We start from the raw sequence: 144179 nt of genomic DNA on the forward strand, positions 1-144179 counted from the left end.
CTCTACCTCCCTACTCTCCGGGGGCATCATAATCATGTTGAGCAGCCTTCTTAGGTTGGCTACCAGCTGCCTCCCATTTACAAACACGGTTTGGTCCTCCACAATTACATCCGGTACACAGTCCTCAATTCTGGTCGCCAAGATCTTGGCCAGTAACTTGGTGTTTACGTTGATAAAAGAGATCGGCCTGTATGACCCACAAGTCTCCGGGTCCTTATCCTGTTTCAGAATAAGCGAGATGGTGGCCTGCGACATCGTCGGGGGTAAACTCCCTCTGTCTCTTGCCTCGTTAAAGACCCTGACCCGCACCGGCTCCACTATCCCGGTAAATTTTTTGTAAAACTCCATCGGTTACCCGCCTGGCCCTGGGGCTTTGCCCGACTACATGACCTTCAGGCTCCCCAATACCTCTTCGATCTTGACCAGGGCCCCCAGTCCTTCCACCAACCCCCTCCCCACTCTTGGGAAGGTCAGTCTGTCCAGGAATCATCTCATCCCCCCGGTCCCCCGGGGGGTTCCGGTGTACAGCTTCCTTTAAAAGTCCCTAAAGACCTTGTTCAGCTCGGCCGGGTCACCCACTAGATTACCCTCCCCATCCACTACCCTCCCTATTTCCCTAGCCGCTTCCCTCTTCCTTAGTTGTTGCACAAGCATAATATCTTTGTTTCTTGGCACTTCTCAGTATCCTATCATTTATTGGCGGCGACTTAACAAAATATTTCTAAGTGTCATTTTAGGCGAGTTTGGTGGGATGTTTCTCACTGGCTTTTCAGGTGAGATCCACACCGGTATTCATCAATACTTAAAGCGCGATCTAACCAAAATTAAACATAACCAGTTCTTGTAGCACCAGGAACGACCCCGCTTTCTAACTGCGCTCTGTCTTGTTTTCGTGACTCGGTGAGGAACACAGCCAGAGGCCACACTTAGCATCATTTCCAGCATGGGGATGTTCCGATGAGCGGACCTCCTCAGTGCAGGAAGAGATCGAATGCCATTTTTAAATGGCGCCCCGATCTCTCAACCCCCTGACTCAACTCCTGGACCCCCGCAATGCCTCCACTCACCTGGGCCTTCCCGAACCCCACCTCATGCAGGCAGGGCACCCCCGGGTTCGATCCCCGGGGTGGACATAATATCAGCTTGGCACTACCACCCTGGCAGTGACAGGCTGGCACCAGCAGTGCCAAGGTGACACACTGCCCAGAGGCCGACCATCCATGGTCTCCGATCGCGTGGGAGACACTCCCAGGCATGGATCCGCCTGGTCCCCATTTGTGGGGACCAGTACTAAACGGCACCCGACTGTGGTGTCCTCAGCGAGGCTGGTGGATGCCGGGTGACTGATCAATCTGGCGTCAGCATGGTGAGGCGTAACAGCCGCGGGGATCTCGGGGTAGGCCTCTCCTGTGATCTACCGGCCGGGTCCTATCCGATTCCGGCAAGATGTAGCCGGTAGATCACTCTCTTTGTGATTTTCTTGAGCCTAGGGGAATTTCTCCCCGGTCAAGCCCACAGTTAGAAATTCTTTCAGCAATGGGGAGCTGAACCCACCAGCGAACCAGCTCTTCGGAGATTGCGCCACCATTTCGAAAGGGTGCCCCGATCTCTCAGTGACCTTGCTGTTCCCCACACCTCCACCCATGGGCAATGTCACCCCATACACATATAGGCATTATCCCATATCCCACCAAGTTACGACATCCCGCTATGGGGTCGCTGAAGGCCCCCCTTTTCAGGCCTCCCCACCCCCACCCCCCCCTTTCAGGGTCCCCAATTTCAGGACCCCCACCACCTCTTCACCCCCCAACATTTACGAGGCCCCTTCATACGCGCCCTTCACCCCACCGACCCTTCATACTCCTCCTTTCATGGGCATGGCCCCTTTCAGGCCCTGACCCTTGGCAGTGGTAACCCTGGCACTGTCACCCTGGCACCCTGGCAGTGTCCATGCCAGCCTGGCAGTCCCATCTGGACACCTTGGCAGTGCCCAGGTGGCAAGGCATCCGCCCCTTTTTTGGCCGAAATCGAAGATAGTGATCAGAGCCCTGTCAAACTATTGGGCCCAAGGTTAAGGACCGCCTGAAAGAGCATGAAATCCCAGAGGGATAAAAGAGAGCACAGCCATGTGTTCTGTCTCTTTTGGATCTGGCCTGTGCCAACCCAATCGTAGCAAGAACAGTCAGCCAAGTTCAAGACCAACGATCGCTACCTGACGGATGAGCCCAGCAGAGACAGAGCCTCTTTATTCGAACCAGCCAAGTGAAATCCAGATAAAGGCCTTATCCATTTGCACAGTGCTGGTCGCCCTGAAGTTAAGTATAGGGTATTGTAGCTGATAGGTGTAGTTTAACTCGGAGTAGATATTGTGTTTGCATGTCGAGATAACTCTTGTGTATGTAAATAAACCATCTTTTGAACTAACTAACTGGTTGTGTGGTCATTTGATCGATATAAGGGAAGGCTTGTGGTTCACCATTATTAATAGAGCAACATTATTGGCGAACTCTGGTGGGATTCGTTTAGAAGTGACGTGATAACCCACAAACTTTATATCCAATTGCGAGAAAGAGAAAGAACCACAAGTGCAAGTCCCATATCGACCAAATAACCGAATTTCGGAAGTGTGTACTAACCACCATGCGTACCTAACAGCAAGAGTAAGGAAACTCGTTAGAATTGTGTACAACTGTCGAGGGATTGTGAGCTGGAAAATAGCTTAAGCCATACCCGCTGTTCAAATCGCCGCCTTATTCCCCTGTTCCAAATTAAAAGTAGAGCAAGAGATAAGAGAAGTAATAGCTACTAAAGCAATGGAAAGATTGATGATTCCACAGGAACCCGAGGTCGCAGTGACCAACAGAGCAGAGCAATGCACCATATGGGAGGAAGAGTTAAGGAAATACTTAAAGGGGAAAGGCCCCTTTGGTCGGATTTTTGCGCTAATGGTGAGTCAGGTCCAGGAAAGATAAGACAAAATTGGTGGGAGAACCTAAGCGAGGTCCACAAGAAAAATGTAGGGAACGTCAGAAAGCCGATGGCAATAGTGCCCTGTTTGGCACAGTTGTGAGGCACAGAGGAAGCCGTGAAGACGCTCCGTAGGCAGTTAATTGAGAAGGAAGAAAAGAACGAGGGAAATAGTAACGAAAGCGAGAAGATAATTGAGCAACTCCGGGAACAGTTAGTAGTTAAGGGTAAAGAAATGGCCGATGTAAAACGTGCACATCAATCTTGTCTAGTTCACATTAGTAGCTTCCAGACCTAGTATGATAAAGCCTACCAAGATACACAGTGCGCAGTCCTGGTAAGAGAGGAAACAGAACAACAGGTCGCCCAGCTAACTAGCAAATGCACAGATTTAAAAGCAGCTTTGAGAGTGCTCCACAGCTCCACTAAGGAACAGAGGCAGAGTACCATTGACCATGCTAAATGCCGACAGAAGATAGAAAAGTTACAGTCGCTACTCTCAGTACAGAATGTCTTCAGGTACACTTTCGGGCAGGATTTAGATGAGAAAGATGCTCTCGATTGACAAGAGTTAAACGAAAGCGCCCAAAGATATGTAGAGGACACGGGAAATCAAAATCGAGACCCCCAGGCCCCAGAAAGAAAAGCACCCGCAGCACTGACTGCACAGGCAGCACACACCCTCACTCACAATTCAATCCCCATGAATACGGTTACCACACAACGCAAGGCATCGGATCAGGAGGAGCTGATATCGTTTCCACCACCCCATTATCCATAACCCAATTAAGAGAAACTTGCACGGAAATTAGTCCATTCCAGCCCACCGCAGACCCACACAGCTTCTTTGAGGAGGTGCGCCAACAAAATGTTATGTACGGCCTAGACGAGAGAGAGGAAGTAAAGCTAATAGTTATGAGCCTTAGCTAGTCCGTAAGATCAGCTTTGCCAGAACCCCAAAATGTAGCAGGAGGAACCCTGCAGGAAATTAAAACGGCCATATTAGATGCCATCGGGTATAACAAAGGAGATCCAGTCGAGGGTTTAAATCACTGCAGGCAAACGAAGGGAGACCATCCGACTGCATTTGCTGGTTGCCTGTGGATTCATTTCATGTCAGTCTACGGACAATTGAACCACACACACCTAAATGAGGAGGACACCACTAAATGGTCCTGCACCTTAGTCTCGCATGCCACAGACACAGGTCAAAAGGCTTGTGTAAACTATGACCCCGCAGACCACACACACAATGAAGTTTGGGTATTGAAACAACTTTCTAGAGCATGGGAACAAACCCTACACCGACAGACAGATCAGGATGAGATAGAAGCAAACATGCACCCAGTTAGGACTAGTCAGGGACCCACATGGATAAACGAGGGTTGAGGGGAAGTCCAATATCCCAGGGAACCATATCCAAGGGAGCAATACACCAGAGAGCCTGCTCCACTTTACGTGCCCCGGGGGTCATGTTACAACTGTGGGCAGTCAGGACACTTCGCCCGAGATTGCAGGAGACCCCCACCACCAGCTAGACGAGCCCCCAGATATGAAAGAGAACACCACACACAGCAGCTACAAGGTCCCAGCTGCCCATGCAAACTGTGAGCGTTTACCCGCCACTTCTCATGGCAGGGACACCTCAGCAATGCCACTTCATTTTTGTTTCTCTCCTCCTTCCTCTCTTCTTCGGCCACATGACAATTCTATAGAAAAAAATCCTGCTGAATGAAGCACTCCAAAATGTTTTGAAGATGTGATATGGTGTTATTTAAATACATCTCTTTCTTTTTTAATTCAATGTCTGAAAATTGAACTAAAAGTGTCTCTGATGAAGTTTATGCTTTATGGATATTAATGCTGCTGAATGGAATACTTACCAATTTCAGGCATCCGGGGAGAAACGTATTCATGAAGCACCATTTACAACTGCATTACACAAACTCATATCAAATGCTCAGGGGCAGGCAGCACAACAGGCTCGACTGTGTGGTCCATAGCGCTGCTGGCCTCCAGGGATTTGACATGAATGTGTAACATTGCTTGAACTGGTGCTAAGTGGACAGATTTCTCTCCCCTAGTGTCAATACCAGGCGTTCCCTGCTCATCCATAATGCTGTCAGCTGCAGTGATACTCTTTCTGATCTGCTCCAATTTCAGAGGATCATTCTGTATTAGTGTACATGCAGGCTATCATTCAGCATCTGTGATTGACAGTTTTGTATCAGTGCCAGTGTTCTGCTTTGGGCCCACCGGCACATATTGATTGGGAACTGGATTTAAACTACTCAAACTCACCAACTATAACCCTTACATCTACATCTTACATCCACATGCCAGCCTAGAAAATTACTCCTGCGCCTAATCCATAAATTCATATAGGTTATAAGGGTTGGACAGAAAGGTAGAATTGAGGGCACAATCATATCAGCCCTGATCTTATCAAATCATGGAGCAGGCTCAAGAGACCAAATAAACCATTCCTGCTCCGAATTCATATGTTTCCAAAAGGTTCAGAAAATCTGTCACTAAAAAGTGGATGGCTCAAAATACGTCTAAATATAAACTACGCCGCATGAAGTTAAGTTGCATTGGAAGAGTAATGAGTAATACAAGCTATGCTGCAGATGTGCTTAACAGTCCACCACTTTTATTCCAACATAAAAAAATTCCAGCTGTGATTTGGAAATTATTTAATGAAGATATGAGTGTTTACAGCATGAGGATTTATTTGTCTGGTAGTATAAACCCTCCAATACATTTTGATTGTCCACATGTTGTTTGAGCTTTTGCAGCTGTTGTAATTTTACATCTTTTCAAATTTAAATGTTATCTTATTCCTTATCTGTGACAATTTAACAAGTACAATGTTAGGAATCATCAAGTAAAACAAGTTATTTCTTCACATCTAAGAGCATCCACCTTATCTCAAAAAGTAATTAGCATTGGAGAAAATAAATCTTTACATGAATCCTGCAAGGGTCAAATGGCTTCCTTCTGAGCTCTATCATACTATGATAAGAGTCTTAATTTTAATAACTTATTGTTACATGTTACTGATATCGCTACAAACACTAAGTTCATACATGACTGATATTTCTCAGAAACAAACAGGTTACTTTAATTTTTTATGCCTTAGTTTTTTGAGCAACGAACAATGGAAAAATGTAAGAAATGATTGGTTCTTGTTGTGTTCTGTCAGGTCCAACGCATCTTCCAAATAATTATAACGATCGATTTATCTCCAGCGATTTACCTCCAGCGCTTTTTCTTGCAAAATGTTTGAAGTTGAAACGTGGGTTGAAAAGCTAATCTTACTGTCCATTACTCTCATCATTGCCTTCCTCAGCTTCAAATATTTATCTAATTTTCCCTGAAAAGACATACTGCTGTCTGCCTCAATATTTCCCATGGAAGAACATTCTGTGTTCCAAGAACTTACTATGTTGATAAATTTCTCCTAACAATTTTTATTTGATAATCTTCCATTATTGATTCCCTGGAGAAAATAGAGGTAGCTTTTTGTCTCTGCTATTGGGCAGTTTTTCCAAATTTCATAGAATCACCATAGAATCCCTACAGTGCAGAAGGAGGCCATTTGGCCATCAAGTCTGCACAAATCCCTCGAAAGAGCACCTTAAACCAGGTCCAGTCCCCCCCCAACCCCGCCCTATCCCTGAACCCCACCTAGGGACAATTTAGCATATCTGATCCACCTAACTTGCGCATATTCGGCCTGTGGGAGGAAACCGGAGCACCCGGAGGAAACCCACGCAGACACGGGAAGAATGTGCAAACTCCACATTGACAGTCGCCCTACATCGGAAACGAACCCGGATCCCTAGTGCTGTGAAGCAGCGGTGCTATCCACTATGCCACCGTGCCGCCCTTATTCAAATGAGATTCTGCTCGGATTAATATGGTCTCCACATAATCAACCATCCAGGTTTTTTCAGCCATGCCCCCCCCACCCCCTATATTCCATTCTTAATGTACCACTCAGTGCTAATCCACTGACTTCCCAACAATTTCATTTTTTACAAAACCTCAATCAGACCATTGATTAGGTTCCTACAAAAGGCGGGAGGGGTCCTAGTTAATATTCAAAAGTCACAGCAAGATAACATCTTAAGCCGTAACAAACCTTTTTAAAAAATAAATTTAAAGTGCCCAATTAATTTTTTCCGATTCAGGGGCAATTTAGTGTGGCCAATCCACTTATCCTGCACATCTTTTGGGTTGTGGGTGCGAAACCCACGCAAACAAGGGGAGAATGTGCAAACTCCACACAGACAGTGACCCAGAGCCGGGATTGAATCTCGGACCTCGGCGCCGTGAGGCAATAGTGCTAACCACTGTGCCACCGTGCTGCCCTAGCCGTAACTTAAACTTTATTATACATCAGAGAGAGGCCCATACTGCCAGTGCTGGCTGCTTAGAATTAGTACTGAAGATTAATTATTTTTAGAAGTCCTCATGGGCTAGCAGCAATAGGAGTGCTTCTCCCAAGCCTCATAAGGAATATTTCAATATCCTCTGCCTTTATTACAGATGTGTGATTTTTGACTTCTCTTCATCATGTAATTACAGCCCTGATTATTTGGTTACCCCTTAGCCAGTCATGAGCACGGCACTGTTCTTTTGCTCCCCATTTCCCATTGCGCCCCAACCCATTCCCCTACTACTGACTGCCCGGATAGGCAACATCTGTGGAGAGAAACTGAGTTAAGTTTCAGGTCGATGATCTTTGATGAAAGGTCACTGACCTGAACCATTAGCTCTGTTTTTCTCCACAGATGCTGCCTGACTTGCTGAGTACTTCCAGTATTTTTTATTTTTATTTTAGATTTCCAGCATCTACAGTATTTTGCTTTTGGAACTGTAAATGTGTCAGTTAATGGACATGAAATCCTTGCTGTCTTATTTCCACTCTGTACTCTATTCAGTTGATACTTTGCATCTAAGCAATATAGGTGAAAATTTACCGCACACTTTTCCCCATTTAATTAATCAAAGACATCTATGGTTTTGAAACCCAAAGTTAAACCTTCTCTTAGCGCTCTCTTCATATAACTATGGTTTCCTGGTGAATCACACTGGTGAACTTGCGTTATACCTTCTCTATGCCTTTCCCAAAATTGCCTTACAATCACCACAATGTCAACATGAATTTATATAGCACCTTCAATGTGGAAAAAGATCCCAGGTGCTTCATGGAAGCAGAGGAAAATAAAAAGACCCAAGGAACCAGGTGTTCGGAGGGGGTGACTAAATGCTTGATCAAAGAAGTGGATTTTGAAGAGGAAGTGGAGAAGCAAAGCATTCTTGGAAGGGGTATTTCAATGGAGGAGTTTGGGTTACTGAAGACATAGTCATGATGGGGCAAACAAAGAGGAAGGTAGAAGAGGCGGGAGCCAGAAGAATGACAAATTGAGGGAAGTTTTTATTTCTGAAGGATATCACAGAGATATGCAAGTTCATTAAGTGTAGGGTTGGTTATAACATGATATGGAGTTGGTTGCTTTACAGCTCATGATGCTGCTGGTGTCATTTTGAAAGTGGCCTGCTACTGGTTACAGAAAGTATCTCCCTATCTGACATAAGTCGGGAATTGGTTAGAAGTTAGGGGACAGAGAGTGTGGATAGTGGCTATGTACTCCACTTGACAGAATGTGGCTGAAGGTGATCTCCATGGAACCTGTACCGGGGCCACAGCTTTTCACTATATTTATCAATGACTCGAATGAAGATATAAACAACCATATATTTAAGTTGACTGACATGATTATGAAGTTGCAAAGGAACATTGACAGGTTTGGTGAATTCTCTCCCTACAGATGCTGCCAGACCTGCTGAGACTTTCCAGCATTTTCTCTTTGGGAGTCCATATCTGACACTGTGTTTGGATTGGTGGGCATGGAGAGTGAGGAGGAAATGCACTTACCCAACATTTCTGATTATTGTGGCAGATTGCTGCACCCATGAATGGTAGTGGAGTGGTCCTTTAAATCATCACACCAACAATTCCTTTTCTGCTTAATTTGCAGAGTCGACTGCTGCAGAGAGTTGCGTCCTATGTGTTCCACCTGACACCTCTGTGAAGGAAGACAATCTGGATGTCTCTGAGGGCACAACATCACACCTGTCCCCGAAGCCAGCACCAACACAGAAACGCACACCTTAGTGAGGAGTCAATCATGTGCGGACTCGAGGCCCCAATCTAGTAGCCACTGCACAGTTGCGCAGATGAAGAGGCAGTGATAGCAGTAAGAGGACAATTGAAAGGTAGCTCCTTCCTGCGCCCCCAGATGTTGAAGTGCCTGTGATGAGGGTCACACTCCACCATTTGGAGTTTCAGAGACAAACAGGGGAGAATCGATGGAGCAGCCAAAGGCTTTGTGCAGACATGCACAGGCAGTGGAGAAGTCCATCCATAGCCTGACCACTGATCTGCCTCAGATAGAGGGAGCGCATCATGTTTTCCACGAGAGGCCGGCGACTGCTATGAAGAGGCTGAGGAGACCATACAATAAATGCCTAGTATCAGTGCAACCCTGCAGAACACTGGTTGCATAAGCTCACTGCAGCAGTGGGCCAGCGAGAGGTTGTCGGTGCCCCTTGATACCCCACCAGGTGCCCTCAGTCATTGGAAGAAGGGCGATGCCACGTTGCAGTGAGAGGCTGGAAGAGATGCAGTCTGAAAGAGGGTTCTTTTCAAGGCACGCAAAGGTTGTCAGGAGCTCCCCAATCCTTCTGCCAGTGACTCAAATCCCTTCAGCGGCAGTGGCCACCGAGGACTCTCCTGTATGGTTTAAGAGAGCCTTATATGGCCTGCCATATCCAGTTCAAGGGCTGACAGAGGCCATCGAAGGCTACAGGACAGAGAGAACAGCAGTCTGCTTGAACCATTTCTTCAGATGCTAGGATGCACCTCACCACAGCAAGCATATATGTTTCAAATTGGTCGTTTCACCCTATACGATTGCAGTGGTGTTACACTGAGACATATGTGGACCTCATGATGTTTTGCTTTCGGGGATGTATGATGTTTAATATCATGCGTTTAAGGGACACTGGCTGATTACTCGCAGATTGGGATGTGGGTCTCTGTATGACCAAGGAAGAACGTTGTGAGATCTTAGATGCAACAATATGTACCATCCATGGAATATGTGTAAAGCTGTTCATTTTATGTCATTTAATGGTGACCAGGAGGTTAGAATCGGTTCAGTATGAAGTGGGCCTTTACCTCGCACACATTGAGTTCCATGACTCATTCATCAGCAGCAGTCTGCTGATTGGACCCCCTTCCATGTCACCCTCTCCTTCCCTCTTCTCCTAGAATCATGGAGTTTACAGTAGAGAAGGAGGCCATTCGGCCCATCGAGCCTGCACTGGCCCTTGGAAAGAGCATCCTACCCAAGCCCACACCTCCACCCTATCCCCGCAACCCAGTAACCCCACCTAACCTGTTATTTTGGACACTTAAGGGCAATTTAGCATGGCCAATCTACTTAGCCTGCACATCTTTGAACTGAGCGAGGAAACCGGAGCACCCGGAGGAAACCCACGCACACATGGGGAGAACGTGCAGACTCCGCAGACAGTGACCTAAGCCGGGAATTGAACCTGGGACCCTGGAGCTGTGAAGCAACTGCCAGAGGACGACTGGCTACCGCGCTGCCCATTTATGACATGTTGTGAACAGATGCATCTGCCCACTCCCCATATCAGGCGTAACTGTACATCTTTGGACTGTCAGAGGAAATTGGAGCACCCCGAGGAACCCAACGCTGGTATTGAACCTGGGTTCCTGCCGGTGTGAGGCAGCAATGCTAACCGTCGTGCCACCCTCATCAGATGTGATCTGTTTCCTCTTCTTCCTCCATGCTGGTGTTGTCACACATCTGCATGACGATGTTATACAGTGCACATCATGGAAAGACTATGTGTGACACCTTTATTGGGTCAAATTGGAGAGCACCCCCAGAACGATCGAGGCAGCACAAGCGCATCTTCAGCAGGCCAATGGTTTGTTCTGATATTTATTTTTTTTAAATAAATTTACAGTACCCAATACATTTTTTTCCAATTAAGCGGTAATTTAGCGTGGCCAATCCATCTACCCTGCACATCTTTGGGTTGTGGGGGCGAAACCCACGCAACCACAGGGAGAATGTGCAAACTTCACATGAACAGTGACCCAGAGCCGGGATCGAACCTGGGACCTCGACGCCGTGAGGCTACTGTATTAACCACTGCGCCACTGTGCTGCCCACGCTCTGTTATTTCTTGATGTGTCGTGACTTGCATTGAACCTCTCATCTGCCTCACTGTGAGGGTTCCAATGGATGGAATCAGCCAAGTGCAAAGGGGGTAGCCTTTTTCACCCAGGATTTATCCTTGATTTGTAAACAATTGTGATACATACAAATATTGAAGCACATAGGCATCATGGCTGCTGCTGAGATAGCAAGCACACACATACATGATTCACTACTTGTGATCAAAAATTAAATTAGTAGAATCCATGAAGTCCCTACTGTTGAGGAGGAGGCTATTTGACCCATCGGGTCTACACCGACCTTCTGAAAGAGCACTCCACCTAGGCCCACTCCCCCGCCCTATCCCTGTAACCCTGCACATTGACCATGGCCAATCCTCTTAACTTGGACATATTTGGACGTGCAAATAACAGAATCCCTTTCTGTCAATAAACATGGCTAGCTGATTAAATGGTGTCTTAGATTGTTGGATTTTAGTGTACCATAATAAATTGAGCTAAAAAAGCTAAGATTGTACTCATTTAAGAAATAGAGTTTCAGAAATGTAATGATTTGTAAGAAATAAATATATATTTATATGTATATATATGGAAGTTAGAAACAATAACTTGAAATTATATCATGTCTTTCAAGTTAGGAAACATATAGATAGATACATAGAAGATAGGAGCAGGAGGAGGCCTTTTGGCCCTTCGAGCCTGCTCCGTCATTCATCACGATCATGGCCCATCATCCAACTCAGTAGCCTGCTAGTGTAGTGGCCCCCCCTCCCTGGACTGGTCTAGCCCCTTCCTTATGCCCGCTGACAGCCCATTTCCCCTGTTTAAACCCTCAACTGCCTTCCCCTGTCGTCGCTTCTTTCTATGACCCAGTCTTCCCTTTATGATCGGAACAAGGCAGCGTAGTCCCACGCAAACATGCTCATTGTCCAATGAGTCTTTTGCTCTTTCACAATCTTTCCCTGCACAACTCGTTATCGTTGCCATACCTGTCCCTTATCCAGGCCGTTGGTTCTGATTTCACCTGGTTGAACTCAGCCCTGTGTTTTGCTAGATCTGCTCCAATGTCCTGGTAGATTCTGATTTTGTGTCCTTCCCAGGTGCTCCCTTTTATCTGGCCTGCCCGCCGCAGGATCCTCTCACGGTCCTGATATCAGTGGAGCTTTGCAATTATCGCGCTCGGCTGCTACCCGGCCTTAGGTTTCGGTCAATCGACTTGTGTGCTCTGTCGAGCTCCGGGGGTTGGGGAAGCTGTCACTGCCGACTAAGTTGCCCAGCATTTGGGTGACGTAGTCCATCGGGTCTTTGCCCTTGATACCTTCTGGCAGGCCCATGATCCGGATATTTTGTCGTTGGGACCTGTTCTCCTGGTCCTCGACTTTCCCCCTTAGGTTCCCCTGGACCGCCACCATTCTTTTTACTTCTGCCTCCAGGGTGACGATTCAGGCACTCTGGTCCTTTGAGGCCCTTTCCAGGTTGAGGATCGTCCTCTCCTGCATCGTGGGGGTGGAGTGGTGGGGGTGGGGGGTGGGGTGTGGTGGGGATGGGAGGTGGTGGTGGGGTGGGGGAGTGGGTGGGGTGGGGTGGGGGAGTGGGTGGGGTGGGGTGGGGGCGAGGGGTGTCTGACCCGGGGGGGGGGGGTGCTCCAATATGACCTGGCCCGTGATCGGGGCCCACCAATTGGTGGGCCAGTCTCTCTGGCTGGAGGCCTCCTTTCTTCTGCGCAGGTCCCTGTAGCCCTGCGCCATGTTGCATTGGGGCCGGCGCATTGAAGGGAGCACTGCGCATGCGCGCGTTGGAGCCGGTGCCACTGCACATGCGCGGATCCCACGGCACCCAGTTCACGACAGGATCAGCAGCTGGAGCGGGGTGAACCGCTCCAGTGCCGTGCTGGCCCCCAGTAGGGGCCAGAATTGCTGATCCTGAGGCCGTGTTGACACTGTCGAGAAATGCGATGCCGTTTCCGACAGCGTCAACACTCAGGATCACAGAATCCCGTCCAGGATGTCTATTAGACGTTAGATGTGATTCCGCAATTGGATAGCAGGCTGAACAATCCTGAGTGTGCTAACAACCAATGTAGGATTATCAGTAGGGCTCACAATGAGGCTCACTTACACTTGTTTGAAGTTTAAAGAGTTGAGCCTTCAGGTCGATGACCTTCAGCCACCTGAAACACAAGCTCTATTTCTCCCTAGACAACTGCTGCCTAAGCTGCTGAGTATTTCTGGGTTTTTTTATTTCAGATTTCCAGCATCCACAGTATTTCGCTTTCTGATATATGATATTATAAATATAGATTTATAGTTCAATTTTGTTAAGCGGAAGTTTATTTTTTTTCGGTTATTTTATTTATTGTGCCCGTTTAAGAGCAAAAAGAGAGCTGGCACAGCCAAACCTGGTTCACTTGTCATTAATTAGTACGGGGCTAACCCAGTGCATTCTTCACAAGTTATTTGGAAAAGCAACATTGTGTTTTCAGATCAGATTTCCAGCCCTTTTTCCTGGAAAGCGATACCAGTTACTTAGTGATTTCGTCTGTCATTTGGAGGTGAAAAAGGCTCCGAAAAGCCAACCCCTTTATTTCATAAATCAATCTGATCAAAGCGAAATGTTCTAATTTTAATGCCCTGGGCGGGCCGTCAGCTCCGTGTATTTACACAACAGCTGCTCGGCCTCACTCGGTTATATAATGTCCTGAGAGGCGGACGGTGGAGGCCCAATGACTGGGTGAGAGGGGCGGAGACCGGACTCAGAAGCCCAGGCGGGCAGCGGGAGTGGGTGATTGTTCTGGGCTGGCAGCAGCCACTCGGGCCCGCTGCTCTGTCCTCTCCCTCCCTTGTCGGCTGGGCCTCGGTGGTTCCGGGCGATGGAGGCTGCAGCCGTTCGCACCGAGATGTTGGAAATGGCGGACGTGGCTTTCCGGGCGCGGAATTACCAGCTGGCGGCCGATATCTACGAGTGCCAGCTGCTGGAGCTGGGCCCTCAGCGGCAACTCTATCTAAACAAGGCCGACGCTCTGGCCCGCTGTGGCCGCTTCACAGAGGCCTTCGAGGCCTACCAGAGCGCCGCGGATCTGGACCGTCTGCGGCCCGAGAACCTGCAGCACCTGCTGGACTGCATCGCCGCCAACATCCGCGTGCCGAGGCCGCAGGCCACCCGCCGGCTCCGGGCCGGGCCTCCAGCTGGGAGTCCCGGGGAGCAGGCCGGGACTGGCTCCGGGCAGGAGGCACCCTCGGACCCGCTGAGCTGCCCAGCCTGCCTGGAGCTGCTCTTCGAGCCCGTGTCGCTGCCATGCGGACACACTTTCTGCCGGAGGTGTGTGGAGGAGGAGGCGGTGAGCCAGTGTCAACTCTGCCAGCTGCCGGTGTCCGTGCGCCCTGGGGCCGGGAGCGGGGTCTCTCCCGAACCTAACTTCAGGCTCAATGTGGTTCTGTGCAACTTGTTGGAGAAATGGTTCGCGTCCGAGTGCCGCTGCCGACGGCTGCAGCTGGAGGCGGCCGGGTTGCTGAGGAGCGGGGATTACTCTGCTGCCCTGGGAGTCTGCGAGCGGGCTCTGTTTCTGGGTAAGGTCTGGGGAGAATGACTGACTTGTGGCGTTGTTCCGGATCTGGAATAGGTCAATTAAACCCCGAGTGACCTACTTCTGCTTTCACTTACATAACTGGTTGAAATAGCAGCGCCAGCAAATTGTATTTATATCGTGTATTTAAGGTAATCGCACACCCACAGGAGCGTTACAAAGCAAACATTGACACCAAGCCACATCAGGGTGTTATTAGGGCATCTGGCCAAAAAGCTTGGGCAGGGGCAGGCTTTAAGAAGCATCGTGAGGGAGGAAGGACAAATGAAGAGGTTTAGGGAGAGAGTTTGGGGCCTTGACAGCAGAAGATGCACCTGTGATGGAATGATTAAGTTCGGGAAATGATTCTTGATGAACTTCCCACTATAATAACTGGGCTTGTCATGAGCTCATGTCGGTGAGATCTAAAGATGAGCTTGCTGAAGAAAGTTTGATGTGCTATTTGAAATGCAGTAACCATTATCATTTCATCCAACCATGGGTACTTTCCTGCCGATCATGAAATGTTTATAAAATTCTGTATTTTAAAAATACAATAAACTGCAGCCAGTTTGCATTTTTATTTGTTCATGGACGTTGCAGGCTATGCCAGCATTTAATGCCATCCCTAAGTGCTCCTGAGGCAGCAGTTAAGAGTCAAACATATTGCTGTGGTCCTGGAGTCACATGTAAGCCAGACCAGATAAGAACGACAGATTTCCTTCCCTAAGGAAACCGAATGGGTTTTTACGACAATCGACAGTGGTTCATGGTCATCATTTGACTTTTAATTCCAGATTTTTATTGAATTGATTTATTGAATTCAAATTTCACCATCTGCCGTGTCATGATTTGAACCTGGGTCTCTGGTTTACTACTCCAGTAACAATGCCACTAATCCTCCCCATATCCAGTGCTAGTTCTGAGCACTGTTTAATCAGGATTATGCACACAAGCTGCTTTCTTGGAAATACAGCCAGAGGGAGGGAGGACGGGGGGGGGGGGGGAGAGGGAGGGAGGACGGGGGGGGGGGGGAGGGAGGGAGGACGGGGGGGGGGGGGGGAGAGGGAGGGAGGACGGGGGGGGGGGAGGGAGGGAGGACGGGGGGGGGGGGGGACGGACGGGGGGGGGAGGGATCGCACTGTGGCTTCACAGCGCCAGGGTCCTAGGTTCGATTCCCTGCTGGGCCACTGTCTGTGCGGAGTCTGCATGTTCTCCCCGTGTCTGCATGGGTTTCCTCTGGGTGCTCCGGTTTCCTCCCACAGGCGCAGATTAGGTGGATTGGCCATGATTAATTGCCCTTGGTGACCAACAAGGTTCAGAGGGCTAATTGGGTTATGGGGACAGGGTGGAAGTGAGGGTTTAAGTGGGTCGGTGCAAACTCGATGGGCTAAATGGCCTCCTATACTGTATGATGGTTGATCACCACACCTCTGGCAAGGAACAAGGTTGAGAAGTCGGAGCCTTCATGCATAACCTCATCCAGTACAGGAATTGAACCTGCGTTAGCCTCTTTGTGCATCATGAACCAGCAAGCCAACCAACTGACCTAAACTGCCTTAGAAAGTGAATAGTTGTTGTAATATAAGAATCTTGCCTGCATTAATACCAAAGAATGAAAGATCAGAACAGAACATCTTAGAATATGCACAGGAAATTTGCCAGCTGTAAGATGTCCAAGTGCAATTCTTAAATGCTATTGAAGAACTGATATGGGTCAACCATATTTAATTTGACATTAAAACATTTTATCCTCCGTATATTTCCTCAGTACCCCATGACTACTTGATACGGTGTTACCGTGCTGAGCTACATGTAACTACAGGAAAATACGAGGAAGCACTATGTGATGGTGATGTAGCATGCACACTCAAACCGCTAAAGACAAAGGTAATACATTGCATCGTTAGATTTTTAAGCCAACCCAAAAAAAAAATGCATGTATGTTTAAATGGCACAATTGACCCTGCTCGCACCAGATTGTTCAGTTATTTCTATACCTGTTTTCTTGATAGGGCCATTTTTGGAAAGCTCAAGCCCTTGTCAAAATAGGTAGAACTGAAGAAGCTTTAAAGGAATATTTATACTGCATTGCTTTGAGACCAGACTGGAATTCCGTTAAACTCAAAGCACAAAAGGTAATTTATGTTTGTTCTCCTGACTCTTAACCTAGGGTGACGCAGTAGTGCTGTGGTTAGCACTGTTACTGTTCAGCACCAGGGACCTGGGTTCGATTCCTGGCTTGGGTCACTGTCTGTCCAGAGTCTGCAACTTCTCCCCGTGTCTGTGTGGGTTTCTTCTGAGCCCTCCGGTTTCCTCAAAGTGTGGCAACTAGGGGATTTTCACAGTAACTTCATTGCAGTGCTAATGTAAGCCTATTTGTGACACTAATAAAGATTATTATAACCTGTTCAATCAAATAAATTCCCAGTTAGGCACAGGTGTACTAACATGTACCCATGCTGCTCACTGGTCAGTTCCCATTAGATGAAAATCGGAACAAAAATTGAATGTGATTATAAATGATTTTTCTTTTTCAGTTGGCGAGAAAATAAATTTGCTATATGGTCCATTTATCTGTTTGGTTAATAATTGTGCCCTTCCTCCATATGCGAATGGACCAGTGTGATTAGCAGCCCAAATGTTTTCAAAATATTCTACCTTTTTTATCGTGTGTCCATATTGGATGATTTAATAAGATATTTACTTTCATCTCTCTTAGCTCTTATGTGATATGTTTTCACCTGTCTTGGAGAATATGCCAGATTCTCGACCTACCAACTTGCGATCGCAATCATCTCGAATCGGACCTAAACCTACTTTTCTCAGCACTTTTAGTTCAGCATCAGTTGCCAGAGACGGTGCAGTCGCTGGACCTTCTGAGGTATGCATTCTAACTTTTGGAAGTGACTACAAACACAAATATAGTTGTAGTGCAAACAGGATACTGAATAAGTTCGGACTCTGCAAATAGCATGTGTATTCTACTTTTTTCAGTAATGCCCAGAGTGCTTCATTTTCTGTGGTTAGTTTTATTCTGGACCAAGTTTAGATTGGTTTGAGCATAGTAAAATAATGACTCGTACGTTAATACCACGGATTTATAGGAAGGAATCTTGACTGTAGGAAGGAACCTTGACTGTATTATCAACTAGCATTTTACCGTTCTTTACAAGTGCCTTCACATGAATTTGGATTTCAAATTGTGATGTACTTTATTTTTTTTCTCCTTGCTAGCTTTTTTCCAAAGTGAACATAATTTTTACACCAGAGCCAAATGCATCAAGTCTGATATTGAATAAGTGTAAGTCTACACCAGGTGAAACCTCTGTGACAGCTGAAACAGTTCCACCTAGTTTCACAAATGGCAGCCGCAAGAGAAAGATATCACATGATACCGAGATCTGTCAGAGCTTCAAAACACCCAGCAAAATGGCAAAAAAAGGTTGGCTATTTTGGTGTGCTTCTCTGCCTTAGTTACTTTTTACTTGGACAGTCGGTTTTTTTTGTGTGCCTGCGATCAAGCAATGGGTGGGTGAAGATTTGCAAGTTTATGCAGTGGATTGTGAAAGTGTTTACAGTATAAGACTGAAAACTACCATGTGCTCAAATGTTGTAAATGAGGTGTGACAAATTCATAGGGCTTTTTTGCATGATAATTGAGTGTGTTGGCATTTGTAATGACAAATTGACAGTGTGAGGTGAGGCACATTCAAGTGGATCAGAAGTGTATACAGATGCAAGGTTTTAAAGGAACTTGCGTGATAGGCTCCAGTGCTCTGATCCTATGATTGCTCTAACTATTGTTGCCAAGCAGAAGGCATAAGGATCAGTTGAACATTTACCCTCGTGTGTGCACGTGCTCTGATCAGGAGTTGGTGTTCTAAAATATTTATTGATCATTCCATCTTTTAATTTCTGAAGATGAAATGAAGGAATATTTAGCAACTATTGGAACTAGTCAAAATTTAGTCCTGCTAAAAGTGAAACAATTGGAAGGGAGCTACAAATTTTGTTTAGTACATTTATGAAAGTTTTCAAAAAATTATAATTTTTCTCCTTTCAAACTAGATGAATTTGTGCCCTTGCCATTTGATAATTTTAAAGCTTCAAGAGAGATTTCCAGGGAACTTGTGGATCCAGCCGACTTTGAATGCTCGCTTTGTATGAGGTATTTTGAGTTTTTTCCAAATATTTGTACGATAAATTGTTCAGAAATTAGCCTTTTGCACTGCTTCATATAATGTGGAATTAATTGTTTTTAAATCTGTACAGATTATCTTTGCAACAAAGTGCTGGAATATATTTTATTTATGATCAAAATAGCTAAGGCCATTGTTTTTTTTTAGCATACTTCTGAAGAGCTAGGAGTGGAGCATATTTTAAAATTAGCGATGGAAAATTAATATTTTAAATCCATGCATTTAAAGTAATGCTTTAATAATCTAGACATACCATGTTAAATGATACGGATATTTCAGGAGTGAGGAGAGAGATCTTCTAATACCAGTTAGTTCGTGAGAAATGAAATAACCAGTAAAAGCCACCTGCTGGAGATGTGATATATTGGAATATCAGTCAGCGGAGATCTGCTCTAGTGTATTCAGCTGGCTCAGCTATTATTTGGCTGTCAGACTAAACGAATATTAGTCTGAATGCTATGAATGCATCAAAAAAACTGACTTGTGTTGTGATTTTGAAATAAAATCGGTATGGAAATGTTGAAGAGGAATGTAAAGAGAAAAAACGGCAGGTTAATATAATGTAGGCTATTGCTAGAAATACCAATTTTAATGACTCCGTATGTATCACATACAGCCTTGTGCTTTATCCATTTATAATTTGCCCATGTAAAAAATTATGCCATAATTTATGTGGATCTTCCCTTGGTGAGTCATGCTGAGATTGCACAATGAGAAATCAGAATAAACATTCAGTTTGGAAAGCACATCTGACTCCATACTACTTTAGTCCCTCTTTAGAAAGGAAAGTTAAATTTGAAGCAGTACAATTACTATCTGGCTACACTTGGCACAATCTTTAAGAAAATGCATTAAGTACACCCTTTATAAGTGGGTTGAGTTTTATGTTTTCTATATACATCACTTAAGGGGAAATTATGCAATGTATCAAGTGAGTCAGACTTGTTGATTTGTTCTGAAGAAGGAAGCTACCAGTTTCGGCATGTATGCCTGGAGAATACCGGGAAGGCCCGCGAATCACATGCAACCGTTGTTTCCTGACGTACATTCCAGAGCGTATTGACGCCACTGTCGAGGTGATGGAGAATTGCGATTTGGCTTCAAATCGGCCCGCCTTGACTTTAGCGTCGGAACCTATTCTCTGCCCAATGCGTTTCGCGATTTCGGCGTCAGCCAATGGAGAATTCTGCCCATGATCCTTGTGCCTAAAAAAAAAAGTGAAAATTTGCAAACCCATCACAACCAAAAACAATAAGCACAGGAACAGGCGCTTTGGCCCTCCAAGCCTAACTACATTTTGCTGTTAGCTTCACTTTTGCAAGGAGTTAAAGCAATTCTAATGAACAGCAGAGGCTTCGCTGAATCCATATCAAAGATCAAGTAATGATGTACAAATGGGTCAAATTTCCTCAAATTTGTTACCCTGAAAATTTGTATTGCATTTTACACCTATTGGTTTGGGCCATTGTAGTTGTGTATTTGTAGTCTTTTGTTACATCAATTAAAAGTTTAGTATCAAATAGTGAACTTGTTTACTTGTGCATCGAGGAGGGAACAAGACCATTGGTCCATATGTGCCTACTCTCTTGAGATGAATTAGTCAGAGGAAATCATGTCATTACTAATCTCTGCTCCTAAGAAATGAATGTCAAACAACAGAACAGATAGGGTCAGATGTATCTGACACAAGGTGTGTGTAAAGGGGAGTTCAGCTGCATAAATTGACTCATCTGGATTTTAGTAAAATTTGCTATTTCTGGGAGGTGGTCGGTTTCTGTAACCAAAATAATTGAATTTGAATCTGATCAGGGTGACCACTCTTGATTTCTTAATGTGACCCTAAGAGCCTTTTTATAACCAGCAGTGATATTTGTACAATGGCTTTCCACTGCTTTGATTTACTGATAGTTTAAACAATGGAGTTCCACTTCTGCATCTTTAATATTCATTAACCTTCTTCGGGAAGGACCATCCACAGGCACCGACCAGTGTTTCCATGTGGAAGCTTGGTTACTAGATACGGCTCCACCTTTAACCTCCCTTTCCTCACTTGCCCTTAATATGTTGCCATCTCTCAAATTGATGCCCATCTTTCTCCAAATTTATTTTGACTTTCTCCAGTCTGGTTTCCTCCACCTCCACTGTACTAAAATAGCTCCTGCCAAAGTCACAAATTACTTCCTATCTGTGACAAAAGTAAACAATCCCTGGCCCTTGTCTACAGCCTTTGACACAGTTAGAAGATTCTGCTCCACCGTTGTCCAGCCTGGAGGAACTGTACTTACCTTATCTAGTCGCAGCCAGAAAGTTGCTTGAAGTGGCTTCTCTCCGCTCCCATGTGTTACCTCTTATATCTGCCAAGGACCTATCCTCAATCCTCCTGCAACTGCTCATTGACACACTGTGTCTTGATAATGATTGGGAATGCATCTACCCACATGTAAGCTGATTATATGCAGCTTTACTTCACCTCCACTTCTCTTCTCCGCTGTCTTTAAATTGTCAAACTTGCCCAGCATTCGTTCAGTCCTGGATGAATGAAATTTGCTTCAACTCAATGTTGGGAAGAAACCCATGGTCTTTGGTCCCTGTCACAAACTCTTCTTTGTCAAACACTTGATCCTTCGCTCTGGCAGATGTCAGGTGAGTCAGCCTGATCTAATTATGATGTCATATTTAATCTCCATAAAATTTCCATCACAAACACTGCCCATTTCTATCTGCGTAACTTCACCCAACTCTGTTCTTGCCTCAACTGATCTGCTGAAACTTTCATCTATGTTTGTTACCTCCTAACCTGTGCTCCCAGCTGACTCTATTACCCTTGTAAACTTGAGGTCATTCTTAAAATCTATTAGTTGGACCAAGGTTTTGGTCACCTGTTTTGATCTCCCCTTATGTGATTTATGTGTAAATTTTTGTTAACTTTTAAAATGCTCTCATTTTTATTATGGTAATGGCACTATGTAAATGATGGTGGCAGTGGTAAAAGTAATATTTTATCTTTTTTTACTAACGGGTCGGCACAGTGGTTAGTGCCAAAGACCCGGGTTCGATTCCAACCTCTGGAGGGCTGTGTGTGTGAGTTTGCACATTTTCCCCGTATCTGCATAGGTTTCCTCTGGGTGCTCCGGTATCCTCCCACAGTCAAATGTGCAAGTTAAGTGGATTGGCTATGCTAAATTGCCCCCAGGTGGGATTACAGGGAAAGGATGGGAGGGTTGGTGCAGACCCGATGGGCCAAATGGCCTCCTTCTGCACTGTAGAGATTCTATACCATTCATTTTCAAGCATGGGTCACGACCCGTAGGTGAGTTTTGGGAGGGTTGCGGAGTGATCGTTTGCAGCGTTCCCCATCGCAGAAAGAAGTTTCCAACGGCAGCGACCAGCTTTCAAGAATGCCAGTGTCGTGCACAGGTGTGCCCCCCTCACCCGGATGTCGCAGTGCGCAGGCTCTGAGCCCAGTGGTGAGACAGCCGCCTCAGTACATCAGCATGCTGTTCCAGGAGTTAGCAAATCATGTGCCTGATACACTGACGTCACGTACTCTGAGCACAAAATTACTGTGGAGAGCTTCCTCCGTTTTGTAACTGCCAGCAAGCAACAGGACTGGGTGAAGAACTGACAATAGATCTTTTTGGCTAAGGAAGAGAGGGCCAGAGACACAAACAAACAGGCCAGGAACTCCCAACTGAATCTGCTAGACAAAGCTTCGTAGGAGAGTCCACGGCAGAATAAAGCAATGCTGGGGTGAGCTCCAGGACCTCTGATGAACAACCCATACAGAAATGTAACATTGAATAACAAAGTAAGTGAGATCGTGAGGATGAAGCAGGCTCACCTGTTGAATTAAAGGTAAACAAAAATGGTGGGTCGCGAAGGTCAGCTGCTTGGGAAAAATAGGTCCCTGGAAAAAAAAGTTTGTAAAACACTGTTCTATACTGTCTGCAATCTTCTGGGAGGGGCAGGAAACCAGGCCTCTAGTAAAATCCAAATTTTTCTATTAATTTTCTGATTCCTCATGGACAATCACACAAGTCCCAGGAGCTTAAAAAAACACAATGTTTACTCAAACTAATTCAGATTTTGTACTGAGAGGTCTGAGCTATACAGTTCAGGATGCCAAGCCTTAGTCCTTTTAGTAACTTTGTTCTATTCCATGTCCTTAAATGCGTGAGTGTTTTAAAGACCATTTGCCAATTATGGCTCCATGCAATCTATTGTTGTACCTTTTTAAAACCTCTGATACGTTTGACCAGTTTACTTACTCATTTACCCAGTTGTCTTTATTTACGAGATGAACAGGTTTAGCTCACTGGGCTAAATCGCTGGCTTTTAAAGCAGGCCAGCAGCACGGTTCGATTCCCGTACCAGCCTCCTCGGACAGGCACTGGAATGTGGCGACTAGGGGCTTTTCACAGTAACTTCATTGAAGCCCACTCGTGACAATAAGCGATTTTCATTTCATTTTCATTTTTCAACAAAGGACAAAACAGGTTCACAGTTTAACTCAATTTTATTCGCAATTCTATTACTCCAGAAAATATGACTCCGACTCACAGCTGAGCTTTGGGTTTTACCCACACTTAGTAAAGGAGGCTGACAGGCTCCGATCACTCGATGTTGATGTCTTCTCTGGGTTCGAAACCCAGGGCCCTGTCTTCTTGTGAATGGTTGTGCTTGGCAACTCCCAGCTTCTCTCTCCAGATATGTTTGATGCTGCTTTCTTATGCTGGGAAGCTTGGATGAGTCATATGTATACGCCCACTACCGGTCATTGGCCTAGCCAGACCCCACTGGTTAATGGGAAATACAGGGCACTCCTGTTTATTGATGGTGGTTCATTGTCCTCTGAAACTCCCTTTGTCTGACCAGCCATCAGCTCATTAAGGAGTCTGATGGCTTCTTTTGTCTGTCCTTCGTCCTGCTGCAAAGTTGATCACCTGTGTCTGGAATACATATTCATAGACTTGGGAGTGGGTAATCACAATAACAGGTTAATGGCGGTGGTTAGCACTGCTGCCTCATGACGCCGAGGTCCCAGGTTCGATCCTGGCTCTGGGACACTGTCAGTGGAGTTTGCATGTTCTCCCTGTGTTTGCGTGGGTTTCGCCCCACAACGCACGGTCAGCACGGTATCATTGTGGATAGCACAATCGCTTCACAGCTCCAGGGTCCCAGGTTTGATTCTGGCTTGGGTCACTGTCTGTGCGGACCCGTGTGTGCGTGGGTTTCCTCCGGGTGCTCCGGTTTCCTCCCACAGTCCAAAGATGTGCAGGTTAGATGGATTGGCCATGATAAATTGCCCTTAGTGTCCAAAATTGCCCTTCGTGTTGGGTGGGGTTACTGGGTTATTTGGATAGGGTGGAGGTGTTGACCTTGGGTAGGGTGCTCTTTCCAAGAGCTGGTGCAGACTCGATGGGCCGAATGGCCTCCTTCTGCACTGTAAATTCTATGAAATGCAAAGATGTGCAGGGCAGGTAAATTGGCCATGCTAAATTGCCCCTTAATTGGAAAAAATAATTGGGTACTCCTAAATTTTTTAAAAAAATAACAAGTTTATGCTTCGACTTGAGTGCTTTTGCAGCCAGTATTGATTCCAGTCAGGGTTTCATGAGGCAGCCTTTGTTTCAGCCTGCCTTCAGTACCACACTATCAAACTCTCATTTGTATCTGTTGACTTAAAAAAATCCTGATTCTGCTATATGATTTGTGTCACTGGCAATTTAATTACTGCTACCAATGTAGTCTTCTGGATCATTGTTAATAGAATGGAATAAAATGTTAAGCACTGACAACCCACTACGTATGACTCTATGCCATTGGGAAGCTGGCTCACTGTAGCTAATTCATTACCAGCTTTCCACGTGGTGGCAACATGTAGGAGAAGTTCACATGTTGGGTGGCTACTGCTAGAGCTTTCATTGTTTTGGCCCTTTTCACCCAGATTTTGGGGAAAATGTTATTATTGATCTCTAGAAAAGTTGCGGCAACTAAAAGATGTCAAAAACCCAGAAGAAGAACACAAGGCAAAAAGGTACGAGCAGTAGTCCGCCTGAGAGTTCGGGGTTGGTGCGGAGTTCTGGGTGGGCTGCTCCTATTACAGTGGACAAGTTGTCTGAGATGTTGGCAGTGGTATTTGAGCAGTAGTTTGGCAAATATTCTGATAGGCTTCGGAAGAAGATGATGGCCTCGCTCAAGGAGTTTGTGGATGATGCACTGGCCCTGATAAAGGAGGCTTTGGGAAAGACATCGATGTTGGTGCAGGCGCAAGAAGAGGTATTGAAGGGGCGGCAGCAAGAGATGTTGAAGGGGTGGAGAAGGCATTGTTGTGGCACAGCAACCAGTTCACCTCGATGGGTGAGGAGCTGCGGAGATGTGGGCGAGGAGCTGCAGAGGGTGGAGGAGTGGGTGAGGAGCTGCGGAGATGTGGGTGAGGAGCTGCGGAGATGTGGGTGAGGAGCTGCAGAGGGTGGGTGAGGAGCTGCGGAGATGTGGGTGAGGAGCTGCAGAGGGTGGAGGAGTGGGTGAGGAGCTGCGGAGATGTGGGCGAGGAGCTGCAGAGGGTGGAGGAGCTGCGGAGGGGTGAGGAGCTGCGGAGCTGCGGGGGAGGAGCTGCGGGGGAGGAGCTGCGGGGGAGGGGCTGCAGAGGGCTGCAGAGGGTGGAGGAGTGGGCGAGGAGCTGCAGAGGGTGGAGGAGTGGGCGAGGAGCTGCAGAGGGTGGAGGAGTGGGCGAGGAGCTGCAGAGGGTGGAGGAGTGGGCGAGGAGCTGCAGAGGGTGGAGGAGTGGGCGAGGAGCTGCAGAGGGTGGAGGAGTGGGCGAGGAGCTGCAGAGGGTGGAGGAGTGGGCGAGGAGCTGCAGAGGGTGGAGGAGTGGGCAAGGAGCTGCAGAGGGTGGAGGAGTGGGCAAGGAGCTGCAGAGGGTGGAGGAGTGGGCAAGGAGCTGCAGAGGGTGGAGGAGTGGGCAAGGAGCTGCAGAGGGTGGAGGAGTGGGCAAGGAGCTGCAGAGGGTGGAGGAGTGGGCAAGGAGCTGCAGAGGGTGGAGGAGTGGGCAAGGAGCTGCAGAGGGTGGAGGAGTGGGCAAGGAGCTGCAGAGGGTGGAGGAGTGGGCAAGGAGCTGCAGAGGGTGGAGGAGTGGGCAAGGAGCTGCAGAGGGTGGAGGAGTGGGCAAGGAGCTGCAGAGGGTGGAGGAGTGGGCAAGGAGCTGCAGAGGGTGGAGGAGTGGGCAAGGAGCTGCAGAGGGTGGAGGAGTGGGCAAGGAGCTGCAGAGGGTGGAGGAGTGGGCAAGGAGCTGCAGAGGGTGGAGGAGTGGGCAAGGAGCTGCAGAGGGTGGAGGAGTGGGCAAGGAGCTGCAGAGGGTGGAGATGTGGGCGAGGAGCTGCGGAGGGGTGAGGAGCGGTGGAGGAGTGGGTGAGGAGCTGCGGAGATGTGTGTGAGGAGCTGCGGAGGGGTGAAGAGCGGTGGAGGAGTGGGCGAGGAGCTGCGGAGATGTGGGCGAGGAGCTGCAGAGGGTGGAGGAGTGGGTGAGGAGCTGCGGAGATGTGGGTGAGGAGCTGCGGAGATGTGGGTGAGGAGCTGCGGAGGGGTGAGGAGCGGTGGAGGAGTGGGCGAGGAGCTGCGGAGATGTGGGCGAGGAGCTGCAGAGGGTGGAGGAGTGTGACAAAGGGCTGAGAGCCAAACCGGTCACAACGGCAGAATATGCTGATTGTGGGACTGCCAGAGGGGCTGAGGGCCAGAGGCCGACGGAGTAGTTTGCAGAGATGTTCGCCAAAATGTTGGGGGAGATGGATGAGGATGTCTCCCTGTTTGAGCTGGATAGGGCTCCAGCCAAAGGCAAATGAACCACCAAAAGCTGTGATATTCTGCTCTCATAGCTACCAGGTGAAGGAGAAAGTGCCGAGATGGGTGAAGCAGAATCGAGAGTAGAGGTGGGAAGGTAGTGGCATTCGTATATACCAAGGTTTCACGGCGGAGCTGGCAAGGCGGATGGCTTTGGTAAGGCGAAGGCTGCGTACAAGAGCAACGTACGGTTTGGAGTGGTCTACCCGGCGAAGTTTAGAGTTACACAACTCCAGAGGAGTTGGAGTCCAAGAGGAGGAGCCAGGGGGTATGGGGGGAAGGCAGGAGAATGGGGATGAGAAAAATATCAGCCATGATTGAATGGCGGAGCAGACTCAATGGCCAAGTGGCCTAATTCTGCTCCTATGTCTTATGGGTGGCGATGGGGAAGATGCAAACGAGCAAAGCACTGGGGCTGTATGGGTTCCCGCTGGATAGGCTAGCGCCGCTGTTAGTGGAGATACTTCAAAATAATGTGGCTTAACTCCCGGAGACGATGGGGCAGGCGTTCATTTTGTTGTTAGAGAAGGTTAAGGACCCAGTGTGAGTGGGGCATATAGGCTAATATCTACATGTGGATGCCAAGATCTTAGTCAAGGTCTTGGCACTTAGGTTAGAGGAGTTCCTCCTGCAGGTGTTTGGGGATGATCAGATGGGGTTCGTAAAAGGTCGGCAGTTGTCCTCGAACATGGGCTGTTAAAGGTGGTGCACTTTCCAACAGAAGGAAGGGAACGAAGATGGCGGTGGTCACAGAGGAAGGCATTTGACCATGTAGAATAGAGCGATTTGTTTGGGATTAGGCCTAAGTTTGTGGTGTGGGTCAAATTGTTATATAGGTAACCGGAGACGAGAGTGCGTAGAGGTGAATTTGGTGTATTCTCAGCTACATGGGAGTGAGGCAGGGGTGTCCCATGCCCTGCCCTTCTGGCAATAGAGCCCTTGGCCATTGGGCTGAGGTGCCCGGATAAGTGGAAGGGTGGAGCATAGGGTGTCTTTGTCTGCCGATGATTTGTTGTTGTACATCTCCAACCCTGGCTCTACGGTGAGAGGTATAATGGGGCTGCTTAGGAGATTTGGGGCTTTTTCGGGTTTTCAGTTGAACCTGGAAAAGAGTGAGTGCTTTTGTATGTCTTTTCCAGGGGTGGGAGCTGGGTTTGGTGGGTGGGGGGGGGGGGGGGGGGGGGGGGGGGGGGGGGGGGGGGGGGTGTGTGCAACTACCCAGTTTTATTTGGGAGTGCAGGTGGCTTGCGAATGGGCCCGGCTCCGTAAATTGAATTTCATGAGTGCCTGGTGGGTAAAGTCAAGGCGGATTTGCTGAGATGGGTCAGCCCTCCCCTATCATTGACAGGAGGCCGGGTTCAGGCGATTAAAGATGAATATTTTGCCACAGTTTCTATTTTTATTTCGGTGCCGACTGGTCTTTTAGCCAAAAATGTTTCTATGGGGTTGGAACGGTTGATTTCGTCGTTTGTGTGGACAGGTAAGGTAGCAAGGATTTGGAAAATGGTGCTGCAGGAAGGGCGGCAGTCAGGGGGTCTGGCCCTTCCAAACTTCTTTAGAATTTAGAATTTAGAACAGTACAGCACAGAACAGGCCCTTCAGCCCTCGATGTTGTGCCGAGCAATGATCACCCTACTTAAACCCACGTAACCCGTATACCCGTAACCCAACAATCCCCCCATTAACCTTGCACTACGGGCAATTTAGCATGGCCAATCCACCTAACCCGCACATCTTTGGACTGTGGGAGGAAACCGGAGCACCCGGAGGAAACCCACGCGCACACAGGGAGGACGTGCAGACTCCACACAGACAGTGACCCAGCCGGGAATCGAACCTGGGACCCTGGAGCTGTGAAGCATTGATGCTAACCACCATGCTACCATGAGGCCCTTCTTGTATTATTATTCGGCGGCGAACGCTGAGAAGGTGGGGGAGTGTGTTAGAGAGCCGGAGGCTTTGTGTGTGAAGATGGAGGCAGGCTCTTGGCAGGGAGTCGGGGGTGATGTCAACGATACCCCTCCCGTTCGTCCCAGGGATGTTTTCGGGGAGTCCCGCAGTAGTGGCCACGTTGAAGATATAGAGACAACTTTGATAACCCTTTAGGTTTGGGGTAGAGGCAGCACGGTGGCGCAGCGGATTAGCCCTGTTGCCTCATGGCACCGAGGTCCCAGGTTCAATCCCGGCTCTGGGTTACTGTCTGTGTGGAGTTTGCACATTCTCCCTGTGTTTGTGTGGGTCTCGCCCCATAACCCAAAGATGTGTAGGCTAGGTAAGTTGGCAACGCTAAATTGCCCCTTAATTGGAAAAAATGAATTTGGTACTCTAAATTCATTTTTTAAAAAAAAGTAAAAAAATATTTAAAAAAGTTAGGGGGGAGGTTGGTGTTTATGCTGATCTGAGGGAATCATGTGTTTGACCCAGCAAGGTTGGGTGCTAGTTTTGCGAGTGGGGGGGGGGGGGTGATGGAAATGAAGGACTTATTTCTAGAAAGGTAGTTTGCGAGTTTGGAAGAGTTGGTGGTGAAGTTTGTATTCCGCACCGGGAGGCCTTTAGGTATATCTAGGTGAGGGATTTTGCGACAAAGGTTTCCCCGCCTTTTCTGGTGGCGCTCCCTTCCTTGTTGTTGGGTGGGGTGTTGTTGGGGAGAGGGGGTCATCTCGGCAATTAATGGGAGAATGTTGGAGGAGGGTAGGGGGTCAAGGCCAAAGCCAAGTGGGAGGAGAAAGAGCTGGGGATGGCGCTGGAGGATGAGCTGGGGATGGCGCTGGAGGAGGAGTTGTGGTGTGAGGTGCTGAGGCAGGTGAACACTTCAGCCTTGTGCACGAGGCTGGGGAGATGTGGGGCATTGGGAGCACCTGACGGAAGTAGAGGTGGACGACATTTATGTGCACTGTGGGTGGGGCCTGGCCAACCATGTGCGTTTTTTTTCTTGTCCTGTCCGAAGTTGGAGAAATTTTGGGAGGTTTTTCAGCACCTTGTTGGCGATCTTGCATGTGGATTTGGAACCCAGTCGCCTGGGGCCATATTTGGTGTTTTGGACTTGCCGCAGCTGCAGACGGGAACGGGGGCTGATTGCTTGCGGGTGGATCTTGTTGAGATGGAGATCAGCTTCTCTGACATGTGCCTCAGCATGGCTGGGGCATTTAGAGAAGGTTTATTTTGAAGGGGGTGAGTGAGGGGTTCCACAAGAGATGGGGCTTTGTTTAAAGAGTTGGTTATGGTCAGCTGCGGGAAGTGGGGCTTTTGTTATTAGGGTGTGGTGGTTTTCGTGTTGTGTTCTGTTTAAAATGTCAATGTTAAAAACAGAATAAAGATTTTTTTTTTTAAAAAAGGCTTTCCATTCCACAATCTTGAACACGGAAGGAAAAAAATTAGAAATTGTTCCATTTAAGAATTGATAATTTACTTTCACCAGAGTGTAAAATGCTTGTACAGGTGGACTACAATGCATTCTTCATGAGAATGATTAAGCTTCCCTGCAGCATGAATGACAATAGGATCACTCCAGTTTGTCAGTACAAATAAATTGGAAAATGATGCAACATCATTATCTGTAATTTTATTAAGAACTTGGAATGTTTTGCGCTTCGAAAAAAATGTTTTTAAAAACAAGCATTTTTGTTTTCCCACAGGTTGTTCTATGAACCTGTCACCACTACTTGTGGTCACACCTTCTGTTTGAAGTGTCTAGAACGCAGTCTGGATCATAATTCTGACTGCCCGCTCTGTAAAGAAAATGTAGCAGAGGTTAGTACTGTACATGTTGTATTTTTAATGAAAAACAAAATTGCATGATACTGGTCATAAAGCTCCGCTAAATTTCATAAAATTAATGAGTGAAATAATCCAATTGTCTGGTATTTTTACCGGGACTTTTTTCCCTGGAGCGTAGGGGGCATAGGGGTGATCTTATAGATGTTGATAAAATAGTGAGGGGCATAGATAAGGTCCACATCTTTTCCCAAAGGTAGGGGCGTCTAAAACTAGTGGGCATAGATTTAAGGTGAGAGGGGAGAGATACAAAATGGTCCAGAGGGGCAATTTTTTCATACACAGGGTGGTGAGTGTCTGGAATGAGCTGCCAGAGGCAGTAAAAGAGGCAGGGACAATTTTGTCTTTTAAAAACATTAATATGGATAAGATGGGTACAGAGGTATATGAGTCAAATGCAGGCAATTGAGACTAGCTTAGTGGTTTAAAACTGGGCAGCATTGACAAGTTGGGCCGAAGGGCCTGTTTTCATGCTGTAAACCTCTGACTTTATAATAGAATTTACGATATTAAAAGCTTTCAAAGACCCTTTAAGGTTAACTTCAAAAAGCATAAGCGTTACATGTTTATCCATTCAATTAGACCTTCTAATTGGACTGTAACTTTGCTTTCTGTTTGTTGCAGTATTTGGTAACGAGAGCTTTCAGTAAGACATTCTTGACAGAAGAACTGATCATTCAATACCTGCCGGACGAACTAAATGACAGGAGAAGGCTTCATGAAGAAGAAATGAAGGAACTGTCCAAGTATGTGGAATTTAATATCAATTTTTTTTTAAATATCATTTTTATTGGAATTTTTTACAGAAAATATAAAACATAACGACAAACAATGAAATGCAACAAAATAACCCATAATAACCGTACCACCCCCCAGACCGTATCGACGCATGTATCCCAACCCCAATGAACAACAAAAGAACTTCAAAATAAATTTAAATTAAATAAACAAACATAGTCATCGTCCGCCCCCCCCGGGTTGCTGCTGCTACTGTCCCCGTACCCTATCGTTGAGCCAGAAAGTCGAGAAAAGGTTGCCACCGCCTAAAGAACCCTTGTACCGACCCTCTCAGGGCGAATTTGACCTCCTCTAGCGTAATGAAACCCGTCATGTCATTGATCCAGGTCTCCACGCTTGGGGGCCTCGCATCCTTCCATTGTAGCAAGATCCTTCGCCGGGCTACTAGGGACGCAAAGGCCAGCACACCGGCCTCTATCGCCTCCTGCACTCCCGGCTCCACCCCAACCCCAAAAATCGCGAGTCCCCATCCTGGCTTAACCCTGAATCACACCACCCTCGACACTGTCCTCGCCACCCCCTTCCAGAACTCCTCCAGCGCCGGGCATGCCCAGAACATATGGGCATGGTTCGCTGGACTCCCCGAGCACCTGACACACCTGTCTTCACCCCCAAAGAACCTACTCATCCTTGTCCCAGTCATGTGGGCCCGGTGCAGCACTTTGAATTGGATGAGGCTAAGCCGCGCACACGAGGAGGAAGAATTAACCCTCTCCAGGGCATCAGCCCATGTCCCGTCTTCGATCTGTTCCCCCAGTTCCCCCTCCCACTTAGCTTTGGAATTTAATATCAATTTAAAGATGAAGTTTGAGTTAAGATTTTATTCTCTTTCGCCAAATATTTATTGAATTCCCTTTCGAATGCTCCTATTGAAGCTGTACTAACCAACCCATTTGTGACCTCCCAAATTGTATCCGTTCTTTGTGTGAAAATGTTTTGCCTCAAGTTTCCTCTGGTTCATACACCTCTAGCTCTGTGGCTGCTTGTTATACACCCTTCAGGCATTGCAATCAGTTTCTCTTTATTTTATCTAAATCCTTCATGATTTTTCTGAATAATATTTTAAAAAGGGTTTTTACATATATTTCCCACCCCTCCCCCGGCTGACGCCTCTGCCGACCCCCGCAAAGTGAACGTGACCTTTTCCAACCTCAGGAATTCTGCTAGGTAACCCATATCGCCCACACCGGTCTTCCATTCCCACGAAGAACTGGTTCATCCTCGCCACCATCGTGCGAGCCCTATGCACAAGCCTAAACTGGATGAAGCTCTCAAACTTGCACACGCAGAGGATGCATTGGCTATCTGCATGGCCTCTACCCATGTCCTGGCCCACACCACCTCCCCCCGCCCCTCCTCTCATTTGTGCTTAATCTCCTCCACCAGGGCGTTCTCCCTGACCATCAATTCCTTGTAGATATCAAACACCAACGAGTCAAAATAAAATTCCTGTTTTTGAAGCGTCACTCACAAGCGGACAGGGGACAAAACCCCCTTCTTGGAGAGGGCAGCCGTTATCCAATTGTACCCAGCCCTCTGCTTAGCCAGCTCCGCACCCAGGTCCTGGTAATTCCACAGCTCACTCCCCTCCCAGGTGCACCTTTTTGTCTGCCTCACCCACCTCAGAATCTTTACTTTATCCAGAAATCAATGCAGCTTCACCAGCATCGCCTCGGCTGTTCCCCCCACCTGCGGCCTCCTCACGCCCTGTGCACCCAATCTACCTCAAGGGACCGATTAAAGGCTCCCTCCCCCATTAACTTTTCCAGCATGCTTGCCGCAAACGTGGCAGCCTCTGCTCCTTCAATGCCTTCAGGCATCCAACAATCCTCAAATCCTGCCTCCTGGAGCGGTTCTCGAGGTCCTTCAATTTCTCTCTCAGCCTTTTCTGGCTGCTCATCACCATCCCCATTTCCGCCTCCAGCGAGGCCAGCTGATCTTCATGTTCTACCACCGATGAATCCTCCACTTTCGGGATCATCAAGTCCCGAGTCTCCTGCCTCTGCACTACTCGCTCAAACGCTGCTCTGAGCTCCTCCGCCACCTTGGTCAAGTTCTCTAAGGCCTCTTTCCTCTGCTGCTGGAATTTGCCATTCCAGCTGCTCCGTCGACCACTGAGTGACAGGGCTGCTCTCTTGCCCTCTTTACCTGTGTCGCACCTCAAAAGCTTTCCTGCTCTTTCTTGTGGCACTTCATCCTTCATGATTTTAGACGCTTCTAACAAATGTCCTCTTGACCTTTTCTGCTCCAGTCTAACGGTGTTATAATTCCTCATCCTTTCATTACCATTCTAGTAATTTTCTTCTGTGCTCTCACCAAAGCCCAAGTCCTAAATTGTGGTGCACAGAATTACTCCAGCTGGGCTTGAACCACCCCCCCCCCCCCAAACCCGATATGCAGCCTCCACTGTCCCCACACCCTCATGACTACTACCGGGCTTGTGGAGTACTGAGCCGGTGAGAACGGTCGAAGTTAACCATGCCCCCAAATTTGTGTCCTTACATGAGGCATCCTCCACCCGCTCCCATACCGACCCCTCCCCCACTTCCTGACCATCGCAATGTTCGCTGTCCAGTAGTAGTTAGTAAAATAAAATTCGGGAGGGCAAGCCCCCCCCCCCCCCCCCCCCCCCCCCCAAACCACCACGTCTCCGCTCCAGCAGCACCTTTTTCATCCGCGGGGTTTTACCCGCCCAAACAAATCCCGAGATCTCTGCATTCACTTTTTTGAAGAAAGCCTTGGGGATAAAAATTGGGAGGCTCTGAAAAACAAACAAACAACTTCGGGAGGACTGTCATTTTAACGTCTGAACCCACCCCGTCAATGACGACGGGAGCGCATACCACCTCCGAAAGTCCCCCCTCATTTGATCTACCAACCGACCCAAATTCAGTTTATACAGCTGCTCCCATTCCTGCGCCACCTGGATACCCAAATATCAAAAGCTCCCTCCCAGCACCTTGAACGGTATCTCGCCCAATATCTTCTTCTGCCCCTTCGTCTGGATCGTAAAGTCCTCACTCTTACCCATATTCAATTTGTATCCCGAAAACAGGGCGAATTCCTCTAATATCCCCATAATCCCTCCTACTCCCCCCAGTGAGTCCAATATGTGCAGAGCAGATCGTCTGGGTAGAACGAGACCCTGTGTTCTACCCCCCCCCCCCCACCCCCCGTACTATCCTCTGCTAGACCCTCAATGCCAATGGCTCCATAGCCAAGGCAAACAACCGTGGGGAAAGTGGACATCCCTGCCTCGTCCCCCGGCATAACCTGAAGTTGTCTGATCTCACTCGATTCATCCGCACATTCGCCACCGATGCTTGGGAGAACAACCAAACCCAATCCACAAATCCCTACCCATACCCAAACAGCCCTAAGACTTGGCATAAGTACTCCCACTCCACCCGATCAAAGGCCTTCTCTACGTCCATGGTCACTACCACCTCAACCTTGTGCCCCTCTGGAGGCATCATAATTACATTAAGCAACCTCTTAATTTTGGTCGCCAAGTACCGCCCCTCAACAAACCCCATCTGGTCCTCCCCTATTACCCCTCTATCTTTGTGGCCAGGATATTTGTCAATAATTTGGCATCCGCATGTAATGGGGAGATCGGCCTATACGACCACAATTTTCCCGATCCTTATCCCGTTTTTAAATGAGGGTGATTGCTTGTGACAACGTCGGGGGGATCACTCCCATCTCCTTTGCTTAATTGAAGGCCCTTGCCAACAGCAGTCCCAACACCCCTGAGAACGTCTTATAAAATTCCACCGGGTTCCCATCCAGTCCTGGGGCCTTACACAATTGCATCGCCTCCAACCCCTATACCACTTCTACAAGCCCTCGACCCAGTCCGCATCCACCTTCGGGAACTTCAACCCTCCCAGAAACCACATCATCCTCTCCTCCCCCAGCTGGGGGTTCTGACTTATACAATTTGCTATAAAACTCCCTAAACGCCCCATTCACCCCCCCCCCCCCCACCCCCCCCACTCACTGTGTCCTTCACTTTCCCAATTTCTGTCGCCGCCTCCTACTTGCTTTCTCCCCATACTTGTACACCGCCCCTCTCACCCTTTGCAACTGCCCTACTGCCTTACCCGTGGATACCAACCCAAATTCCATTTACAGCCTCTGGCATTCCTTTAGCGGCCCGTCTTCCTGGGCCTCTGCATATCTCCTGTCCACCTGCAGGATTTCCTTCACTAGCCTTTCTATCTCCACCCCCTCTGCCTTATCCCTGTGTGCCCGAATTCCTTCCTCAGCCTAATCTGGTCCCCCACCTTCAGGTTCGTCTCTTGTAGCATGGCCACATCCGCCTTCAATCGCTTTAAGCGCGCGAATACACGGATCCTCTTGACTGGCCCATTCAATCCTCGCACATTCCACGTGACCAGCTGGTCGGGGGCCCACCCTGGGGCACCCACCATCATCGATCTTCCTCCCCTTACACTTTAAAAGCCCAACCCCTGTCAGCCGTACTTCCCCCTGCCCCCATCCTTCCACTCAACCCCCATTGCGCTTCCGTGAACTAGCCCACCCAGCTAGCCTGCCGGCTCCCGCCCATGATGTTTGTTGTCCCTCCTCATTTGGCAAATATATCATCTCACACTTGTGTGTTGAATTTTATCTACCCCATGTTAACCCATTCCACCGATGTGTCGGTGTTTTTTTGACATCTGTTTCTATCTACCTCACCATTTACTACATGCCTACATTATCTTTTTTTTAAAAATGTATTTATTCAAAGTTTTTCAACAAGTTTTACAGAACACTCCAAAAAAGAAAATAATACAAAGAAAAAAAGGGCAACATGCCAACCGAATAGAACTTAACCCTCAAAACGATGAACAGTTTAACCAATTAACCCCCAACTCAAAACAAAATAGGGCAAACGCCCCTTTCAAGAAGGAAAATAAATCAGCCCCCCCCCCCCTCGGGTGGCTGCTGTTGTTGACCTCCACCTAACGTTCCGCGAGAAAGTCAAGGAATGGCTGCCACCATCCGGAGAACCCCTGCAGGGACCCTCGCAAGGCAAACTTTATCTTCTCCAGCCCAAGAAATCCCACCATATCATTGACCCAAGCCTCCACACTTGGGAGCTTCACGTCCCTCCACAATAACAAGAGCCTTCTCCGGGCTACCAAGGAGGCAAAAGCCAGAACTCCGGCCTCTTTCGACTCCTGCACTCCCGGATCCTCCGATACCCAAATAACGCTATCCCCCAGCTCGGTTTTACCCGAGTATCCAAGACCTTGGACATGACCTTTGCAAAGCCCTTCCAAAACTCCGCAAGCGCCGGGCACGCCCAGAACATATGGGCGTGGTTTGCTGGGCTCCCCGAACCTCCACTCCACCCCAAAACACTTACTCATCCTCGCCCTGTCATATGCGCCCTGTATACCCCTTTAAACTGGATCAGGCTGAGCCTGGCGCAAGATGAGGAGGAATTTACCCTGCCCAGGGCATCAGCCCACAGGCCCTCATCCAGCCCCTCACATTTGCCCTTCAGCTCCTCCACCGAGGCTTCCTCCGCCTCCTGCAGCTCCTGGTATATCTCCGATATCTTAACCTCTCCAACCCACATACCTGAAATCACCCTGTCCTGTATCTGTCGGGCAGGCAGCAATGGGAATTCTCCTACCTGCTTCCTAACAAACGCCCGAACCTGCATGTACCTGAAGGCATTTCCCGGGGGTAACCCAAATTTCTTCTCCAGTGCCTTTAAACTGGCAAAAGCCCCGTCAATGAATAGATCCCCCAGCCTTCTAATTCCCGCCCTGTGCCAGCTTCGAAACCCACCATCTATCCTGCCCGGGGCAAACCTATGGTTATTCCGTATCGGGGACCAGACTGAGGCCCCCGTCTCCCCCCTGTGCCGCCTCCATTGCCCCCAAATCTTCAGCGTCGCCGTCACCACCGGGCTCGTGGTATACCGCAGCTCCAAGAACAGTCTCTTAACCCTCGGGGTCTTATTGGCCCACACGAATCCCATGATACTCTTGCTCACTTGATTGAAAAAGGCAAAAGGCCTTAGGGATGAGGATGGGCAGACACTGAAACACGAACAAGAACCTAGGGAGGACCGTCATCTTGACAGACTGCACCCTACTCGCTAGGGAGAGCAGAAGCATGTCCCACCTCCTAAAGTCCTCCTCCATCTGGTCCACCAGCTGCGCCAAATTGAGCTTATGCAAGACCCCCCAACTCTTGGCCACCTGAATACCCAAATACCGAAAACTCCTCTCCACCATCTTGAGCGGCAGCTCCTCCAACCTCTTTTCCTGGCTCCGCGCACGCACCACAAAGAGCTCGCTCTTCCCAACATTAAGCTTGTAGCCTGAGAAGTCCCCAAACTCCCTGAGGGTCTGCATAACCTCCCCCATCCCCTCCACAGGATCTGTAATATATAAAAGCAGATCATCCGCATATAGTGAGACGCAGTGGTCCTCTTTCTCCACCCCTCCACCCCATCAAACCAAACCCCTCCAGCTTCTAGATTTCCTCAGTGCCATGGCCAATGGCTCAATCGCCAAAGCAAACAACAGGGGGGACAGGGCACCCCTGCCTCGTTCCACGATATAGTCTAAAGTACTCTGACCTCAACCGGTTAGTGATACACTTGCCACCGGGACCTGGTATAACAATTTAACCCACCCTATGAACCCCTCCCCAAACCTACCCAGCACCTCCCACAGGTACTCCCACTGCACCCGGTCAAAGGCCTTCTCCGCGTCCATAGCTGCCACCACCTCTGCCCCCCCCCTCAGAGGGCATCATAATCACATTCAGAAGCCTCCGCACATTTACATTCAGCTGCCTACCCTTCACAAATCCCGTCTGATCCTCATGTATCACTCCCGGGACACAATCCTCAATCCTAGTGGCCAGGACCTTCACCAACAAAATGGCATCCACATTAAGGAGTGAAATCGGCCTGTACGAGCCACACTGCAGCGGGTCCTTGTCCCGCTTGAGGATAAGCGAGATCAGAGCCTGCGACATCGTCAGGGGAAGACTCCCTTTTTCTCTCGCCTCATTAAAAGTTCTCGACAGCAACGAGCCAACAGTTTCGAAAACTTCCTATAAAATTCAATCGGGAACCCATCCAGTCCCGGGGCCTTGCCCGCCTGCATACTCCCCAACCCCTTAACCAACTTCTCCATCCCAATCGGGGCCCCCAGGCCCTCTACCTGCTCCTCCTCCACCCTCGGAAACCTCAATTGGTCCAGGAACCGCCGCATCCCCTTTTTCTCTCTTCCCCACCTCTGGGGGCTCTGATTTGTACAAGTTCTCATAGAAGTCCCTAAAGACGTCATTTATTCTGGCTGGACTCTGCACTGTATTCCCTCCCTTGTCCCTGATTTCCCCCAATTTCCCTAGCCGCCTCCTTCCTCCGCTGCTGATGCGCCAGCATCTGACTCGCCTTCTTCCCATATTCATACGCTGCTCATTGTACCTTCCTCCACTGTGCCTCTGCTTTCCCCGTTGTCAACAAGTCAACCTCCGTTTGGAGGATCCGGCACTCCTTCAGCGGCCCCTCCTCGGGGGATTCCGCATATCTCCTATCCACCCTAAGTATCTCTCCTACCAATCTATCCCTCTCCCTCCTCTCTCTGAGCCCTGATGGAGATCAGTTCCCCTCTAACCACCGCCTTCAGTGCCTCCCAGACCATACTCACCGAGACCTCCCCGTTGTCATTGGCCTCCATATACCTCTGTATACACCCCCCGATCCGCCCACAGACCTCCTCATCCACCAACAATCCCACGTCCAAGCACCACAATGGACGCTGGCCCCTCTCCTCCCAACTCCAGCTCCACCCAGTGCGGGGCGTGATCCGAAATCGCGATGGCCGAATACTCCGTCCCCTCTACTCTCGGGATCATTGCCCTGCTCACCACGAAAAAGTCTATCCATGAATAGGCCTTGTGCACGTGGAAGGAGAACTCCCTCGCCTTTGGCCTAGCAAACCTCCCACGGATCCACTCACCCCATCTGATTCATAAACCCCCTCAGGACCTTGGCCGCAGTTGGCCTCTTACCCGACCTAGACCGATCCATTGCCGGGTCCAGTACCGTGTTGAAATCCCCCCCCCCATAATTAGGTTCCCCACTCCAAATCGGGGATCCGGCTTAGCATCCGCTTCATGAACCCTGCATCATCCCAATTTGGGGCATATACATTCACCAGCACCACCCGGGCCCCCTGTAGCCTACCACTCACCATCACATACCGGCCCCCTTTATCCGCCACAATGCCCACCGCCTCAAAGTCACCCACTTGCTCACCAAAATTGCTACCCCCCTGTTCTTTGCGTCCAACCCGGAGTGAAAGACCTGCCCTACCCATCCCTTCCTCAGCCTGGTCTGATCCGCAACTTTCGGGTGCGTCTCCTGTAACATGGCTTATGTCTGCCTTCAGTCCCTTTAAGTGTGCAAATACCTGGGCCTCTTGACCGGGCCATTTAGGCCTCTCGCATTCCACGTGATCAGCCGGATCCCCCCCCTTCCGACTAGCCATCCCCTTTTTTGGGCCAGCCACGTGCACACGCCTCCCGCACTTTCCAGGCCCCCAGGCAGAGGCTCCCCACCCTGACTCTCCCTAGTATCTCCAGCTCCCCCTCGGTCAGTACAGCAGCAACCCAGTACCCCCCTCCCCCGGCCAAGCAATAAGTCAGCTGACTCCTGCTGACTCCTGGCCGCTCCTGCCTCTGCCACCGATCTCCACAGAATTACCCCCTGCAATCCAATGTGGACTCCAATCCAATACCGGTCCGCCCCCCCCCCCCCCCCCCCCCCCCCCCCCTTTCCGCGGGAAAAGAAAATCAGTGCTCCCAGTCCGGCTTGACCCCGCCCTCTATGGCGCAGCTCCATTCTCCTGCAACCTCACCCCAATCCCCAGAGGCCCAGGGTCCCCGGCCCCCCCCTCCCCCCACCGATCACAGGGAACAACCCCTCCCAAACCAGCACCCACACAGAAAAAAAATGAAACACAAATATCACCCTCTCCCACTTCACCACATCCCCCAAAACATGCTACAAACCGCTAAGTTGAGTTCAGCTTCTCGGTTTTGATAAAGGTCCACGCCTCGTCCAGCGTATCAAAAAATAGTGGTGACGGTCCTGATATGTGACCCACAGTTGTGTGGGCTGCAACAGCCCAAACCTCACCCCCTTTCCGTGGCGAACCGCCTTGGCCCGATTGAATCCTGCCCTCTTCTTGGCCAGCACTGTGCTCCAGTCCTGATAAATGCGAATTTCAACATTCTCCCACCTGCTGCTCCGCTCCTTCTTCGCCCATCTCAAGATGCACTCCCTGTCCGTGAAACGATGAAACCTCACCACCACAGCTCTCGGCAGCTCATTCGCCCTCGGTCTCCTCGCCAGGACTCTGTGCGCTCCAACCAGCTCCAAGGGCCTCGGGAAGGCTCCCACGCCCATCAGCGTGCTCCGCATCGTAGCTATATATGCCCCAGCATCCGACCCCTCCGCACCTTCAGGGAGACCCAGAATCCACAAATTCTTCCTTCTCGACCTGTTCTCCAGATCCTCTAATTTCTCCTGCCACTTTTTATGGTGCGCCTCCACTTTCACCGCCAGGTTCAGGATCTCTTCCTCGTTATCAGAGACCTTCTGCTGCCATAAAGGCTGTGCCCTGCATCCTCTGGGTCTCTACCAGCCTCTCGATCGATGCCTTCAGAGGCCCCAACATCTCTGCCTTCAATTCCATAAAGCAGCTTCGTAGAAACTCTTGCTGCTCCCGCGACCATTGAGCCCACACTGCCTGGTCTCTGCCCGCTGCCATCTTGCTTTTTTGCGCCCGTTCTCCTCTCTAATGCCCCTTTTTTGACCGCGCCGCTCCTGGTCTATACCCTTCCACCTATCCGAAGATCTCCGCGGTATTGCCAGCTGCTCAATCGCTAGTGCAAACAGGACTAGTGACAAAGCACTTCCTGTCTAGTACCCCTACTTAATGAGAAATATCCCAAGTTCGAAGTGTTGGTGCGTATACTGACCGTCGGGCACTGTAAAGCAGTCGGACCCACGAAATGAACTTCTGCCCAAGACCAAACCTCCGCGAGGCATTCCCCCCTCTACCCTGTCAAACGCCTTCACCGCATCCAAAGACACAACTTCTGGTTCGGAAACTGGGAAGGGGGATTAGCCAACGCTTGTCGACCTTTAATGAAACCTGTCTGCTAGCACCTCTAGAACACATGGCTCCAAACGCAGCGGCAACACTAGCTATCAATTTGGTGTTAACGGTGAGGAGAGAAATGGGTCTGTAAGAAATGCGTTCCCATGAATTAGGGATATAGAAGCCTGGGAGAGCGTAGGGGGCAGGACCTCGGCGACAAGGAATCGTTAACCATGACCACTACCGATGGTATTAACTGGCTCGCAAACATCTTGTAAAATTCGATATAAACCAGTCAGGACCAGGGGCCTTACTCGAGACCAAGTCAGTGCCCTTCAGAACTTCCTGTTGAGCTCAACAGGTTCTCTAACTCCTCCTGCCTTTTCTGTCTTCACCATCTAGGACAACCCATCTAAAAACACCAACACAATTGACTTATTCTCCTGGGGCTCTGACCTATAGAGGTATCTGTAAAAGGACTCCAAGACAGCATTGGCCTCATTCAGGGCAGAAACTGAACTGTTATTCGGGTTTTGATTTGTATAATCATTTGGGAAGCTGCCTGCCGCCTCAACTGGTGAGCTCGAAGACGGCTGACTTTCTCCCAATACTCAGCTTAAAAAAACAGATTCACCATGTCATAATCCACAGGAGTCCCATCACCACACCAATATTTATTGCCAATAACTATATCCACGAGCAGCTCCAGCAGTGCTGCTAGCATTCCAGTCAACTTAAGACTGGATCACAAAGCCTACACAGGTGCTTATATGGGCCCCCTCAATGAGCTATCATTGAGGGAGCTCATACTCCAATTGGCCAACCAATAATGCTAATTGGAGGTTATTACACACAACCTTACCATTGGACAGCTCTCTCTCGCTCTCTCTCGCCCGAGGCCCACCCAAAACCATCCACAGTGAAACAAAAATAATGTCATAATCACCATCAGCAAACTAGCCACCCCTCACCCCAACTATTTACAGATGCTAAACTTGTCGAACTATGTGAGACAGGTTCGACAGCTGCAGCTTCCCTTACCCCCCCGCAATCTCGCTCGCGTTAACTAGCTTAATTTCAACACCAGTGGGGAAGATGCCACTTCTTCCTCCACTCCTCAACCCCCCCCCCCCAAAAAAAAAGAGAAGAAAAAACATTTTCATTGCCTTGCCCACTTTGGGGATGAAACAAGCCTCTTGAGTATCCTCAAAGCCTAAATTCCCAATTGGGGGAAATGTAACTCACAACTATAATGCAAAATAAAAGAAAAAACCCAACCCTTTTCATAGGAGTGAACCTTCCCCCCCCCCCCCCCAAGGGAAAACAGAAAAAGATGAGCAGAATTTCACCCTCAAAGAACAAGAATTGTTTATAGGATACCACAATATTCCTCCCAACCTAATGTAGTCAAAGGCCAAACAAAGCGTCATTAATTTGAACCAAGTTCATGTTTCTTGATGAATGCATCTGCTTCCTCCGGTGTGCCAAAGTACAAGCCTCTTGACTCTTAAGTGACCCACAGCATTGCCAGGCACATCACCCCGAACCAAACTCCTTTCCTGTACAAGCCAACTTTAACCTTGTTGAAGGCCACCTGCTTCCTCGTCAGCTTGACTCCCATGTCCTGGAATATCCGTACAATATTGTCTTCCCACTTCCAATCCCGATGTTCTTTGACCCATTTCAGGACCTGTTCTTTCTCTTGAAAACTATGGAAGCGCACTGTGGTGTCTTGTTCGGTCGGGTTTATTGCGACAGGTCCGGTGGGCTGTATCCAATTCTGGGGGTGATGTGGGTCCACCCTCCTCCATCATTTTCCCGACCATTCAAGTAAGGTATGCAGTTGGGTTCGGGCCCTCTACTCCTTTTGGCAACCCTTTTTATAATTTCACCCAAAGAGGGCCCAGGACTTCATCAAGTAACTTGCATAATTTTTCTTCTGCCTGCCTCCACTACTTTCAAAGTAGGCATCAAATTCTTTAGCTAACATGCTGGTCAACATGTCTGTTGTAATCGTGGAGGCTGCCATCACAGACACAGCCTCTGCCATATTGTCCATGAGGGAACTGCTTGACTCCTCCGAATCTGTTTATGAATATATTTCTGTAGGTTGCTTGTGTCCTTTCGTCTTCTTTGCAGTAGGTTAGGTGAATGAAGGGTAACTCCAAAACTGGTTGGATCTGATTCAATATTCTGACTTTATGTATTTCTGTGTATAAATTCATTATTTTTTTTTTAAAAGTTGGACACCATCTGGTGATCATTATGTAGACTCCTTTCACCCTGCATCTATAATTTTTAAGGTTTTCCACACCACTGATACTTAGTCTCATTTGATGCTTTGATTTAAAAAGAAATGTGCCAGTCAGTTCTCTAATTTAGTGTCAACTACTCACTCCCCTATGAAAATGTTTAAATGTTTCACATTGCAGCTTCTATTAACTTGGTCTTTCCAATTATTATGTTACAACCAGTTACCCAGCAAGTGAACAATGAGTAAAATGTTTTTATTTACTATTGTAGCCTAACTGAAGATGTTCCAATTTTTGTCTGCACAATGAGCTTCCCAACTATTCCATGCCCTCTTCATGTTTTTGAACCACGTTATCGGCTAATGATTCGCAGGTGTATGGAAACAGGAACCAAGCAATTTGGAATGTGCATTGGAAATGAGCTTAAAGGGTAAGAGATGCTGTGAGCGGGTGTGTGTCGCGGGGTGTGTTTGGTTCTCCAAGTATCCTAACCATTTTAACATGAGACCAATGGAGCTTATCTAGTTATTTATCTCTTGCTGTTGTGGGACCATTGTGTGCAAAATGGTGGTAACATTTGTTGATGTTATGATAGTGGCAACCCTTCAGAAATGTTAGTTTGGAAATGCAAAAAGCTCCACATATTCTTCCTGTTTCTAATCTTGTTTTGAGATCATAAGAACATAAGAACTAGGAGCAGGAGTAGGCCATCTGGCCCCTCGAGCCTGCTCCGCCATTCAATTAGATCATGGCTGATCTTTTGTGGACTCAGCTCCACTTTCTGGCCCGAACACCATAACCCTTAATCCCCTTATTCTTCAAAAAACTATCTATCTTTACCTTAAAAACATGTAATGAAGGAGCCTCAACTGCTTCACTGAGCAAGGAATTCCATAGACTCACAACCCTTTGGGTGAAGAAGTTCCTCCTAAACTCAGTCCTAAATCTACTTCCCCTTATTTTGAGGCTATGTCCCCTAGTTCTGCTGTCACCAGCCAGTGGAAACAACCTGCCCTCATCTATCCTATCTATTCCCTTCATAATTTTAAATGTTTCTATAAGATTCCCCCCTCATCCTTCTAAATTCCAACGAGTACAGTCCCAGTCTACTCAACCTCTCCTCATAATCCAACCCCTTCAGCTCTGGGATTAACCTAGTGAATCTCCTCTGCACACCCTCCAGCGCCAGTACGTCCTTTCTCAAGTAAAGAGACCAAAACTGAACACAATACTCCAGGTGTGGCCGCACTAACACCTTATACAATTGCAACATAACCTCCCTAGTCTTAAACTCCATCCCTCTAGCAATGAAGGACAAAATTCCATTTGCCTTCTTAATCACCTGTTGCACTTGTAAACCAACCTTCTGTGACTCATGCACTAGCACACCCAAGTCTCTCTGAACAGCGGCATGCTTTAATATTTTATCGTTTAAATAATAATCCCGTTTGCTGTTATTCCTACCAAAATGGATAACCTCACATTTGTCAACATTGTATTCCATCTGCCAGACCCTAGCCCATTCACTTAACCTATCCAAATCCCTCTGCAGACTTCCAGTATCCTCTGCACTTTTCGCTTTACCACTCATCTTAGTGTCATCTGCAAACTTGGACACATTGCCCTTGGTCCCCAACTCCAAATCATCTATGTAAATTGTGGGCCCAACACGGATCCCTGAGGAACACCACTAGCTACTGATTGCCAACCAGAGAAACACCCATTTATCCCCACTCTTTGCTTTCTATTAATTAACCAATCCTCTATCCATGCTACTACTTTACCCTTAATGCTATGCATCTTTATCTTATGCAGCAACCTTTTGTGTGGCACCTTGTCAAAGGCTTTCTGGAAATCCAGATATACCACATCCATCGGCTCCCCGTTATCTACTGCACTGGTAATGTTCTCAAAAAATTCCACTAAATTAGTTAGGCATGACCTGCCCTTTACGAACCCACGCTGCGTCTGCCCAATGGGACAATTTCTATCCAGATGCCTCGCAATTTCTTCCTTGATGATAGATTCCAGCATCTTCCCTACGACCGAAGTTAAGCTCACTGGCCTATAATTTCCTGCTTTCTGCCTACCTCCTTTTTTAAACAGTGGCGTCACGTTTGCTAATTTCCAATCCACCGGGACCACCCCAGAGTCTAGTGAATTTCGGTACATTATCACTAGTGCATCTGCAATTTCCCTAGCCATCTCTTTTAGCACTCTGGGATGCATTCCATCAGGGCCAGGAGACTTGTCTACCTTTAGCCCCATTAGCTTGCCCATCACTCCCTCCTTAGTGATAACAATCCTCTCAAGGTCCTCACCTGTCATAGCCTCATTTCTATCAGTCGCTGGCATGTTATTTGTGTCTTCCACTGTGAAGACCGACCCAAAAAACCTGTTCAGTTCCTCAGCAATTTCCTCATTTCCCATTGTTAAAACTCCCTTCTCATCCTCTAAAGGACCAATATTTCCCTTAGCCACTCTTTTTTGTCTTGTATATTTGTAAAAACTTTTACTGTCTGTTTTTATATTCTGAGCAAGTTTACTCTCGTACTCTATCTTACTCTTCTTTATAGCTTTTTTAGTAGCTTTCTGTTGCCCGCTAAAGATTTCCCAGTCCTTTAATCTCCCAGCAATCTTTGCCACTTTATATGCTTTTTCCTTCAATTTGATACTCTCCCTTATTTCCTTAGATATCCACGGTCGATTTTCCCTCTTTCTTCCGTCCTTCCTTTTTGTTGGTATAAACCTTTGCTGAGCACTGTGAAAAATCGCTTGGAAGGTTCTCCACTGTTCCTCAACTGTTCCACCATAAAGTCTTAGCTCCCAGTCTACCTTAGCTAGTTCTTCTCTCATCCCCTTGTAATCTCCTTTGTTTAAACACAAAACACTAGTATTTGATTTTACTTTCTCACCCTCCATCTGTATTTTAAATTCCACCATATTGTGATCACTCCTTCCAAGTGGATCCCTAACAATGAGATCATGAATCAATCCTGTCTCATTACACAGGACAAGATCTAGGACCGCTTGTTCCCTCGTAGGTTCCATTACATACTGTTCTAGGAAACTATCGCGGATACATTCTATAAACTCCTCCTCAAGGTTGCCTTGACCGACCTGGTTAAACCAATCGACATGTAGATTAAAATCCCACATGATAACTGCTGTACCATTTCTACATGCATCAGTTATTTCTTTGTTTATTGCCTGCCCCACCATATCGTTACTATTTGGTGACCGATAGACTACTCCTATCAGTGACTTTTTCGCCTTACTATTCCTGATTTCCACCCAAATGGATTCAACCTTATCCTCCATAGCACCGATGTCATCCCTTACTATTGCCCGGATGTCATCCTTAAATAACAGAGCAACACCACCTCCCTTACCATCCACTCTGTCCTTCCGAATAGTTTGATAAGGGCACATTATGCCAGTGATTATGCCAAATGCATAGTGGATTATGATAGTGCCAACCAAGGTTTTTCTATGATGTGTTGTTATCCCTGTAACCAAATTTGCCAAACTATCCCTAAATGAAGAAATTACCAAGAAGATTTCACTTTTTGTAACTTTATTGTTGGACACAAATTACAAGCAATGCAAAATGACCATTAATATGGGAAATTGATACTTCATGTGGAAAGGTATAATTTACTGTCACTACACCAACGATGGGTCTTGCAAATTCACAAGCACCTACATCACTCCTGCAGCTATGTGGCACTGCATACAGTTCCAAAGTTCTCTTAACTTGGCCTCTGATATGTAAGATCTCTTACTTTTCCACCCCATTAATCTGGCCCTTGTGTCACATCCTTCAGTAGCCGTATTAGATCAGAGATTGCTAGAGATGGTGCTGTTTACACATGTGCACACACACAGCTCTTAGTGATTGTGCCTCTCTGTCCTTGCCCTGCTGCAAGCCTATGCAAAATGTGGGAGAGATGTCCATGATATGAAGAATGTTGTACGTCTGGGCAGAGAACCTAGGAATAGATGTTGGGCACCAAAAGAGTACAATGTGGCCAAATACTAATCTAGTGTGCATCTAACTAAGTCCTGAATCAAAGAACAAAGAAAAGTACAGCACAGGAACAGGCCCTTTGGCCCTCCAAGCCTGTGCCGACCATGCTGCCCGTCTGAACTAAAAGCTTCTACACTTCCTGGGTCTGTATCCCTCTATTCCCATCCTATTCATGTATTTGTCAAGGTGCCCCTTAAATGTCACTATCGTCCCTGCTTCCACCACCTCCGGCAGCGAGTTCCAGGCACCGACAACCCTCTGTGTAAAAACTTGCCTCGTACATCTCTAAATCTTGCCCCTCGCACATTAAACCTATGCTCCCTAGTAATTGATGCCTCTACCCTGGGAAAAAGCCTCTGACTATCCACTCTGTCTATGCCCCATATAATTTTGTAGACCTCTATCAGGTCGCCCCTCCACCTCCGTCGTTCCAGTGAGAACAAACCAAGTTTATTCAACCACTCCTCATAGCTAATGCCCTCCATACCAGGTAACATCCTGGTAAATCTCTTCTGCACCGTCTCTAAAGCCTCCACATACTTCTGGTAGTGTGGCGACCAGAATTGAACACTATACTCCAAGTGTGGCCTAACTAAGGTTCTATACAGCGGCAACATGACTTGCCAATTCTTACACTCAATGTCCCGGCCAATGAAGGCAAGCATGTCGTATGACTTCATAACCACCTTCTCCTGCGTTGCCACTTTCAGTGACCTGTGGAACTGTACACTTAGATCTCGCTGACTTTCAATAATCTTGAGGGTTCTACCATTCACTGTATATTCCCTCCTTGCATTAGACCTTCCAAAATGCATTACCTCACATTTGACCAGATTAAACTTCATCTGCCATTTCTCCGCCCAAGTCTCCAAACGATCTAAATCCTGCTTGTATCCTCTGACAGTCCTCATCGCCATCCGCAATTCCACCAACCTTTGTGTCGTCTGCAAATTTACGAATCAGACCAGTTACATTTTTTCTCCAAATCATTTATATAAACTACGAACAGCAAAGGTCCCAGCACTGATCCCTGCGGAACACGACTAGTCAGAGCCCTCCAATTAGAAAAGCACCCTTCCATTGCTACTCTCTACCTTCTATGACCTAGCCAGTTCTGTATCCATCTTGCCAGCTCACCCCTGATCCTGTGTGACTTCACCTTTTGTACCAGTCTACCATGAGGGACCTTGTCAAAGGCCTTACTGAAGTCCATATAGACGACGTCCACTGCCCTACCTGCATCAATCATCTTTGTGATCTCTTCGAAAAACTCTATCAAGTTAGTGAGACACGACCTCCCCTTCACAAAACCATGCTGCCTCTCGCTAATACATCCACTTGCTTCTAAATGGGAGTAGATCCTGTCTTGAAGATTTCTCTCCAGTAATTTCCCTCCCACTGACGTAAAGCTCACCGGCCTGTAGTTCCCAGGATTATCCTTGCTACCCTTCTTAAACAAAGGAACACCATTGGCTATTCTCCAATCCTCCGGGACATTACCTGAAGACAGTGAGGATCCAAAGATTTCTGTCAAATCCTCAGCAATTTCTTCTCTAGCCTCCTTCAGTATTCTGGGGTATATACCATCAGGCCCTGGGGACGTATCTACCGTAATATTTTTCAAGACGCCCAACACCTCCGCCTTTTTGGATCTCAATGTGACCCAGGCTATCTACACACCCTTCTCCAGACTCGACATCCACAAATTCCTTCTCTTTGGTGAATACTGATGCAAAGTATTCATTTAGTACTGCGTCCATTTCCTCTGGCTTCACACATAGATTTCCTTGCCTATCCTTCAGTGGGCCAACCCTTTCCCTGGCTACCCTCTTGCTTCTTATGTACGTGTAGAAAGCCGTGGGATTTTCCTTGACCCTATTTGCCAATGACTTTTCGTGACCCCTTCTAGCCCTCCTGATTCCTTGTTTAAGTTCCTTCCTACTTTCCTTATTCCACTATATATATATATATATATATATATATACAGGAACATGTGGGTCCTGATTTCCTTTCAACTGACATTTGAAAGCCTCCCACATGTCAGATGTTGATTTACCCTCCAACATCCGCCCCCAATCTAGGTTCTTCAGTTCCCGTCTAATATTGTTATAATTAGCCTCCCCCCAAGTTACCCAACATTCACCCTAGGACCACTCTTATCCTTGTCTACCAGCACCTTTTAAAACTTACTGAATGTGGTCAGTGTTCTGCTCCTCTACTGAAACTTCTACCACCTGGCCGGGCTCATTCCCCAATACCAGGTCCATTACAGCCCCTTCCCTAGTTGGACTACCTACATAAACGTCACTAACGAGCAGACTAAAAATGGACCTAAAGAGGTTATCTGTTGGTAGCGCAGGTGTGTGCTGCAGTGTTCATTGTATCCTGGTTTGTAGTGACAGCCTCATCTTTTACTGGCATGATTATTAACCTTTTGCAAAGGGCTTCGGGGTTGTAGAAGTAGGATTATTTATCTCCTTTCATGTTGTTGGAATGCAGATGTTAACTTTATTGTCTACAACGCTTTTAGTGTTATATTTTGAATCTTAGTTTATGTACAATCCTTTTTATTTTTGTTCAGGTTTGCTGATTATGGCTGCATGCTTGAAATCCGGGATGTCAAGTTTTTTCCTGATGGTCGTTCTGTAGTTGATACAATTGGCAAGTGTCGATTTAAAGTTTTACGCCATGGCCAAAGAGATGGTTATAATACTGCCAACATTGAATATCTTGAAGACACAAAGGTAAATGTTTCGAGATTTATGTATAATTTATTCCTTCGTGACCCTAACGACTTAACGTCCCAGTTCAGAAACTAGTCCGGTGATGCTGGGTCTCAAATAATCCAAACTCCTTGAAACCAGTCATGGAAAACACAGCATTATTTTTTTCAATGAATGTGATGGAGTAGAAATAGTAATTGTGCTAGTTAGGTTCCAGTTTCCACTAAAATTTATTTGCATAATATGAGCATGACATTTTCCAGGAACAAGTGCTGTTGGGTAGTGTAAAAAGTATTCCTTAATGTAGATGAGTGTAATCTGAGGCAGTTTTAATTAATACAGCTGAGTAAAGCATGAGCCAATAAGTTATCACTGTCTTCAAACGATGGAGGACACAAAAGTTAATATGCAGGTGCAGCAAGCAGTTGATCAATGGTATGTTAAATTTCTGTACCCACCCTGTGTGTTAACTCTTCGTGTTCTTTGCAGAAGTGCACCCAAGTCTCTTTGAACATCCAACATTTACAAGTTTCACAGCTTTAAAAAAAAATCTGCTTTTCTATTCTTTACTACTGAAGTGAGTAACCTCTGACTTCCCCACATTATACTCCATCTACCACCTTGTTGCCACTCACTTGACCTGTCTATATCTTTTTGTAGCCTCTTTTATGTCCTCACAGCTTACTTCACGCCATTAGAAAAGTTTGTTGACAAAATAAAGTTAGGTGGAATGATCAACAGGGCCAACATTTTTTTCTGCTTAAGATGTAGAACTAGCTGCATCGTATTCTCTTTCACCCACTCCCCATACATGTACAGAATAAATTTTGTTATTTTTTAAAACATGTTTATTGAAAATGTTTAATTATAAACAAAATAGTATAAAACAATTAATTTAAGTTACAATGACAAAGAACACAACCAATCAAAAGCACTAATTAACTTAACCCTCCAAAACTAAACAAAATGCCTTAACTGACAGTAACTAACTCTTTAAAAAAGGAAATAAATGGCCGCCATCTTGGGTAGAACACTTCTACAGACACCCTAATCGTTTACTTGACCGTCTCCAAATGTAAGAACGACATGAGGTAGCCAAACCAAGCTGAGGAACGAGGTAGAGTAAGAGACCTCCACCCAAGCAGAACTTGTCTCCAGGCTATTAACGAGGCAAGGGCGAGCATATCTGCCTTCAACACCATCTGCAGCACCAACGAGTCTGATGCCCCGAAAATGGCCACCACGGACATTGCTTCAGAACGACATTAAGTATCTCTGAACATGGTGTTGAAGAAAGAGACTCAAAAGCTTACTAACTTGGGACAAGACCAACGAATGTGGTTAGCCAGCCACTGAAAACGACGCTCACACCTGTCCTCCACCATCGAGAAGAATCCACTCATCTTTGCCTTGGTCAGATGAGCCTTGCGAACCACCTTGAATTGGATCAGACTAAGCCACATGATGTGGTGTTGATCCTGTCGAGGGCCTCGCTCCATACCTCATCATCCAGAATGAGACTCAATTCACCCTCCCATTTCAGCTTTATCTCATTTAATGGAGCCGACTGCGCTGATGGGATCTGGCCATATATGCACTACATAATCCCCTCCTGACAGACCCAGCCAAAGACAAAATCCTCTTCAACAGGGAGGAGGGTGGTGTCAAGGGGAAAGAGGGAAAACCTTGTGTGAAAAATCATAAAAGTATCTGAACAGATTGGAACCAGGAAGTTGAATTTTCTCCGACAGGTCCTTTAGAGCTGGCAAATCTTCCCTTCACTAACCGGTCTCCAAACCCTTTCCCTTCCATGACCTAATCCAAACATGCTGGCAAAAAAAGTGATTATTGTAGATGGGGGCCAACATAGACATGGAACTGAGTTCAAAATGCTGTCTGAACTGCTTCCAGAACTACTGGATTAGAGGAAAATTTCACCAGAGAGAATGGCAACGATGCAGTTACTAATGTACCAAGGCTAGAACTCTTACAGGAGCTCTCCTCTGTTTTCCCAGTATGGAACCCAGATCATTGAACCACCCCAGTACTTTTTCCATATTGGCTGCCCAATAGTAAAATAATTAATTGGGAAAGTCAAGCCTTCTGACTGCCTATCTCTCTGGATCCCGTACGGATCCTGGGGTCTTACCCGCCCAAATAAATGAGGACACTAATTTATTAATTTTGACAAAGAAGGACTTGGAGAAAAGTGGGGAGACATTGAAAAATAAATAAAAATCTCGGGAGCACATTTCTCTTGTAGTCTAATCTTTGCCTGCCAAGGACAGGGAATGTCATCCCACTTCTGTATATTTGACCCTATTAACTAGTATAATTTAATTTATGAAGCGAGGCCCATCGTGGACCACACGAGTTCCTAGATAACCAGATCTGGCAAGATGAAAAGATAGTAACCCCAGGTAGACTCCTCCCGGGAGGTTTACCAGGAAGTATTTGCTCTTGTACAAATTCAACTTGTACTCCGAGAAGGAGCCAAAGCTCACAAGCAGCTTCAATATCTCCTCCATAATGAATACTGGGTCCATAAATATAAAACAGATCATCCTCTGCTCCACTCCTCCCTGCTTTATCACCTCCACTTACTGGAAGAATTTTGTGCTATGCCAAGCGGCTCTATTGCCAGAGCAGAATCATGAGTGGAGACAATGAACATCCCTGCATTGTGCCCCTATTCAGCGGAAAGAAAGAAGCCAGAATTCAAAACTTTATTGCAAACACTAGCAGTGGGAGCCCTATACAATAAACAAACCCAGGATGTAAACTCCAAAGAGACTTCTTCACCCTTTCAAATGCCTTTTCAGCGTCTAGGGAAACGATCAGCTCCGGATCGGGCACGTAGGAGAGGACAACATTTAATAGACAATGTATATTGGCTGACAATTGCTAACCCTGCCTGTCTGATCTTCCAAGATCACCTCTGGGAGTCAGGGCTCTAACTCCAGTACCAGCACTTTTGCAAGTAACTTAGCGTCCGCATTTAAAGGTGAATGGGTCAGTATGACCCACACTCTGTAGGGTCCTTGTCTTTCTGAAGGATCAAGGAAATAGAGACCCACGCAAGTTAATGGGCAACGGACCTCATAACAAGGAGTCATTAAACACATTTAAATGGGATCACTTGTTCCGCAAACTACTTGTAAAACTCAATGGGGAAACCATCAGGGCCAGGAGCTTTACCCGCCTGCATCAACCCAATGCATTTCCTAATTTTCTCTGGGTCCAACAGGGATTCCAACTCTTAGCGCCTCTCCCTCTTCACCACTGGGATGGCTAACCCATCCAGAAAATCAGACATGGCCAAACTCTTTTATGGGGGTTCTAATGTACAGGATCCTGATAAAATGTTTCAAAAGCCGCATTGACCTGAGGCAGGGCGGAAACCAGGCTGCCACTCTAGTCCGTACCGGCAAAATCTCCCAGCAAACCACCTGCCGTCTCAGCTGGTGAGCTAAGAGGCGACTGGCCTTCTCCCTGTGTTCATCAAATACAACCCTTGAAGGTTGCAGCTGGTCCACTGCCTCATCCGTTGTGTCCGCAGCTTTTTTGTACTTGCCAACAACTCTGGGGTTGGGGTAAGTGAGTACTGATGGTCAACCTCGAGGATGAGTCCACCAGCCTCTGCTGCTCCACTCCTGCTGTTTATTCCATGTGCAGTTTGTAGGAAATTATCTCCACCCCCCCCCCCCCCCCAGAACCTGGATAACCACCTTGAGGGCAACAGCATAGGAGATGAGATAGACTCACTTTTTCATTAAAATTTAATATATTCCTCAATGGCAGTGGACATACATTCACAATCTCTTGTTCGCTAAACACTATCCAATCTCCATGGTGGTCACTGAGAGGGACCTGATTCTAGTGCCAAAGAAACAAAATGAGGGGTATGGTCTCAAATCACCAGTGGGAGGAGAGACTTCACCACGAACAAGTCGATATGCGAGTAGACCTGGTGCACATGGGAGAAATGTCACCCGGGTGCAAAAAACCGTTGTCACCCGGGTGCCCCACCATCTGCTCCATGAAAACCAGGAACATCCTGGCCACCCTTGATGGAGTCAGAAATTTGGGCCTGGATGAATCCATCCTGGGGTCCAGAACACTATTCCCCCCCCCCCCCCCCCCCCAAAAAAAAACCCAAAATCAGCTGCTGCAAATCCAAAACCGGGTGGAGGCCAGCAGCCTGTTTATATAATTAATATTATCCCAGCTTGGAGCATAGACATTAACCAGGACCACTGAGGTGCCTGCCAAAGATCCACAGACAATAACATATCTGCCATTGGGGTCAACCAATATCTTAGCAGCAGAAAACTGAACCCTTTTATTGATTAAAATTGTGCATATCGGGCCCTCTCAACAAAGCCCAAATGAACAACTTGTCCCACCCACCCTTTCCACAACCTTATCTGGCCTCTGACCTGCAAATGAACCACTTGCAGAAATACCACATTGGATTAAAACAATTTTAAAATAAATTTAGAGTATCCAATTTTTTGTTTCCCTATTAAGAGGCAATTTAGCGTGGCCAATCCACCTAACCTGCACATCTTTGGGTTGTGGGGGTGAAACCCACGCAGACATGGGGAGAATGTGCAGATTCCACACAGACAGTGACCCAGGGTCGAGATTCGAACTTGGGTCCTCCGCGCTGCAGTCCCAGTGCTAACCACTGCGCCACATGCGCCCAGGATTTAAAACTTTTAAGGTGGGGCAGCACGGTGGCACAGTGGTTAGCTTTGCTGCCTCACTGCGCTGAGGTCCCAGGTTCGATCCCGGCTCTGGGTTACTGTCAGTGTGGAGTTTGCACATTCTCCCCGTGTTTGCGTGGGTTTCACCCCCCACAACCCAAAGATGTGCAGGGTAGGTTAATTGGCCACGTTAATCATAGAATTTACAGTGCCGAAGGAGGCCATTCAGCCCATCGAGTCTGCACCGGCTCTTGGAAAGAGCACCCTACCCAAGGTCAACACCTCCCCCTATCCCAATAACCCAGTAGCCTCACCCAAAACTAAGGGCAATTTTGGACACGAAGGGCAATTTATCATGGCCAATCCACCTAACCTGCACATCTTTGGACTGTGTGAGAAAACCGGAGCACCTGGAGGAAACCCATGCACACATGGGGAGGATGTGCAGACTCCGCACAGATAGTGACCCAAGCCGGAATCTAACCTGGGACCCTGGAGCTGTGAAGCCATTGTGCTATCCACAATGCTACTGTGCTGCCCTAAATTGCCCTTTAATTGGAAAAAAATAATTGGGTACTCTAAAGATATATTTAAAAAACTTTTTAAGGTGATCAAATGCCCTCTCCCTTTTCACTGGGCCATTCAACGCCCCTGACATTCCAGGTGACCAATCTAATTAGAGGCCTCCTGCCTCCCCTTGATCCGGATTCAGCGATTTTCACCAAGAGGGATTATCCAACAGTTACTTAAGAGTAGCAACCAGGCCCCTCCAAGATGGCTGCCAAACCCACTAACCAGATTAAACAAAGAAATCTGTACTCGCCATGAGCAAAATACCCCTCCCATTCCTGCCCACAGAGACTACTACATCCAAATACACCTACAAAAAACAGTAAGGTGAATATAAACTACTAAAACCAACTTCGAGCCTCAAATAGAACAATAACACTAAGCTGTTTATCTAAAATCGAACTAATATAATGAGCTGTAGTCAACCCCTCAGCGTTGCTCCTGTTAGCTAACTCATTGGCTAACAGGGTGGCTCTGCGCAGAGTGAAGAAAATGCTTACAGAAAAAGATCCCTTAATGAAATGAAATGAAAATTTAATGAAAATTGCTTATTGTCACAAGTAGGCTTCAAATGAAGTTACTGTGAAAAGCCCGTAGTCGCCACATTCCGACGCCTGTTTGGAGAAGCTGGAATTGAACCCATGCTGCTGGTCTGCCATGGTCTGCTTTAAAAGCCAGCTCTTTAGACCTGTGCTAAACCAGCCCCTAACAGCGAGCTATATATTTTCACAATAGTTAGAACAAACCGAACAAAACTCACACAAAACTGAACCCCCTACCCAAACCTAACTTGATAAACAAGAAAAATGCAAACATGAACAAGGAACCCGAACAATTCCACATATTAACAATATCCAAATATCCCCAATATCCAAAAACCTCAATCACCTCCACCACTCCAGCCCATGCTTCTTTTACGAAGGTATCTGCCTCTATCGACACATAAAAAAATATTTTTCCGCAAAAGTCACTCCTAGCCATGCCGAGTACACCACCCCAAACTGACTCTGCTTTTATACAGGGCGGCTTTGGCCTTGGAACGCCGCCTGCTTTGCCAGCTCCGCTCCCACATACTGGTAAAACCCGATGGCATGGCCGTCCCATTTGTAATCGAATACTCCCTTGACCATTTCTGGACCCGCTTGAAAGCTGTGAAATTTCACGATTACTGCTTGTGGTGGTTCGCCGGAACGAAGCTTCTGTTGAAGTGTCTGGTGGGCTCAGTCCAGTTTGGGAGGGGATATCGGTCTACCGTCCCCCACCATCTTCCCAAACATCTTCGCAAAATGCACTTGTGAGAGTTGGGCTTTCCATCCCCTCTGGAAGCCCCACTATTTGGATATTCTGCCTCCTGGAGCGAATTCTCAATCGGTCACTTCGCTTTTGGTGCTTTAATTGCCTCGGTCACAGAAACTTCTCCGCTTATCATGTTGCTGTGTGCCTTCACCATTTTGTTGGTCCTCTCCAATGCTAAATGAGATGGGTGCCAAGGCCTCTTCCATTGATTTGCGGAAATCCCCTAACACAACCCGCCAGGGTTTGTCAAATTGTGCTGTCAGGGGCAGGTAAGCATCTCGGCCGTTAGTGGAGTGGCCAGAGTCACCGAGGCTGCCTTCCACTAATTTCTCCACCGAGCCCAAGAGGCCTCAGTCGCCGAACTTCTGCTTTCAAGCTTTTTCCACCTGGGTTTTCTAGCCATTTCACCTAATGTAGGTGCCTTATCCCATTAAACATGTGAATTTTTGAACAAAAGTCCCCCCTGAAACTAAGCAAAAAGGACTAAAAGAGTAGTACCTAGTGTTCGCATTCTGAGTTCTTGTGTCATTTCTGTTGCATATTAGTCTTCCCCCAAAGTTAATGTGATGCTAAATTGTGGCTATCTTTATGCTGAATCTTTATCACATGTAGAAAGGGAGATTCTGGTGAGCTAGAGTCAATTCCGATTCCCTAAGGTGAAAGATAATCACCACCTTGCAATCGAACAATAATGTGCAGAATGTCCCAATTGAGGTAAAATTGGTCCCATGGTGCCTCACTCGAGGGCACACGTGTGTTGTGTGTGTTGGTGTCTTTAAACTATCTCCTGACTCTAGAGATGCCAAACAGATGGGTTGGTGATTCAGGACTTAAGGAAGCAGTGAGCAGAAGGGTTGATGACTCTGGACTCGAGAGTTGGCGAGTCATGAGAGGTGAAAAGTGGGAGGATTTGGGAGGGAAGTGGTGAGCAGAACCCCCTCCCCGCACACTTTCTCCCATTCTGTAAATCCTCTCATTCCTGATGCGCACACTATCCTTGCCAGTCAGTTAATGTGAGTAGTAAACAGCTGCACCTCTGCTGGGGTAACACAAGCCAAGCCCAGAATTGTGCCTCGGGTTCAAATATTTGTGGTCTCTCGTGGTCTCTCTGAAACCACTCACCGTTTTGCAGCGAGTCGGGCAAACTCCTTGAATAGCACCTCCAGTTAACCATCTGCCATTTCCAGAGCACGCCCATTGAGCTGGCAACCAATCTTCTAATGCCACATAGCCAGGCTGGTCACACTGACTGGGATCAGCAAATGTATGTGCCGTCATGGCTTCATGGAAGTGTTGATAGTTGGCGCAGAAGAATTTTCTTATGCCATGTGAACAGCGTTAATCAAGTCTGCAGCACTTGATGGGTTGGTGCATGGCCAGGCAGGAGTGCAGTTTAAAGGGGACTTGGATCACGAAACTCTCCTTATTTCCTCCTTTTACCTTAAATTATAGAGGCAGTCCCAAAGCACAACAATCATACAAACTTCATATGTGTAACATTAAACTGAGAAAATTGGTGAAGTCCCACCTGTATCGTTTGGGGGTAATGATTCTGATTGCACATTTTTCAATAAATGAATGAAGTATCCCACAGCACAACTGGAGTATGCTTTTTTTCACTAAAAGTTGAGTTGAGATATAGCAAATTTGCAGCAATTGAACGTGTGACTGGAGACATCAAGTTTTCTTTTGTTTTGAAGTGCATTTTATTGGCTTGCCACCCAACCCTGTTGCTCACTGCTTTCCTCCAGTCCTGAGTAAGATTAAGATTAAATTATATGATATTTGAATAGTTTCGCGAAGTTGGAGTACAGTATGCTAATGACTTCCAATATAGATACAGGGTGAATGTTTTTAAGCTGATGTTACTATTATTTCCAATTGTGGAAAAAATGCTTCAAGTACAATGTTACCAAATGTTATTCTACCTTTTTAAGATTGGTTCATTATCTTGATTCCAACAGGTAGAAGGAGAGGCGTATCATGAACTTGTCTGTTTGTCTGACTCTGTCTATGACCAAGCTTTCACTTGGTTCAGTTCCCTCAAGGACAATATGAGAACTCAAATTCTGAATCATTTTGGACCAATGCCAGGAAAGGAGCCAATACCTCAGGTAAATGTGATTGAACAATACACATACCTATGTGGAGGTCCACATCATTTAGCAATTATTGAACTGACAGTGAGTTCCATAGCAGTTTCTTTCTTGTGAAGTAAATAGGATATGGGTGGTGTAGCCACAAAATAAGAGGGATGCAAATATTTTTCCAACCCTAAACAATGGCCCAGATTTTGTGGTCAGGGTAGAGGCAAGGCTGTCGTGCTCTCTTTGCTGACAGCTCCCACGTTTTCTCAGACTTGAGCACTGTCCAGGTGAGCACTTATTGTCCATCTCTATTGCCTTTGAGAAGGTGGTAGTGAGTCACCTCTTTGAACCTATGCAGTCCCTATGTTTTTGATACTCCCAAGTGCTATTGGATAGGGAGTTCCAGGAACATCAATATAGTTCCCAGTCAGGATGGTGTGTGACCTGCAGCATTTACCCATGTCCTTTCTGCCATTGTTCTTCTGGGTGATAGAGGTGCTGGGTTTGGAAGGTACTTACAACTTGTGCTATTGAAGGAGCAGTAAGTTGCTGCAATACATCCTATAAATGGTGCACACAATGCCACAGTGGTGGGGGTAGAAAAAAAAATGTTCTGCCTGTTGAACAGACTGGTGTTGCGCTTCTTCAATATTGGCGTGTTGCTCAACCAGGCAGACAGTGAGTATTCTATCACATTCTTTTATTGGCATTTCTCCTTTATAAACAGTTGTGTGTGTGTGTGTGTGTGTGTGTGTGTGTATATATACATTACATTTTTCTTGCGCGCACTAATTTACTTTTTTATATAGAGAGGTTTATTTTGTCCTTCGTTCAACTGACCATATGTACATTTTGCTGCCCTCTGGCTCCTTCTATAGTTCCTCCCCTCCCCTTTTGGCTTCAGCTCTGTTTTTCTTTTATTTTCTGGGAAAAGGGGGGTAGCCCCCAGTTCTCTTGTGGTTTCCCCACCTTCCTTACCTCCCCCCGGGTTGCGCAGTCCTTTGGTTCCTCATCTATCGTGGTTTTTTATTCTTGGCTTACTCCTCATGTCTGGCCTCGAACAAGTTTTGAACAGGTTGACAAACTGCCCCCAAGTATCCAGGAAGCCTTCCTCCAACCCTTGGATGGCGTACTTAATCTTCTCCAGGTGGAGAAATTCCAAAAGGTCAGCGAGCCAATCTGCAGCCGTGGTTGGTGCTGCTAATCGCCGCAGAGCAGGATTTTCTGGCATGCGATTAGGGAAGCGAAAGCAAGGGCATTGGCCCCTTCCCCATGTGCAGCTCTGGCTGCTCCGATACCCCGAAGATTGCCATTATCGGGCACAGTGCCACCCTCACCCCACAACCTTGGACATTGCCTCGGAGAAGGCTGTCCAGAACCCAGCAACATTGGGTCAAGCCCAGAACATGTGGGTGTGGTTGACCAGGCCCCTCTGGCACCGTCCACATTTATCCTCCACCTCCGGGAAGAACCTGCTCATTCGGGTTCTGGTCAGGTGCGCTCTATGCACCACTTTGAGCTGCATTAGGCTGAGCGTTGCGCAGGAGGAACATAGAACAGTACAGCACAGAACAGGCCCTTCGGCCCTCGATGTTGTGCCGAGCAATGATCACCCTACTCAAGCCCACGTATCCATCCTATACCCGTAACCCAACAACCCCCCCCCCCAACCTTACTTTTTAGGACACTACGGGCAATTTTAGCATGGCCAATCCACCTAACCTGCACATCTTTGGACTGTGGGAGAGTTTGCCCTGCTCAGTGCTTCTCTCCAGAGTCCCCACCCTACCTCTGTCCTCCGTTCGTCCTCCCATTTTTGTCTGGTCTCGTCCAGTGGTGTTCAAGCTCTATCCAGTAGCTGTCAGTATATTTTCCCACATAACACCCCCCCCCCCCCCCCCCCCCCCCCTCTCGCTGCTTGTGCCTTTCAGGTTCCTGGGGCCCCGGGGTACCTTACTGTCTCTTTGAAGAGGAAGTGTTTCATTTGGAGGTGTCTCATTTCCTGCCCTTTTGCTAGTTTCCACTTCCTCGTCAGTCTGTCCAGTGTCACCAGTCTGTGTCCTACGTAGAAGTCCCAGACTGTCCCACCTCCACCTTTTTGAAGGTGGTATCTAGCAAGACTGGGGGGGAATCTGTGATTGCTGCAGATGGAGGCCATGGGGGAAATTTTAGTTATCCCGAACTGTTGGCTCCGCTGGGTCCACGTTCTCAGCGTGGCCGCTACCACTGGGCTCGTTGTGTATCTTGTTGAGGAGGATGGGAGTGCTGCTGTGGCCAGGGCCTGGAGGGTCATTCCTTTTACAGGATGCCTGCTCCATTTGTACCCAATCTGTGTTGGGTTCTTGTACCCATCCCCTCACTCCTTCTGCTATTGCTGCCCAGTGGGATTATTGTAGGATTTGTAAAGCCAAGCCCCTTTTGATTTTCCTTCTTTGCAGTGTCGGTTTGGGAATTCTCAGGGCCCCCCCCCCCCCCCCCCCCCCCTCTCACTCACTCACTCACTCACTCACTCTCACACACACGCACACACACACGCCATGATTAGACTGTCTACATTTTGGAAAAAGACCTTGGGAATGAAGATCGGGATGGATCTAAACAGGAAGAGGAACCTTGTCAGTATCTTCATCTTGATCGTCTGCACTCTCCCCGTCAGGGAGAATGGGAGTGAGCCCCGCCGTTGAAGGTCTTACTTCCTCCACCAGGCTGGTCAGGTTCCACTTGTGGATCTGTGTCCAGTCTCTGGCTATCTGGATCCCAAGGTAACAGAATTTGTTCTTGGCCGTTTTAAATGGGAGCCCCTCCAGTTCTGTCCCTCCCCCTTCTGGGTCCACTGGGAATGCCTCGCTTTTGCCCAGGTTAAGTTTGTAACCTGGGAAGGTTCCAAACTCTTTCAGTATTTGCAGTATTGCCTTCAGTCCCTCCTGTGGCTTTGAGACATACCGGAGCAGGTCATCTGCATAGAGTGAAACTCTGTGCTCTCTGTTTCCTCTCCGGATTTCCTTCCAGCTTTTCACGTCCTGAAGGTCTATCGGCAGGGGTTCAATCGCTAGCGTGAACAAGAGTGGGGACAGGAGCAGCCCTGTCTTGTTCCTCTCTTTAGCTGGAAGTATTCAGAGCTGGTGGTGCACTCGTTTTGGGAGCATTATACAGGAGCCTCACCCAGGCGGTAAACCTCTCCTAGCCCAAACCGTTCAGTACCTCGAGGAGTTAGTTCATTCGACTCTGTCGAAGGCCTTTTCTGTGTCCAGGGGGACGATCACCTCTGGTGTTCTCTCCCTGGGGGGATCCATCACATTCTTATTTGGAGGTGAGCCACTTGCCACAGAAGATCCAGCTTGCGACATGCTCTTGTCGCGACTGTATTTGTGGCTGGTCCAGTTAAGTTTCTAGTCAAAGCTGACCCCAAGATATTGATGGTGGTAATTTGGCAATAATCATGTAATTGAATGCCATGAAAAAGACAGTTAAATTATTTTATTAGACCTGACCATTGCTGGGCAGTCGGGTGGCATGGATATTTACCACTTATCAGCCAAGACCTGAATTTTGTCAAGGTCTTGCTGCTTGTAGGCATGGATCATCTGAGAAGTTGCAAATGGAACTGAACACTAATCATCAGTGAATGTCCTCACTTCTGACCTCTCATGGAGAGAAGGGCATTGTTGGGAATGCTGAAGATGATTGAGCTGAACATTACTCAGAAGGACCTCTGACAGTGATGTCCTGGATCTGTGCTAATGGTCACCAACAACTACAGCCATCTTCCTTTGTGATAGCTGTGATGCTATCCAGTGGAGATTTTCCCCCCCCGATTCCCTATTAATTTAATTTTACAAGGGTTCCTTGATGCCAAACTTGGTTAAGAGCTGCATTTGAGACTAAGGGCAATCGCACTTGGCTCGTATTCAGTTCTTTTGTCTGTATTTGGACAAAAGACCTGGAGCCAAGTAATTCAAAACTGACCAGGTTATTGCGAAGCAACTGCTGTGTAATAGCACTGTCAATGAAACCTTCCATCGTGCTGCTGATAGAGTAGACAAATGGAATGATAATTGGTTGATTTATCCTGTATTTCTTGGGCAGGGCAGTTTTCCAATTTGGTACATACCAGTGAGCAGTTAAACTGGAAAAGCTTGGCTAGAGGTATGGCTACTTCTCGGCACAAGTCTTCACTATACCTGGGATGTTTTCGAAGCCTGTGTATTGTATCCAATGTGCCCAGCACTTTCTTGACATGCAATAATGGAATTGGCTGAACACTGCTTCTGAGACCTCAGCTGGAGGCCAAGATGGACCTCCCACTTAGAATTTTTAGTGAAAGATGGTTGCAAACACCTGCTGGGCTCTACTATCATTGAGAAATGTTCATGGAGCCGCCGCCTTCTTCAGTTTAATTGTTCATCACCATTCATGACTGAATATGGTTGGAATTGAATGCTCTGGTTGTGGGATCAATTAACTATCACGTGTAGTAGCTGATTCCACTGAATATAGATCAGTGTTGCACCAGGTTAGTACTTCAATTTTAGGTATGCCTCGTGCTGCTCCTGGCATTCTCTTCTGCACTGCTCATTAAACCATGTTGGTTCACTGGCTTGATGGCGATGGTTGAGTGAGGGATGTGCTTGACCATAATGTTATAAATTGCGCTGGAATACAATTCTGCCTATTACCTACGGTGCCTAATAGATGTACAGTTTTGAGCTGCAAGATCTATCCCATCCCACTGAAATGTTTGTAGATCCAGAAGATATATGAATATCAAATTTCGAACCAGTTTTGTGAATTTTGTATTCCCAACTATTTGTACCTCTTAAATACCTATAGCAGGACATCTTTAGAAATCAACAGTAAATAAGTGATTAGTATGTAATATCTTTTTTATTCTTTTTGGCAGAGGGTTTGAAGCTGATAGCATTTAGTTCAAAAACATTTTTTTAAACTGTTGTCCTTTTTATTGCAGTCAAGTCAAAATGGTCCTGCCTGGTGCTGGTGGCTGTTAGCCGTTTTACCTTTAGAAAGTCGTGCTCAGCTGGCTGTTCTCTCAATGATATCACTCAAAGATCGCCTTATTGCCATTCGCCGTGTATTGGTATTTGTGACCCGACAACGGCTTCGCTCACTGTGACTTTGACTTGGTGGGGTCTAAAGCTGCATTCCAAAAGTGTTTTCAAAAGCCAATTTTGATATCAGTATTATTCTGATCTAATCTATATATGGAAAACTTCTTAAAGCCCAATCAGAACCAAAGTAATATGATGTTTCGAATTATGTAATTAAACTGAGCAGAGTCATTCCTTCCAATTGAGAAAGAAATCAACAGTCAAGAGAATGCGCTCCAAAGGGGCTAAGTAGCATGGGTTAGAATTGCCTTTTCACCTCTTGTTATAGTTGAAGACAAATGATGTTGACTGGAAAATAGTTTTGCTAAATGCTGTTGATTCCTGTTTAAATGCCTTTAGTCAAAGTCAATTACTCCTAGTAAATGCAAGTTCACAAAACCGAACAGTCCATCGAAAGAAGCTAAGTGTGGCTGCTCTGGGACAAAAAGAATCATAGTGCAATTTCTGAAATACAGTGAGGGCTGTGTATATGGGAATATACTTTGCATAGTTGTTAATTAAATGGATGGCACACTGTTAATTTGCACTGCTTTGTAGGAAGCATTGAAGATCTATGATTTTAGTCCAGTTCACAAGTCTTAATGACAATATGTAATATGATGCACTCTGGATTGAAATCCAATCATTTTCTTCATATCTAATGCTGTTCATACACTGCACAAATGTGGCCATGCCCACCACCTCCAGACATTCCTAATGCTATTTTTGGAAGAAAATTGCTGATATTAATGTTTGGGGTTAAAGTGCCACAGCATGAAAATGCGCTGGCTCTGATTTGGGAAAGTTTTATATAATTGTCACAAGCTAAGACTATTATTGACACTGGCCTTAAATTTGCAGTTTATTGTGAATCAAGGGCTCTCAATTGTGAATCCTCGCTGAGAGATCTAGCGATCTCTGTGGCAAGAACTTTCCAATTAATTGCTTGGAAAAGAGGCAGTGTTATTAATTGGATTTCCAGGATGGAGCTGCCGTGCATCAGGCTAACCAAGCAGCCAGTCACGTTAAATAATTCTTGTAGGAAATTTAAAGTCCTAATAATCAAACCTCTTCCTCAGTGAAATAAAGATGAGGACATTGCCATGGGGATAACGTAGAAGTTGAAATATCATGAACAATTTTTTTTTTCATTTAGGTTTTAAATCATTTAATTAAAACTTAATCCTAATTGTGGGCCATCACATTGCACACATTTTGTTCAGCAGTAGTTACTATGAAGTTTGGTAGTTTAGCAGATTGCCATTAAAAAAAAAGTTACACCTTACTCAACAAGGTGTGATTTTGTTATGAAGTCATCAGCTCAATTGATTTTGCTGATTGACTCTTGGGAAGGCATTCAGGAGGAGGGAAGGGTACTGAAGTTAACCATCAGCTTTTTTCAGGTTCAGTTCCACCAAATGTCAGGAATTAATTGAAGTCTCCTCTACAATTTTGGTACTGAACTTGGCGGTGCCTTTTCTCAGACCAGCAGAAGGGCGTAGATTTTTACAACAACCTTTTTTATTTTGTAGAGGCATAATTGAGTTTTCATTTTGTTTTATTTTCAGCCGCGCCTGCAATTATTTGTGTGTAAATTGTTGGTGCATGATTGCAGATTGGCTTTCACACGTTTTGTTTTCTGTTCAACGTCTTTCCTCCAACAAATCGCAAATTGTTAATACACTGCCAAGTACACCTTTGCTTAGTTAAATTTAGAAAGATACCATTTGGAGAATTTTGGTAGAATACTCTCCTCCCACCTTATAGCGTGACTTCCAAGACTGCAGCTCAGATATGTTTTGCACTTGCAACCATTGTATTGTCTTTAGGCTTTTTGGTAAACCACATCTCTGAATAAATTCCTTAAGATTTTTAACACTGGCCTCACATTTATGTTTTCACATATGTGAATTTTATTCCCATTGTATAAAAAAATGCAAACTTTGATCTACTTAATTGGGTGTAGAAATGGGTGAGGATGACCATCTCTACCTGAAATTAAATTTTAGAAAAGCAAGGATCTATTTCCTGTCACTAGTGATGCTCGAGAAGCTATTTAATTGTAATAAATGTAGTTTTGATATGCTCTACCATCACCATCGACATGCTCTGCCATCAATATGCAGATACTTGTGGTGAATCTCCAGTGATTCTACCTGTCACCATTCTGTTTAAGGTCATTTTCAGCTCATGCCCATCTTTCCAACCCCTTGACATTAAACTCTATTAAGAATCAACTGTAGCAAGAAAGAAACGACTATAACTGGTATAGGAAGGTGCACATTTTTTTTCTCTCTCCCATTCCCAACCCCCTCGAGTTGTATTTTCACTGGCACCTCCCGCTGATTTTTAATGTTTGCTTCTCTTGTTCATTCCCTGTTTGATATTCTGAAAATGTTTTATTTCGTACTCTTTTTATATGCCCTAAAACACTGGCAGTTGTCAGTTTAGAGAAGTTTTATTCTAATTTCCACCATTTTCTTTTCAAAATCCTGTCTTATGGATGCTGAACATTGGCTTGTAAAATAATGATTGTGACTGAAAAATCCAGCGTTACTGTGAATTATTATCAAGGTTTGCAATGCTAAACTTTGCTATCTTATTGTTTTATTTCACATGGAGATGCTACACTAATTAGTACGATTGCTGAATTTGTACAATTTCATAGGCATTGTCACAATATTGTGTTGCTTTGAAGCAGCAAGCTTTGTTTTTGTTCCTGAATTGGAAACCAAAATGAGCAAAGATATATATTTGTTACAAGAACATGGCTTACAAAAACCATTGGCCAAATAATGTCAGCTTTGATTTAGTTTATTTTCATCTTTGGTATTGGCTCTACTGTATGTTGTGAATTAAGTGGAATATATACAGATGCAGAATTTGGTTTGCACTGTTGTTCAACACTTGATGAATTTTCAGCTCTGACTATATTATCATACAATTTTTACCAACAGGGCTCATTTGTTTTTTAAGGCAATAATATATGCAAAATTTTCATTCATGGTTTTGCACACTGTAAATTCTTTTGTATTCCATGTTGCAGTGGTCAAAAGGAATCTGGCATTCCGTATTTTAGCAACTAAAATATATTATGCAAGCCCCAGACCAGTTTACATTCAGATTATATTTGCACATGGTATGCTCCAACATTGAACTTGAACTGCAAGCTGACTAATGTTTGTTCCTTCAAAGATCTGTGTCAGGCATTTCCCATTAAAATGTGTTGTATGCGACTTAAGAGGCCTTTCAATCTAAAGTCTGAATCTTTATTTACCTTTTTAAAAAATCCTTTGCACTGTGTGGCTACCATAAAAATGTCTTGTGTTTTGATTCAATGCATTTTCTGTTTCAGAAATGGATAAAACAATATGCTGCAATCTCTTATGTATATATGTATTATATAAAAGTACAAAATATATTTATTTGGATTAAAAACTATTTCTGAAACAATCCTTTTGCCACAGCGAATATTATTCCACCTCCATTCACCTTTTCCATGTACTACAGGAGAAAGCCTGGACGATAGGAAAAAGACTAGACGACACTTGAGAGTTGAGTTTCACTTTAAACCTTTTATTGCAAGCTATAGCAGGGCAGCTAAGCTATCACTAGATGGCTTGCCAGCTTCCCGATCACAGCAAGAATGAAGCAATTACACTTTGTTTGTTATCTCGGGTAATTAACATACACCAGTCAAAATAATACATTTGTTCAAAACTATATATGTCCATTCACAACTAATAATTAGGATTACATGAGTACAGTTACCAATACTAATCAAAGCATGTATGTAGTATAATATTGCCAGTCACGATGGTGCCTTTACTTATCTACAAGCTTCCAGACAGTTATTAAGTATACACCTGAGGTCTAGCCCTATTCCATTGTCCTGTATTCTATGATCACGGCGAGGGGCAGCTGCTTGCTATCAATTAACTTTATGGGTGCAAACATCCTTGTCAAAACTACAAATGTTTGGGAGCCTTATCTGTTGCAATAGCAATGGCTTGTCCATGGAAAGCTACTAACCTCGGCAAGCAGGAACTCATGTTGACCCTTAGGTTTTATTTAAAGCTATTAAATACGTCTTGTACCCAAATCTACCTCTTCAAAGCCCAAATTTTCTAAAATTGAAAATTGTCTGATTTGGAGTGCCTTGCAGGAAAGATCACCTCCTGTACAGGAGATAATGGTGTCCTATCCAGTCTGTATTTATCAGTGTTAAATTATCAGTGTGAACGTGATTCTTCAACAGGCACACCATTTTATGGATAGAATAACTTCAATTTTACCTGTATAAACTTAAGTAAAGAGACCAAAGACCTTAGATTTAATAGAAGGCAAAAGGTAACTAGAACTGCAGATCAACATCCAAGTGTTTTGACAGGAGGAGGAAGTGATAGAAATGTGCACTCCAGTAAGAGTGAAAAGGAGTGCATCTAAGACTAGGGGCTGCATGTTACATGGTGAAAATGGGTGTGTAACATGCTTCTGTCGACATACTATTAGGTGTGATGACATCTGCTCGTGTTCCTGACCTCCTACCGAAACAAGATGATTGGCAAAATGGACAGCTCTAGAAATTGGGAGCCTGCCACCATATTCAATTGTTGACAGTTAGATAGTTAAGCTTATTAAGAGTTCAGTTGACTGCCATAATTCACATGCTGGATGCTGGGGCAGCACGGTAGCATTGTGGATAGCACAAATGCTTCACAGCTCCAGGGTCCCAGGTTCAATTCCCGGCTTGGGTCACTGTCTGTGCGGAGTCTGTACATCCTCCCCGTGTGTGCGTGGGTTTCCTCCGGGTGCTCCGGTTTCCTCCCACAGTCCAAAGATGTGCAGGTTAGGTGGATTGGCCATGATAAATTGCCCTTCGTGTCCAAAATTTCCCTTAGTGTTGGGTGGGGTTACTGGGTTATGGGGATAGGGAGGAGGTCTTGACCTCGGGTAAGGTGCTCATTCCAAGAGCCTGTGCGCTCTCGATAGGCCGAATGGCCTCCTGCACTGTAAATTCTATGAAACTATACAACTAAAGAGTGCGAAGCAAGCTAGGTGGAGACTTTTTTTGCAATTGATGAATGGAAGAGTGGGTTTAAAGGCTGTGGCTGAGCCTTTTGTTTGCCCTAAGTAGTTCAGACTGCTGGTGTTATCATTCCCTATTGGAAGGGTTCCAGTGTATGTCTTTTGCTGATTGAGTACATGTGCAGTTAGTCCCACATCTGCACTTTTTTATCTGTTTGGTTTTAAGAAGATGGGGATAGTGGTCTCTGTGGGAGATCCTTCTTCCATTGAGGACAACATTGCGGACAGATCTGCGTCGGTGCCTTGGTGAAGGCATAATGTTTCAATCACCAAGGCACAAAGCAAGGACTTGTGTTCCCAATCGAGTATGTAGGCAAATAATCCGTTGCATTCAAATGCCTGAGACGCCATGCTGGTGGAGACTCTGCTGTCGAGAACCACTGACGTTTCTGTGAGATGCTTGTAGGGGAGATGCCTAACTTCCAACTGCAAAGGTGGTCATCCAATGCCAGTAGCTGTCAAAGTCACTGGCACTGATTTTTATTTTGCAACTAGATCCTTTCAGCAGCCTCTGCAGACCCTAGTGGCATTATGCAGTCTCTTGCCCACCACTGCATTAAAATCTTCAATGTAATGTTCGAAAGGGCAGTCAGTACATTGCATTCCCCATGGACTGCCACAGTCTACTTAAATGAGCTAGAGACTTGCAGTAATGCCAGGTTTCTGGGAGCAGTAGTCTGCACTCTTGTTGCTACAGCAAGCCTGTCTTGTACACTTATAAATGGGAACGTCATCACACTTTAAAATTCCAGTTTATATGTGCCCGCCATTGAAGAATTATGCAGACCTGTGTTAAGTACCCAGGCAGCAACCACAACTCCTATATTCCTCTGCTGATTAAGTGAGGAGGAGGGGAGAAATGCAAGGGCAGCCATGCAAGCATATCAATGGTTGTGACAAAAGGGAGGCTTTTAAGATAGAGATTCCAACTATTTTGATCAAATAAATAAACTGCAGGACAGGTCGAGCATTTCTGGCCTCCGATATACTCCATGTCTCCACGACTATTTCTTTGGGTCCTGTCACAACACTCACTGACTCCATCCCTCAGGCATTTTTGCCCCTTAACAAACCTTCACAATTGGAAAAGTATGAATTGTTGATCCTATCATGTCGTCAATCGATTAATGAGTTAAGAACTAGATGGTTTATTAACACGTGGTCAATGGTCTATCTAAGGAATACATGGACAAAACGCACCTGTGTGAGCTGGTTTGTGACTATGGTGGATTTTTCTTCATTCTCTTCTGTGTAGAAGTTTGCTGCTACACAGGAGAGCAGCTGATCTATTTGTCCCCTTGCCCTAGATAACTTTGGTGGATGTCCTCTGCACCTGAGGCTTGAAGGGTTCCACCACATTAGACACCTCCTGGTGAGTGGCAGGTGGACCTTCTGTTGCTGCAGCAATTAAGTGGACAGTGGCAGAGGGGACCCTGTCCCCATCAGAAATGCCCTAAGAGATGCTTCCAGTTGGCAGCAGCTCCTGCTCAATCTCTGCCATGCGGACTGATGGGCCATCCTGCCTTCCTGTGCGGTCCTTGGAGCTGGCTCAGTATCGAGGCTCCAAGATTCTGTCACCCTAGCTCTAGCCACTGAGCTCAGAACTAGATTGGAGTGCAGGTCAGAGTGCATACTCAGGTTTGCTTCTGCAAATTGGTGGGTTTGCCCTGCCCCTGCAGGGCAGGTGCCAATCTGTCCATGGATGAAGCTTGCTGTGCTAATGAGATCGCTGTACACATGGCCTGGATCTACCCCTCTGTAGCCATCAGGGTTGGCCACTTTCAGAATACAAAATGGGTGATTGCAATGACTGCAGGGAGATATGGACAATGTTAAGAAAGCAAGCAGACACAGAGCCTGTATGCGTATTGAGGAGGCAACTCCCAGATGAGACTGAAACTGTAGGTCAATTAACAAATTGATGGCCCATCTCCGGGAACAAAGGAAAGACACTTAAGCAACCGATCTAGCTCCAGACACCCCGGTGCCAGTTCCCCAAACCGAAAGCGTAAACAAAGCAAGGCCAACGGCCACCTAGGACATGCCCAGCCATCAGGGCACCCACCCCTTTATCGGTCAAGATCAATACCAGTGATCAAGATGTGGCCCAATTAAGCGGGGCCAAGTTCAAGGCCCGCCCAAAAGCACGCAAAGCCCCTTCAGGTATAAGAAGAATGCCCTGAGAGAGAATCGCTCTCTTGGACTCGGCTCTCAAAGCAGAGTGACCCGTCCACCAGCTGCACCAGAAGCAAGTAAGTCCAAGGTCAACACTCGCTATCAGACGGACGACCTTAGCTGTTCTCCTGTTACCTCTTCAAACCCAACAGCCTCAGATCCGAACAACGGCCATTGTTCCTCTGACTGAGTGGGCACCCGAAGTTAAGTATAGGCGTTAGCGTTGGAGATAGTTTAGTTTGTGATATTTTGTGCATGAGTAGATATTACTGTGTGTAAATAAATAGTATTGACTTTGAACTAACTAACTGGTGCATTGGTTCTTGATCAGTGTTCCGGTTTGAACCTTGTGGCGGTATTGAAATATACCTGGCGACTCTACAGCAAACATAATTAGGATTAAGGAAGGCAACCATATTCACTGCCATATTTATAGCCAGATAAATATGGCGACATCTGCCAGGACTCTACCTAGAAGTGGCCTAGTCACGCCGAGAGAACCCAAATTTGAATTAGAATCCAATTGGAAAAGAAAAACCACAAGCATAAGACCAATACTGATCAAACCATCAAGATTCGGAAGTGTGTTATTTGCATGCGTACTAACAGGGATACAAGATAAACCTGAAAGATTTTGTTGCGTAAAACTGTCGGGAGTTTTATAGGCCGTAAAATAGCGTAAGCCGTACTCGTGTTTACATCACCACTTTATCACACCCTGTTCCAAATTCAGTAGACCCCAGCGATAGTGAAAAAAATGGCAATGAAGGCAATGGAACGCCTTATGAACCCCCAGGAATCCGAGATAACAGTGACCAGTAGAGTTAGACAGTGTCCCGTATGGGAAGAGGAAATCAGAAAATACCTCAAAGGGAAAGGTTGGCCCCTTTGGAGCGAATTCTGCGCGAATGATGAAACAGGTCCCGGATGTATAGGGCATACTTGGTGGGAGAACCTTTTTTTAAGGATTAAAAAAAAATAATTTTTTAAATATAAATTTAGAATATCCAATTCATTTTTTCCAATTAAGGGGCAATTTAGCGTGGCCAATCCGCCTAACCTGCACATCTTGTGGGGGTGAAACCCACGCAGACACTGGGAGAATGTGCAAACTCCTCACAGACCGTGACCCAGGGCCGGGATTCGAACCCGGGTCCTCCGCGCCGTAGGCAGCAATGCTAACCACGGTGCCACCGTGCCGTCCAATTGGCGGGAGAACCTGACAGAGATTCATAAGAGGAGCTTAGGGAAAGCTCGCAAGCCGATGGCAATCGTGTCCTGCTTGGCAGAATTGCGAGGCACAGAGGAGGTCGTTAGGACACTCCGCAGAGAGATTGAGGAGAGAGACAGGAATAGTGAAGGGGATGTGAGCGAATATGAGAGAGAGAACATGGAACTGAGAGAGCAGTTAGCGGCGAGGGACAAAGGGGTGACTGATTCCAAGCGGGCACACCAATCTTGTCTCGCCCATTTCAGCAGTTTTCAGTCCCAATATGAAAGCCTACCAAGACACGCAATGCACGGTCTTGGTAAGACAGGAAACAGAACAGCAAGTTGAGCAGTTACAAAAACAGTGTAACGATTGTAGCCACCTAAGATGGACACTGGGCTACAAAATGGAGAACTGCTGAGGCTGCAGGGAGAAAACAGTCTTAGCAAGGACAAGCAGTTTGCAGAAGGCTAATTAGCATTCTGCACGTACAGAAACCAGTTTATGGCCAGGTGCAGAGTATCAGCCAAAGGTGTAAATGGCAACAGTGATCTACATAGTAATGAGGTGATCCAGATCCAGGCCCGCACAATAGAAACATTTAAGTATGAATGGATACTTTTGAGTAGACGCCCAGACAAAACGGCACCATAGTATCCAACACAAAGAACCATAGAGACCGCCCCACCCATCGAGAAGCGACCCTCAGATTGGGAGGTTTGGAAAATATCGATTGGGAAGAGGCCCAATCGATACACGGCAGGTAGAGAACCGCCCCGAAGAGGCACGGACTTTGGGGGACCTATAAAAGTACATGGTTCGGTCTGTTTTTCGCTCCGGCTTCGCTTTGCTGATACATCGCATCCTGACTCCAGTTCCATCACCAGCCGTTGAGCCATCAGCCATCGAACTGTAAGTGCCACTACGACGCTCGCTACGGGATCCAGACTTTGCTAGACCCTGACAACTTTAAGTACCTGAGAGTTGCAGACCAAGAACGGGACGAAGGCCTTGCTCCCTGACCTTGCCTGTTCCTGTCTAGATAAGTATTTTAGTTGTTTAGTATTAGAAGTAAGTTAGTCTCTTTAGCGTATGCATGTGTATTTATTATATTTGTTATAATAAACACAATCGTTTGGACTTACTAATCGGTGTACAGATTTATTACTTTGAACCTGACCTTGATATACTTGTGACGGTGTCTAAATACGGCACCTGGCGACTCCTGAGCAGAATTACATACACAGAGCCGTAGTAGTGTTAAGCACACGGCCTTTAAACGGAGGCGTGTTAATACACTCCAATAAAACGCGTAACTCTCAAGTAAAACGTGCAACACGATTTAAAAGCAGCCCTACGAGCACTCCACACTTCCATGACGGAACAAAGGTAGAGCTCGGTAGATCACACAAATTTCCGGAAGCAAATTGCAGAACTGCAATCTGTGCTTTCTGTTCAGAATGGGTTTCAGAGCACATTTGGACCCCAATTAGACCAAGAAAACGGCCCCGACTGGCAGGAGTTAAGTGAGACTGCCCACAGATATGTACATGCCACATGTACACAGGACAAACCCCAGAAACGAAAAGCACCCCAACCCCGACTGCACAGGCAGAACACACCCCATGAATCCTGCAACCACACAGTGCAGGGCCACAACAGGGGGAGACCCAGATTTCCTGTACACGACCCCATTAACCGCCACTCAATTAAGGGACGCGTGTGAGATGATTACACCATTCCTACCCACATCGGACCCCCACCAGTTCTTTGCAAGAGTAAAACAGCAGGCGACCATGTACGTGCCCCCACCACGCTCACAGTTGGAGACTATGAAAATAGGATTAGCGCAGTAGGAGACTTCTGGTTCGACCCTCGAGCCATTAGTCAGGACAAACAAGTTAGGGAAGTCCTGCAGCGACACAAAGCAGCATTTGCACAGCACAAGCACGACTGTGGCAAGATCGCTGGATTGGTGAACATTACAGGTCCCGACCCCAGACCCCAAAAGCAGTACGGTTTTCCACAAGAAGCAGAGGGAGAAATCTCAAAAGTTATACAGAGTCTGCTTGATCAAGGCATACTCCGATCAGTAGCCTCCACGAATAATGCACCAATTTGGCCTGTCAGGAAACCCGATGGGTCATGGCGACTGACCACTGATTATCGGGAACTAAACAAAGTAACCCCAGTAGTAGCCCCCACCCTAGCCACGAGTCTCGAGACCATGCTCAAACAGGGACTACAGTCAAAAAAAATTTCAGTTTTGGACATTAGCAACAGCTTTTGGTCAATTCCATTGGATAAAGCATGCCAATACAAATTTGCATTCGCATTCCAGGGACAGCAATATAGGTGGACGTGCCTTCCACAAGGCTTCCACAACTCCCCCTCCATTTTCCACCGACAGCTGGCAAATGGTTTAGCAAACTTTTCCTGACCCGATTGTCTGGTCCAATATGTAGATGACTTGCTTCTGCAGACAGACACAAAGAAAGAGCACATTTTGCTTCTCGAAGAACTATTAGGACTCCTACAACAGATTGGCTGTAAAGTGAACCCCAAGAGGGCCCAGATTTTACAGGAAAAGGTGATTTACTTAGGAACAGTAATCACACATGGCAAACGCGAGATCGAGCAGAAAAGAATCGACTTGATCGTCAAATTACCCCTGCCCCATAACGTCACAGCCCTCCGGTCATTTCTAAGACTGGTTGGCTACTGCCGAAACCACATTGACGGTTTCGCCACGAAAGCAGCGCCCCTATCCGACCTTCTCAAGAAGCAAGCACCTTGGGAATGGCTTCCACGGCACACGGACATGCCGTGGATGCATTAAAACAAGCCCTCAGCACAGCCCCCGCATTACAGGCCCCAGATCCACTCTCCCCGTACACAATTGAAGTTGCAAGCACTGACCGAACCCTATCGGCTCCTCCAAGAACGGCATGATCGTTTAGGCCCTGTGGCATGCACCTCGCGTGTATTAGATCCAGTCGAGCAAGGATTTTCTGCCTGCGAAAGGCACCTACTCGCAGTTTTTTGGGCAGTTCAATACTTCGCCTACATTATGGGACTCAACCCCATCACCATTCTAACTGAACACACCCCAGCACGACTCTTACTTGATGGTAGACTTAAGAATGGCACAGTCAGCAAATTCCGAGCAGCTCGTTGGACCCTTCTCTTACAGGGACGGGACATAACAGTTAAGAGGACAAAGACCCACACTTTCCTCGCTGATAATTTACAATGCACAGGCACCCCACAGGAGTGTGAAATAATAACCACTAGGCACAATACAGGACCCTTTGTACCAAAGTCAGCTCCCCCGAAAGCAGGTACTACACCCCAGGGACCCCAGCCCACAGACACAGGCACACCCCTTAGAATCTATGTGGATGGCTCCTCCACAGTTTTAAACAGCAAAAGGATTACAGGTTGCGGTATTTATGTAGAGGACGCGCAGGGACGCGCCCGAGAAGAGATTTCGTTAAAATTGCCAGGACACCTAGGCTCGCAGGCAGCAGAACTGGCAGCCATAGCATACATTGTAGACCACCCCGACTCATTCCCGACTCCAGCCGACATATATACTGACAGTTTATATGTCTGCAACAGTTTTACTGAATTCCTACCCCTGTGGTAAACTAGAGGATTCGTTTCCACAGATGGAAAACCCCTACCCTCAGCCCCATTATTCCAGCATATTCTGAGAATGGCCAAAGATAGAAAATATATAATTATCAAAGTCCATAGCCATCAGCGTTCTCCCCCCCCCCCCCCCCCCCCCCCCCGTAATGTTAAGGCAGACGCCCTAGCAAAGACAGGTTCCAGATACGGTCACTTCTGGAACCCCCCCCTCCCCCCCAAGAGCACCCCAGTCACAGACCAACATTCAGGATTTAGCGCAGGCCCAAAGAGAAGATGAGAACCTCAGGGAAGCTTTAAAAGGCAGCTTCCCAGCCCCTTATGATAAGTATAAAAACACGTTAACCACGCATGACGGTGTGATTTTAAAAGACGGAATTTATGTAGTCCCCAGCCAGGACAGGAATCAAATTATTTGCCAATTCCATGACAACCATGGACATCAAGGCATAGAAGCCACCCTAGCCCACCTCAGACCTCTCTGCTGGTGGCCTGATTTAAAGATTAATGTTACACATTACATTGGGAATTGCTTGATTTGTGCCCAGAACAATCCGGACAGATACGCAAGAAAAGGCCAGCTTAGTCACACCCGCCCCGTTAATGGCCCCTGGACGAATTTTCAGATTGATTATATAGGACCCCTACCCCCCTGCAGGAATGGTTTCAAGTATGTGTTGGTGGTCATCGACACCTTCACAAAATGGGTGGAAGCTTTTCCATCCAGAACAAACACAGCCAAAACGGCAGCTAAAATCCTCACTCAGCACATCTTTACAAGATGGGGACTTCCCCGCAGTATAGAGTCCGATCAAGTCTCCTATTTTACAGGACGAGTGATGAAAAACGTCCTTACAATTTCTGGCATAAAACAAAAATTCCATATCGCATACCACCCCCAATCAAGCGGCATAGTAGAAAGAATGAACAGAACTTTAAAAATGATCCTCAGAAAAATGGTGCAACAGCACAACAGCATCTGGGACACAATTCTCCCATTTGCATTAATGTTCATATGAAACACCACAGGATACACTCCCCACACTCTCATGACCGGACGCCCCATGAAAGGGACAGAATATTTATTAGGACTGGATTTGGCCAGCCCCGCAGTCACCGCCCTCACCCGTGAGAAGGCAGTTCAATAGATTATAGAAAATGTTAAGGCAGCCCAGCTTGCAGCAGCTGTTAGGCTTGGGACACACCAGAAGTAAAGCAAGGTTTGCTTTGATAAAACAGTCCATGCCACCGAGTTTGTAGTAGGGCAGCAAGTCATGCTCGCCCTATACAACCCCAGTTCATTCCTTTTCCCCAAATTTGCCGGACCGTACTCCGATTCTGATAAAGTCAGCCCCTCCGTATATAAAATCACCTATCCCAATGGCAATTCTGCGTGGTTCCACATAAACCAGCTTGAGGCTTATGGCTCGCAGAGCAACCATTCACACCACATCTCGCTCGCAGCAGCAGATGAGCATGCCCCACCCACAAATGACGTCGTCCTACCCTCCCCAACCTGTCCAGCCCATCCTCAGACACGACTTGGACTCCACCCCCAGAGGCACGACTCTGCCTCTCCCTTCCCCCAACCGACAGCGACAGCGATAGCAACAGCCCCAGTACACCACGCTACCATCACACCCCTGCACCAGGCCCCACTCCCAGCGACTCCGAACATGATTCCAGCGACCCCTTTGAAATTATGTATATTAAAGCCCCTGATCCAGACCCACTGTCCGACGATTATGGATTAACCCCTAGCAGCTCAAACCTCGATACAAAATACTGGCATCGAGACAATTCATTCAGGCTCATCTGGAATGATGAGATGGACCCCAATTCGCCCCAAGCAGCTTTAGCACGACTACTCCAGTCAAGAGTATGGCAACCGGGAGAAGATGATGACTTAGAGACTGACTCCCACCAAACAAATCCCTTTGCGACTCTTCGCTTTAGAGCACTGGGGTGTCCAGATGATGGTAAAAAGGAACCGATGGAGATTTACGGTGTCCTTTCTGATGAACAAAGGAAAGACACTCAACCAACCGATCTAGCTCCAGACACCACCGGCGCCAGTTCCCCAAACCGAAGCGTAAACAATGCAAGGCCAATGGCCACCTAGGATATGCCCAGCCATCAGGGCACCCACCCCTTTATTGGTCAAGATCAATACCAGTGATCAAGATGCGGCCCAATTAAGCGGGGCCAAGTTCAAGGCCTGCCCAAAAGCGCACAAAGCCACTTCGGGTATAAGAAGAAGGCCCCGAGAGAGAATCGCTCTCATGGACTCGGCTCTCAAAGCGGAGAGACCCGTCCACCAGCTGCACCAGAAGCAAGTAGTCCAAGGTCAACGCTTGCTATCAGACGGACGATTTTGTTATGTTAGTTGGTTGTTTTAAATGTTTGTTACTGTCAATGTTGAATGTTGTTTGTTCACTTAATGGTTTCATGGCCCCACGCCACCACTCCTTTAAAGCCCACTGGCAGTTAAAGGAACAATTCTGTCCATAAGACAACCGTTTATAACTGCCCTTCTGCTTCGAAGGCAGGAGATAGCATAAATGCAACTCCCATGACGACCACACTCTTACCGTTCTTGTCCGGTCACTCAGGCAGTGGAGAAACGGCACTGGTCCCCACCCTGCCTGAGGACCCCCGGTCAGCTATGCTCAGGTAGAGCACATACAGCACTGGTCACCATTCTATCCGGGGATTCCACCTGTTCTTACCCGCCGTGGCCCATACGCACCCCATTTTGGCACTTTTAGTTCATAACTCTTCTGTTTGTTTATGGCGACCCTTAGGTTGCTTCCAATGCTATTTACACGCTCGAACACTGGGATGGTAGATCGCACAGGCTGTGAGACGGCTCGCACTGTGTCAGTTTTTTCTCGGATGCCTTGTCCCAAAGATTTGGTTTAAAAGAAAATGAGGGAGTCACAGATGGTGACCAATTATAACGGGTAATTGGCAATAAAAGGACAGACAGACAGACATACGAGATCTTAAACAAGGTAATAACAGAAATTATGCTTGTGTCCATAGAACCCCGGAACCACAGACGCCTCAAGAGGAAGAAAGAAAGAAGAAAAGATGAAGACAACCACCATGCTCTTCAGTTGGATCTTAGCGGGATCCCTCCAGTTGCGCACGGACCCTACCCCCCTGACCCCTACCACGCAGGCCGTGAATGTTTCCCACCCCTGCCATACACTGTACCCCGAGATAGTAACCGATACACCAACCTGGTGTGACAGGTTCATAACTTGGTATTCCCTATCCTACATTGTGGAATCACTATTAGTACTTGCGATACTCTGCAGTGTCGTTCAGACCCTAAGACTCAGGAAATGGCGCAGGAAAGCCACCCGTACTCCAGTATACACATTCAGATACCCTATTTTCGGACTTCAACAAACCCCCCAACCCCTTTAAGTGAATTAAAGTGCATCAGTTATTTTGTGTGTTTGTTCTAATAAAAGAAGTGTATAACTCTGTGCTTGACTGCCAAGCCAGAGAGACCTGTGTTGCTGCTATTGTACAGTTTAAAATGTTGTAAATTCTTTTGATTGATTGAGAATAGTTTAGTTAAGGATAGTTAGAGGTTCCAGTTTTTCTATTTTGTAATGCATGCCTGAATGTCATATCGCCCCGTAGAATTTTTTAATGATATATGTACATAAAGTAATTTTGGTAAAAGTTTAAATTTATAGGACAGAGTAGAGTAGGGCCAGTCCTTGGTTATGGGTGCCCGACTTAGGAGGAGAACGAAATGATGCAGTAATTTGATCCTTCACACTTCGCATTGAGGATCACAAGGAGGGAGTGTAGCCATCGGGGTTGGCCACTTCCAGAATACAAAATGGATGATCGCAATGACTGTCGGGAGATATGGACAATGTTAAGAAAGCAAGCAGGCACAGAGCCTGTATGCGTATTGAGAAGGCAACTCCCAGATGAGACTGAAACTGTAGGTCAATTAACAAATTGATGGCCCAATTCCGGGAACAAAGGAAAGACACTAAAGCAACCGATCTAGCTCCAGACACCCCGGTGCCAGTTCCCCAAACTGAAAGCGTAAACAAAGCAAGGCCAACGGCCACCTAGGATATGCCCAGCCATCAGGGCACCCACCCCTTTATCGGTCAAGATCAATACCAGTGATCAAGATGCGGCCCAATTAAGCGGGGCCAAGTTCAAGGCCCGCCCAAAAGCGCACGAAGCCCCTTCGGGTATAAGAAGAAGGCCCCAAGAGAGAATCGCTCTCATGGACTCGGCTCTCAAAGCGGAGAGACCCGTCCACCAGCTGCACCAGAAGCAAGTAGTCCAAGGTCAACGCTTGCTATCAGACAGACGACCTTAGCTGTTCTCCTGTTACCTCTTCAAACCCAACAGCCTCAGATCCGAACAACGGCCATTGTTCCTCTGACTGAGTGGGCACCCAAAGTTAAGTATAGGCGTTAGCGTTAGAGATAGTTTAGTTTGTGGTATTTTGTGCATGAGTAGATATTACTGTGTGTGTAAATAAATAGTATTGACTTTGAACTAACTAACTGGTGCATTGGTTCTTTGATCAGTATTCGGGTTTGAACCTTGTGGTATCGAAAGTAACCTGGCAACTCTAGAGCAAACATAATTAGGATTAAGGAAGGCGACCATATTGACTACCATATTTATAACCAGATAAATATAGCAACACCTCCACAGCCCACCGTCCAACCTCTCTGGTACATCTGCAAAATCTCCCAGCACCTCAGGCTGCACAGCCAGCATATACTATGGACTGTCTCTGGATCACCTTGAACACTCCTGACTGCTCAAGGCTTCCTTCATCACACTTTCCAGCAGCTCCATGTGCGAACATGCAGTGTCTTCACCATATTTTCCTTGTTTCTTCCTGCTCCGCCATTTCCATTCGAGGTGCCAGTATCTGCCTGCATTGGTGCTTGGTGTAGGGAGCGAATGTGTCGCTGCACCCTCTTGAAGGCTACTCGTCTTCCTTGGAGCCCAGTGTGTGCCCCTCGGGATTTGTGGGTCCACAGATGGTGGTTCACCTGTGCAGAAGTCACAGAAGGGCATTAATTGGCCTTTCACGACCTTCAAGGGGTGTGCAAGAGCCCACAATTCAACATCATTTGCACCATACATGGATTATGAGATACGGCACCTTGCAACCATAAACCGTTTATAACATTCTCACGTGGTTTCCACCTGGAAGCATTCAAACCTTTACATGCATAAGCAAAATTTGCAATTCATATAAGCATGCAAGGCTTATATGAAATATAACCCTAGCCTTCTCCCCAGCTGTTCCAAATTTGGTTAAGCTCCTTGCCATCTCACCACTCTGAGGACTTCATCCAATTTCATCTCAGCCAATAGACTGGCTCAATTCATTTAAAGACAACAGAAGAACCTCCTCCAGTGGCATAAGGATTCCCAGGACAGGCACTCCACCTCCAGTTCTGCTCCTCTCCCTAACTTAGTGGGCCCACTTTCAATGAAATGTGGTGTAACAGTGCTATGATTTTTATTCTCAAGGACAATCGTTTCATGACACTTCCAAGCTTTCAATAATTGGTAGACAATATGCTATTTATTATTCTCAAATCTAAGCCCCTCTCAACCACAGTGACACTTACACATTGGCATCGGAGCCACAAACCACGTTTGTTGTGCAGAATGCTGCCTTGGACTTCTGAGGTACTCATGAGACATGATCCTTATTGGGCATTTCCTTTACATTCTATGTACATGGATGAACAAGATGCAGACTTACTCACCCTTGTGGATTTCTAAACGGCACTTAGCCTCTTCCAGCATTGCCTCCAGCTTTGAGACACCACACCAATGATGCCTCTACCACCCCCCCCCCCCCCCCCCCCGGCCCCCTTCCAGACAGCTCAGCTCATTGCGGGTGGCCTTCCCTTCCAGTTCTCTGGCATTAAAACCTCACACTTGATGGTCATAGCCTGGAGGAAGGCTCCGTGGGGTAGTCCATCACCATCTCTTCCTCCTCCCATTGCTCCCTTCTCTCGGTCATCTATTTAGGAATACACATTCTAATGATTCTGCTGCTCAATATTCTCATATTAACTATGCATGCCATATATATTCCCCACAAAAGAACTTAATGCTGACCTCCCTGTGGAATTTTACACATTATTCAGTTTAATAAAACTGGCTTCAGAAAAGGTCCAAACATTTCTGCTTCCTTTCAGACCCAGTAAATTGCACACACACACTGTACCGTGCGATTGGCCCCTGACAGTGACCATAACCTCCTTCTGGGTCATGATTTGCACATTTGATTGTCTGACACTCCAGCATCTATCTCTGATTGGGTGGGAAAATGACATTTATGCAGCATTGCAGACCTCAAACCTGCCTGAGGCCTTTACTTGGATCATTGCCCTGTTATGCGGCCGGGCACCTTTTCCAAGTGCAAGCCCTACTCATCAAGATGCCATGTCACATTCAGCTCTAAGTATTTTGTGGATGAATGATGAGATAAGATCAAATTTGAAACCGAACAAAATAAATTATGCTTACAGAGTGTATCAAGAAAATGAAAGCCAAGATAAATAAATTAGCAACGCTACAAAAAGGGAAGATTAAAAAGGCTATGTATCAGAGAAAACTTGGCAAAAAGAACTAGAAGGGAAATTGAAATGGTTTCTTGAGGTACAATAGTATGAGGATAGTCAAGTCAGGGTTAGAGCAATTAAGCGATGAAGAAGGTAAGATTATATATGGGGTGAGAAAGTGACAGAGATACAAGTAGTTTACCTCTTTCTCTGCTGTTCAAAGAGGTGATACAAAGGAGGTTTCTCAAACTCAAGATATCCAAATCATTGAAACTTAATGGTTTATATCCAAGTGTCCTAAGGAAATAGTATTTCCAAAGTTATGTGGAAAGGAAAATCATACCACTCGAGGTGGCAAATGTGACTCCAGACAAAAAACTTGGACAAGACAGGAAATTAGATGTTAGTTGTATTATAGGCACTTGTAGTTTCAACAAAAGAAAACTAGTATGAAGAACCGGGGCTGGATTCTCCAAAAATGGGACTATGTACCCACAGCAGCATAAAAACATTGGAGTTTTACTCTGAAGATTCCTTAAAAATATTAGCAGCTATTCTCCTACCAGCAGGGGGCTGGCAGGGCCCCGGAGTGCTTCTTGCAGCTTCAGCTGTGGATATGGGCCCCCGCACTTCCGGTTCCACGTCTGCGCATGCACACGCTGGCGGCCTTAGGCGGCCCCCCCGGCTCCGTACTCAGCCGGCTGACCTGGACAAGGAAAGAAGGTCCCAACGATCGGCCCCGCGCCGCTACATATTACACGCCCGATCACCGCCCCGGCCGCCCATAAGGCCCCCCCCTCGGTACTTTATACCCCATCCCCCACCAGGGTGGCCGCGGACTAAGGTTCCCAACGGCCAATACATGGTTTGAACCACACCGTCGGGAACTCGGTCAGTTTTGGGTGGAGAATTGCAGGTGGCCTCTGTCAATGGCCCTTCTGCCGCGCCATGTAATCTGTGCGGGGACCGGAGAATTGCGGGAGCAGCAGCGGCTACAATTTTTGCATAAACAATTTTGGCGCTAGGCTGCGGAGAATCCAGCCCCTAGAATTTATACAGCTATATTTATGTCCCATTATATTTTACAGCAAGTGAATTACTTCCAATGTATAGTCTGTTTCATTTGCAAACGCAGCAAACAATTTCTGCACAAAGCAATTTCCCACCAACAGCAAGTGAGACAATTTAACCTGTTTTAGTGGCTTTGGATGTAGCGGGATAAATATTAGCTTGGATAAATATTAACGTATTCTCAGAAAAACTTCTGTTCTTCCTCTGTATATTGTCATTGGCAGAGAAGTATTTTCAGACTGAAGGCCCTTCTGAAAGAGAAACCAGCAAGGGAACAGTACCTTGGGCCAGTGTCTAAATTATTTGCTCAAGTCCTGCTGCGGGTCTTGAACCCATGATCACATATAAACAAGAGTGCCACTACTGTTGGCCTATGCTGATACTTCAAAATATTATAATAATAATCTTTTTATTATCACAAGTAGACTTACATTAACACTGCAATGAAGTTACTGTGAAAAGTCCTATGCATGCAATAAGGGAGATTAGAGCGACTAACAGCATATAAAGTACATATGAACATACAAATTAGAACCATGAATAGGCCACCCAGCCCCTTGAATCTTCTCCGTTATTCAATAAGATCACAGCTGATCTGACTGTAACTTCAGCTGCACATTCCTGCCAACCCCCAATAATCTTTCACCCCTTTGTTAATCATGAATCTATCTACAAGGAGGTGAAAGATTAAAAGACAATGAATGAAACAGGGCTTTTGTAAGCACACACAAACAAAATGCTGAAAAGGAGTTTATAACTGCTCATAAATGGAGGAGGTGAAAATTTGACAGCAATATTAAATGTTTTGCTTCTGGTTTTACACAACTAGAGAATGCATGCATTGGAGTAGGCAGACAATGTTTAGAGATAACAGTAGAAAAATAATTGATACTGAAAAAATTAGTTCAACTGAGGTGGATACATGCCTAGACCATGATGACATGCATCCTGTCTTGTTGAAGGAGTCAGCAAATAATCTATCAATAGCTGTTTTTTGATGCTCCTTAAATATGTAAATATGTAAATACGTCTATTTAATAATCAATGTAATACCGTTGCTTCGTATGAGGTAGAAGGATAAACCTGGTAACTATAGCCAATGGGAGCCAACTCAGAGAAATCACAGGGTTTTCCCAGTCTTCCAGTCAGTTACTTGAGTTTTTTCAGGGTTTCTGCCAATCTCCCATCAAAATTACAATGGGAGATCAGGAGAATCTGTGGAGGAATCCTGAGTAAATCCATCATTCAAGATTAAATTTAAAAATGAGTTATTTAGGAATAGCATGAATTATTTTTTTTAAAAACAAGTTATGTTTGGAATTTTTTTTGAAGTAACTGGATAAATACAGGTTGTATACAGATTTTCACAAGGTGCTCAGATTTTCATAAGGTACCTTATGTACTTAAAATAGTGTCATAAAATGTTTATAAAAATTTCTTTGAAAAATATTTTATTGGAGGCATTCTCTAATATATACATAACAAAGAAGAAGAACAAAAACCAACCACAGCAACAACAAACAGCCACAACATCCTTACACCCCCCAAAAAAAATCCTCCCCCCCAGACACTACACACTGCCACTCCGGTGCTTGCTGCCCCTTTTTTAACTTTTAACCCAGACCCCCAGCCCAAACAAAAAAAGATCCGCCGCCCCCACTGACGACTCAATACTCCTTAAAGAAGTTGATGAACAACTTCCACCTCGAGGTGACCCCTCCTCTGCACCTCTGATGGTGAACTTGATTTTCTCTAAGTGCAGTTACTCTGCCAAATCGCTCATCCATACCCCATGCACTTGGCAGCTCCGAGTCTCGCCAGTACAACAAATCTATCTCTGGGCTATCAGGGAGGCAAAGGCCAACACATCGGTGCCTCTCTCCGCCTGCACTCCCAGATTCTCCGAAACTCCAAATATTTCCACTTCTTGACTCAGAGCTACTGCCCCCAAAATCTTTGACGTCATATCTAAAAATCCTGTCCAAAATCCCCCCAACCTCGGACATGCTCTAAACATATGAACATGGTTTACCGGCCTCCCCGCACACCGCCACACCTCCACCCCTGGAAAGAACCGACTCATCCTGCACGCTGTCATGTGGGCCCTGTGTACCACTTTGAACTGGGTGAGACTTTGTCTTGCGCAATATGAGGACACATGAATCCTCCGTAAAGCCTCACTCAACAATCCAGCCCCCAAAGCCCCACCCAGCTCTTCCTCCAACTTACGCTGAACCTCCTCCACCAGCACACTCTCTCTCTTCAACAGCGCCCCATATATGTCAGAGACCTTGGGCGAGATTCTCCTCTACCCGGCGGGGCGGGCCGTACTGGTGCCAAGGAGTGGCGTGAATCAGTCCGGCGTCGGGCTGCCGGGAGGTGCGGAATCCTCCGAACCTTCAGGGGCTAGGCTGGCGCTGGCGGTGTTGGCGCCACGCCAGCCAGTGTGGAAGGGCTTGGCGCCACGCCAACCGGTGCCAAAGGGCCTCCGCCGGCCGGTGCGGTTGGTGCATGCGCGGAAGCGCCAGCATGAGCTGGCGTCACCCCAGCGCATGCGCAGGGTGGTTCTTCTCCGCGCCGGCCATGGCGGAGGTTGACAGCAGCCGGCGCGGAGGGCAAGAGTGCCCCAAGTCACAGGCCCGCCCGCGGATCGGTGGGCCCTGATCGCGGGACAGGCCATCGTGGCCCCGGGGCCAAATCCCCCCGCGTCCCCCAAGAACTCTGCAGACCGCCAGCAGAGCCAGGTCCCGCCAGTGCGGACCTGGATTGATTTACGCTGGTGGGACTGGTTGAATAAGGGTGGCCGCTCGTCCCATCGCGGGGCAGAAAATCGCCGGGGGGGGGGGGGGGGGGGGGGGGGGGCACTGCCAAAGGCTGGAGAATTCGGCAGCCGGTGTCGGAGCGCGGAGCGGGATTCACGCCGCCCCCCGGTGATTCTCCGACCTGGCAGGGGGGGTCGGAGAATCCCGTCCCTTGCCCTCCCCTATTTCCTCTTCGGACAGGAGGTTGTCTTGCAGTACCGGTGGTGGCAGTGTGGAAACAAAGCCACCTCCTTCTCCATAAAGCCCCTAACTTGCAAATACCTGAACCCATTCCCTTTCGGCAACTGATATATGTCCTCCAGCTCCTCCAAGTCAGCAAATCTCCCTCCAACAAACAAATCCCTAAAATATTTTATCCCCACTTGCCGTCATCGCTGGAACCTCGCATCCAACCGTACCGGGGCAAACCGGCTGGGAACCTATCTGGACCTGGGGCCTTCCCTGCCTGCATCTACCCAATGCAGCCATTACCTCCCTCAGCCCGATCATAACCCTCTGTCCCTGCACCTTTGCCCCTGCCACCCTCGGGAGCTCAAGCTCATCCAAAAACTACCTCATGCCCTCATCCCCCACCAAAGACTCTGAGCTAAACAATTTCTGGTAAAAAGCCTCAAATACCCCAATCACTTCTCCCGGCTCCAACCACCAAACTCCCATCATCTTTCATCCGCCGGGGCAGCATGGTGGCGCTTGATCTACCTCGGGAGATCGGTCAAAGACCCCTCCCTCGCCAACTTACGAATATGTTCACCACATTATGGCCTGCGCTCCCTCAATTCCTTCATGCAGCCCCACAATCTGGAGATTCTGCCTGCAGGCACAATTCTCCAGGCCCTCCACCTTCTCCCTCAGCTGCTCTGGCCTCCAATTAGGCCAACTGGTCCTCAATGATCCACCATCGACTTCTCCACCTTCTGGAGCGCCAAACTCTGTGCTTCCAGCCTTTGCTCCACTCTCTCAATAGGCATCCTGATTGGTTCCTAGCCAGGTCCTCAGAGGCCTCTTGCCTCTGCTGTTAGATCTTGCTATTCAGAAACTCCACCAATTGCTCAGTAGACCACTGGGCCAGCAATGATGCCTCAGAGAACCTCCGCCATCTTTCTCTCTGTCACACTTTGAACGTCCTCCTGGTCAGACTGTTGCCCCTTAATTGAAGCACTCCTCATTCGATAAGCCAGAGGAGAATTTCTATCTCTCACTGTTTGCAGCAGCAAACACTCCCTATGTTGGGTGAAAAGGATCAAAAGCTCCACCTCGAGCAGGAGCCACCAAATTTGTGACCACTCACTCCATGGCCGCCACCGGATGTCCCAAAAATTCTTATAAAAATAAGGGGAAATGTGGCATCCAGGATAGAAAGTTGCCCGATGGACATGAAACAAAAAAGTTAGAAAGAGTAAAGTTGCTCAGATTTTAAAATGAGCTGGAAGAAGTTTGGTAGGTGTCAGTTTTGTTCTCAATTTACAAAGTCTCCACAATTTAATGTCCACATTTAAAATTGGCAGTTGCCTATATTGTTCAGAATGTAACCAAGGGTGTCCACCTTGCATTAACATCAGTTTCACTGTTTCCTGATATCAAGTTCTCCTTATTTCAGATAGAAACAGCTCTGCCTACAGACCTGGGATATTGCATAAGTGAAGTATACATGGTAAACTACATATTTGTAAATAAATGTTCAACAAAGATAATAGTTGATGAATGTTACAATTCTTTTTATGGCTTCATTCTTTGAGTTTTAACCTGGTATTTGGATTCTAAAAAAAGTAAACATGTTCCTGTTCTGTACTGACATCATATAAGCACATAAGGGGTTGGATTCTCACCAGCCGCTGCCGGTAGTGAGGTTCCCGCTGTGGTACGGAATTTGTCGGGGACAAAGTGGGATTGGCACCTTTGCGACGTTCCGGTCCTCCACTGGCAGCGACATTGAGGTTCATGCCCCGCATCAGCAGGAGGGTGCACATGGGTCAAAGTGACCCATTTACATCCTATTAATGGGTTGAACACTGGATTCTCCACGCCTCTGTGATGCTCTGGGCCGACATTCACGCAGACGTGGATTGCTGAAAGTATTTCCAGTGTGGCCCTGACAGTGGGTCTCGCCAAAAGGAAAAGTATTTAAGGTAGGTGCCAGGTGCCCCCAAAGTCCATCGGTGGGACCCCTCCCCCTCATAATGTAAATCCTGCCCACCTGACCCCCCAGCACCCCCCCCATCAGAGACCCCATGAGACCCCCCACCAGCGATCCCTGTCAGAGATCCACACTCGAGACACCCAATGGAGGCCCGCACCAGAGATCCACACCAGAGGCTCTCTCATATCAGGTACCCCTACCAGAGGTGTACCCCTTTTCAGGCACCCCCGCCCATCAGAGGCCCCTCCCATATCAGAGACCCCCATATTAGAGAACCCCTATATCAGAGACCCCCATATCAGACTTTGCCATATGGGAGAACCCATAACCAAGACTCCCAAATCAGGAAACCCCTCAAATCAGTGATCTCCCCATATCAGAGACCCCCTATAACTGACAAACCCCCCCCCCCATATGACAGAATCCCTTATATCAGAAACCCCCCCCATGTCGGGGGGATTGGCTGATATGGGGGTCTCTGGTGGGGGGTCTATTGGACGATCTAATTTGGGGTGTCAGGAGGGGGGTTGATGCGGGTCTGTCTTTGGAGTCTGAAGGGGGTCTCTTATGGTGGTCTCTGATGGGGAGGTCTGGTGGTGGGTCTGATGGAGGTCTCTGTTTAGGGGGTCTGATGGGAGTCTCTGGTGGGGGGTCTTATGTGGGATTCTGGTGGGGTGTCTGATGTGGGTCTTTGAGGTGTCTGATGGGGGTGTTTGCTGGGGGTTTTGATAGGGGGTCTCTGGTAGAGGGGGCCTGATGGGGTCTCTGTTGGGAGGGTTTGATAGGAGTCTCAAGTGCATGTCTCTGGTCAGGGGGGTTCTGATGAGGGCCACTGGTCATGAGGTCTGATGCGGTCTCTGGTGGGAGGGTCTGATGGTTGTCTCTGATGGTAGATCGGTGTGGGGGTCGGATCATCCTCATGCTTGCATGCTGTTGTGGGGGTTGGGAGGTGACCCAGCAATTCCCATGGTGTGGGGAACAAGATTTGCATTGTGGTGGGGAGGGGCCAGCTGCTGGATCTTGCTATCAGGCCACATGCTCAAAATGATGGCCCGATAGCAGGATTCAAAACAGACTCTCTCACACTCCTCGCCATACATAACTTTGCATGGCAAGGGAAAGTGAATCGCTTCTGGGCACCACTCCTAACGCCAACGCAAACCAGAAGCGATTTAGCTCCAACGGGAGAACATAGTCTTCCAAACGGAGAATCCAGCCCAAGGTCAACTCTGTTCCTTACATCACCCATATTCCCCTTCAATGCCCCAAGCAACCTCCTGTATCTATCCCTGAAAAAAACTATGATCAAATTTACTTACAGCTGCACTTTCAACAGTTTTGCAGCTAATGATTTGTTCAACCATGCATTCACCTCTTCTTTGATGCCCTAGTTCCCAATAAAACCATTAATGGCAGGTTTTCCATGAAGTCAAAAAGATTCCACAGATCGTTAAAAATGGCGATGGGGTCCTGGATGTGGCAGTCCAACCCCCCTATGGGATTGATCCCATTTTCCTCGGTCACATGAGGATATAAGGGGACATGGACATTTTGGGGGATGAGGAGGTGTGATAGGTGATGGGTACAGAGCCAAACAGTTTCTAAAGCGACTCGGCACTCATCCATCCTCGTGGCTGCCTACAATATGCTTCTGGAGTTGGTGGGCCTCTGTCTCTCCCATACCTGTCTTCCCAGAGCAAATGTTTTGTTACAAGAGGCCTTTAAATGTCAGCAAATCTGCTACTCACCTCGGTAGCTAAAACCCAGTCCTTACTTTCTCAAACCCTGGCCATTCCCCTTGGTACACCCATCATCACTGCACCCTTAAGTCCAAGGGATGCAAACTTGAAAGAATATGGTGGACAACTGGTTTTGCAATCCACTGCCAGAACTGGCTGGACCACTTAAAACACTATTGAGTCTTACTCTCATCAGCTAAACCTGATCACTATTTCAGGGTCTTCCTGGAATGCAAAGATAACCCCATCTTTTTTTAAATTGCAAACCATCTTCTTAAACGCCCGCCCCTCCACCCTCATCTTCAACAACAAGTGTGAGGATCTCACGGAATTCTTTCTCATTAAGATCGAGACAATCCAATCAGCTGCCTCTGCCACGTCAATCTCTTCCACTAGCCCACCTGGCCAAACTTCCTTCAACCTCCCACCACTCACCCTAGACTTAACCTTGCATCTTTCTCTCATTTATCTCCTACCTCTCCTCATGCTCTTCCTCATATCATCTTGTCATGCGACCCACTTCCTGTTCCCTGTTCCCTCAATCCTATTCCTGAAAAATGCTGATCATCTAACTTCCCCTCCTGGCCCCCATGTTGTCTGATATTATAAATTGTTCTCTCTTTTCAGGTGTTGTCCCTCCATCTTTTAAATTTGTCGTCATCACCCCCGCCTCAAAAAATCGTGACTCGATCTCTGTTCTTGCAAACAACCATCTCATCTCCAACCTCCCGTTTCCTCTCAGTGTCTTTGATGTGTTGTCACCTCTAAAATCCATTCCCATCATTCCTGAAATTCAACATTTGAGTCTCTCGAATCAGCTTCTGCCCCTGCCACAATGCTGAAATGGCTCTTACCAAAGTTACAAATAGCGTCCCATGCAAGCGTGATAAAGGTACTTTTTCCTCGACCTGCCTGTAGCCTTTGACACAATTGATCACACCATCCTCCTCCAACATCTCCACTGTTGTCAAACTGGGTGGGACAGCTCTCACGTGGCTCCATTCTTATATATTTTATCATAGCCAGAGTATCACTTGAAATGGCATCTCTGCAGCTCCCAATGCTGTTACTTCTGTTGTCCCTAATGTTCTGTCCTTAGCCCCTTCCTATATACATGCTGCCCCTTGGCAATATCATCCAAAAGTACTGCCTCAATTTTCACAGGTACGCTGACAACACTCAGCTCCATCTCACCAACACCGCTCTCAACTCCTCCACTGCGGCTAAATTATTAGATTGCTTACCTGGAATCTATGCTGGATGAGCAGAAATTTCCCTCATTTAAATATTGGAAAGACTAAAGCCATTGTTTTCAGTCCTCGCTGCAAACTCTGTTCCTGAACTACTGACTTCATCCCTCTCCCTGGCAACAGTCTGAGATTAAACCTGAGATGAAATGAGCTTCCAACCTCATCACCAAGATCGCTTATTTCCACCTCAATAATATTGTTCGACCTCGCCCACTTTCAGATCATCTGCTTTTGAAACCTTTGAAACTTGCTTATGCATTAGTGAGTGATGGCGGCATATGGTAACATCATCATTAGACTAATAATCCAGAAGCCCAGGCTAATACAGGGGGTGCATGGGTTCAAATCCCATCAGGGAAGTGGTGGAATTGAAATTAAATACATTGAAAGTTAGTCTCAATAATGGTGGTCATGGAACTGTCATCAATTTCTGTAAAAAAAACATCTGGTTCACTAATGTCCTTCGGGAAGGAAATCTGCCACCCTTACCTGTTCTGACCTACATGTGACTCAGGCCCACAGCAATGAGGTTGGCTTTTAACTGCCCTCTGCAATGGCTTGGCAAGCCACTCAGTTCAAGGGCAATTAGGTTTGGCAACAAAAACTGACCTTGCCAGCGTTGCCCACACCCCATGAGAGAATAAAAGAAAAAGCATGCTCGTTGATCTCCCACATTCTGCCGTCTGTAAACTTGGGGCCACCAAAACCACCCTGCTTGTGTCTTAACATGCAGCAAGTCCCATTCCCTTATTAGCCCTGTTCTCGCTGAGCTACAATGGCTCCCAGTCAAGCAATGTCTTGATTTTAAAATTCTCATTCTTGTTTTCAAATCCCCCCCCGTCCTGTCTCCACTCTTGAAGGTGATGTCAAGCATGGCTGGTGCAAACCTATGGTTGCCGTAGATGAGGGCCATGATGGACATATCAGGCAGACCAAAATGTTGTCTCATATGGTTCCAAGTTCTCCGGGTCACTACAACCACAGGGCTTGTGGAGTGTTTTGCTGGTGTGGATGGGAGTGTTGCCGTGGCGAGGGACCGGAGGGGCGTCCCTGTATATGAGGATTTCTCCATCCTCACCCATTCCATGTTTGGGTCCTTTACCCATCTCTTCACTGTTTCCGCTGAGGCTGCCCAGCGGTAGTATTTCAGGAGGGCCAGGCCTTCCACGTTTCTTCTCCTTTGTAGTACTGTTTTGGGGATTCTTGGATTCTTCCGCCTCCCCACACAAATGCCATAATCATCTTATCTATTGAATGGAAAAAGACTTTGGGGAAGTAGATCGATATGGATCTACAAATGAAGAGGAACCTTGGACGTTCACCTTGACCGTCTGCACTCACCCCGCCAGGGGATTTCTTTCATGCTGTTTTGTGGATCCGAGATGTAGAGGAGCAGGTCATCCGCATAGAGTGAGGCTCTGTGCTCTCTGCCTCCTCTTCAGATACCCTTCCAGCCCCTTGCCTCTCTCAGGGCAATTGCCAGCGGCTCGATTGCCAGGCCGAACAGGAGTGGGACAGCGGGCATCTCTGTCTTATGCCTCTATGTAGCTGGAAGTGTTTTGAGCTGGTGGCATTGGTCTGTACGTTTGCCTTGGTGGCGTTGTATAGGAGTTTCACCCATGAGGTGAACCCTGTCCCTAGTCTACACCAATCTAGTACTCAATGAGGTACTTGCACTTTTCTGTGTCCAGCTCTGGTGTTCTCTCCCCGGATGGGGTCATTATCACATTCAGCAGGCGCCTGGTGTTCACAGTTAGCTGTCTACCCTTAACAAAACCCATCTGGTCTTTTGCGACCACCTCTGGCATGCAGTTCTCTAGCCGCTTGGCCAGGAGTTTTGCAAATATTTCCGTGTCCACATCGGGCATCAAAATGGGTCTGTAAGATCCGCATTCCGTCGGTCTTTGTCCTTTTTGGGTATCAGCAATATGGTGGCCTGTGTTAGCATTGGAGACAGGGTGGCACTCACTAGTGAGTCTGCGAATATTTCCTGCACGTGTGGGGCCAGCGCCGTCATGAATTTCTTATACAAGTTCATCGGGAACCTATTGGGTCCCAGCGCCTTCCCCGCCTGCATGGAGTTGATGCTTTCCATGATGTCTCCCAGTCCAATTGGTGCTTCCAGCTCCCCCCGTCAATAGTCCCCCACGACTGGCATGTCAAGCCCATAGAGGAACCGTTTCATCCCCGAGTCTCTGTTGGGGGTTTTGGAGGTATGCAGTCCCTGGTAGAAGTCCTCAAATGCTTTGTTGACTTTATCTACTTCAGCTACCAGTATGCCTCAGTTATCTTTTATCTGGGCTATTTCCCTCGTGGCTGCCTGCTTTCTCAGCTGGTGGGCCAGTATGCAGCTAGTCTCATCTCCGTGCTTGTAAAAGGGCCTCTGTGTTTGGCAGAGTTGGTACACTGCTTTCCTGATGGATAGCAGGTTAAAGTCCATGGGCGCGATTCTCCGCACTCAAGACGGGTCGGAGAATAGCGGGCGGCGCAAATTTTCTCGGCGACGCTGGTCCGATGCCCTCCCGCTATTCTCCGAACCCCGCACAAACGCCAAGTCGCCATTCCCGTCAAACGCCTCGAACGTGCCCCCGACACGACCAGAATCGCTAGTTTTTGGCCCCCCGCTATTCTCCGGCCCGGATGGGCCGAAGTCCCGACGTCATCACGCACTGTTTACATGGCGTCCAACACACCTGCTTTTCAAGTTCGTCAACCAGTCGTGCTGGCTGACGACAGCTTCGAGGAGGTGAGCGCACCGCTCAGCGCACTGCTGGAGTCTGGCCACAACGGGGAAGGCATCCCTGAGAACGGGAGGGGGTCCAGAGCGGGGGGGGGGGAGTGGGGGAGACGGAGGAGGGGAGTGGGGGGGGAGTGGGGAAGATGGAGGGGGGAGTTGGGGAGACGGAGGGGGGGAGTGGGGGAGACGGAGGGGGGGAGTGGGGGAGATGGAGGGGGGAGTGTGGGAGACGGAGGGGGGAGTGGGGGAGACGGAGGGGGGAGTGGGGGAGACGGAGGGGGGGAATGGAGGAGACGGAGGGGGAAGATGGAGGGGGGGAGTGGGAGTGGGGGGGGTGTTAGGGAGAGAGTGAGCGAGTGACCCGTCCAACCCCGTAACAAAATGTCTGCCACCATGCCATGGAGTGCCGGTCACGAGGACACGGCCGCTGGTTGCCCTGTGGCTTACGGCCACAGGCCACTGATGCACCGATGAGGAGGACATAGTTAACTGCCCGTTGGATGCAGAAAGTGACCAGGGGTTAGGCTGCCCGTGTGTCAGCAGCGCGACCAGGCCACCGGGACACACAGGTATCCCGTGGCAGGCGGCTGCCGAGGTGTCGACTAACCTCCGTCTAACATGTCCCGTTTCTCTGCCCCCACCACCCTTCTGTAGGTTAGCACAATGTCTGTGAACAGAACGGCTATGTTCTGCGCAGTGGTTGGGGCCGCTGCACTGCATTTGGCGATGCAGCAACATCCACACCCACAACCTGCAGTGGATGCAGGGCCAGCTGCAGCAGCAGAGGGAAGGGCCGAGGAGTTGCCAGTCGTCGAGCAGCATGGGGAGGAGGAGGAGGAAGAGGAGAGAGTGAGGGTGCAGCCACGGCGCCAGAGGCGACGACCAAGGCCGAGGGTGTACCGTGTCCGGGTCTCTTTCCTAACAATGACGGACATCACCTGCAGGAGGAGACTCCGGCTGAGTAGGCAGACGGTGATACATATTTGTCACCTCGTGGTGCACCTCGCCCCACGTGGAATGGGGGGAGGACACGCGATCCCAGTTGCCATCAAGGTGACGGTCGCTCTTAACTTCTATGCGACCGGCTCCTTCCATTCTCCGAGCGGGGACCTCTCCGGGATCTCCCAGTCATCAGTGCACAGGTGCATCCGGGATGTGACCGACGCCCTCTATGCCATTGCGGACCTCTACATCACCTTTCCCGAGGACCGAGCAAGTCAAGACTCACGAGCTCGTGGATTTGCCAGAGTGGCCGGGATATCGATGGTGCAGGGTGCAATCGATTGTGTTCACGTCCCCATGCGCCCGCCTGCAGGGGACAGGGACGTGTTCACAAACAGGAGGGGGACATACTCTATGAATATCCAGGTGGTATGCGACCCCCACATGAGGATCATGAATGTCTATGCAAGGTTCCCAGGGAGTGTGCATGACTCATACATACTGGCGCAGTCGTTCATCCCTGCGATGTTTGAGGGACGTCCCCCCCCCCGGCTGAGGGGCTGGTTGCTAGGCGACAGGGGTTATCCGCTGAGGTCTTGGCTGATGACGCCTTTACGGAGGCCTCAGACCAATGCGGAAATCCGATACAACGAGGACCATGCAGCAACCAGGGGTGTGGTGGAGCGCTGCCTTGGCCTCCTGAAGATGAGATTCAGGTGCCTGGACCGCTCCGGAGGGGCCCTGCAGTACCAGCCCGACAGGGTCGCTCGCATTGTTGTGGTCTGCTGTGCGCTGCACAACATCACGATGCAGAGGGGAGATGACCTGCTGCAGGAGGCGGAGGGAGAAGCCAGTGGCAGTGGTGCCAGCACAGAGGAGGAGGAGGAGGAGGAGAGGGAGGAGGAGGAGGAGGAGGAGGAGGCTGGTGGAGTGGCGGGCGCAGCACGCAGACACGACCCAGGTGCTGGTGATGTCCAGGAGGCGGCACGACGGACCCGGCGAGGACGGCGGGCACGCGATGCCTTGGTGGCAGCACGGTTCACGTGTCACATGTGACGTCCCCGCTGAACACCAAACCACCACCTGCATCGCTAGTCGTGCAGAGGGTCAACACACAACTGCCACCACCACAACCCCCCCCCCCCCCCCCCCCCCCCCCCCCCGCCCCACCCCCTCTCAGTGTACACTGCTCCACTTCGACATCACCCTTACCACTGGGTTCAGATGGTATGGCACAACATTGATGGCTGTGTCAGCGGGTGTGATCAGTGCCATGTGGAATGATGACAGCCCGCTCTGCGAAGAGCTGTGAGCTCAGAATCTTTAGAGAGAGTCTGACCCATGGCAATCAATAGCTGAACCATCCACCTTGGTGGCCGCTGAGTTCGTCATGGACACTCCATCACGTGCCCGCATGGGCTAGCTGTGGGAGGGGGTGGGGGGAGGGGCAGGGACTGCACACCCGGCACCGAAGTTTCACCGCTCGTCAACCCCAGCGACACTCGGTCACTATCACGATTCCTGTGGCTGTGGAACAATCACACGGTATTACAAGTAAGGTGGAACAGTGCGTTTAATGTTAACAATAATTTACAGGTGCCCTAGCCCCTACAACTAAACTGTGCCCTTCACCCGTGCCAACTTCCTCTATGTCTCACTTTGTTGCCTTACGGGCCCTACCACTACGTCTACGTGAGTCCCCAGATGATACAGCAGGAGTGGAGGAGGACTGCTGCGAATTGCCCCCTTCGACTCGTTTCTCCTTGGCCAAGCATTTCCTGGGGCGACCCGGCCTTAACATAGAACAGTACAGCACAGAACAGGCCCTTCGGCCCTCAATGTTGTGCCGAGCCATGATCACCCTACTCAAACCCACGTATCCAACCTATACCCGTAACCCAACACCCCCCCCTTAACCTTACTTTTTAGGACACTACGGGCAATTTAGCATGGCCAATCTACCTAACCCGCACATCTTTGGACTGTGGGAGGAAACCAGAGCACCTGGAGGAAACCCACGCACACACGGGGAGGACATGCAGACTCCGCACAGACAGTGACCCAGCCGGGAATCAAACCTGGGACCATGGAGCTGTGAAGCATTTATGCTAACCACCATGCTACCGTGCTGCCCCGTGGCCTTGATGGGCCAGGCTGCTCTGCGGGCGTCTCGGGTGACGTTGTGCCACCCTACTCTGCCTGCTGCCCACCCGATGCACCAGGGATGGGACGGGGGGAGGCCGAGAATTCCGGGACGTCCCGTGATGGACTTAATGGGACGGGCGCCGAAACCTCCTCCTCCCTCGGGGAGCCCGGTGGCCCCCGGGCCTCATTTTGGGACAGAGGTGCGAGCGGGGAGGTGCCCCGTTGCGCCACCGACACCTGGCGCTGTCAGTCCTGGAGGCCTGCAACGGTATCCACCAGGATCCGAACATTTGCAGACACGGAGTCCAGGGAGTTAGACATTCCCGCCAGGGACTGTGCGATCTCAACCTGTGAGTGCACGACGCCATCCAGCACATGTGTCAGGCGGTTGATGCTCTCGGCGACTGACTGCTGCGACTGGGCCATGACCTGGTGAGACTGGGCCAAGGCCCGCAGGGCGCCGGCAATATCGTTTTGGCTCTGGCACATTGCTGCCTGTGAGAGGGCAACCCTGTCCAGGGCCAAGGATGATGCGTGCACATTAACCCCAATGCCTTGCATAACCTGACCCATTGCCTCCACCGCAGATGCCATCCGTGCGGTGTCAGACTGGGTCGCTGCCATGAGCGGCACCACTCCCTGCTCGTGGACGCGGTTCGACTCCTCTAACAGCGTCTGCAGAGTCTGGAAGGAAGCCCTCATCCCGTCATTGTTTCCCTGGGTTTCTTGAGGCATCGGCTGTGCGGGTGGGTTGAGAAACTCCAGGAACTCAGAAAACGTCTGGGAGCCAGCTGCATGCTGGGCCTGGCCTGGCCTCCGCCAGTCCGGGCCCTCATCTGCTCCGACCTCCACCTGCTGTACCTGCTCAGCTGTGATGTGCGAACCAGACTGTGACCCAGGAGCCTCATCACTAAATAGGCCAGCCGGGGTGAGTGTCACTGGGATGGTGGATGGTGTGGGAGATAGCAGTGCCGCAAGCTCGAGGTCGTCTTGGGTTGACGCCTCCTCTGTGTCATCGTCCAGGTGAGAGGCCGCAGGGCGTTGGCGGGCCATTTCTGTTTCCTGCTGTGTCGCCATCCTCTGGGCGTCCTGCTCCACAGATTCTGTTGGGGAGGATGGGACTCCCCGCTGATCGGGCACCCTCTGTCGTGCGGCCCCGGGTGAGGTGGCGGCAGATTCCTGTCTCCGCCTGGAGGCAGACGGCCCTGGTCGTTCGGCATCGCGTCCTAGGGAAGAGAATGAAACGGCTTATTTAGATTCGCTCGGCTGGGCACTGGACGGTCCCAGTGGGCAGGGTGTGAAGGGACAGAGGTTGGGGGAGGTGTCCAAGTGGGCAGGGTGTGTGAAGGGACAGAGGATGGGGGAGGTGTCCAAGTGGGCAATGTGTGTGAAGGGACAGAGGATGGGGGAGGTGTCCAAGTGGGCAGGGTGTGTGAAGGGACAGAGGATGGGGGAGGTGTCCAAGTGGGCAGGGTGTGTGAAGGGACAGAGGATGGGGAGGTGTCCAAGTGGGCAGGGTGTGTGAAGGGACAGAGGATGGGGAGGTGTCCAAGTGGGCAGGGTGTGTGAAGGGACAGAGGATGGGGGAGGTGTCCCAGTGGGCAGGGTGTGTGAAGGGACAGAGGATGGGGGAGGTGTCCAAGTGGGCAGGATGTGTGAAGGGACAGAGGATGTGGGGGGGGGGGGGGGGGGGGGGGGTTGTTTGTCATGGAGGGTTGTCTCACTTGTTGCAGCTCCGCCAATCTCGCATAGCGCGACCTCCCGGGTGCCAGACCCCCCAACAAGGTCCAGTGCTCTCTGCTCAAACGTAGTGAGGGGGTGCAGGTTAGGCGAACCCCCTCCAGTCTGGTGCCGCTCACGGGTGTTGTGAGCGGTCTTGGCCTGTTGGGGGAGGGGACATAGGTAGATCATTACAATCCGGCAGGTATCAGCAGTCCGTTCAGATACTGGCACAGTTTGGGGGTCAAGTTGTCATAAGACCATTGCATCTCTCCACGGGGGCCAGAGCGCTGGGTCTGTGACAACTTTGTGAACCAGCCTCAACTAACTCTCCCCAATCCCCCTCCGCCCCCCGTGCCGGGGGGTGGGGGGGGGGAGGTGGGTGATTAAGTTAAAGGGGGAGGGATGGTTGTGACCAGGGGGCACCCTCTTGGTACTTACCCTGGCAGCCCTGGTGAGGTCGTGCATCTTTTTTCTGCATTGCTCTGCTGAGCGAGGGGTCTGCCCCACAGCACTAACGGCAGCAGCCACCTCACGCCAGGCCTGGCGCACAGCGCTGGCAGGTTGGCGATGCCCTCTACACGGGCAGATGATGCCCCTCCTCTGCTCGACGGCATCGAGCAGCGTCTCGACATCGGCCTCAACAAACCGAGGGGCAGCTCTCCTGAGCTATGACATCATGGCCGACAGATTTTGTGCTCGCCCGCGCCTTTGTACGGCGTCGGGCGGCGTCACGTGGGCGTGGTCGTATCGTCATTGCGTTCCGTCGTCATCGCGCACGTGATTGACGCGGCCGCGTTCCTAGCCCATTTCCCAGACGTGAATACATCGGGAAATGGACCTTTCCCGACCGTCGTAAAACGCGCCCGTTTTAACGGCCAACTTCGCCATTTTTCGCAGGTGCGGAGAATCGCGCCCCATTTGTAGCTTCTTCCTCTCCACCAGAAGCTCTACGGTTGGGGCCTTGGAGCACTGTCTGTTGACCTCCAGGATGGAGTTGATTAGATGTTGCCTCACCGCCCTCTCTTTCCTGTCTCTGCCGCCTTGTAGGCGATAATTTCTCCCCGAATCACAGCCTTCAGTGCTTCCCAGAACGTGGAAGGTGAGACTTCCCCATTCCGGTTAGTGACGCTTTCCTCCTTTTCAACACTCCTTCAAACCTACTGTCAAACTCTGTTTTATAATGCTCCTGTGGAGTGTCTTGGAATCTTTTCTTACAATAAAGGCACTTTATAACTAAAAGTTGTTGTTAAATGGTCGTTCTGTTCCCTGCATCTTCTGTTTCCTGATGACGGCAGCCAGGATGAGGTTGATGTTCATGATTTTTGGTCAAGCCTATGTCCTGTGAGAAAAGGGAGCTGCCAATGATGATGAATGATGATGACATTGTTATAGTGTCACCATGTTATACCTCCTGTTGTGTATAATGGCCAAAACATATTTGCATGAATGCACCCACTATAAATAGTGGGGACTGTAAGTTTTGAATTTTAAATATAGAGAATAAAATCTTTAAAAATGCTAATGACCTAAAAGAAGGGTTGTTGGACAAACATCAAGCAGGAATGTCGTCAAGGAAGTAATAAATGGGTTGGAAAAATAACAGAAGGAAAATAGTTGAAAGATGCAATTTATTATAGATAGGTAAGATCTTTTGGAAAGAAAATTAAGGAAGATAGTTCACATTCAATGGAAAGGTTGTTGATGAATGGAGTGCACTTTCAAGGAATTTATGTATTTGGACCCCTAGGTGTCCCTGTTCATCCACGTACCTCAAGGGTATGTAAGCACAGCAGTATTGCTGCAGGACTAGCAATCCAGGGAATGTGAATAAAAGTCTATCGAGGCAGTTTGGAAACCTGAATTCAGTTTAAAATTCAGGAAATAATGAACTCAGTGAAAGTGACTGTGGACCTGTCAGATATTTGTAAACAATCAATTGGTTCCCGAATATCCTATCGAGAAGATAACCTGTTGTTCTTCCTTACCCGGTTTGACTTACAAGAATTTTCAATTGCAATAAGCATGAGTTTTTTAAAGGATGCATTGTTTAAAGTACTGAGGTCTGATCTGTGCACAAGGATGATTAAATTCCAGTTTTCAATCAGATTTTGTTGGGAAAATTTGTGGTGGATTTATCATAACCAGAATACTCATATGAAGAGCAGTGAAGAGCATAAGAGCATTAGATAAAAAGGAGAAAAGTATTGGGCGGGATTCTACTGTTTCTGAGACGAAGGACTGGATTCTCCGCCGGTGGGATGCTCCGTTTCGCGGGCAGCGCACTCATGCCCACGGATTCCCCGACGGCATGGAGGTGCCCACAGTGAGAAACCCCATTGGCCGGCTGCTGGGACGGAGAATCCTGCTGCCTGCGAGGGTGCGCCACACCAGAAAATGGGTGCGGCAGGATGGAGAATCCCACTCTAAGTGTTGATGCCGGGGCAGGATTCATGGAATTCCACAACAGCAAAACTGGCACCACACCTGGATCGATTCAGTGACTGTTGAGGGGCTAGTACCAGTGCCAAGTATAGCACAATCGATTCCAATGAGAAACGGCGCAGGATTCGTGGATTCACGATTGACACTCAGGAGGCTGACAAGCTGCAGCCGCGTATACATACTGCACTCCCCACAGACACCATCCCAGCCAACAAGGTGACACAACAAAGAACGAAGAAAAGTACAGCACAGGAACAGGCCTTTTGGCCCTCAAAGCCTGCGCCGTCCATGCTGCCCATCCAAACTAAAATCGTCTCCACTTCCGGGGTCCATATCCCTCTATTCCCATCCTATTCATGTATTTGTCAAGATGCCCCTTAAATGGCACTATCATCCCTGCTTCCACCATCTCCTCCGGTAGCGAGCTCCGGGTACCCATGACCCTCTGTGTAAAAAACTTGCCTCGTACATCTCCTCTAAACCTTGCCCCACGCACCTTAAACCTATGCCCTCTAGTAATTGACCTCTCTACCCTGGGAAAAAGTCTCTGACTATCCACCCTGTCTATGCCCCTCATAATTTTGTGGACCTCTATCAGGTTGCCCCTCAACCTCCGTCGTTCCAGTGAGAACAAACCAAGTTTATTCAACATTTCCTCATAGCTAATTCCCGCCATACCAGTCAACATCCTGGTAAATCTCTTCTGCATCCTCTCCAAAGCCTCCACATCCTTATGGCAGTGTGGAGACCAGAATTGAACACTATACTCCAAGTGTGGCTGGGCGCATGTGTCAGAGGTGGTGAGCGCCGTGGGTAATACCATCTGGTCCGGACTGAAGTGCCATAGAAAACTGCTCAACCTCCTCAGGGTGGCCAGGGTGAATAGGTGTGGAAGGGAAATTAATGAGTTGCCAACTTAGAAGCATGCTGGGAAATGTTTGACTATATAGTTTAACACTGCTTTTGAACGAAAATAAGTAGGTCGGGTAACATACATGAAATACTGCTTAATATTTTGGTCTCGGCCTTATTATGATAACACATTGTCCTCCAAAAGATAACAAAATGTGTACTCGAGTTGTTTTCAGCCAAGGGCAAGAACATACATACTACGTATTTCATCTTACGTACTTTCCAAGGTTTATTTAATATAAACATGGCTGTTTACTTCAAGCTGTTATTTCAGACTATAAAGATATGCTTTCTTCAATCGAAACTCAGAGTGTTGTGCACTGGCTAAAAAGCCAGAACACTCTCCGCAAAATATTTGTGTAAATAAATTTCCTTAAATTGAACCCCCTGTGTGCGTGGGTTTCCTCCGGGTGCTCCGGTTTCCTCCCACAGTCCAAAGATGTGCGGGTTAGGTGGATTGGCCATGCTAAATTGCCCGTAGTGTCCTAATAAAAAGTAAGGTTAAGGGGGGGGGGTTGTTGGGTTATGGGTATAGGGTGGATACGTGGGTTTGAGTAGGGTGATCATGGCTCGGCACAACATTGAGGGCCGAAGGGCCTGTTCTGTGCTGTACTGTTCTATGTTCTATGTTCTATGAACCTCGAAGAATTTGACTTTATTATAATTTCCACGACAATAGGCAACACTGTGCCCCTGGCAAAAACACCCTTAACCCTAATTCCCCCCAACTCGGAGGACGTCCAATTCCCCACCCATACCGATTGCCATGGCCGGGTGCCCTGGTCTCTGAAGCCACCAGCTACCCATCCCATGGGCTGCATGCGCCGGACTGTCTAACACTCTTGTTTTCTGTTCTTGCCCAACCCCAGGAGAAGGCCGCCCATAACAGCCGAGAATGGAGGAAAACTGGAGGGGGACCATCGGACCTGCGGCCCCTCACTGTGGCTGAGTAGAGGGTCCTGGATGTGGTCAGCAGCCCAGAGGAAAGGGAGGTTGCTGGGGTGGAGATCGACCGCAGGTGAGGAAGTGAGACCCTGCTGAGATGCGGTTCCCCAATCCACATGCCAACAGCCCGCCACCCCACAACACCACCCCCACATCACCTTTATCCTCACCCCCCATCCTCACCCACACTACCCTCACCCCCACCTGCTGGTGATGGGGCGGGTCCATCTGGTGTCCCTCGTCCCCTGCTAGTGCCACAGCTGGCGCCCCCCCCCCCGTGTGCCCTGTAGCAATAAGAGGGCAGAACAGACAGCAGCCCTCGACAAGAGACCCAAGACACTCGGATCCTGAGTCCGGGGATGACACAGATATCCCGTCACTGCTGTCTCTAACACCCTCCACCATCCCAGCGACACTCACCTCGGTTGGCCACTTTAGTGAAGAGGCTCCTGGGACACTATCTGGTGCACACAGCTGATCTGGTACATCAGGTGGAGGTAGGAACTCCTGAGGGAGCAGACAGTCGGAGGGCAGGCCGACTCCTGGAACTAGTTGGCATTCAGATGGATTTTGGGTTTCTGGAAATGACAGTCCCAGAGCCAGGGACTTTATGAGGGGTTGTCGGCGAGCATCCAGCAGGTATAGTTGGAGGAGTCCAACCACGTGTAGGAGAAGGTGATGGTGCCGACCATGCATGGGTGCCGCCTGCAGTGGAGGCATTGGGGGGGGGCGAGGGTTTTTTCTATGTATCAATATGTCCAAGGCCTGGGGCATTCTGTGCAGGCTCTGGCCATGGCCCAGGACAGGGTTGCCGCCTCACAGACAGCCATGTCCCAGAGCAACCTGGAAATTGCAGTGGCGCCCCTGAGCATTGCCAGTCATAGCAGGCCATGGCTGGGAACGTCGGCGGCATTGCCCAGGCCCTTTCCTACGTGATGCAGACACAGAGAGAGGTGGCCCAGTCCCAGAGGGAGATGGCGCAGTCACTGGCTGATGTGACACAAACCCAGAAGGTGGTGGCACAGTCAATGGGTGATGTGGCGCTGTCCCAGACGGAGATAGTCCACTCCCTGTGCTCCATGGTCGTGAGCGGGCAGCCCCTGGTCTAGACCAGAGCAGGCCTCCAGGACTGGCAGTGCCAGGTGGAGGAGGAGCCTCAAGGGATAGCTCTGCCCGCAGCCCAGGCCTATGGAGCAGCCTGGGGGCCATTGGGCACACTGAGGGAGGCGAAGGTATAGGAGCCCGTGCCAGTGACTCCCACAGGGGAGATGCCGGAACACCGCAGCACCTCTGACTGCCCCCGCTCCTGTCTCTGGCGTACCTGGTGGGCAGCGGGCAGACAGGGTGGCACCCCGCTACCTGGAACATCCAAGCAGCAGCCGGTCCCATCCAGGCCCAGTTACCCCAGAAGATAGCTGCCAACAGGACCCAGGTCGCAGGGCGGGAATCGCAGCAGGCCACCTCCACTCCTACTGTACCATCTGGGGATCCAGCTAGACGTAGTTTTAGGCCCATTAAGGTCAGAAAGTTAGACACCAGTTAAATTGACAGTGCTACATGGCACAGTTTAGTTATAGGGGATAGGAACACATCTGTATATATTTGTGCACATTAAACACCTATTTGCACTGTTGCAGCCTGCCCCAGTGTTCTGTCAGATGGGTGTGAGGGTCTGAACTGGCTGTAGAGGGGATGCGGGGATGGGAGGGGGGTGGGGGAGGGGGGGAAGAGCAGATATTGTGGGTGGCCTGGACTCCCTACCCTCTCCCCTAACCGTCCCACCACCGTCACCCCAGGGATCTGATGGGACCATGTGATGGAATGACCAGCTCCTATGCAGGCAACATCCAGGTGGACAGTTGGAAGTGCTACCATGGGCAGGAGTCAGACGTTACCTTACGATGCGGAGTACCAGAGCTCATTGCAGAGCGGGTTGCCATCATCCTCCTGGTGTTACTGCCAACCCAGGGCCTGCACCCTGTGGTACAGCAGGTATGTATCATGGAGGGAGCTGTTGGGAGTTGAGGGGGTGGGGGTGGGGGGAGGGGGGGGGGGGAGGGGGGGGGAGGGAGGTGGTATGCGGTGTCCGTGCCTGGCCAGCCTCCCCCCCACCCCGGTAAACCTGCAGGCAATCAGAGCATTGTACCGTGCGTGTTGGCCCCAATGCACACATTGTACACCATGTCTGCCTGGGCCCCATGCCCTGCCCATCTATGCCCTACCCCACATGCTCCTCGTCGGCCGAGGACTGGTGTTCATCCTCCTCCAGCATGCCTCCACTCTGCTGCGTGATGTTGTGGAGGCAGGAGGCCACCATGATGCGGGCAACTTTCTCAGTGTCATACTGTGGACCCTGCTAGAGTGGTCAGGGCACCTCAACCACATCTTCAGGAGGCCGAAGCACTGCTCGATCACACCCCTAGTTGCTGCATGGGCATTGTTGTAGCAGGTCTCCCTGTTGGTCTGTGGCCTCTGTCATAATATCCACTCATGTATATCATAGAACATAGAACATAGAACATAGAACAGTACAGCACAGAACAGGCCCTTCGGCCCTCGATGTTGTGCCGAGCAATGATCACCCTACTCAAACCCACGTATCCACCCTATACCCGTAACCCAACAACCCCACCCCCCTTAACCTTACTTTTTTTAGGACACTACGGGCAATTTAGCATGGCCAATCTACCTAACCCGCACATCTTTGGACTGTGGGAGGAAACCGGAGCACCCGGAGGAAACCCACGCACACACGGGGAGGACGTGCAGACTCCGCACAGACAGTGACCCAGCCGGGAACTGAACCTGGGACCCTGGAGCTGTGAAGCATTGATGCTAACCACCATGCTACCGTGCTGCCCTCAATGAGATGCAGACAGGCAGTGATTGACACATAGGATGACCAATGAACGCACAACACAGAACAACCAATCACCAGACAAGATACCACCACTATAAAGCTCACAGGGCATTAAGACTCCCGCTCTTTTCGGGACCCAGAGACCGAGACAGTCAGAGTGCACAAGTCAGTGGACATTATTGCCATGTGGTAGCCTGGTCGAACCAGTAAGAAGTCGTCAGTAGGATTATTAGAGTGTCAACCCACAGCTGAACAAGTACAGCCGGTTATAGTTTAAATAAAACCGTGTTGGTGTTAGACGTTTGTTTCTAGCTTCCCTGCATCCAGTTGCAGTCAACGCCAAAACAACCTGCCTAACACATCAGCCTCCAGATAGGTGTCATCAGCCACGACTGCAGTCGGTAACCTCTGTTGACCAGGAGCTAACCCCACAGCCACGGGTGCATCTTGAACTTGTCAGGAATCATCGCGTGTGTCAGGATGAAGGCATCGCACACACTGCCCGGGTATCGGGTGCAGACATGCATGATGCGCATTTGATGGTCATATATCAGGTGCATGGTCATCGAGTGGAACCTGTTTCGGTTTGTGTAGAGTGGTGTGTCATCTGCAGGTGCTTGTAAGGGACATGCATCCCATCGATAACCGCCTGGATATGGGGCATCCCATCGATGGTGGCGAGCCTGGCTGCCCGGGCATCCTAGTGTTCTCGATCCACATTGAAGTGGGTCTACTGTGCCGACTGGGTATAGAGGGCGTCTGTGATGGCACGGATACAACTATGCACTGAGGTCTGTGAGACCCCGTTGAGGTCCCCACTCGGCGCTTGGAAGGACCTGGTGGTGTAAAGGCTCAGGGCAACTGTCAATTTGACAACCACTGGGAGTGGGTGTCCTCTCCCATTCCTCCGCGGTGCCAGTGCAGCATGATCTGGAAGAAAAGTCGCACTGTCTCCTGCTCAGCTGGAGTCTTGACGGCATGCCCAATCCGGCAGGTCCCCGAATGACAGGCGGTGCCTGTACATACGAGGCCTCATGCGGCGCAATCTTTGCACCTTCTTCTCCAACCTGGGCAGCTGCCTCCTGTTCCTCTGGGGCAGGCTCCGCTGCTGCAGCTTCCTCCTCCTCGAGCAGCTCCAGCTCATACAACCGCAGGGCATCCCCCAGGGCTGTGACACAAGCAAGAAGGAGACCATTGCTGGTTGAATTCCAATATCCATTGGCTGCAGGGGGTGAAAGGCCGACATGTTAGCATGGTGCGTACCCCTGTGTTCAACCAGGTCCACCGGGTGATTTGGTGGCCCCAGATATCACTATGGGCTCTGTCCAACTCACTCCAATCCCTGTACTCCTGGGCCCATCGGTGTCCGGCACCATGGGGACTCTGGCCCTGGAGCCCGTCCCTGCCGGGGTATCGTCGGCTGGTGCTGCCTTTGCCAGCGATACGTTCTGTGGCCCCAGCCCGGTGCCCCCTTGGGGGCTACAGTGGGTGTTGTCCAGGTTGGGCTGCCTGATGACCTGCCGGTGGGTAGCAGCCAGTTGGGTGGTGGTGAAAGGTGAGATGTGTGGGTGGCGTGGTGGGGTCACCCATCCAGCTGGTGTCACTCTGCAGAACCAGGAGCCATGGTAGGTGGTCAGCCGGGTGCATAGCAAGATGGTTGCCTGCAGGCCGCGGTAATGGCAGTCCGAGCCTGGGCACCGCCCCAGTCACATGGGGGTCACGCTGGCCACATGGCTTCTTCCCCTATCACCCACCCCCCCACCCCTGGCAGGGTCCCCACCCCAGTCAGTTTCTGGCTCAGCATCCCACAGTCACACCTCTCCATGTCCTACCTCCTCTCTCTCCCTCATCAGCCACGACGCCGGTCTCACGATTTTAAAAAGCACAAGTAAACCTTGCCATCGGAAACTTGGCCATCGTAGGCGGAGAATCGTGGCTGAGCAGAGAATACTGGTTCGGGCCTGCTAATGATATGCCAACAGTATTTACTGTACGTGCATTCTGGAATGCACTGACGCCGCTGTCGAGGCGATAGAGAATTTTGCAATTTGGCATCAAGTCGGCGTCCGCCGTGATTTCGGCGTCGGAACTGATTCTCCGCCCAATCGCGTTTCCTGATTTCGGCATTGGCCGACGGAGAATCCCGCCCGTTAGGTCCAAAAAGACCTTCATTTTTAACAATTATCAGGTAGGTTTTGTTTAAGCTGACAACTAATTCACAGATGAGGTCACCAGTTCTGTTATATTTTTATGACAGAGCATATAAATTATGTTATATTCATTGTATCTTAATTTTGTTTCCAAGCATGACTAAAATAATTATGTGAAAATAATATTTTTGTGATTTATTTGCTGATTTGTGTGCAAAACATCACATTAATCTGTTAACAGTTGGCAAATAAGAGTTTTTTCTCTGCTCTGCTGTGAATGAGTAATCGGATTCCAATGTGCAATATTCTTTACAAGAACCACAAACACTAATAATATCTCCTGAGTATAGCTGCAGCTGTAATGAGAGGAAAGATCTGTTGCTTTTTCATAATTCTCTTCACTCACCTCAGTGTTCAGTGAAGTTTGATGAAAAGGTTTATTCTGAATTATGTTGACAGCCTCATTTACAGAAATAAAAGAATTGCATACACAATGCAGTACCAGGAATGTGTTCAAGTGGATTCGTCTCCAGAGTTGTTTAAGTACTTTGTTAGCCTTTTATTTCTATGCGGTGAGGGTGGTTGCGGGGTAGGAGGAGATGGGACAAAGACATAATTACTATAAATTTCCATATGGTGAATAAGCTAAATACAGATCTATTTCACACTTGGCCTCACAACATGGTGCACATCAAAATGATGCACCAAAAACAAGGCAACAAAGGTGGAGTGGAAGAATTCCTTTTTTAAAAGCAAATTGACTTTATTTGTAGTTGAAATATGTTAAGGAGAACAGTAATGCATAAAATGACAATCCTGTAGCTTCCATTTGTAGCTGAGAATCCCTACGGTGCAAAAGGAGGTCATTCGGCCCATCAAGTCTACACCGACCTGCTCTGAAAGAGCATCGTCCCTCTGAAAGAGCACCCTCCTATGCCCACTTTTGCACCCTATCCCTGTAACCCCACCTAATCTTTGGACACTAAGTGACAATTTAGAACGGCCAATCGAGCGAACAAGGGCAAGTGGGTGAAGTGACAGTATCAGGGATAGTGATCACAATTCATTTAGATTCAGTACTACCATGGAAAAGGACAGAGATAAAGCAGAAGTAAACATTTTCAACTGGGGAAAAGCTATTTTTGCCGAAATGCGAAGGGACTTGGCTGAGGTGGACTGGCCAGCACTGCTGGAGGATAAATCAGTGGAAAACCTGTCAGAAGTACTAAAAGTAAACATACCACCTCCAAAAATAAGAGTGGTACTGCCAAATGTAGACCCCCCCACCCCTCCCCCCGGGTGTCTAGAAGGATACAGGGGAGATCAAACAGAATAAGAAAGTGTACAATAGGCACAAAGAACTAAGCACTGCAGATAGTCTAGATGAATAGAGGAAGTGAAGGGATGAAGTCAAAAAGGAAATAAGGAAATCAAAAAGAGGGCATGAAAAAAGATTAGCATGTAAAGTTGAAGAAAGCCCAATTATGTTTCACCAATATATTAATGGTAAACGGTCCCGTACCAGCCTTCCCGTACCAGCCTCCCCGGACAGGCGCCGGAATGTGGCGACTAGGGGCTTTTCACAGTAACTTCATTGAAGCCTACTCGTGACAATAAGCGGTTTTCATTTCATTTCATTTTCAGTTAAGTATAGCTACGAGGAGAGATTAGATAGGTTGGGGTTATTTTCTTTGGAACAAAGAAGGCTTAGAGGTGATTTAACTGAGATGTACACAATTATGATGGGAAAAGATAGGGTGGACAGGATAAAATTGTTTCCCTTGGTGGAGAATTCCAGAACTGGGAGGCATAAATTTGAGATAAGAAGCAAAAGGTGTAGAGCAGATGGGAGGAGGAGGGTAGTGGGTGACTGGGATTTCTAGCCTGAGTTGGCAGAGACCCTAAAAAGTACCTGGAACTGCACCTTGAATGCTCTAAGATAACAGGGACAGGGCTATGGACCAGGTGCAGGAAGGTGGGATTAGAAACGGCAGCTAGGTGTCCTCGGGCTGGCATGGACAAGATGGGCCGCATGGCCTTCTTTTGTGCTGTAACTTTTCTAGGATTCAATGATTCTATGATTTGCACATCTTTGGACTGTGGGAGGAAACCGGAGCACCCGGAGGAAACCCACACAGACACGGGGAGAACGTACAAACTCAATACAGTCACCCAAGGTTGGAATTGAACCCGGATCCCTGGCGCTGTCAGGCAACAATGCTAACCACTGTGCCACCATGCCATGGAGAAAGGATTTTAGAAATATAATTCTAAAAAATTATATTTTTTAAAACTTGGAAGACTCCTAACTGAGAATTTTAAAACTAAAACAGAGAAGGCAGAAATTTATATTGAGGGTATTTTAAAATTACTACTGTCATGCCCAATATTATCCTATGGCATCATTACACTGAAATTACAACTGTAGATGTCTAATTCATTCATTCATTTGGGCCAAATTCAAACTGTATGTTCAGTAGGACGTCAGCTAGGCACAGCTGGATACTGTTAATTGATTTAATTAATTTTGAAAGGACCCCACTGAATTTAATCGGTTTCTTTGTAAATTTTAATATATTATTTGAAATACATGCTTTAAGCATCCAGAACTGGTTTAAAAAAGTGCACGCATAATAACTATCGGGGGCACTAGTATTTCAACTAATAGATTAAAATTTACAAAGGAACCGATTAAATACCGTGTAAAAATCTAATTGAACATTTCTAATTTTAGTACTATGTTAGTACCATACATGTATTTAAAAGAAGAGATGAAAGCAGGTGTACTTTCATCAGTCCATTTAAATTGATTTTATGAAACAAATATGTACAGTTTGGCTTGCTAGTCAGGGCACATCGCAGACTACCTGACCTGCTGAATGTTTCCAGCATATTTTTTTTTCACAAGGTAAATAGCAAAAAATATGACCTCACTTTTTGCAAAGGGGTTTTCCATTATTTTGGCAAAGACATTAGAAATCAGCCAAAGGGCTGGATTCTCTGTTCTGGAGACTAAGTGCTCCCGCCGGTGGAGAATTGCTACTGGTCTCTGCTGGCGCTAGGAACAACCCCAAGTGTGAATCTCTCTCATTTACCACGTCAATTTATGCATGGGGGAGAGCTCGCTGGATTCCATTGGGATCCCGGTATTGGGTTGCCATTTTCAGCGGGTGGCCCAATAGCGAGGTCTGGCAGTGCCCCCCCCGCCCCCCCTCCCACCCCAAAGCGCAAACCCTACCCCTCCTGCTGACAAATAGGGCATCTTCCCTCTATCACGGGGATAATGGGTCATCCCCCCCACAGCATGCACGCATGAGGATGACACAGGTCCCCTACTGACCCTCCCCATCAACCCCCTCCATCAGATCCCTGCTCCCAAAAGCAGCTAAGCACTTTCTGCTGTGAAAAAGAGAAAGTGAAAGCACTTAGTTATTTTTGATGTGGCGAGGAACTGTCAATCATTGGGGGTCTCTGATTGAGGTCTCTGTTCGGGGTCTCTGTTGTGGGGCCTGATAGGGGTCTCTGTTGGGGGGGTCTCTGATGGGGGGTCTGACATCAGTCTCTGTTGGGGTTTCTGCTTGGGGCTTGATGGAGGTCTCTCTTGGGGATCTCTGTTGGGGATCGCTGATGGGGGTTCTAATGAGGTGCCTGATGGGGGGGTCTGATGGCGGTCTCTGTTGGGGTAATGGCAATTCGCGGGAGTCTTGGAGGCTCAGTTAGCACTGCCCTGGTGCCAGGCTGGCAGTACCAAGGTGCCAGGTTGGTACTACCAAGGGTAAACACTTGAGGGGGGGCCATGCCCATGAAAGGCGGAGTGGGGGGTTATGAAGGGGCCACAGAAAGGTTGGGGTGAAGTGGGGGAGGGGGGGGGGTCCTGAAAGTGGGGGGGTATGAAGATCAGGGCAGCTTTTCAAATTGGTGCTCCAATCTCTAAGGAGCTGGGCTAAGTGCCGTTGAATAGCGGTCTCCAATTCAACATTGCAGCCGACGCGGAACACCCCGCCAAATGCAGCCAAAATCACACTTTGAAATCTTTCCATTAAATCAAATCCATTAACTCTGTTGCTCTCGCCACAGATGCTGCCAGACCTGCTGAGTTTATCCAGCATGTTCTGTTTTTATTTAAGATTAACAACATCTGCAGTATTTCGTTTTTATTTCTTTATTATTTACAGCTTTTGACTCAGTGTAACTCTATGTATAAGACAAGAAATTTAACTCCCTCTTAAGAAAATAATATAAGAAAAATATCTGCTTATATATGGGTCAATCTTCCCTCAGCTTGGTTGTTTTCCCTCAAGCTCATTGGACCCTACAGCTACACCATATCAATGTGATTCTATCAGTGCTTTTCTTCTTTATTGCAGCTGCATTCAACCAGAAATTTTCCTTCTTCACTCCTGATTTTAATCCAGAATTCTGCTGCTGATTAACAATCGGAAACAGTTACATAGGTAAAGCAGAAGTAAAGGAGAATTTAAATCAACAGCATGAGCCAGGAATGAAGTTGGCAGGGAGGATGAGAGTTAACCGGTTGGTTGAAACATTAAAGAAAATAAATAAATATATTTGTGAATTTCAAGAAGATTATGGCAAGACATTTAGTGGATAGCAACTCTGTAATATTGACCTTCATATCACAGGTTTTTTGGATGCAATTTGGAGACTGCATTTTATACATGCGTTGACAGGTATGTTGAATTATTTCATAAGAGTTACAATGAAAGCCCCCCTTCTCTTTCCATAGGAGATATAAATTCACTCATTCAAAACTGTATGCCCACACACACTCATCCCAGCCAACAAGATGACACTGTTGTGCTGGTGCACGCCCATACAGCTGATGGCTGGGGCCAGAGGGCACCTAGTGTGCAGCAAGTCACACCTCACTCCCGATCTCACTGAACAATATTGGCTTTCAGTTCACCAGTACGTCAAGTTCAAAACTCTGAGCGTTGTGTTTAAATCACTTCATGACCTCACCCCTCTCTATTTATGCAATTTCCAGCAGCCCTTTAAACCCTCCTACATCCAGAACTCTCTATTCACCAATTCCAGCTTATTTTACACCGTACCTTCCTTTCATGTCAAACAATTGGGCTGACCTCATCGAATAAAGAATGTAATTGAATTTGCCTAATTTACAGTATCAGATTGCTATCTTAGAAGCACCATGTCCTCAAAATGTGACATAAATAAGGTTGTTTTTAGGATTGACTAACTCTATTTTTCTCTCCACAGAAGCTGCCTGGCCTAGTGAGTATTTCCATCATTTGTTTCTTTTTATTTCAGATTTCCAGCATCGGCAATATTTTTCTTTTGTATTGGCCCAAGGGCTGACCTTGACAACTTGCTGAGAAATCTAGTGATCTCCGTGGTGAGGATGTCACCTCTTGTCGTCCAGCATTAATAAGGTAGCTGGTTGAAATTAAATACTGGTAATCCTCAGCATGGGGCTGCATTGATGTCATTAAACTGTCCAAGCAACCAATCACATTAAAGGATTGTAACAGACACACAAACTGGAAATTAAAAGTGATTAAAAGAATAGTTAAAAATTAAAGATTTGGATTTATACAGTGGACAAACTTAGAAGCGAAAATACATGAAACATTATTGAAAGGATTAGTTTAAAAAATAAATGAATTATTCATTCAACAAGGCTCCATGAATATAACATTATTTTTTCAGGGCCAGGCAAAGATACCAAAATGAGAAATGTGGCCAACTTGAGCAGAGACAGAGGCATGAAAGAGATGCAAATTGTTGTCTTAATTGCCTAGTTGGTCATTTGGCAAAGTGAATTGCCCACCTGTTATACAATCTGTCCAAATGTCATTCTGTTCATTTCAATGGAATGAAAATCAGGCAGGTTCTCCCATGGGCTGCCGATCAGCTCTGCCAGACCACCATGAAAATGAAAATGTACTCCAGAGAGAAAAACACAAATAAATTAGAGCATAGGAAAGAACAAATGAGGATGAGCGAGGCCAATTTGATATTTTTATTCAGGCAATAATAATCACGGATTTATTGCTTTTAGAGAAAAATAGTCATGATCATGGATTTTACCCTGAGAATACTGCTAGAAATCCCAGAATTTGGCTTATTTAATCACTGTAACAGTGGCATTTATCAGAATTTATAGTACTTTGTTTCTGTTATTAAGACAAAATTCTCAAATTCACCATGAGCAAACCCACAAGAGATATACTGGTGCCATAAAATGTGCTGATGATACCAAGTTTCCAAATGCAGCACGGATAAACTGCAATTAAACAGATTGTGTATGGAATGACAGATGGGTTTAATGCACACGAATGCAAAGTAATGCATGTTGGAACGGGATACAGCAAACATGCGTAATGGATGAAGCAGTTTAATTTTGCAATGGGGCAAAAGGTAAAAGATTTAATTGTGAAAATTTAAAATTCACTGAAAATTTTTAATTATTACCAAAAATACAGGCATGCGCCACAAGCACATCTGAACATAAGTCAAAACAAGTTATTCTGTCTTTCATCCTTTTGTGCTAAATCTGGACTGATTAGTCATCTTTGAATACTATGCTTCTGAAACTGAATTCTAGTTGATGTCATGGCCCTCTTGAACTAGGAAGGATGGACACACAAGAAGATATTCACTGGTGCAGTCAAGATTGAATCATTGGGACAAATCTTTGAAACATTGTTGTCTAATTTTCAGGCACAAAATAGGCATTATTTAAAATCAGGCGGAAGTCACTCTTGCCATATCTCTTCTCATTTAATGAACAATTAGGGATTTGACAGGTGTGGAAGCTGAGGGCCTAATTTTGAATTGAGTGTGGGATAAGCACGAGCGTGGGCGTGCAATGAAACTTGCATCACTGAAACCTGACACCTCCAGAACGTGACACAAATTTCAAAGAGATGGTGCGAGGCTGGGAGCCAGAGACCTGCACACCTCCAAAGCGGTCTTGCCTAACGCTTAAGAAAGACATCAAAGAACTTTGGTGCCAGCCTTGGATACCTGTGTAGACCAACACTGACCCTCTGTAAACCCTCCAGAGTCATCTGTTCCATGAACGGCAAGCCCACGCTTGGCTGCCACTTGCCTTTCCAACAGGTTCTCAGTTTCTAAGTCATACCTCCAGGGAGATTTCAGGGCCAGCTAATTGGGTTGCTAACTGACTGGGCTAACTGACCAATTGTACTTGAAAATCAGTTACACCACTGACCCTGGTGTGATGCAGACTCAGGATACGGAAATGTTCCAGACATTGGGTTCCCAAACCTGTATTGGAAATCCAGTTGCTACACTCAAACTAGCGGAAAAAAATCATTTAAACATTTGAATACTTTTATTTGACACAGGTGCAATTTCATGCATGAATTACTGAATTACTCACCTACTCAAAACAATGGGTACACAAGATTGGCAGGAACTGAGGTAAACTTGGAAGTTTATTTTAAGGGCCTAATGAGAAGATCTTTTAAACAGTTTCTGTGGGTCATTGTCCGTGTGGAGTTTGCACATGGTACTCTTGTATTCCATTTTGATCTTTGGAGTATCACTTTGAAATTCTAGATTCTCTGTGACATTTTTGAAGGAACAAAAGGCAAAGCAACTGAGGAATGTCAGAGCAAGGTTCCATCTGAGGAGTCCCACATCATAATCTACAGGCAATGGCACATATATGTCCACATATATAAAAAGATGTCTTTAGGGATGGAAATCTACCTTTCTTATCTGGTCTGGCCTATATGTGACCCGAGACCCACAGAAATATGGTTGACTCTTAACTGCCCACTGAAGTGGCCTAGCAAGCCACTCAGTTCAAGATTTAAAAAAAATATAAATTTAGAGTAATTTTATTTTTTCCAATTAAGGGGCAATTTAACATGGCCAATCTACCTAGTCTGCACATCTTTGGGTTGTGGGGGCGAAACCCATGCAAACATGGGGAGAATGTGCAAACTCCACACGGACAATGACCCAGAGCCAGGATCGAACCTGGGAGCTCAGTGCCGTGACGCAACAGGGCTAACCCACTGCGCCACCGTGTTGCCCCACTCAGTTCAAAGGTAACGAGGGATGGGCAATAAATGCTGGCCCAGCCAGCGTTGCCCACATCCCATGAATGTTTTTTTTTAATGTTGTAAATTGTGTTCCAAGATGATTTGCAACAGTATTTCTCCATACACACATCACTGTACCTGGTTGTGACGGTCACAACCATTCCCACAGCCATCCTTATGTTGGGTTCCAATGACACATAATTAAATCCACCATATATATCCACTATATATTCAAAAGCATTATCCTTGTTGCTATTTATTTTTAAAACTGGTCTTTTTCTGTTGAACAACAAAAGTTAAGATGGCCGCTATAAGTCACCAGAAGTTGGCGCTCTGGTCTCTATCCACAGAGGTTTCAAGGACAAAAGACATTTTCTGGTCTGGAATGTCACCATGTTATGCCTCAAGAGCCAATAGCAGATTCCCATCATACCTGGGGCTGTTCAGAACAATTTCAAAGGAAATTAAGTGGATGTAAGTTGCATTTGATAAGCCTACCTTGCTATCAGAGTCAGTAGGTCTGCTGAGACAATGATTTCCCAAATGCCAGACCCTCAGCATGTATGACACCCCTTTCAACAACTAATAGCTGAGATGATACCAGTCCAAGCCAAAGCCAATTCCAGGCACTGGATAATGTTCCCTTTTGAAGTGATTGCGGCGATTGAAGGTCACATGACCCAAGCCTTTGACCTTTTAGCCAGTTCCCTCGCCCCTTTTTCAGGCTGCAGCTATTGGTTTTCAACAACTGGTATTCGCCAGTAGGGAAGTGTCTTTCATCTAGTTAGCAGTTCCGAGAATGGCATATTTTAGTTCAGGAACTGTTTCTGAGGGACGGAGACCCAACAGCGGGACTCATTAAATCCCTGAGATAAAAGCCAGCCCAGAAGCGTGCTGGCATAGAACATAGAACATAGAACAGTACAGCACAGAACAGGCCCTTCGGCCCTCGATGTTGTGCCGAGCAATGATCACCCTACTCAAACCCACGTATCCACCCTATACCCGTAACCCAACAACCCCCCCTTAACCTTACTTTTTTTTTTAGGACACTACGGGCAATTTATCATGGCCAATCCACCTAACCCGCACATCTTTGGACTGTGGGAGGAAACCGGAGCACCCGGAGGAAACCCATGCACACACGGGGAGGATCTTCTTCGGATGGTCCCAACTTGGATTAGAGTTCTCATTGCCTGCTGGTTTCCCCCCTCACTATGAGTAGGAAGTGAACTTCATTTTACTTTCATGACTCCTCTTTAACTACAGTACCATCTTACTCAGATTTCCGTGTCTCAGGGGTTTTTACTGGCATCGCATAAATCTGTATAACTCCCCTTCTGTGATCTGTAGAACACTTTGCGGCGCCTTTTTTTCTGCATCATGATGTTGGTGTCACGTCAGTTGAGTTGTGTTTGGCTTTGTCCTGCGTGGGGGGTCACCCTGCTAGTTATAAAGGTGGTTAATGGGAGCAGAGAAGGAGGATATCTGCAGCCTGTTACCGTGGAGTGGTTGTTTAACCCCTATTTTTTGAAAAGGTCATGAGCTTACTTTTGTTTTCTGTTTTGTTTGGTATTGGGGATGGAGGAGGGGCCTTTGTTCTTCTCTGGGTTGTTTGGTAATTGGGGTGGGGTGGGGCTGGGCTGGGTGGTGGGGCTGGGCTGGGTGGAGGGGTGGAGTGGAGTGGTGGAAGGGGGTGGAGGAGTGGAGTGGTGGAGGGGGGTAGTGGAGTGGTGGAGGGGGGGGAGTGGAGTGGTGGAGTGGAGTGGTGGAGGGGGGAGTGGAGTGGTGGAGGGGGGAGTGGAGTGGTGGAGGGGGGGAGTGGAGTGGTGGAGGGGGGAGTGGAGTGGTGGAGGGGGGAGTGGAGTGGTGGAGGGGGGGAGTGGAGTGCTGGAGGGGGGAGTGGAGTGGTGGAGGGGGGGAGTGGAGTGGTGGAGGGGGGAGTGGAGTGGTGGAGGAGGGGAGTGGAGTGGTGGAGGGGGGGAGTGGAGTGGTGGAGGAGGGAGTGGAGTGGTGGAGGGGGGAGTGGAGTGGTGGAGGGGGGGAGTGGAGTGGTGGAGGGGGGAATGGAGTGGTGGAGGGGGGAGTGGAGTGGTGGAGGGGGGGAGTGGAGTGGTGGAGGGGGGAGTGGAGTGGTGGAGGGGGGAGTGGAGTGGTGGAGGGGGGGAGTGGAGTGGTGGAGGGGGGAGTGGAGTGGTGGAGGGGGGAGTGGAGTGGTGGAGGGGGGGAGTGGAGTGGTGGAGGGGGGGGGAGTGGAGTGGTGGAGGGGGGAGTGGAGTGGTGGAGGGGGGAGTGGAGTGGTGGAGGGGGGGAGTGGAGTGGTGGGGGGAGTGGAGTGGTGGAGGGGGGAGTGGAGTGGTGGAGGGGGGGAGTGGAGTGGTGGAGGGGGGAGTGGAGTGGTGGAGGGGGGAGTGGAGTGGTGGAGGGGGGAGTGGAGTGGTGGAGGGGGGAGTGGAGTGGTGGAGGGGAGGAGTGGAGTGGTGGAGGGGGGGAGTGGAGGGGGGGAGTGGAGTGGTGGAGGGGGGGAGTGGAGTGGGGGAGGAGGTAGTGTTAGACTGCTAATGGTGATGGCTTCTTAGTCTTTGTGCTGGCTCAATGGGGGATATGGTGGCCATCTTGGGAGGGCCTGGAGCCCACAGAGTGGATATGGTTGGGGGGGGTGTTACGAGGCCCCTACAGGAGATCCATTTGCGAATCAAGCTTTAAACAAGGGTTGTGGACGGCTTGAGTGTGGCAGGTTTATTATTCAGGTGTTGATTGTAGGGTGTGGGGGCCCGCTGTGTTGATCAATAAGAGGGTGTCATTTTCTGCAGTTAACATATCAGCAGATCTAGGAGGGAGGTGTATAATTGTTAGTGGGTCATTGGTGAGCACGTCGGTGGTAATGGTCAATGTGTATGCAACGAATTGGGATGACACGGCATTCCATGGGTCTCCTGTAGAAAAACCACATGAGCCTTCAAACTTCTCAGGTGCAAATACACCCTTTTTACTGGGCTGTTTAACCCCCTTACATTCCAAGTTAACAAGGTGCTAACGTCTAGCCCAGATTTGGATTGACATCGGCTAATAATGGGGGATGTCTTGCGTTCTGGATCAGGGATAGCAAATAAATTATTGGTTTTCATAGAACAGATCGGGGGGCAAATCTGTGGTGATTTATGTATTCAAGGGATGAGGAGTTTTCTTTTTTTCCTCATGTCCATTGGTTCTACTCCTGGATTGACTTTTTTGGTGGATAGTTCTCTTCTCCCTGAGGTAAGGGTGGTGGGAGGGTTGGGGTGGGGGAGGGTGGGAGGGCGTGGGTGGGGGGGGCGGTACAAGGCAATTGTTATCTCGGATCATGCTGTGCATTTTGCGGACCTGTTGGTGGAGCCGGGCCCCTCTCAGCGATACCCGTGGAGATTAGACACGGCGTTGATTGCAGATAAGAGATTTTGTGAGCATATATTGTAGCCACCTGGGTTGGCCACTTCCCCACACAAAATGGAAGAACGCAAAGGTTGCAGGGAAAACTGGACAATTATAAAGAGACAAGCAGTTTGCAGAAGTTCATGTGTATTCTGGCTGCAAAGAAAGCAGACAGCACCGAAACCAACAGTTTGCATATTAATGAAGCGATCCCCGGGAACAATGGATACAACGATTAGCTACAATTGGGACATTCTATGGCAGGTCAAACTTCCCGGCGCCAACGGGGTCTGAAACAAAAGGAAACAAACCAGTTAGGAAGAACCGCCCTTTGATCGAGGGACAGCCTCAGTATTGGGGGATTCGTACCAATCAATTGGGATGAGACCCAATCGATTGACAGTAGGATCGGGGTCTGCCCAAAAGGGTGCAAAGCCCCTGGGACCTATAAAAGTCAGATCCCAAGTTTAGTTCGCTCTCTTAGCCGGCCCTCCCAGCAGAACACCTTTGCAGCAGCTCTCTAAGAACTTGACCATGAGGAGGAGAGGCCTGGCCAACAGCTACACCGACAAGTAAGTGTCAACCAATGCTCGCTATGAGAATAGACACTCCTGACCCCTTAGCCCGTACCAACTGGGAAGCCTGCAGTCTCAAGACAGAACAAGAGGCCATTGTTCCCTGATCCAGTGGGTTCCCTTATGAAAGATAAGTATTGGCTTATAGTGGTAGGAATAGTTTAGTCCGCTAGTATTAGTAGCATGAGTATTGATTTACTGTGTAAATAATAAATGTGTTTGATTGAACCTTACTAACTGGTGTATTGAGTCATTGATCTGAATTTGAACCTCGTGGCGGTATCATAAGGATACCTGGCGACTCTAGAGCTAAGGAATAAAACAGAGCCAATTGAGTGTAAAGCACACTCTCCAGAACGAGCAACAATATCCTCCACTATTGGGGAGTATGTGGAGTTTAACAGGGACATGGCAGCCTCGACATCCACTTCTGGGAAGCTCTGAAAGTGATGACTAGCGGGAAGATAATCTCTTATATGGCACATAGGGATAAATCTGGAAGGAGGTAGAGGCTGGAGAATTCTATTCTCAAGGTGGGCCATCAGTACTCTATTGCCCCAACACTGGTTGTTGGCGAGCAGAAAGAAATTGCAGACAGCATTTGAGCTGTTGTCAAGAGACAAAGTGAGGAACCAGTTGCGATGCTGGAGGGGAATCTTTTATGAATATGGATTGGATTGGATTTGTTTATTGTCACTTGTACCGAGGTACAGTGAAAAGTATTTTTCTGCGAGCAGCTCAACAGATCATTAAGTACACGGGAAGAAAAGGGAATAAAAGAAAATACATAATAGGGCAACAAAAGATATGCAATGTAAATACATGAGCACCGGCATCGGATGAAGCATACAGGGTGTAGTGTTAATGAGATCTGTCCATAAGAGGTTCATTTAGGAGTCTGGTAACAGTGGGGAAGAAGCTGTTTTTGAGTCTGTTCGTGCATGTTCTCAGACTTCTGTATCTCCTGCCCAATGGAAGAAGGTGGAAGAGTGAGTAAGCCGGGTGGGAGGGGTTTTTGATTATGCTGCCCACTTTCCCCAGGCAGCGGGAGGTGTAGATGGAGTCAATGGATGGGAGGCAGGTTCGTGTGATGGACTGGGCGGTGTTCATGACTCTATGAAGTTTCTTGTGGTCTTGGGCCGATCAGTTGCCATACCAGACTGTGATGCAGCCAGATAGGATGCTTTCTATGTTGCATCTGTAAAGGGTTGGTAAGGGTTAATGTGGACATGCCGAATTTCCTTAGTTTCCTGAAGAAGTATAAGCGCTGTTGTGCTTTCTTGGTGGTTGCGTCGACGTGGGTGGACCAGGACAGATTTTTGGATATGTGCACCCTCAGGAATTTGAAACTGCTAACCATCTCCACCTCGGCCCCGTTGATGCTGACAGGGGTGTGTACAGTACTTTACTTCCTGAAGTCAATGACCAGCTCTTTAGTTTTACTGGCATTGAGGGAGAGATTGTTGTTGCTGCACCACTCCACTAGGTTCTCTATCTCCCTCCTGTATTCTGACTCGTCGTTATCTGAGATCCGGCCCACTATGGAGTTGGAACCAAGTTTTGCCACGCAGTCGTGTGTGTACAGGGAGTAGAGTAGGGGGCTAACTACGCAGCTTTGCGGGGCCCCGGTATTGAGGACTATTGTGGAAGAGGTGTTGTTCATTCTTATTGATTGTGGTCTGTTGGTCAGAAAATCGAGGATCCAGTTGCAGAGTGGGGAGCCAAGTGCTAGGTTTTGGAGCTTTGATATGAGCTTGGCTGGGATTATGGTGTTGAAGGCGGAGCTGTAGTCAATAAATAGGAGTCTGATGTAGAAGTCCTTGTTGTCAAGATGCTCTGGGATGAGTGTAGGGCCAGGGAAATGGTGTCTGATGTGGACCGGTTGCGACGGTATGCGAATTGCAGTGGATCAAGGCGTTCTGGGAGTATGGAGGTGATGCGCTTCATGATCAACCTCTCGAAGCACTTCATTATGACTGAAGTCAGGGCCACCGGACGGTAGTCATTGAGGCACGTTGCCTGGTTCTTCTTTGGCACCGGTATGATGGTGGTCTTCTTGAAGCAGGTGGGGACCTCAGAGTGGAGTAGGGACAGGTTAAAGGTGTCCGCGAACACCTCTGCCAGCTGGTCCACGCAGGCTCTGAGTGCACGACCAGGGATCCTGTCCGTCGCTTTCCGAGCGTTCACTTTCAGGAAGGCCGATCTGACTTTGGAAGCTGTGATGGTGGGTATGGGTAAGTTATTGGCTGCTGGGGCACTCGGCAGCTGATTGTTGGTTACCTGCTCGAACCGAGCATAGAATGCATTGAGTTAATCGGGCAGGGGTGCGCTGCTGCCGGAGATAATGCTCGGCTTCGCTTTGTAGCCCGTTATGTTGTTTAGTCCTTGCCACAACCGCAGAGAGTCTGTCTGTAACTCTAGCTTGGTTTGATATACTCTCTTGGCTTCTCGGATGGCTTTGCGGAGGTCGTACCTGGATTTCTTGGATATGGGGAGAAGACCAGTCATTTTTACCAGCTGTGGCGGCATAATAATATCATAATAATCTTTATTAGTGTCACAATTAGGCTTACGCTAACACTGCAATGAACAGTTTGGCACCTGTTCGGGTACACTGAGGGAGAATTCAGAATGTCCAATTCACCTAACAAGCATGTCTTTTGGGACTTGTGGGAGGAAACCAGAGCACCCGGAAGAAACTCACAGACACGGGGAGAACACACAGACTCCGCACAGACAGTGCCCCATCGATCCCGGATCCCTGGCACTGTGAAGCAACAGTGCTAACCACTATGCTACCGTGCCGTCTATATATATCTCCAGAGAGGCATGCAGATCAGGTACCCGGGCAGTGGGTAAGTTTCCATCCCAGAGAAGGTTAATGAGGCATTTGAGGCTTTCTCCCGGGAGCTGTATAAGTCTGTGCCCTCAGAAGAGAGCTCATGAATCATGCAATTTTTGGATGGGTTGACCTTCCTGGAGGTGGAAGAGGAGAGAAGGCAGGAGTTGAAGGTGTTGATAGGTCCGGAAGAGATCATGAACTGTATTAGGTTACTGCAGATAGGCAAAGCATCCGGTCTGGATGGATTCCCCATCGAATTTTAAAAATATATATTTTTATTCCAAACCAATGTACACAAATCACATAACAGAACACCATCCAAACGGTTTGAATGTTTTCCCCTTTTTTTCCCCTGGATACCCTCCCCTCCATTCCCTCCCAAAACTGCCCCCCTACCTCCACTCCCTCCTCCCCCCCCCCCCCCCCCCCATACCCGCTGGCGACAAACAAATATTTGAATTGGGACAAGAACATCCTCCAACTTACGAAGGACCTCTCCTCTAATCCTCTAAGAACGAGCTTAATTTTCTTCCAACTGAAGAAACTCAGCCACATCCCCCAACCACGCTGACATCCTTGGTGTCTCCGCCGACCTTCACTCCAATAGGATTCACCACTGGGCAATCAGAGTGGCGAAGGCCGCAACATCATCCCCCCTCCCCTCCAGTAGCTCCGGCAGATCCGACACTCAGATCATCACGGGTGGGCACGGTGACATCCTCACCCCCATAAATCTCCGACAGTACCTCAAAAATCGAGGTCCAAAAACCCACTAATCTCAGATGTGACCAAAACATATGGACATGATTTTCCGGGGCGTTCTTCTGCCCCGCCCACTGCAAGAATGCCACAGATCTGACGTGGACAATGGAGAAGTCCATTGATCTCAGGAGCTCATAGGAGCAGGTTCATCCCTGATAGAGGATGGGTGGGATTCTCTGGCCCAGCAACAGGAGAAACCCGCCCATCCGCTACCTCTGGGATAAACCTACTCCTATGAGCCCATGTCATATGAGCCTAGTGCACCACTTTAAACTGTACCAGGTTCATCCTAGCACAGGATGATATTGCATTCACCCGGTGCATTATTTTCCCCATCAAATTTTACGAACAGTGTCCAGATCAGTTGGTCCTACTTCTGCTGGATATGTTAAATGATTCCATGTCCCAGGGGTGGTGCTGGCCACGTTGGTGCAGGCATTGATCTCCTTGATCCTGAAGAAGGACAAGGATCCCATGGAATTTGGGTCGTATCGACCTATTTTGTTGTTAAACGCTGATGCTGAATTGTTGGCCATGTGTTTGGAGCCCTGCCTCCCTGGGGTGATTTGAGAGTAGCAGACTGGATTTATTAAGGGCTGGCAGTTGTCAGCCAACATTAAGAGATTGTTGTGTTGTTGTCCTCTTTAGGGGCGGAGCCAGAGGTGATTATTTTGACGAATGCTGAGAAAGTGTTTGATAAGATTGAGTGGGGGTACCTCTTTGAAATGCTTGGGAGGCTTGGCTTTGGGCCAAAATTTATATCATTGATTAGGCTTTTGTACAGGACCCCCACCGCGAGTGTGTATACTAATGCCCTCAACTTGGGTTGTTTTCAACTGAATAGAGGTACAAAGCAGAATGTCCATTGTCCCTGATTTTGTTTGTCTTAGCAATTAAGCTGCTGGCCATTGCATTGAGGTCATCCGCCAGATGGAGGGGAATAGAGCTTGGTGGGAGGGAGCATAGATTGTCCTCGTATGCAAATTATTTGCTACTATATCATGGACCCACTCTCCAATGTGGAGGAGATAATGAAGCTGCTCAGGAGTTTTGGCTCCTTCTCAGGATACGATCTGAATCTGGGCAAAAGTAAATATTTTCCACTGGGGGGAGGGGAGCTGATCTGGAGAGATTGCCATTTCGCTTGGTCAGGACCAGCTTCCATTATCTGGGAATCCTGGTGGCCCATGATTGGGCCTTGCTCTATAAATCTAACTTTGTTCGCCTGGTGGATGGGGTGAAGGCCGACTTGAAAAGGTGGGATGCCCTTCCTCAGGTGCTCCCTCCTCAGGTGAATGAAGAGGTTCCTATCCTGACAGCACGTTCCAGGCACTCACCACCCTCTGTGTAAAAACCCTGCCACGCACATCTCCTCTAAACTTTGCCCCACAACATTAAACCTCTTCATTCACCTGAGGAAGGAACAGTGCTCTGAAAGCTAGTGTTTGAAACAAACCGGTTGGACTTTAACCTGGTGTTGTAAGACTTCCTACTTAATTTCCCCCGGCACCGTTGCCCTTGCTCTTGGACAGAGGCCTGTCCTTTGCCAAGTTGGGAGGGGGTTAGATTTTGGATATTTATGGGCAGAGGTTATCGCGAAGCAGGCTTCGTTGGAAGAAGTAATGAGGAAGTGGGAGGGTGAGCTGGGTTTGATCTTCGAGGGGGTTATGTGGAGTGAGGCTCTTCACAGGGTCAACTTCACTTCCTCATGTGAGGTTAAACTTGATCCAGTTCAAAGGTGGTGCACAGGGCACACCTGACCAGGGCGCGTATGAATGGGTTCTTCTCTGGGTGGAGCAGAGGTGTGAACTGTGCTCTAGGGGGCTGGAAAATCACACGCACTAGTTTTGATCTTGCCCCAAGCTTGTAAGCTTCTTGGTTTCCTTTCACAACTCCATGTTGGAGATTTTTGGGTATTCATCTGGAGCTGTGCCTTTTGGAAGCAGACTCACCGGTGCTGCAGACAGGGACAAAGGCAGATGTCCTGGCCTTCATCTCGTTAATAGCCCAGAAGCTGGGGAATCTGATGGAAGTTTTGTATCAGGAGAAGGTCAAGTATACAATGAGGGGGGTCGGTAGGAGGGTTCTACTCGAGGTGGCAGCCTTTTATCTCCTTTTTCAGGGAACTGGTTACCATCAGCTGTTAAAGGCATTTTTTCTTTTTCTAAAGGTTTGCTTTCTTTATGGCAGTTTCTATTACTGTATTACTGTTAATATGTTCTAATGGAAATCTTTTTATGATTAAAAATATATTTTTAAAAAGTTTAAACTCTCCCCAACCTCACTAGTGAACGAAAACTTCGGTCCCAGTCCTGTTGAGGTGCAACATGGGCCTTTTGAATAGGTGCTCCTTACCCTAGAACTGGTCCCAATCACTCAGAAATCTGAAGTCCTTCCTCCTGAACCAAGACTCAAACCATGCGTTGATCCCCCTATCATCCTATTCCTACTTTAGCTAACATGTGGCATTGGGTGCAAACCAGAAATAGAGCCCCCACGCTGCAATCGCACCCGGCACGGTGGCGGAGAATGGGGCATTGGACCCACGATGCCTTCGCGCGATTCTCCAGCGACCAGAGAATCAGTGGCAGCCACGCGCACACGGTTAATGCGGCGCCAATCGGGGGCTGTTGAAAGAGGCTCCCACGGCGATTCTCCGCGGTTGACCAGCTGAGTTCCCGCCTGCATGGTTCTCGTAAGGTTCCACCCGGAACGGGAGCTCGACGTCACGGCTGCGGTGGCCATTCTGGTGGGAGCTCAGTCTCCGGGGGGGGGGGGGGGGGGGGGGGCCTCCACGATGGTCAGGGGCCATTATTCGGCGGGCGTGCGCGATCTGAGGGGGCTACCTTCTTCCGGGCCGGCCCACTGCGTGGGTCCGCCATGTCGCGAGGGGCCGGCACCGCAGGCGAATGGAAGTGCAGGGCCCCGTACCAGCAGCAGGAGCTGTGCGGCGCACACCGAGGCCCCGCAAGCCCCCTTAAAGTCGGAGAATCACTCCCGACTTTTTAGAAAAAAGTCCAGAAAGATTTGCGCCCGTTTTCTGGCGGGTGTGGGGACATAGCCCCATTATTGGAGAATCCCGGCCAATATGTTTGAATTCAGAGTTTTACTAGATTATTAGAGGGTTATTTTCTTCCAATGGTTTTAAAATAAATCTCATTGCAATTGCATGGCTCCTGTTCATAGTGCATACTGGGTGAATAACCTAGGAAGGATACAAGGATGTATTAAGGTGGCATGGATGTGGCATTAGTGATCTGAGGGACAATGCAGTTTTATGGGGGGGGTGTGTGTATGGGAGCAGAAATTGGGTGGCATGGGTGATGCAAGGGAGCATGGGGTGGCATGGTGGTGTGGGAGGTAAGGGGTGAGGTTTAGGGGGACTTTAAATGAGCTGTTGTTTTGTAGAAGCAAAATGGACCTTCTCAAGGGCAGCACGGTAGCATGGTGGTTAGCATAAATGCTTCACAGCTCCAGGGTCCCAGGTTCGGTTCCCGGCTGGGTCACTGTCTGTGCGGAGTCTGCACGTCCTCCCCGTGTGTGCGTGGGTTTCCTCCGGGTGCTCCGGTTTCCTCCCGCATTCCAAAGATGTGCGGGTTAGGTGGATTGGCCATGCTAAATTGCCCGTAGTGTCCTAAAAAAAAGTAAGGTTGGGGGGGGGGGGGGGGGAGGGGGGTTGTTGGGTTACGGGTATAGGGTGGGTTTGAGTAGGGTGATCATTGCTCGGCACAACATCGAGGGCCGAAGGGCCTGTTCTGTGCTGTACTGTTCTATGTTCTATGTTCTAACTGGCCTGAATTCATATCCATACTCTTCACACACTCCATCGCAGGTCACAAAATGCACGCTGAACCAGGACCTTGTGTAAAAAGACAAAAGTCCTGAGCAAAATTTACAAGTGCATTTAGGAAAGTGCAAAAGTGGACAGGCCAGGTTTTCCTGAGCCGAAAGGAAAATCCAGCCCCTGGTGTCACAACAACTGCTGTTTTAAAGCAGGAGAGTATGGGGAAAAAAAACCACTTGGGAGCGATTCTCCAATATTGGGCCCAAGAGTTTGCACCATCGTGAATGCCGGCGCGGGGCTTGGAGAATCGCCCCCCTTGTGTCTGATACAGTTGCAGGCTCCGGCCACCCAGTGTCTCTACAGATTTATTTCTTCAGGCTAAAAAGCCAAATTGGTTTAATTTGTAAGTTGCTGGTGATTCCGTGAGCTAGATTCTCTGATCCCTGACGTTGAAATCGTGTTCAGAGAGGGGGCGGTGAATCCCGCTGATGCCCAAATCGGAGGCGGCGCCGGATTCGCGATGCTCCGCTCCCTGAAAAGCGGTGTATTCTAGGAGTACGTGGCACGCCTTATCTATGGCCTCTAGCCATTGTGTGAGGCCCGTCCCGCTATGCTCCATCCCCGACTGGCTAAGTTCCCAACACCGTGGGACACGTGTGGTGTCACCCGCCGTGAACTCGGCGTGGCAGCTGCGGATTCAGTCCGGCGCTGCCACAGTCGGGGGAGGGCCGATCCGCGGGCAAGGGGGGCTTCATTTGGGGCTGTGGCATTGTTGGGGGGGGGGGGTGGTCCGGACACGTGAGCAGCCGAAGGGGGGTACTATTTTTGCAGTCCGGGCCCACGGGTTGAGTCCGCCATGAAGCATGTCACGGCCGCTGCAGGCCGCCACCGTGCGCATGCGCGGCCACGGATCCGGCAATGCTCCAGGCCATATTGGCAGCTGGAGCTGGGAGCTCTATGCTGCCTCCCTGCTATCCCCCCCAGAGCAGGGAATTGATGGTCGTTTTGAGCCAGTTTTCCTGTTTTCACGTTTTCCGGCGTTTTCACGCTGGCGTGGGGACTTAGTCTCCCAAACGGAGTTTCCAGCCCAATATTTTAATTCTATTATTATTGATTTATATCTTTTTTATTTTTCCCAGTGATAGGAATTCTTTCCATGTTCTCAGACTACCCTCTCTCTCCTCCAAAAATGTATTTTGTACCTTCTTGGGCCATTCTCAGGCTGCTCTCTAACCCAGTATTTTTCAACAATTAAGACTGTTCATCATCCTCAACATGTCTTCCACCTTCCCCCTCCTCCCTCCTACCCTAAAAGTAAACTGGCAGACACAGCATCTCATAACCAGCTCCCACCCTCAAAATTGGACCAATGTAGCCACCAATACCTGCCCTCTTTATTCACAGATCAATAATATTTTCCATATCTGTTCTTTTGATACATTGGCTAATAACATGTTGCATACTTTCCAACTGGATACATAGGCCAATGTTCCGTGTCTGACCCCTTGTTTCATCAATCAAGCCCGTGTTCTGTTCCTCTTGCAGCTTGACCCGAAAAGGACACAAAGCTGCTCAGCAGCCTCACAACCTCGTCTATAGAGGAGACCGGATCTGTGAGTACAGGAGCAGGTCATCAGCATAAAACAACACCGTATGTTCCCTTCCCCACCCCGGTCATACCTGTCCATCCCCCAGAAGCCCTCAGTGCCATTGTCAGAGGTTCTATCGCCAGAGTGAAGAGGAGTGATGACAATGCACACCCTATCTTGTACCCCTGCTCAGAGGAAAGTATCCCGATCTTGTCACATTGGTACGAACGCTAGCCATGCAGTTCTGTATAGCAGTTGTATCCATGAAATAAATTTCTGCCTGGACCCAAACCACCCAAGTACCTCGATAAGGTGTCCACTCCACTCTGTCGAATGCTTTCTCTGTATCCATTGCTATAATCACTTCTGGCAAGGGGGCCGAAGAAGATGAGAGGACAACATTTAGAACCCACCATATATTAGAGGACAGTTGCCTGCCTTTGATGCACTATCAATTACAACGAGACGAGAGTAGAGAGTAACCGAGGCTTTATTAAGCAGAGATGTGAGGCCTCCTATAGCTGCTGCCGAAATGGCTGCAGTTCGGAGAGCACACACATTTATACTCTGCCTACCGGGCGGAGCCAGCAGGCAGGGATCTACCCCCGTACCTGTAGTACAGGGGCCTTACCGTATTACCCTTGTATGCAGTGCAGTATATACAATATAATACAACAATGGTGACGACCACATTCACATCCTGTTAAAAATGAGTCCAGCGGGGGTGGTGGAAAACTACTTACATACAAGTTGCCATAAAAATTTTAGCGGAGGTTACAAATTTAGACGATCGGGGGCCTTGATCCGGTCGTTGAGAGCGCCGCAGTGTTGGTGGTGGAGTCAGGCATCGGCTCGGTCATCGGTGACTCCGGGAGCGTGTCGACATCCTCTTCATCCCCGGGTGGGACCAGGGGGAGGACGGATCGTCCTGGAGTGGGGGATGTGGCGGGATGTGCCGGGGGAAGAGAGGGTGGCGCCGGGGCAGAGGGTGGGGGGGGGGGGGGGGGGGCGGGGACCTAGCTGGTGCCAGGTCCCAAAGGGGGACTGTGTCTTGGCGGCTGTCGGGGTACGCTGCATAGACATACTACGGGTTCGCGTGGAGTAGCTGTACCCTCTCAACCAATGGGTCCGCCTTGTGGAGCCGCACGTGCTTGCGGAGGAGAACGGGTCCTGGAGCTGCCAGCCATGTCGGGAGCGAAACCCCGGAGGTGGACTTCCTGGAGAAGGCAAAGAGATGTTCATCAGGGGTTTCATTAGTCACAGTACACAGGAGCGACCGAATGGAGTGAAGGGCGTTGGGGAGGACCTCCTGCCAGTGGGAGATTTCTGGACCGTAGGGCCAGCTGGACGGCCTTCCAGACCATCCTATTCCCGCTCCATCTGCCCGTTTCCCCGGGGTTGTAGCTGGTCGCCCTGCTCGAAGCAATGCCCCTGTTGAGCAGATACTGGTGCAGCTCTTCGCTCATGAATGAGGATTCCCGATCGCTGGGGACGTGGCAGGGGAACCGAACAGAGCGAAGATGGTGTTAAGTGCTTTGATGACGGTGGCAGACGTCATGTCGGGGCACGGGATGGCGAAGGGGAATCTCGAGTACTCGTCGACCACATTGAGAAAATACGTGTTGTGGTCGGTGGTGGGGAGGGGCCCTTTGAAGTCCACGCTGAGGCGCTCAAAGGGGCGGGAGGCCTTCACCAGGCGCGCACGGTCTGGCCGGTAGAAGTGCGGTTTACACTCCACGCAGACCTGGCAGTCTCTGGTGATAGCCCTGACTTCCTCGATGGAGTAGGGCAGATTGCCGGCCTTTATGAAGTAATAAAAGCGGGTGAACCCTGGGTGACAGATCGTCGTACAGGGTGCGGAGACGGTCTACTTGTGCACTGGCATATGTACCTCAGGATTGAAGTGTTGGCTAGTGTAGACTTGAGAGATGAACAGACACTTCCAACACGGATGAAGGTTCAACTCAATTTTATTAACTACTTCTAACTAACTAACGCACGATGACTGTGGGTCTAAATGATGCTAACGTAAACTAGAGACCTAAGCCTTGTCCGAACCAGTTGATTCTCTCAGCACGTGTTGTGAGTCCGTGCTGGGCTGGATGAGTTCTTGTTACACTCAGAGGCAACACCCAGAATGAGCGGGAACCGTGGTGCCCTCTGCCTTTATAGTGTGTGTATTCTAACTGGTGATTGGCTGCGGTGTTTGATTGGTCACTGTGTGTGTCCATCAGTGTGTGTCTGCACCATGATATACTGATGTATATTATGACAAGGATTGGGCATCGGTGGGTTCGTTGAGCTTACCGGGGCGATACAAAATCTCGTAATTGTAGGTGGAGAGCTCGGTGCTCCACCTCAAGATCTTATAATTTTTGATCTTGTCCCTCTGTGTGTTGTTAAACATGAAGGCAACCGACCGTTGGTCAGTGAGGAGAGTGAATCTCCTGCCAGCCAGGTAATGCCTCCAATGTTGCACAGCTTCAACGATGGCCTGGGCCTCCTTTTCAACAGAGGAGTGCCGAATTTCGGAGGCACGAAGGGTGCGGGAAAAGAATGCCATGGGCCTGCCTGCCTGGTTGAGGGTGGCGATCAGAGCGACATCTGATGCATCACTCTCGACTTGGAAGGGGAGCATCTCGGCGACCGCATGCATCGCGGCCTTGGCAATGTCGGCCTTGATACGGTTGAAGGTCTGGTGAGCCTCGGCCGTCAGTGGAAAAACGGTGGCTTGAATGAGTGGGCGGGCCTTGCCCGCATAGTTCGGGACCCACTGGGCGTAATACGAAAAGAACCCCAGGCATCGTTTGAGGGCCTTGGGGCAGTGGGGGAGGGGGAGTTCCATGAGGGGGCACATGCGATCGGGGTCAGGCCCTAGAACTCCGTTCTGGACCACATAGCCGAGGATGGCTAATCGGTCCGTGCTGAACACACACTTCACCTTTGTTGTAGGTTAGGTTAAGCAGTTTGGCGGTGTGGAGAAATTTGGAAAGGATAGCGTTGTGTTCCTGCTGGTTGTGGCCGCAGATGGTGACGTTGTTCAGGTACGGGAAAGTGGCCTGCAGTCCGTACCGGTCAACCATTCGGTCCATCTCCCGTTGGAAGATCGAGACCCCGTTAGTGACGCCGAATTGAACCCTAAGGAAATGGTAAAGGCGGCCGTCCGCTTCAAATGCAGTGTACTGGCGGTCCGCCTTGTGAATGGGGAGCTGGTGGTAGGCAGATTTCAGGTCCACTGTCGAGAAGACCCGGTACTGGTCAATCTGATTGATCATATCAGATATGCGAGGGAGGGGAGTATGCGTCGAGCTGCGATTGATGGTCTGACTGTAGTCAACGACCATCCTGTTTTTCTCCCCAGTTTTTACCAGTACCACTTGGGCTCTCCAGGGGCTGTCAGTGGCCTCGATAATACCATCCCGTAGCAGCTGCTGGATCTCAGACCTGATGAAGGTCCTGTCCTGGGCATTGTACCATCTGCTCCTGGTGGCGACAGGTTTGAAATCCGGGGTGAGGTTCGCAAACAAGGAAGGTGGGTCGACCTTAAGGGTCGTGAGGCCGCAGACAGTAAGGGATGGTAGGGGGCCTGCCAAATTTCAGGGTTGGGCTCTGGAGGTTGCATTGGAAGTCCAGCCCGAGTAGCAGGGCAGCGCAGAGGTTTGGGAGGACGTAGAGGCGGAAGTCGCTGAACTCTACGCCTAGAATGGTGAGGGTGGGGGTGCAGTACCCCCGGATCGCCACGAAGTGAGAGCCAGAGGCCAGGGAGATTTTCTGGTTGGTGGGGTGGACCGTGAGGGAGCAGTGTCTTACCGTATCGGGGTGGATATGGCTTGGCTGGTCAGCGGCGGTTGCAGGCGATGTGCGGCCCGATGAGGTGTCCGACGAGCAGGGATCCTGAGGCGGGGAAGATGGCGACACCCACGGGCTGCACATGTCCTGGGGTGGGCAAGATGGCGGCGCCCATGGGCCGCACATGTGAGGCGAGCAAGATGGCGGCGCCCACTGGCCGCACTTGTTGTGAGGGGGGCAATATGGCGGTACCCATGGGCCGCATGTGATCTGCGGGGAGGAAGATGGCGGCGCCCGGGGGTCGCACATGGGGAGCGCCGGGGCAATGGCGGCGACCGAGTGGACCTGGCACACAGCAGTAAAATGACCTTTCTTACCGCAGGCCTTGCAGCGCGCGCTCCGTGCTGGGCAGCGTTGTCAGGGGTGCTTTGAGTGTCCGCAGAAGTAGCACTTGGGTCCTCCGGGGTTGTTTGGTTGCCGCGCAGCGCAGGCCTGGGGTTGGCCAAGGGCGGTCGCTGACGGGGTGCACGGTAAGGCGTTCGCTGGCGAGGTCCACGATGTCCAGGAGGGGTGGGCTGCGTGGTCGGGGGCATACGCTTGAATATTGCATGAGGCGACCGTGAGTGAGAGCGCTAGTTTCTTGGTCGCCGCAAGGTCGAGGGTAGCCCCTTCTAAGAGGCGCTGGCGGAAGTAGGCCGACTCTATGCCTGTAACGAACGCGTCTTTAAGTAGCAAGTCCGAATGTTCAGCGGCCGAAACGGTCTGGCAATCGCAGTCACTAGAATTTGGAGGGCACGCCAGAAATCCTCCACTGACTCACCGGGGAGTTGATGCCGTGTGGCGAGGAGATGCCTGGCGTAGATCTTGTTGGTCTGCTGAGTGTAGTTCTCCTTCAGTTGCGCTATGGCCTCAGCATAAGGCGGCACGTCCCGGATGAGGGGAAAGGTGTCCGAGCTCAGCCGCATGTAAAGGATCTGGAGCTTCTGTGCCTCTGAGGGTGGTTCAGCCGCAGATCCGATGTAGGCTTCAAAGCAAGCTAGCCAATGTGGGAAGGCCGACTTGGCATTGTCTGCTTCAGGGTGCAGCTGCAGGCGATCAGGCTTGATGCAGAGATCCATCATTTTAAAATCTCTGTGTAATACATTGATGCACTATCAATTACGACAAGACGAGCGTAGAGTGTAATCGAGGCTTTATTGCACAGAGCTATGTGGCCTCCTATAGCTGCTGCCAAAATGGCTGCAGTTCGGAGAGCACACGTATTTATACTCTGCCTACTGGACGGAGCCAGCAGTGAGGGTTCTACCCCCATACCTGTAGTACAGGGTACTTACCGTAATACCCTTGTATGCAGTGCAGTATATACAATATAATACAACAGTGGTGACTACCACACCCCTCGGGCGGGACTCTGCGGGAATCGGCAGGGCGGGCAACTCCGGTGCCGAGGAGTGGCGCAAACCACTTCGGCGTCGGGCCGCCCCAAAGGTGCGGAATCCTCCACACCTCCAGGGGCTAGGCCGGTGCCGGAGTGGTTTGCACTGCGCCGGCCGGCGGGGAAGGGGCTTGGCGCCACGCCAACCGGCGCCGAAGGGCCTCCTCTGGCAGGCGCGAGTTGGCACATGCGCGGGAGCGCCAGCGTGTGCTGGCGTCAGCCCAGCGCATGCGCAGGGGGGTTCATTTCCGCATTGGCGATGGAGGAGGACCACAGCGACTGACGCGGAAGAATAGAGTGCCCCCACGGCACAGGCACACCCGCGGATCGGTGGGCACCGATCGTGGGCCAGGCCACCGTGAGGGCATGTCCCCGGGCCAGATCTCCCCACGCCTCCTCGAGGACCCCGGAGGCCCCCCACGCAGCCAGGACCCGCCGACAAATACCTGGTGTAACATATGCCGGCAGGACTGGCGGAAAATGGGCGGACACTCGACCCATTGCGGGTCGGAGAATCGCCGGGGGGGCCGCTGCCAGCGACCGCCAACCGGTGCGGCGCAATTCCTGCCCCCGCCAAATCCCTGGCGCTGGAAAATTCAGCAGCCGGCGGGGGCGGGTTTCACGCCGCCCCCCGGCAATTCTCCGACCCGGCGGGGGGTCGGAGAATCCCGCCCAGGAGTCTTCCGCCACTATATCTGGGACACATGGCTCGAACCACAAGCCAGCACCTTAGCCAGTACCTTGGCATCCACATTTTGCAGCAAAATGGGCCTGTAAGAAACACACTCCGTGGGGTCCTTAACCTTTTTTTAAAGTAAGGGAGATGGAAACCTGTGTAAGTGTACCAGGCAGATAACCTTGAGCTAAAGCGTCGTTGAACATATCTACCATTACTGGTACTAGGTGGTCAGAGAATGTTTTGTAAAATTCAACAGGGTCCCATCAGGGCCCAGGTCTTTATTCGTCTGCATCAACCTAATCACCCTCAGAACCTCAACCAACCCGAGTGGAGCCTCCAGCTCCTCCCAACTCTCCTCCTCTACTCTCCGGAAGAACAACCTGTCCAGAAACTCCGTCATATCTGCCGCCTCAGTTGGTGCACCAACACATGACCTGCCTTCTCCCCATGTTCATATTCTAGGCCCTTCGCATGTTGTAGCTGTTTCACTGCCCTTCCAGTGGACACCAAGTCATACTGCACCTGGAGCCACTTCCTGGTTACAAACAGCTCCGGGGTAGGAGCCCTCAAGTAATGGCAGTCTGTTTCCAGGATCTCTCCTACCAAACACTATTGTTCCTCCCTCACTGCCCTTTGTATGAAATCTCCTCTTGTCACCGGCTTATGAGTCATCCATAGTGTAGAGGAAGAGACTGATTCATTGCTGTTAAACCTGATGTACTCCTTAATGGCTACGGCTATGTGATCACAGTACCGCTTCTCAGTCAGTAGCGCCACATCTAATCTCCATGGAAACCGCTGAATGGGATCTGTCTCCAGTTCAAGGTCTAACAAACGTGGAGCGTGATCAATGATCACTATCCCCAAATATTCCACTTTCCTGACTCCCAGGAACGGAGACTTATCGAACAACATATAGTCTATTCTTGAGCAGACCTTATGTACATGTGAGAAAAATGAGAATTCCCGATCATGTGGATGCAGGACTCTCCACGGGTCTGCTCCCTACATCTGCTCCACGAAAGTTCAAACACCATCGCCATCCCCAAGAGAGCCTGAGAGTTAGGGCTTGATCGGCCCATTTTGGGTTCCAAAACACCATTAAGGTCCCCCCCTCCCCAAGATCAATCAGTCCCCAAGATCAATCAGTGTCTAGATCAGGGGTGGAGGCTAGCAAACCCTTGATAAATGCTCCACTTTGCCAATTAGGGGCAAACATATTCACCATAACTACCAGAGTACCTGCCAAGGATTCACTCACTATTACACACCTACTGTTGGGGTTAGCCACAATCGAGGTGGTTGAAAAAGGCACTAGCTTATTAATCAAAAACGCTGTTCCTCAGGTCTACCATCCAAGCCTGAGTGGAGCACGTTCCCTACCACCCGTTCCGGAGTCTGGTCTGGTCCCTCACCTGCAAATGGGTCCAAGGAGCACCACGACAAGGTGGGAAGGAAGCACTATACGAGTGTAGTGTAGAAACACCACATCAGCGTTCAGGTTCTTTAGATGGGAAAAAAACTTGATCTCTTCACTGGACCACCCATTCCTCGTACGTTCCAGGTGACCAGTCGAAGTAGGGATTTCCCAATCCCCCTTCCAGAAACAGCTATTTCCACCATCAGTGATAAGCAAATAAACCTTATGGAGACATCGATCAAAGGACCCTCCCCCAGACGACAGCCATTCCTGCCCCAGAAAAAGAATGTTCTAGAACAACCATCAGCCAGCTAATCCCTCCCTGCTCCTCTCTCCTCCCTCCACCCTTTATTCTCCCCTAAATCCTGAACTGAAACCAGACCCACAGTTTCAGCCCCCACCCCCCAACCCAGACATTAGGCATGCCAAACCAGTTAGTACTGTCTTTCCGGCTGCCGCTCCGCCCCCACCTCACTCCCGTATGGCAGCAGTATACCCTGTTAGCGAGGTAGCTCCCATCAGGACAATGAAAGGGACAAGATCATTGCCCAACATGAGAATAAACTATTTCTAGGAAGAGAATAAATAAAGATCCATAAACCATACAGCATATAAATTCCTCCATTATTCCTTTAATTAGGAAATAAACAAACTTCAATGACTGATTGTCAAGAACTATATATGTAAATCCCACCAACTTCTTCAACCCGCAACTTTTACAAGAAACTGCGAATAAAGAGATCCCCACGTAACACCTCTTGTTTAATTGGACCTCAGCCTATGTTTGTTGATAAAGTCCTCCACTTCAGGTGTCTCAAAAACCTCAAGCATGACTTGCAACCTCGCTGGGTAAACCACTCTGAAAGGAATGCCTTTACTCTGTGAAGGGCCGCCCACTTCCTCGTGAGGTCTGCATCCACATCTTGACACACTCGAATAGTGCTTCCTTCCCATCAAGTCATGGTGCTCCTTGGCCCACTGCAGGACCTTTTACTTATCTTGGAATCTATGAAACTGAATGATCTATGTGCGAGGTAGTTCATTTGGTCACGGCCTCTTACTAAGCGTCCGATGGGCCCTGTCGCGCACAGTGGGGGGGGGGGGGAGAGATGAGAGACCACTATCGCCCACCATCTTCCCGATCATCCATAATAAGTGGGGTTCGGGCCCTCCATTCCCTCCGGCAATCCGGCAACTCAGAGGCTATGCCTCCGTAAGATGTGCAGGTTAGGTGGATTAGCCATGATAAATTGCCCTTAGGTGGGGTTACTGGGTTACAAGGATAGGGGGAGGCGTGGGCTTAAGTGGGGTGTTTTTTCCAAAACATCATCATCATAGAATTTACAGTGCAGAAGGAGGCCATTCGGCCCATCGAGTCTGCACCGGCTCCTGGAAAGAGCACCCTACCCAAGGTTAACACCTCCACCCTATCCCCATAACCCAGTAACCCCACCCAACACTAAGGGCAATTTTGGACACTAAGGGCAATTTATCATGTCCAATTCACCTAACCTGCACATCTTTGGACTCTGGGAGGAAACCGGAGTACCCAGAGGAAACCGACGCACACACGGGGAGGATGTGCAGACTCTGCACAGACAGTGACCCAAGCCGGAATCGAACCTGGGACCCTGGAGCTGTGAAGCGATTGTGCTAACCACAATACTATCGTGATTCTACGATTCTATGTAACCGATTTTCGTGTCTTGTAAGTGCCTCCGCGACACCGTTCAGCGTCTTGCCATTTAAAAAAATCGTTTCAACGGCTTTGTCGAGCTGCCCGGACCGGTCCCAGCGCCTCCTCTATTGACTTACATATTTTGTTGGAGATCAGCTTCCACTGCTTCTTGAAGTGTAGGTTGAATTGCTTATTAATTCTTTGGCCAGCACATCGGAAAGTGTATCTAGTCAGATAGGGGGTGCTGCTGACTGCTGCTCTGCAGTCGCCATCCTAGGTGTGCAGAGTCATTCCATGAGGCTCCCGAGTCCATTGAGATCAGTCTAATTTCAGGAATCCTGGACTCTGTGCTGAAAGTCCCAATAATGGACAGTATCCTGGAGGTGAAGAGGACACTCGTACAGAAAAGCCAGCATTCCTAGTGAAGGTTCTCGCGCGCCTCACCCATCCCCAACTCAACATTCAGTCAGAACATCCTGGAATCTCAAACAATGGACGGATAACCTTAGAATTTCCAGGGAAACATCCCTGAGGACTACAAGTGTCAACCACAAGGCTGCCCAGGCTGAAAGCCAAAACCACCTCAGACCCAGGCGATGCAGTCCATCAGTCCATAGAAGACGGACTGATGCAGCTAAACTGCATCATCACCCCTAAGGTTGCCCTGATAAATATAACACTCTTGATGAACAGCTGTTCCCTAAAAGTGGAGGTGGATATGGGATTTGTCATCTCCATCGTCAGGGAACAGACTTACTGGTGCTGCCGGATGGGCATTTTCCCCCTAGAAGTGTGAGGCAGCAGGGCCACAATAGCCACATGTACAGGGGAACCGTTGAAAATTATGGGGGCCACTGTGGCCCCTTTTACTTATGGGTAGCAGACGGCCCTAATCCTAATTGCTCATGGTTGTACAAGGACCAGGACCCAGCCCCTTGGGCAGAGACTGGCTCCAGAGGATCCGTCTGGACTGGCTACAAATTTTTAAACTAGGAACCGATGGACTGTCATTGGCACATATCCTGAGATATTCCAAGAAGGACTTGATAGAATAAAGTGGGCAAGGACAAATATTTATGCGGACCCTGACGCCATACCCAAATATTTCATGCATGGCACAGTCAGTCCCATACACTTTGCTTACCAAAGTAGAACCGAACTCAAGTGGTTGGAGTTCTTTGGGATAATACGACCAATGCAGTTCTCAGAGTGTACTGCACCGACATGTCAGTCCCCTGCAGGGACTATAAACTAACGACTAAAACAGCCACATGTTTAATCTATACCCCATGCCACACAAATTGGCAGGTGGTCAAACCTTTACCAAGCTAGATATGAGCCATGCCTACCTCCAGATATGATGTGGAGATGCCGGCGTTGGACTGGGGTGAGCACAGTAAGAAGTCTTACAACACCAGGTTAAAGTCCAACAGGTTTGTTTCAAACACGAGCTTTCGGAGCACGGCTCCTTCTTCAGGTGAAAGAAGAAGGAGCCGTGCTCCGAAAGCTCGTGTTTGAAACAAACCTGTTGGACTTTAACCTGGTGTTGTAAGACTTCTTACTGTACCTCCAGATAGCATTAGATAAGTTATCAGGGAGGTACACAATGATTAACACCCATAAAGGTTTATCTGAATATATATAGCTGCCCCTCAGAGTCTCATCGGCATGTGCCATTAGCAAGGCATGATGAAGAACATTCTCCAAGGGCCAGGTAAGGTGGCAGTATAATTAAATGAAATATTAATCACAGAAATCACAAAAAGAGAGCACCTTGCAAACCTGGAAAGGTTTTGAGATGATTTTCTAATGCAGTTGTCTGTCTCAAACAAGAGAAATGTGTGTTCCAGGTAGGCAAAGTGATCTACCTAGGGTAACGAGTTGATAAAAAAGGCTGATACCCAATGGAGGATAAAATTAAGGCCATCAGAGAGGCACCGATCCTGCAAAATATGACAGAATTAAATTATTTCCTGGGCATCACAAACTACTATGGGAAATTTATCCCAAACTTGGCTCTTTGACACCCCTACACATACCGTTAAAAAATATATCAGAAGTGGTTGTGGCTGGTGCCGCAGGATGAAGCCTTTTCCAAGATGAAGCAGCAGTTACTATCGCCAAATGCCCTGGCTCATTATGGCCCCAAGAGAGAAATGGTATTAACATGTGATGCCTCTCCATATGGAGTAGGATGCCAAAAACACGCCCAGTAGGGGAGGCTGTAAAATCCAGCCCACAGTGAACAGATATTTGGATAATAGAGCAACAGAGATTAAATGAACAATGAATGAGACTTGAGGTCCAGAAATGTGAGAGTGTGGCGAACAGATAATAGCAAAAGTGATTGAGGATGTGGAGAAAAAAATAAATTGGTGGGATGCAGAGAGCTATTGTCATCACAGAAATACAGAGTTAGTAGGGGGAGGGTACCGGACAGAAGCATGATGTGAACGTCTATGCCTAATATCCCCTGTAAGTGCACTGGTTGCCAGTTTGGAAGCAGGTGATTTTTAGACGTGCAGGATGCCTGCCTAAAACAGGCACCAAGTGTCCTGAATATACAAATACCTGCTGGGAACCAAGCAAAGCTGACAGGGTGAGTGATGGGGTGTTGGGTGTTGGGTGTGTGATGGGGAAAAGAGGCAATTGTGTTTCAGGAAGGGCAAGGCAGAGTCTGGCAGCGGAGAGGCAGATACAAGAACTGGAAAATACAAAGCAGTCCCAAAACTGCGGCTGAGTTTAGGACTAATGCTGTTGGAACTTCAAAGCTATCTAGTCTTCTCATTTTTGCATTTTAAATTATTTTTGTTTTCGATTTTTAAGACTGATCCCTAGATTGAGATTGAATTGTTTACCCTTCTGAATGTAACTAAACCGTTTTTTCAAATGCTCAGTCATATGTAGTGGTCCTTTACATCATGAAACCTGCTCATAATAATATGCTAATGAGAGAGTGCCTTGACTTATACTATATCAGGAGAAATGCTCTCTTTACTGTAAATATCTTACACAAGTTCATGTTTAAAACATTCACTCAAATTAAATTACTCATATGAGGTAGTGTAAAGAAGGTTAATTACACATACTTGCCTGCAGAACATACCAGCATCATTTAAAATGCATTTGCATACTGTTATGGGCCAGGGTTTAGAGAACCCAAAGCCCAAAGTGTATCATGGAGTTCACCTGACCCACAACTTTTAATAGATTGTGGTATGGGGAGCACACGGCCCACTCTACAGGTGTGGTACAGTAGAAATGGAAAAATATTTTAAAAAGAAAAACAATGTTTATTCTGTGAACTCAAGTTAACCTTTTTAAAACCTACAGTGAACATCTTGGCAACCATTAATTCAAATACAGCCCCCAAAGAATACTACACTAAGTAATCCTTAGGCCGACCTTTTAACATCCATAAGACTTAAAAAATAACTTTTAACAGAAGCACATCAGGTTAAAGTCACTACTGAGAGCAGTTATTAGTTTTAAATCACCAAAGGATCAATTTACAGTTTTTAGATTACAGAGAGAGAGACTAATACCCCTTCTGGCTGTGACTGCAGCTATCCAGCTCTGAAAACGAAACTAAAAAACACCCTGCAGCAAACAGCCTGAAACAAAAGTAAAAAGCTGACAGACGGCCCAGCTCCACCCACACTCTGACATCACTGATAAACACTCATTTCTCAAAGGTACATTTCTTAAACACTCATTTCTTAAAGGTACTCTCACATGACACCTACCCCCAAGAAAAAAAAACTATCAACTTCAAGATGGTTTCATTTTTCACCTTTTCAAGATCCTTTAAGAAATGCACACGGTAAATATACTTTTTTGTTTAAAAAAAAACAACACCCGCAGGCAAGTATAATAATGTAGTCCATTTTTTTTCCCGTTCTTCCTCCAACTAAAACTGCTTCCGTTCATCACATTCGTGACAAAGCATCAGCTATCACGTTTTCTCGTCCTGCAACATGTATTATTTTTTAATGAAATGACTGTAAGAATAAACTCCTGCGAAACAGCCTTGCATTGTTATTCCGGAATCGCTCCAAAAACGTCAATGGATTATGATCAGTATATATAATGGTGTCAGACGGATTGCTGGTCACATAAATGTGAAAATTTTGCAAAGCTAGCACCAAACTCAATGTCTCCTTCTCAATTGTTTTCTGTTGAGAATTCGATTTCTTTGAAAAATAACCAACATGCCGCTCTAGCCCTTCATCGTCGTCTTGTAGAAGCACCGCACCTACACCCACATCACTCGCATCAACCACCACTTTGAACGGTTTCGTATAATTTGTGATGGCTAACACAGGAGCAGTGGCTAACACAGCCTTCAGGCCGTCAAATGCCTGTTGCCACTCCGTGTCCACTGGAATTTGTTACGCTTCTTGAGCAAGTCTGTCAGTGGAGTGACCACACTGCTGAAATTCGGTGCAAATTTCCAGTAAAATCCACTCATACCAAGAAATCGCATTATTTCCCGTCGTGTTGAGGGTATCAGAAACTCCCCAATAACTTTAGTTTTCTCATCCCGTGGGACCATTCGACCCCGTACGATTGTATGGCCAAGGAAAGTGACTTGGGCTTTTCCAAATTCACTTTTGGCTAAGTTTATCACCAAACCCGCCTCCTGAAGTCGATCGAATAACTCCATCAGATGTTTCAAATGTTCTGTCCATGTCTGGCTGAAAATGACCAGATCGTCGATGTATACCGCACAATTGGGTAATCCTGAAACAACTTTGTTAGTTAACCGTTGAAATGTGGCTGGGGTGTTTTTCATGCCAAGTGGCATAACTTTGAATTGGTATATACCATCTGGAGTCACAAAAGCTGAAATCTCCTTTGCCCTTTCGGATAAAGGTACCTGCCAGTAACCTTTAAGTAAATCCAATTTTAAAGGGTTAAGTCTGTATGGATGTTGTTTGATTGGAACAGCATTTCCCACATCTACATCATGTATAGCCATTTTAGTACTTCCCAATTTATTTCTACAAACTTGCCTATGTTATATCAATAACTTTCAGCTCAGTCCATTTTTCCTCGCGAAGGTAACTCAACAATTTATCCCAATTTTTAAGAACATTCCAGTTTTCCAATTTAATTTGAGATATGTCAAATTCACAGTCATCTGGATTTGGTTCGTCACTGAGTAAGAATCATTAAAACCGCCTCCTTTTTCTCTCTTTCCCTTTCAAAGTACCTTTTA

At 48.2% G+C, this 144179-nt stretch overlaps 1 protein-coding gene across 2 annotated transcripts; it reads left to right on the forward strand.

Annotated features, from left to right (window-relative positions):
* Positions 1 to 13896: 13896 nt before the first annotated feature.
* Positions 13897 to 67802, forward strand: lonrf2 (LON peptidase N-terminal domain and ring finger 2). Of its 2 annotated transcripts, none has more exons than XM_038818724.1 (12): positions 13897 to 14820; positions 16588 to 16706; positions 16832 to 16954; positions 17539 to 17700; positions 18054 to 18261; positions 18888 to 18987; positions 30493 to 30607; positions 31256 to 31377; positions 44101 to 44259; positions 50441 to 50603; positions 59122 to 59271; positions 64211 to 67802. In XM_038818724.1, exons 1-12 carry the CDS (start codon positions 14124 to 14126, stop codon positions 64373 to 64375), a joined length of 2283 nt encoding a protein of 760 aa, XP_038674652.1. In that variant the 5' UTR covers positions 13897 to 14123; the 3' UTR covers positions 64376 to 67802. The 2 variants fall into 2 exon arrangements, with proteins under 2 accessions (XP_038674652.1, XP_038674653.1); XM_038818725.1 differs by lacking the exon at positions 13897 to 14820 and adding an exon at positions 15300 to 15318.
* The last annotated feature ends 76377 nt before the right edge of the window (positions 67803 to 144179 follow it).

Source organism: Scyliorhinus canicula, chromosome 14 (assembly GCF_902713615.1).
Source record: "Scyliorhinus canicula chromosome 14, sScyCan1.1, whole genome shotgun sequence".
Lineage (NCBI taxonomy): Eukaryota > Metazoa > Chordata > Chondrichthyes > Carcharhiniformes > Scyliorhinidae > Scyliorhinus > Scyliorhinus canicula.

Bases quoted from the DNA above. Each gene is read 5' to 3' on its own strand.
- lonrf2 (XM_038818724.1), top strand. From the start codon at position 14,124: ATGGAGGCTGCAGCCGTTCGCACCGAGATGTTGGAAATGGCGGACGTG. The intron at 16,955-17,538 runs GTAATTTATGTT...CATCTCTCTTAG, and splicing joins TTAAACTCAAAGCACAAAAG to CTCTTATGTGATATGTTTTC. The intron at 17,701-18,053 runs GTATGCATTCTA...TCTCCTTGCTAG, and splicing joins CAGTCGCTGGACCTTCTGAG to CTTTTTTCCAAAGTGAACAT.